Source organism: Copadichromis virginalis, linkage group LG4 (genome assembly GCF_057382275.1).
Source record: "Copadichromis virginalis isolate Kocher_CV1m ecotype Utaka linkage group LG4, C_Virginalis_male_GT1.1, whole genome shotgun sequence".
Taxonomy (NCBI): domain Eukaryota; kingdom Metazoa; phylum Chordata; class Actinopteri; order Cichliformes; family Cichlidae; genus Copadichromis; species Copadichromis virginalis.
In genome coordinates this window covers 2,683,060-2,827,238 of record NC_140621.1, presented here as the reverse complement: position 1 = coordinate 2,827,238, position 144,179 = coordinate 2,683,060, and the positions used below count along the sequence as shown (strand labels likewise).

General features: G+C 45.2%; 3 protein-coding genes and 2 long non-coding RNA genes across 7 annotated transcripts in view; 2 read left to right on the top strand and 3 right to left on the bottom strand.

Moving 5' to 3' along the window:
• The window catches only part of ppl (periplakin), a 16,169-nt gene extending 4,593 nt beyond the window's left edge, over positions 1-11,576 (bottom strand). Inside the window, exons 1-20 of the mRNA XM_085453124.1 lie at positions 11,377-11,576; positions 8,293-8,392; positions 7,856-8,010; positions 7,555-7,675; positions 7,001-7,126; positions 6,864-6,905; positions 4,980-5,141; positions 4,795-4,902; positions 4,304-4,399; positions 4,105-4,227; positions 3,869-4,015; positions 3,635-3,786; positions 3,440-3,549; positions 2,264-2,427; positions 1,962-2,140; positions 1,715-1,853; positions 1,342-1,535; positions 941-1,091; positions 776-859; positions 568-684 (exon numbers count right to left, since the gene is read on the bottom strand). Of these exons, the coding sequence (XP_085309250.1) occupies positions 568-684; positions 776-859; positions 941-1,091; positions 1,342-1,535; positions 1,715-1,853; positions 1,962-2,140; positions 2,264-2,427; positions 3,440-3,549; positions 3,635-3,786; positions 3,869-4,015; positions 4,105-4,227; positions 4,304-4,399; positions 4,795-4,902; positions 4,980-5,141; positions 6,864-6,905; positions 7,001-7,126; positions 7,555-7,675; positions 7,856-8,010; positions 8,293-8,392; positions 11,377-11,426 (2,520 nt within the window). The 5' untranslated portion in view covers positions 11,427-11,576. The remainder of the gene's footprint in view (positions 1-567; positions 685-775; positions 860-940; positions 1,092-1,341; positions 1,536-1,714; positions 1,854-1,961; positions 2,141-2,263; positions 2,428-3,439; positions 3,550-3,634; positions 3,787-3,868; positions 4,016-4,104; positions 4,228-4,303; positions 4,400-4,794; positions 4,903-4,979; positions 5,142-6,863; positions 6,906-7,000; positions 7,127-7,554; positions 7,676-7,855; positions 8,011-8,292; positions 8,393-11,376) is intronic.
• A 12,869-nt stretch (positions 11,577-24,445) lies between these two features.
• Positions 24,446-25,182, top strand: LOC146710571 (uncharacterized). Its single transcript, XR_014920263.1, has 2 exons — positions 24,446-24,498; positions 24,623-25,182. It is a non-coding gene; the product is annotated as an uncharacterized LOC146710571 (long non-coding RNA).
• An 11,283-nt stretch (positions 25,183-36,465) lies between these two features.
• tmem187 (transmembrane protein 187) lies at positions 36,466-37,884 on the bottom strand. Its single transcript, XM_085453123.1, has one exon. It carries the CDS (start codon positions 37,741-37,743, stop codon positions 36,958-36,960), a length of 786 nt encoding a protein of 261 aa, XP_085309249.1. The 5' UTR covers positions 37,744-37,884; the 3' UTR covers positions 36,466-36,957.
• A 13,967-nt stretch (positions 37,885-51,851) lies between these two features.
• Positions 51,852-52,768, bottom strand: LOC146710569 (uncharacterized). Its single transcript, XR_014920262.1, has 2 exons — positions 52,694-52,768; positions 51,852-52,100 (listed from the first exon to the last, which is right to left on the bottom strand). It is a non-coding gene; the product is annotated as an uncharacterized LOC146710569 (long non-coding RNA).
• Positions 52,769-82,588: 29,820 nt separating this feature from the next.
• LOC146710568 (syntaxin-binding protein 4) lies at positions 82,589-143,000 on the top strand. 3 transcript variants are annotated; one of them, XM_085453121.1, is made up of 22 exons: positions 82,589-82,790; positions 82,879-83,090; positions 90,213-90,286; positions 96,063-96,158; positions 98,347-98,416; positions 98,503-98,577; positions 114,959-115,038; positions 118,267-118,390; positions 119,500-119,641; positions 125,067-125,173; positions 126,411-126,552; positions 128,062-128,134; positions 130,673-130,761; positions 132,468-132,564; positions 134,545-134,672; positions 135,051-135,143; positions 138,139-138,192; positions 138,587-138,778; positions 139,063-139,179; positions 140,844-140,890; positions 140,988-141,115; positions 142,009-143,000. In XM_085453121.1, exons 2-22 carry the CDS (start codon positions 83,044-83,046, stop codon positions 142,062-142,064), a joined length of 2,031 nt encoding a protein of 676 aa, XP_085309247.1. In that variant the 5' UTR covers positions 82,589-82,790; positions 82,879-83,043; the 3' UTR covers positions 142,065-143,000. The 3 variants fall into 3 exon arrangements, with proteins under 3 accessions (XP_085309247.1, XP_085309245.1, XP_085309248.1); XM_085453119.1 differs by having other exon boundaries at positions 138,127-138,192; XM_085453122.1 differs by lacking the exons at positions 82,589-82,790; positions 82,879-83,090 and adding an exon at positions 84,858-84,931 and having other exon boundaries at positions 138,127-138,192.
• The last annotated feature ends 1,179 nt before the right edge of the window (positions 143,001-144,179 follow it).

Genomic DNA, 144,179 nt, shown 5'->3' with positions numbered 1-144,179 from the left:
TGCAAGTCTATCACCAGCTCCTTGTTTTGTGATGCCATCCATCCATTCGCTTCCACTTATCCTTTTCAGGGTCGTGGGGGCTGCTGGAGCCTATCCCAGCTGTCATTGGGCGAGAGGCGGGGTACACCCTGGACAGGTCGCCAGTCTGTCGCAGGGCTAACACATAGAGGCAGACAACCATTCAGTCCCGCATTCACACCGATGGACAATTTGGATTAATCAGTTAACCTATCCCCACTAACTGTTGTTTTGACCATGTTTGTGTCCGAACTCAGCTTGTCTAAACAACCCGATAACTGCGTCATCAGGGTAATCTCAGCGCTTGTTTGAGAGTACCAGAGAAAACTGTAGTTTGAAATGCATCCAATAAAAGACTGGAACATTTCTGAGGTCACGATTCTTTCAGGATATATCAGGTTCTCTTGCTTTTGGTTATTCATTGTTTTAATTTGTATCCCAGCTGAAAATGAGCTCTGAGCTAGAAGACTTGTGTTGGTCATAGCAGTTAGCAACACAAGTTTAAACTGTGCTGTGTATTTTCACTTCACCGTGCATGCTGTGCCTTACCTCTGCCTTGACTATTGCTGCAGGTGATTCCAATCTGCTCCTCTTGTATGTCTGAGGTACAAGTCCATCCTCAAGATCAAGGATAGATTTGAACTTCTCAGCTTCAGTCTCATAGTCCTGAAGAGTAAATCAGTAAACCAACATCAAACCTTTAACTTTTCTAAAAGATCATATGATAAAGAAAAAAAATCAATGGAGAAAAACTGACTTTGACAGCTTGCTGGTACAGCTGGGCATTTTTGGAGACATTGTTTAAATCAGACTCCTTTCTCGCTATATCAGATAACAGGTTCTGTAGAAAAGAGCAGAGTTAAGTGCCACTAACATTCATGTGTAACGAGAAATATGCAGAGTTATTGCTCAGCATTCATACCCTCTGATTTCTCAGCTTCGTTTCCACTTGTTTTGGGTCATCAGTGTCACGGGGCTCGTAATTTGGAACACGAGAGAGCCAGCTGTTCAAATTGTCATAATCATTGCAGTAGTTTTTGTACGCCATCTTGGCTCTCTGCAAGCTTTGAGCCCTGCACAAACAAACCAAAACATATCATCAGAGATTGTCTTTACATATGAAATGACCGTCTGTGCTTCAGGGACCCTGATGGTCACAAGCCAGAGCGTCGGTCAGGTAATACAGTTGTTCTGTAGTGCTTCTTCACGCTATCTCCATGCACCTTGGGCAGGTGATGTTGTGCTAGACATTTCTGGCTGTCGATGACGTCCTGCGCTGTATTTGCTTTACATATTACTGACGTGCTTTCCTGCCCAACTTACCTCGAGTCAGTCTGCTGGTTGAGGTTGTTGTATCTCTTGTTGAGTTTCTGGACATCAGCTTCCTGCCTCTCGATGTCAGGGCAGTGCTCTTGGAACTTGTTGGCCATGTTCTCACAGCTGCTCTTGGCCAGACGCAGGTTCTGCTCTGTGTCAGAGACCAGTGTCCTCTGTGACCGCAGGTCCGCTCCGATATCCTGCCAGGGCAGCAAAAGACAAACTGCTTGAGACAACCTACAGTAAACAGTCACGTCACCTGTCTGTGAACGTGTGGCAGTTTGGACATGAAGGAACATAAACTGAAACAGTAACAACAATTTTCAGTTCAGTTCATATAAAAGTGAATAAATTCTGTTCTGATATAAGACCATCTTACTGCAAGTTCCCGCTGGGTTTTCTCCATTGAAGAGACGTCAGCAGGAGCAACCTCCTCCCTGGCCAGCTTGTTCTCGTAGGTGGAGAGTAAGGTTTTTCCATTTTGCAGAGATGACTCCAGCTGGTTGGAATTCTTCAGCCTAAAGCAAAGTTCAAAAATGCCTGTCACTGAGCACACTGAAAACAGAAAAAGCAGAGGCATGCTGCTGCACTGATGGCACTTTGAAAGCAATAACCAGGTCACATACTTCTCCTGAGAGCACTGAAGAAGCTGCTCCACCTTGGTGTACTTCTTGTTGGCCTCATCCACCTTGCTGTGAAGTTGAGATGTGCTGGCACAATTTGGGTTTGAGACCAAGAAGCTCTGTGCTTCCTGCACTTTAGAAGACTTCTCTGGTTCAATCCTTCTGACAGCAGCAGCAATGTCCTGGAGAGAAACGTGTACTGGTGAGTTGCACAGTGCAAAAACACACTCTTTGCTTGGTGGGCTAAACCGAGCAGAGAGAAGCAGCTTTAATATCAAACCAAAGAACAAAGCCGACGTTCTTACTTTCATGTCCTGCAGGCGGTCAGTACTGTCCTGCAGTGTCCTGTTCTGTTCCAGCGGAGGGCGCACTCGAGCATAGATGGATTTCTCCTGTTTGTCCAGGTCACTGACAACCTTATCCAGACCAGCCATCAGCTGGCGGCACTGCTGTTCCTGTTTGTCTGAGGCTACATGCAGCAGTGTGAGAGGGCAGGAAACATATTCATCACACGCACACTTGATCTGAAATCTTCCAGCCAGCAGCACGTTTAGATTTATAGTAGCTTCTTTTCATGCTTCATGGTTATGAAACTCAAAATTTCAACTTAATGAGCAACTTGAAGTTTTGAGTTACTTCTGAGTAACTCAAGAACCCAAAGTTTCGACTAACAGATGGAAAAGAAGTGGCAGAAACAACAGTTTATATCACTGTGTCATGAAGGCAACATGTCTATTCTGTGTGTGTCCTTTTTGTATGTAGCCTGCTCAGATTTACTGTGTGTGAGAAAAACAAATGTGTCATAGAAGAAACAAGGCGAACACAAAAGCAGACGGTAAACCACATCTGGATTGCCCCACTCTGTCCTGGTGTTCTGAGCAAGAAATCATCCAAATTTGCAGAGAACTGGACTGAAACATCAGTCAGCTCTAGTGCAGTGATTAAATTATTATTGTATGTAGAGAGGAGAGAGAACAGCTTGAGGAAGCCTGGAGAAGTGTTCCTGAAGATGCTTGGATAGAAAGCTGAGAGTTCAGGCTGTGCTCAGCGGTGCTCACACCAAATATTTCTACAAACTGTCTGTTTGCACGTTCCTCATGATCCTATGTCCTAATTATGAAGAAACAAAGGCTCAACGTCATCTTATTATTTGAGAAAAACTCAACATATTTTTGGTGAAGGTTTCACTAACATAGTTGCTTGAATAGATGAGAAAAACAGAGCATGTTGCGGTTATGCGAGTTTCCTAGTGTGAGGATTATTGTGACAAACAGAGCAACGTCATTAACTCTAAGAACCAGGGCAGCCTTTCACCTGGAGGGAAGGCAGAGCAGTTGCATATATTTGAGTGTACTGGCAGCAAACAGTGTGAGTCAGAGGCACCAGCACACTGGAAGGTTATACTAGAAATCAGCTGGTCCGTCATAACCAACTAACTTGGCTAATTGTGGTGCTAATATATTATTGTGCGTCATGCGTACCTGTAGCGGTTGCAGTTCCGCTCGTCTTCTTCAGCTCGTCCAAGCGTTTCTGCAGACTTCCCTTGGTGGCTGCCATCTTCTGTTTGATAGCTTTCTGCTGTCCGGTCAGGCTGCAGCACACACACGACATACTGTTACAGCTGTAGATGCCCTCATCGGCCGAAGGAGTTTAGAAAGCCCTTTGTACACACTCACTTGTCGGCGATGGCCACAGCCTCCGGGTCGGTGGGGGGGAACATGAAGCAGATGCCCGGGGCAGTGATCTTGTGTCCGGCCGCATCCTTCACGTCCCATTTGGAACCATTTTGCCGCAGGAGAGTGTACCTCTCCCCCCGCACGATCTGACCCTACACGGGGAAACAGTTAGAACGCGTCACTGGATCACGCCGCTATCGTCTCAGTATTACGTGTGAAGGACGCAGTACGTACGTCATCGGTGTCAAATTCGCACAGAGCCTCGACAGGGATCAGCTTCTGGGGTGTTTCCCTGCGGTACTTCAGAGGCAACACCTGAAGGCTGCGCTTCTGAAGGGCCTTAACCCGCTCGTCAAAGTTCTCGATGGCCTTGGCTTCATCCTGCACACAAGAAACGCACAAGCGTGTCGTCACCGTACGCAGTCAGTGATGCTATCAGCTACGGTCTATGTGCAGATAAAAGAACTCACGTCCAGCTCCCTGATCAGGCCCTCCATCTGATACATGTCTTTGAACTCGGGGTTGTACTTCTGGCTGATCTCCGTGTCCAGACGCTTCAGCAGGTCCTGAGTGTCGCGCGCCTCTTTGTGGAACTGCATGCAGACACACACGTACAGATGAGCTTCACTCTTTAAATGCGTCTCTGTGCATGTCACCTGTCACACTGACCTTGTGGTACTCATCCATGTGTTTGAGGTGGTTCTCCTCACAGATGAGCAGGTTCAGGTGTTCCTTCCAGTCAGCGTGGACTGCTTCCATATGAGCCTGACAACAACGTGGTTTATGCGTAACATTATAGAGATGTGCGGCAACAGAGTTAATAATGAGACAATAAGAAGCACCAGTATGGCTTCTTCCCCCCTTTTTACATCCATCTGAAGGATGAACGTCTTACGTTGCCCATAACAGACTGTGAGATAACAAGTGGAAGCAGCTCATTTGTTGCCTGAGCTGCTCGTATGCCAACTGGGTCCAACCCACAAACAGTGTTTTTAGACAAAACGAGAAGCGCATCATCCGTCTGCTGTGTGAGGACTGAAAAGCGCCTTGAAGCCCCGCTGTCTTTAAAACATGACCCTGCTCTACCGCAGACTCCCGTGGACCCAGGGCCCAGGCAGAAACGCACTATGAAAGAGTCAAAGTGTGCGGATGGTGGGTACCTCCATAACATTCTTCCCTGGATGGTCGGAGGCAATCAGCTTTTCTCCATCATCGTTCAGCTTGGTGATGGTGCCCTCCTTGGACTCCAGACATTTACTGATGAAATTCTGTTGGTTGAGACAAATTTGCTGAGCGAGCTGAGCTTGTTTCACTCGCCGTGCACGTGTGTGAATTCCACAGCTACCTCGTACTGCCTCTGCCGGGCAGGGTAGTCCAGGTTGTTGTCACTCCAGTCGTATTTGATCCTCTCCTCTGCCTGCTGGTCCATCCAGTACAGCTCGTTGGTGCAGCGCTGCATGTAGTCTCGCAGGCTCATCAGGTTGCGCTGTCGAGCGCTGGAGTTAGCCTAGCCGAAGGAACAGGAAGCTTAGTCACCAACAGCTTTATTTGAGGTTTTTACAAGCGCCTGGACGAGTCAAGGAAAGTTTTGTTTGCGTTTGAATTCAAACGATATGATTCTGTGTTTTAATATAATTAGCATGAATCTGATGAGCTTGATTTTGTAAGTGGCCTTTCCAGCCTGTATGAATGATAACAACTTGTGCTACAGTCAGAGTTTACTTGTTATTAATCTTTTCAAAAACTAGGTGCTGAAAAGATTTCATGTAGTAAAATCAAGTTCTTGAGTTTTTAACAAATTCATGTTTTTGCTAAAGATAAAACACTTCAGTGGAGAACCGGCTGGTGTGTCAGCAGCACTACTGTCAGCTAGGGCTGGGTTTTGATTATCGATTTATCGAGTAAAATCGATTCTGGTCTGGATAACGTGATATCGAGTCATTAAAATCCTGAATCGATTTTTTAATATAAATTAATTTTGCCCAAAATGCCAGAATCTCAGGTTAAACCTCACCAAATTTCAACAACCACCAACAAAACAGTAAATGAGAGCAGGAACACGGCTTCTGCACAAAGACGTAAACACAAAACGCCGACGCATCAGAATCAGTGAGATGTGACTTTCTCACCCGACGGCACGCACAGGGACACGCCGTCGGGGCTGAAAGCCGACAGCTCGCTGACTCTGAAGCATCGGCGTTTTGTGTTTACGTCGTTTTTGCGCTGATTCTGAAGCTGTTAGTTTATCTCTCTCCAAACAATATTGACCGAAGATCCAAACTACGCTTCACATAAACGTCGTCATGAGGGCGATCGTGGCTCAAGAGTTGGGAGTTCGCCTTGTAATCGGAAGGTTGCCGGTTCGAGCCCCGGCTCGGACAGTCTCGGTCGTTGTGTCCTTGGGCAAGACACTTCACCCGTTGCCTACTGGTGGTGGTCAGAGGGCCCGGTGGCGCCAGTGTCCGGCAGCCTCGCCTCTGTCAGTGCGCCCCAGGGTGGCTGTGGCTACAATGTAGCTGCCATCACCAGTGTGTGAATGTGTGTGTGAATGGGTGGATGACTGGATATGTAAAGCGCTTTGGGGTCCTTAGGGACTAGTAAAGCGCTATATAAATACAGGCCATTTACCATTTATTTACCAATTCACTCTGACCTTTGCTGTTTTGCTGGTGTTGGCAGCTGCTTTTTGTTGTTGTTGTTTTTTCTTACTTCCGACAAGAAAGCCTCATTTCTGCTGTTCAATACTGAACAAATTAAAACTTTAAAATTATGCAAAACTGCAAAATGCTTCGCGATGTCTCCAATCAAACCTCTGTTACTTTGCTCTGCTTCGCTTTGTTTTTGACTGCACAATATTTTTAAGGTCATCTGCTATAAAAACACAGACCAGGAAAAATGCCTTCATGTTGTTCTGCGTTTCATCCTCAGTTACTCTGACACAAAGGCCTCTGCTGTGATGCTCACACCTCTGATAAAGTCTCACAAGTGTCAGGTTTCTTTTTATAGATATAAAAATATAGATATGTACTGATAAGTGATCAGAATTATAATATTTCTGACTGCCTGAGGCAAAATCTTCCCGAATCGAATCGATTCTAGAAATCAGTGACGATACCCAGCCCTACTGTCAGCCGGCTGGATGCTGTGTGCATACACCGCACTCACCATGGATCACAGTGAAACTACACAAAAGCGCACATATATCATACACACAGAAACGAACACTTACCAGCAGTTTGTTGTACTTTGACTGAAGGCTGCTGACGTATTCCTGCAGAACAAAGCAGAGCAGACACACAGAGGGTCAGCGAGGAACCGACGCAGGACGTCCAACTGTGCAAACCTTTGATTCTGACATCATGTCACCTTGTCTCCACTGGCAGAGATGTGAGGAGCCAGAGCCTCCACCTCACTGTGGAAGATGTTGTGTTCCTCCACCTCGTTCTCCACAGAGGGCAGGTCCTGGCCAAAGCCCTTGTTTTGCAGGTTGTCCTGAGCAGAGACACATGGTGTGCATCATGAATGAATTCCACTTTTCTGAAATGAAACGTCTAAAAAGCGACCTATGTCTAACACCCTCTGCAGACATGTGATGTGAAATTTCTGCCATGCAGACATGGAATACTTTTATTGTGTTCACCTGTGCACTGTACAAACAAATACCTGACTCCATTGTTTAAGCAGGACTCCTGCTAACCCACAGTGACAGTGATCTGCAGCGTGCGAGCCACCTGCTGCATGTAAGCACCATGTGCACACACAGCTAAGGCGTGCTTGTGTTCCCTCAGTAACTGAAAGTTTCTCAGTTGTTGCACTGACATAAAGACCTAACGAGGCGTTCCTCTGTAACACCGTGCTGGACCTAGCAGCGAGTGCTGCACACTGTGGCTTGAATTCATGTTTGCTGGGTTTTTGTTTACCAGCTTTTCATCCATCATGTTGCCCCAGTTGATGCTGGGCTTGCCCTCAGTGCGGACCAGGTGGTAGATGTGGCCGTGCTCCTCTTTCAGCTTCGTCACTCTGTCACGCAGTTGCTTCATGCTGAATACACACAGAAACGCGAACACAACATTTTAGGTAACAGAGCCAGCAGGTAACAGTAACCAGGTCTTCCTCAGGTCTTCGTGAATATTCATGACTTAACATTAAGCTTTTGTGTGCATCATGCACTAGCAGGCACAACTAAGGTGGTTTGCGTAGCGTGAAATAGCGTTCACTCACTCCTGTGCGATCATCTCAGCCTGCGGATGCTGAAGGCGTCTGGCGTTGACGACGTCTTCATCCAGGCCACTCAGCAGCTCCAGAGAATTGAGGAGTCTCTTGTTGGTGTCTTCTTGATACAGGGGCTGCTTCCCCTCATTGATCTTGCTCACATCCTGTGAGGAAAGAGTCAGTCATGTGGAGTTAGCCAAACACTGCCAGCCTTTCAGCTGAATAGACAGAAGCTGAAAGTGTATCATGACAGTGCTGTGGCTCTGAGCTCAGATGGGCACTAACGTGTGGCTGCGGTGGTTTTTATATGACGGCTAACATGCTCCATGTTGAAATAAGCTGTGGTCTATTTCTCAAAGAGGCTGATACATATGTAATTATAGCCGACAGCACACATGAAGCTGATTGGACTGACTGGAGACATGAGCGTTGCTGCAGCACTCTACCTTGTTGAGGTTCTGCTCCACATCGTAGATATTCTTCTCCACTTTGTCAGCATTCTTCTGCAGCTTCTCGATCAGTGTGGCGAGTTCTGTGCTGGGAGCACTGAGAGACGACACACAGAGACATCCTTAATGACGTCACACACAGGCTTTTCTGGATCCCTGTGAAGCAACTCTGTAACACTCGATGGAACATATATCATAATTGCAGAAGCTGAAAATAGCGGCTTCGTAACAAGCTCAACCCCTTCGATTATGAGCCGCAGAACAGCAGCTCGACGCTTTCAGAAATACAAAACACCAAGAACTGATCAGTCAGTGTTCAGCACTGCAAGCCCCATCACTAAAGTACTACTCCAGGGTTAGTACTTTAACGAGGCATCAGAGAAGTGCAGAGCACGTGGTTTAAAACTAAACCAGCAGATCTGACAAACTGGGAACCCATCACGAGTAGCAAAGAGTGCCAAGGCATGTAAAGAGTTCAAATGTAGTCAGTGTCAGAGTTCTGAATGGGGCAACAAATGCAGGATAAATGTACTGGACTTCTTTGCTGTGCACTGTTAGTTTCAACAGCGACACGTTTGTACAGAAACTGACATCGTGTTACTCGTACAGGTGATCCAGGACCCAGCTGACCTTCTCGATAGATTTAATTGTGGATTTAAGTGGAAAGCAGCGAGTACTCTGTACAGTACCTGTGCTGTTCATTACACAGAGTGATAACGAGTCATCATCTCACTGCATGTTTCCATCACACCTGGTGTCAGACAGCAATCAATGACCAGTGACAATTTGGGTGAAAATGAGCACAACTCACTACAGTACGGCGCAAACGTTAGCCACCACTGAACAACACAGGAAATCAGTCCTGTGGTCATCTCCCTGCACAGCTCCTCCATCTGAGGCATCCATCACTGTAGCACACAGTGCGATAGTTACACCTGTTTGTACATCGTCTACGGTGAAAACACCAAAATAAGAAAGTTTTACAGTTCAGAGTAAAACGTCAGTCGTATAAAGTTAATCTCTTCAATACTCTGGATGCTTATAATTGAGCCGTTTGTTCATATATTAGAGCCACTTCTCATACTTGTAACTTTGTAATAAGTTGTATTATTTAATTTAGTCCAGTCTGTTACTGCTGTTGTCTTGGAGCAACTATAGTCACATCGTTTCCTGAGGGATTAATAAAGTGTGTTGATTGATAACATCAGAGCTCATGAGTCTGACTGTGAATGCTGTGAATCTCCGATCTCAGTGGATAAGTTGCCATTAGGTAGCTGACATATTCCCTAAAATGGGGGAAACTAGCCCAGCGAGTTTTTGTTACACACACACGCACACGTTACATAATGCTCGATGCAGTACTTTCAAACCTGAGCTGATTTTTACTTTAACACAAACAAGTCTGAACTGGTGCGCACTGTCGAGCTGTTCTGGGCAAGCTCATCCAAAACAACACCCAACAGACTGAGGGGGATTTCTGACTGTAGTGACAAACATGAAGAAGACGTCTCATCTACAACTTTACACACTCGTCTTCTAAACATCACAACACCAAATACGTGAGAACACAGGAACATGAACGCCTGTACTGTCTGTACTGTGCTCCTGCATGATTGGCACCACTTGTTGCATAAAACTTGTGTAAAAGTGGAGCGTTGTTTTCATTGTGAATCCAGAACAGATGTGAGCTCACCCTGCTGTGGTCACCAAAGAGTGCACAGTGTCAGATCACCAAACAAGAAGCAGTGCTGTGCTGATCTGCAATGCTCCAACAGTTTAAGCTGCTCTGCTTTGTTTTGTGTGTTTCTGGGTCCTGGGGAGGTCGCTGGCTTTAACACAGTGTTCTCACTGAGGCTGTGTTAGTTCTGAAAAGGATCTGGCGCTCAACAAACACAACTCACGTGTTTCCACAGGGAGCTGGTTAAATCAGAACCAGAACGCTCCAGCATTAGGTCACACAGGGTGTGGAAGCCTGCTGCTAACACTAAAGCATCGCTGCAAACCCCGAGCCCTTTCCTCTCTGTGTGTACACTGAGATGTGCTGAGCATGTTGTTAACCAACTGGAAGGTCGGTGGTCTGAGCCCCAGCTCCGCCGCCTCGCCTTTACAGTCGTCTCTGTTTGCTGGGCTTTGGCTTAAAACCTGGCTCATCCTTCACACACGCACACCTACACCTGAACAAGAAGAGCAGCATGAAGAGGGGTGGAGCTGCATTACTCAGATTCCATTGCAATCTGTTGGTGGTTATCACAGGGCACGAGTGACTATAATGAACGATATGCACTAAGACGGACGAATCACTGTGCTGGTGTAAACACATGCTTCACACGAACATGACGCCACAACACCAAAACAAAGACTCCTTTGCTGTTGGCGCAGGTGTGGCAGCAGGACAAGCATCTCTCACCGATACCTGCTGCTTGGCTGTGCTGTTTCTAAGCCAGCGCTCTGTAATGATTTAACACGCTCACTTTCTCACTTTCACCACGGCATGTACCCTGGACCACGCCAGTACAACAGCTGAAGTGACTGGCCCTGGTGCAGTGACATTATGGGCGAGGCTGCAAGGAATTCCTCTCACATTGTGTTTCTAAGGAGGGCAGCAGAAAACTTATCGAACCAGTTACCGCAAACTAACCAGGGCTTATCGGCCACACCCACTCTCCAGTTAATGCACAAACTATGTAGTCTAACGCCGAGTTTCGGCCCTGCCCGTCTGACTGTAGCTCATACAGACACCACCAGAACGTTTACATCCCGCGATCCATCAGGACACAATGATCCGAGCCTGTGTTAAAGCGCCTGGACGGACAGCTCCGCGTTCTTTCCATCTGCTGCTGGTTTAGCGCACAGCGCTGCGCTAAGACCGCTCTGTGTGCACAAACAAGTAATACGATACGCGCATATAAACTCCGAGCTTCAGCACAGCCGGGCTCACCCCGGTGTGATCATTTAACCATCCTTTTGTCTGAGATGTGGCGTGAGTCCGCTGATCGTGTAGAAATCACTACAAGTTAGGACAGATGAAGCTCGCGAGCCGCTCTGAAGGGCTCGAGCGCAGAGGAACAAGCTCCTACTTACGTCTGTTTCGGCTGCGTTATCGTGGTGGACTTGGTCTTCTTCTTCAGCATGATGAAGGTCACCTGTCAGCGGCTTTCCACAGAAACAGACCCAGCAGTACAGGTGAGTCTCGGCTGCGCGCGCTCGCTGCGTCGCTGTGTGTCAAAGTCAGATATGTCCACGCGCCCTTCTCACTATCAGAGCGTGCCGTCCCAGCTCAGAGTACCAGAGCCAATGAAGTCAGCGCTTCCAGCCTGACCTTCTACCTGTCAGCAGCCAGGGGTGGGAGGGTCCAAAGAGCGAGGCCCCGCCTTCATAGCCTTCCCCTCTCACACCCACGCAAACACGTTGTGTGTTCCACTGAAAAAGTGAATGAATTCTACAGTAAAACGAGGCGCGTCCGTTTCAAAGTTTCAGTTGGGAGTAATCAGCAGTTTGTGTGCTGCACCTGTAACACCAGCACGGCTGCCTCAGGTATGCAGCAGACCAGCTGCTGTATCAAAGCTTAGTGCCAGCTGCAGAATGGCCACTGCAGCACGGGCCTGTGTAAAAGCGGGGTGTCCTGGTCAGGTTTCTCATTTCTTTCTTTCATATAAACATCAGCAGCACACCTGCAGGCCTGGCACACCCACAAGTTATTTAAAGTGCTGGGAAATCTTAGCTTTGACTCATAGTAGCCACGCTTGGGTGTTAGGGGAGTGACCTCTGTTAGCAGCACAATGTTCCCTTTTATAAAGCAAAAACTATTTGGAAATACTTTGTGGAACATCAAAGTTGAAGGTGTTTCTTCATATTCTGCAGATCTCTGGCCAAGTGGCATGTGCAGGTTTGATCACTGGCCCCAGCTGCTACAGGTCGTTTCAGTGACCTTAGTATTGGGGTCACTGCGAATCAGAGCCAGTTTCAGACAGCTGGATCTCTGTTCACTGCCTTTTCCTGCAGAGTATGTATCTGAAAATACAACCTGTCCTGTGTGCATGACTGGCTCTGGGTGTGGCAGCTAGGACAGCTCTGGCTGAACCAGTCAGACTTGACACTGTGCTCTGTGTGATTGCTGTGTTGTGTTTGTGTGTGCGACAGTGACAGTGTGACTGCAGGAATTCAGATACAGAGTAAAGGCATTTCAACATCCACACTTTAGTTTTCGACTTTTTGATTCAGCTCACTTTATTTGTTAGTTTGTTTTCTGTTTGACATCCAGTTTTATAGAAAAAAGTGCACCTTTCCCTTTTCCTGAATACAACCTCCAGTGAGTTGTTGGAGGTTTGTAGGTGTTTATTTATGGACAGCTGTCTGCAGTCAGCTTGACGTCTGGACTGCTGCCAAACCCTGACTTTTTTCAGTCGGTTTGCTGTTGAGCTCAGGATCGTCGTCCTGTTGGTGACCTAGGTTGGTCCGAGCTTTGGCTGTGGGACAGAATACTTTGTTATACAGAGGAGTTCATGGTCCACTCAGTTACTGCTTTCCCAGGTCCTGTGGCTGCACCTCCTCCATCATGGTGACAGGTGGTGTTAGGTAATAATAATAATACATTTTATTTGAGGGTGCCTTTCAAAAACCCCAAGGTCACCTTACAAAGAGAAAAAGACATCAATAAATCAGTAGATTAAAATAGATTCTAATACATTAAAATACAAAAAACAACAAATTAAAAAGAAAAAAACAAATAAACAAGATTTGACAGCGAGTACGATCTGTATTAAAGCGAGTAAGCCAGTTTAAACAAGTAGGTTTTGAGCTGTGACTTAAATAAGGGAATCTATATTTCTTAAGACTGAAGGAAGCGAGCTCCAGCCGAGGAGCAGAGCGAGTGAGAGCTCGGCGCCCCACAGTGACGAGACGAGCAGAAGGAACAACAAGATGAGTGAAAGACTTGAGAGAGCAGGAAACAGCGGAGATAGAGGGCCAAGGTTATGGATGCAAACGTGAGAACTAAGATTTTAAAGTTGATCCTGGTTTCTATGGGCAACCAGTGAAGCAGTCTGAGTTTCTCTCTGTGCATCAGAGACTAACAATTCCACTTTGGTGTCCAGGTTTGTGCATAGCAAAGGTAATCCTGCTGCCACCTTTCAGAGGGAAGAGGCTTTTTCCTGGAAGCCCTTCCAAACAGCCGTACTTGTTTGGTATCTTGCTAATCATACTGTCATGAACTTTAACCTTTAGGCATTAAGACTGTGACATGCAGCTTTTGGATTTTGGCCTTTTCTCCGAGCATTGTACAGCCTTAGTTTTTCACACACTCGTTTTGCCTTAAAGTGGTTAAAAGTAAAAGTCGCTGTTAAGGTGCTGTTGTTCATTTGATGTTGCGTCATTGTAAAGCCCACTAAGGAATAAAGGGTTGTCATTATGTCCTGTACTTTCTTTTTACGTGACTGTACATTTGGCTCATTTTTTGGAAAACTGAACTAACCCAACAAGACAGATGCTAGATGTTCCCAGAGTGTTACCACTGTGTACATGGACGATACGTTTGTACCCTAACTGAGCGCTCAAAGTACCAATCACACGCATACATACAAGTGCTTTTTCTACACTTAAGCAACTTATCTATCTGTCAGTAGACAACCCACTGAGGCACAACCACCCCAGATGCACTCTGTGGCTGAAGCTAATATTCAATTGCACTACAATAAAGTTCTGGGAGTTAAGTGAAAGATTAAAATAACTGAAAACCTGGAAAAGGCTGAAGCAGCAGTTTTGACCCTTAATAATAATAATACTCCTTAATAATGGAGTACAATGTGGGAGGTGTGCTCAGGTGTAAGAGCAGGTCACCTACTAATTGGAAAGTTGGTGGGTCGATCCCTGTCTGCTCCAGTCTGCGTGCCAAATATCCGTGGGCAAGGTGCTAACCCACGTTTCTCCCTGATGCATCCATCGTGCTATGAGTGTGTGTGAATGTGAGATAGGAAGCACTATAGATGACAGCTCTTGTGTGATTGAGGCATGTTGTGTAAAGTGCTTTGAGTGCTCAGAGTAGAAAAGTGATCATTAAGAACCAGTACAATGTTGTCTTAGTCTTTAGCATAGTTCTGCTTTGCATTACATGTTCAAAAGAGCCAGTAAAGTAGCTGTAATGGTTTGTGCAGGATTATTTGAAACAAAGTATCGTTCCCTTCATAGTTTGGCTGTAAAAGCTCAGAGGTTTGATAACGTGTTCTCATCTGTTGTAGTGTAAGTTTGTAACTTTTGTGTGGTAACAGGAACATTAGCATGGCCTTAGCCTTTACATTGATTCAAGTTTCACTGGCCAGGAACCAAAGGTGTTCTCAGATGGAAAGCTTTATCAGCTCATCAGTAACATGCACCTTTTTAGTACATTACAGTTTGCACCCAGAGAGCAAAAGACGTTTGCTTTCACTTACACATGTGATCTAGAACCTGCAGTAACTCACCTGAAATAGCAAGTATTATTTTACCTGGGATTATGGACAGTCTGCCTTGTGAAGATCAGCTGAATGTAGTCCTGGCCTGTGTTAACACTGTCACTTTAGTCTTTTCCTGTTTAAAGCTTTGTAAGGATTGCACAGTGTTCAAACACAGTCGGTGTTTCCATCCTTCTGGAATCAAGACGTGTCGTTCCTCTGCTGGGCTGGAAAATAAAAGCTGTTATCAATAAAAATGAGTATGTGGTCCTAAACAAGTGTGTGTGTGTGTGTGTGTGTGTGTGTGTGTGTGTGTGTGTGTGTGTGTGTGTGTAGGTGTGTGTGTGTGTGTAGGTGTGTGTGTGTGTGTGTAGGTGTGTGTGTGTGTGTGTGTGTGTAGGTGTGTGTGTGTGTGTGTGTAGGTGTGTAGGTGTGTGTGTGTGTGTGTAGGTGTGTAGGTGTGTGTGTGTGTGTGTGTAGGTGTGTGTCATTTTCCTCAACACTTCTTCCCTTTCATGAAAACTGCCAAATTTCTCTTGATGTGGCAAATGACCCACAGGTGTCACACTGACATGTTGGGAAATCCACTGGACAGTAAACATGACCCGACACACCTCCTCTCTCTCTCCAGCATCAGTCCCACAATCCTTAAAACAAAAGAACTCATAATGGACCCCACCTCATAATCAGGCCCCACACCACACACTCACAAGCAGGGCCGTTTAGATTCTTAACAAACACGATGGCCCCACAGCCCACCGCTGCCCACCCATGAGTCTGAGCCATGGCCTCAGTAACCCCTATCATTCAGGCCACTCACACATAGACTTGCCTCAGACCAAATCCTTTCAACCTGTTCTTCTATTGTGGGCCTTTCTCTTGTTTTGTACATATTCCCCGTGTTTTGTATATATTCCTGCTGTCTTACTATTTATAGCTTATTCCTGTACAGTTGGTGTGGAGTGCCCACAATTTCCTTGTACAGGTATAGTGACAATAAAGGGTTATTCTATTCTATTCTATTCTATTCTATTTTACATAAACTCGGAGTTCCAGTTCCAGAATACTTCAAGTAAGATGAAATCATTTGTATGTTTACAATCATATTTTCTTGACTCTTGATGTTTTACAGCCTTTTTTTCCTCTTTTCACCTCCACTCATGTTACAGATGAAATTAATCATGAATTACTTATCAGTTTCCATCCAGTATTTTCACAGGGCTAACACAGAGAGACCCGTCACCCTCGCTCCATAAATGACAAGCATGAGCATCAGGTGCAAAGGCAGAGCCTTCATGCTACGGGGCAGTACTGCTACATGTTTTGTAATATCATTTGTTAGATGCAAAGTTATCATTTGAACCTTCCCTAGATTATTTATTTCTGCGTGACCCATTGTCTTTCTTGCACTGTAGTTTCTTTTCAGTCGCTCAATGCCAGGTAGATTACATGTGTAACAAAAATGTATGACCTCATTCATGGCTATGGCTGTAATTTCATAATGATGTTACTGAGGTGTGAACATTTTTAGTCCAGCAGGGATTGCCCCACCCCTGGGTGGAGCCTGGACCTCTCACATTTCAGTCAGACCACCTGCACCTCACCATCCTCAGCAGCAGCCAGTACGTAAGGACAGCTCCAGGACTCAGTTTTGACCAGACTGTCTGCTCTATGTTACTCCTGTGAGCCCATTTCCTGTCTGGGACCTCACCAACTCACTGGCTCCCCACCCTCTGACAACTTCCTCCACACCTGACTAACTAACTACTAACTAACCCGTCTGACACCCCGTCACCACAGCATTCCTCTGCTGACAGGGTGAGAGTTAGAGACAGAGACGTTTAAACATGAACAACATGTCAAGCTCTTCCTGCAACTACACCTCTAGTGCAAAATGCAACCTGGAAGCACTCTGACAGCTGGGTGGATCTCATTAATTTGTCCATTTCAAGCAGCCTTCTGAGCATGTTTTATTGTAAACCAAGAAAAAGGGTGAACGACCACACTTGGCATTATTTCAGATGCTCCAGTAAGAGTTTCTTCTTCTTGTCCTTAGCGGGCGACCAGCGGCGGTGGTCTGCCGCGCAACCACTACGCTGCTGTAGGTGCCGTAGGTTCTCTTGCTTGACCAACGATTATCTTCCAAGCTTTTCGATCTAAGGCGATGGTTCTTGCCTGCTCGAGGTCAAGTCGAAGGGCCTTCAAATCATCCTGGATTTGTTTCATCCATGTCTTCTTTGGTGCATTTCGATGCACCCTCCAATCGGTGGGGCGGGTCAACCAGAGTAGGCCATGGGGGTAGCGGCTCGGGTCCATTCGACAAATGTGGCCAAACCAACGGAGTTGGCAGTGCTGGATTAGGTCGCCGATCGTCGGTTGGCTGCCGCAGCTGGTGAGGATGGTATCATTCGAATGACGGTCACGAAGGGAAACGCCGAGAATGCATCTAAGGCAATGCATTTGGAAAACTTCGAGCTTGCTCAGGTCGTGTTTGAGCATTGTCCACGTTTCTGCGCCGTAAAGTAGAATGGGCAGGATCAGGGTTCGGTAAAGGTGGATCTTTGTCGCCAATGAGATGTTGTTCTTCTTCCAAACGCACCAGCGCAGGGAAGCGAATGCTGCTGCCGCCTGCCCAATTCTGGAGTGTATCTCTACTGATGATGCCACTTTCTTCTCCTCGACGAAGGACCCCAGATATTGAAATTGTTGGACTTGTTTGATCTGCACAACGTCGAGGTGGACGATCGTTGGTGAGCTGTCGGTGGTCAGGACTTTGGTCTTCTCGGCGTTAACCTTGAGGCCGTACAGTTTGGAGTGCCGGGCGATGTCATAGAGGATGTGAGTTGCCTCGGTGTCATCTTCGGCAAAAATGGCGCTATCGTCAGTGAACATTAGATCGGTGATAAATCGATCGGTCGAGGCTTGGACTCCGCGGCGGCCCTTGAATGCTTTGCGCATTATCGCATTGATGACGATGTTGAACAACAGTGGTGACACCACATCGCCCTGCCGGACCCCTGTCATGATGGGGAATTCTTCGGACACTTCGTCATGAATACGTACCTGGCTGGTCGAGCCATCGTAGGCGGTTTGTAGTAGCTCGATGATCTTCACGGGTATGTGTTCGGCTGCCAAAGCCCTCCACAAGGCTGGCCGGTCGATGCAATCAAACGCAGACTTGAAATCAATGAAGATGATGACTGTTCGGCGTCCACATCTGATCCGTTCCTCCATGAGTCGACGTAGGGTGAAGATCTGGTTGCTGCTGCCTTGTCCGGGTCGGAACCCGGCATGTTCTTCCCGGCTGGTCATCTCACAGTGCTTTTGAAGGCGTGATTGAATTATTTTCATAAGGACCTTGCCGACGATGGACAGTAAGCTGATGCCCGGTAGTTTTTACATTCTCGGTTGTCGCCTTTCTTTAGGATAGGAATGACAGCCGCCTTCTTCCAATTTGCTGGTATCATATTTGATGTCCAGATCAGTTTGAATAACGAGTGTAGATGTATGACGAGGACTTCTACTCCAGCTTTGAGGGCTTCTGCCGCCACATGATCAAGGCCAGCGGCCTTGTTGTTCTTTAGCGAATGGATTGCGAGTTTGACTTCTTCTACCATTGGTTCTGCATCAGACATCGGCACCTTAGGAGGGTCGATGATGGGCGGCGCTGCAGCCGGACCTTGGGGCGGATCTTGATTGTAGAGTTCATTGAAGTATTCTTTCCACCGTTGCAGTTGACTTTACAAACGAGCCATCCACCTTCCTGATGTTATCATTCATCGTCTTGCACTTGCCACTGAGACTACGTATTGTCTGGTACAACACCCTGTAGTCTTGTCGTTCAGCCGTATTTTCAAGTTCCTCGGTGACTTTGTTCCAGTACGCCTCACGGTCTGCTTTCATCTTCAGCCGCACCTCACAGTTTAGCCGATGATACTTTTCAAAGTTAGTTAGCTTGGCCTTCTTGCATTCAACGACCAGGTCGAGACACTTGTCCGAGATCCACGGTTGTGTGCGACGCCGGGCGGGTGGGCACAGCGGCTTGGCGCAGTCCAAGATGGCTTCCGATATTGTTTGCTCTTCTTTGTTGGCATCGTCGCTCAGGGGGAGGAGGGCGAAGCGGTTCGATAATGCGATCTGGAATTCTTGACAGCGGTCATTGTTGTTGAGGTGATGCCAGCCCAGCCTGGGCAGTTTGGGTGTCGGCTTCTTCGCTCGTTGGAGCTTCAGGCGCACTCTGGCACGGACAAGATAGTGATCAGAGCCGCAGTCGGGTCCGCGCATCGCCCGGACATCTTGCAAGGATGATCGGAACCGGGTGTTGATGAGCACATAGTCGAGTAGCGCCGAGTCGTTTCCTCTTGGGTTGCGCCATGTCAGACGGTACTTGAGCGAGTGTTGGAATAGCGTGCTCCCGAGGACCAGTCTGTTGGCGGCGGCGAATGACAGCAATCGTAGCCCTTTGTTGTTCATTTTTGCATGGCCGAACTTTCCCATCGTCGATTTCCAGCCAGTGCGGTCTTCTCCGACGTGGGCGTTCATGTCGCCGGCGATCATGATCATGCCGGTTTGAGGTAGGGAGTCCAGGACGTCTTGCAGGCGATCATAGAAATCATCTTTAGATGCGTCGGAGTTCATTTCGGTCGGTGCATAGACCGCAATGATGTGTAGCTTGATTGTACCGTTGACAGTTAGGACGGCGATACGGTCAGATATGGGTTGGAAGGCCACGACGCTCGCAGAGAACCGATGGTGTACCATGAAGCCGACTCCGGTTTCTCTTTTGTCGCCGCCCGAGTAATACAACGTCATCTTTTCGTCCATGGCTGGCACTTCGAAGGAGACAGTGCCAGTTCCAGTCAGCCGAAGTTCCGATAGGGCCGTTATTGAGACGTTGAGTTTTGAAAGTTCACGGGCGATGATCTCCTTCTGCCCAACATGGTGACCAGTTCTGACATTCCACGCTGCAATGTCGATCGGCGTCTTGGGCGTGAGATGATGGAATTGATGGCCAGTAGTCCATTTCCCACCAGCGCCCTGGGTCCCCACCACACTTGCATAGCTTCTCTCAGAGTCTTCAGATAAAGACCAGCAGTTTTCAGGTTTCAGTCGTAGAGGGTTCCAAGTAGAAGATGGCGAGTCGGGTCAGCAATTTGACTAGAAGCAAATGTATTTTGACCTTTTTCCTGTGTGTGAATTTAACCCCCAGTGTGAGACTGAAAATGAGTTATACTGTGACTTTGTTATACTGTGACTTTGCCAGATTTGCCATCATGTGAGTTCTTGTTCTTCCATAAAATGAGCCTCAGTTTAAAGGATGCTTTGACTGAAGGAGGCTCAAATTCTCAAAGATTCAATTCAGTTTTATTTATGTAAAGCTAAATCACACCAATATCCACCTCAAGGTGCCTCATTGTAAGGTAAACCCTACAATATAGAGAAAGCACCAACAAGAGCAAGCACTTTGGTGACAGTGGGAAGGAAAAACTCCCTTTTAACTGGAAGAAACCTCCGGCAGAACCAGGCTCAGGGAGGGGCGGGGCCATCTGCTGCAGTTGGGCATGAAGGGAGGACAACAGGACAAGGACATGCAGTGGATAAGAGGAGTGTTTAGGACATCTTGAGAGTAACAAATGACAGCAGTGCAGCCTCGAAGTAAATGAACTAGTTTTCTGAGCTCGCTGTGAGAGGATATTCCTTATTAGAGACATCGCACAAACATATTTGCCTTACGCACATTGAAGGACATATGCCTGTTGACTCCGAGACACAGATTAAGAGTTGCACTGATTAATGTAAAATAAGAGCCATATTCATAACTTTGGGAGTATGAGTTGAACTCACAGTATCTTCAGTCTTCCCTTCAGTAATTAAAATTTTCATTAATTTTTGCTGAGTTTATTTGGTTTCTTTTTGTTTCTTTTTTCACTTTCATTTCAGTTTGATTTTATTGTTCTTGAAATGTTCAGTGTGTTTTGTTAAAGTTTCTTTGTAAAAAAAAAAAAACCCTTACAGTGTCACTTTTCATGACTTATGACAGATTTCCTAGATGGAAAGTTTCCATTTTCACCACCATCCTCCAGTTCAGGGCTGAGTGTGAAGCAGCAGGAATGAGAATTAGTATGTCCAAGACCACAGTCCTGCTCCTGTCATATCTCAAAGACCTCATAGTACCATATTATCTAAAACAGAGCCCTTCTCTCTCAGACTGCTGGTTTATTTGTGGTTCCTAGACAAGGCAGAGCCTTCAGCTGTTAGGCCAGTCTGTCCAGTTCATTTGATCTTTTTTCTTTATCAGAATGTGACCTTCAGCATGGCTTTTTGCATATCTGTCAAACTTACATGTTTGGGATCATCGTTGCACAAAGACAACCCAAATTAATGATGTCATTCATTAAGGGACAGAAGCTTGTCCCACACAAACCTCCTGTCCTGTGTGGAACAAAGAATTCCCCCATTTGTTAAATCATGAATTGTGTGAGATTAACCACATTTTTTTGGAAAGCTAAATTCAGTCACACCCAGGCCAGATTCCTGCCAGATGAATCATGAAATCACCTAAACAGACCTAAAAGGCTAAAAGATTTCTAAAAGCAGCACATCATGCCACTATCTGAAGAAAAGTCTAGAATAAAGTGACTGACATCTGTAAGGGTAGAAAGAATTACAAAGCCCTTTGTAAAGCTTTAAGAATCCAGGAAACCACAGGAGAGCCGTTATCCACACAAGAAGAAAAGTTGGGACAGTGGTGGACCTCTTCAGCGAAGTCCGGACTAACAAGATGACTCCAAGAGTCAATCAACGATTCATCCGAATGTTTCTACGTTTCTTAGTATTGTTTAGTTTGCTTGTTCTTCCTGGTTTCATCATTCCTGGTTGTGAGGTCTTGTTCATGCCAGTCTGCGTGGTCCATCATGTATGGTTGTTTCTGTCTCCCTGATCTTTCTCCCGGGCTCCATGTTTCTCAGTTAGTTATTCTGGTCTCGTGCTGATGTCATGGCACACAGCAGCAGGTCTCCCCAGCCTTGGGAAGTGAAGTAAAAATGTAAATGTTCTCTTCAGAGATGTTTGAAAGATAAATGATAGAGTAACAGTTCTGAAGTTGCAATTTTCATAGTTTGCTTGTAAAAGCATTGACACGTGATGCATTGTGTTGTTATCAGGTGTGTTTTGTTAACGAGCATCTGTACAGCATTACACATCTTATTTCAGAGGTCTCGTCCTTTATTTCTGTCGTGGTTTGATTATGTTCACCGTACGTCCTTGAAAATGACCCGTAGCTTTTGCTAAAGTATCCAAAGAGTTGCAGGATCCCAGCAGGGCGTAATGCTGTAGTATCCCACGACTGGAATGTCTGTCTAAGCTGCTGGACTGGGACAACGGCATTCTGATCATATGCACAGGCATGAGTCAGGAGAGACGTGTGACTGAGCACCGGGGAAACACTAAGCTTCAGGGTCAGCTTAGCCGCATGTATTTGCTTAGCTGCTAAACGGGGGTCGCCCCCTGAGCCACGGTTGCCCCCGTGGCTCAGGGGGTTGGGAATCACATCTGTAACCGGAAGGTCGCTGGTTCGATCCCTGGGCTCTCTGTCCTGGTCGTTGTGTCCTTGGGCAAGACACTTTACCCTACTTGCCTACCGGTGTTGGCCAGAGGGGCCGATGGCGCGATATGGCAGCCTCGCTTCTGTCAGTCTGCCCCAGGGCAGCTGTAGCTACAACTGTAGCTGCCTCCACCAGTGTGTGAATGTGAGAGTGAATGAATAGTGGCATTGTAAAGCGCTTTGGGTTCCTTGAAAAGCGCTATATAAATCCAATCCATTATTATTATTATTAAAGGCTAGGTGAGGAAAGAGACCACACCCCCATGCCAGCAGGTTTTCAGCTACATCAGGTTTCTGACTACTGAATCACCTGATTATCTGACCTTTGACCTTTGTGAGGAAGGAGAGAATAAAACAGCTGCTTCTCTCATATTCTACAGAGCAGTCCACACAGTGTCCTCCATCCATCCTGCTTTTCTGTCGCCACCTCAGCCAGGTGACAGATGTTTGTACGGTTCCTCATCTCAGGCCGGCTGCGAGAGAGCAGCTCTCGTCCAAGTCTGCTGAGGACGAGAAGCTAGTTTGGGACTCTTTACCATTTATTGAGAGAGCAGAAGTAAAAACTGAAGCTTTTTAATATATGGAGTCTCATCAAAAGTCTCATTAAAAGTAATGCAAATGGTATATAAACACTGAAAGCACAAAGTAAATATACCAGTCGCCTGAGGGTCTCCGTTTCCGTCGCCAGTCTTCATTCAAGCTTCGATCTCCAGCAGTGTGACTCTGAAGTGCTGCACCGTATGTTTGTATGTTTCCTCCCCAACAAACAACAATGTTGACCAAAAGTTTTGCACCGTCAAAGGCAACAGCTCATGCCTTTGCTTTCATTCTATAATACTGGACTTATTTTTCTACAACGGTTTGAACTTTAAGAGTTTAAACAAGAGAGAAAAGTGTGAAAATGTTCACGCCTGTCTGAGAAAAGTGTATAAAGTGTGTAGTGAGGGGTTTTACAGCCTAAAACATCTATAATAGTTGTAAAAACAAAAACAAAACGTTGTCTACTGTGCAGGTTTCAGCTATCGCAGGTTACTTTGAGAACATAACTGTGGCGAGGGACCGCTGTAGTGCAGTTTTTTTATTATGAATTCTACAGCTGGTTGGTGTTTGGATGGTTTGTCGTAGTCTTTTTCTGTTATACACAGACACATATCTTCCCTCAGTGCTCGCTGTCCTCCTGTGTCTAGTGTCCTGTTAATGGTTCATTTGTTTGCTCTGTTTATTCCCTCTCTGTCTCATGTTTGTTTTGCTTCCTTTTCGTGTCTGCCTCTGTCGTTCTCTTCCTGTCCCTCACTTTCTCTTACTGCTCTCGGTCTCTTGGCTCGGTCTGCCAAATGTGCTATTGTCTTCCCACGTAAAGTCGTGTGTCTGAGTCTCAGTGTGTGTTTCTCGTACTTCCTGTTTTATTCTGATAGCCATTTGTCCTCTGTGCATCATGCTGTTTTGCTTCTGCTGTCTCATCAGTTAGATTATGTCCAGCCGTGTTCCCCTGGTGTTTCCTCTCTGCCCTGATTTCCTGTGTGCATATATTGTCTGCAGCTTTAGTTCTATATTATTCTGGAAGTTTAGCAACAAAGCTGCAGTGAGTTCAGCCCTGCATCTGTTTGTATTGCGGGTCCTACCCTGCTGCCTCACACAGCACAACCTGACTCACAGGATTCTAATACATACGTCTTGCATATATAAAGACATTTGGTTCAGTTCTGCTGACTATAGCGAGGAAAAAGAGGATGTGTCCATGTACAGGAATAAATACACCTGCATTTCTGTGACCAGTTTAAGTCATGAGCCCAACTATGCTGCTACATAGAACTGAATGCTCTTCAACACTGCTGTAACAGACAGAGGAGGGCCAGGCCTTATTAAATGAGCATGACAAACCAAGATGACAAAGCATGCATGGTTAAGTCAAGTGAGATTTGAGAAGAAAGCAGAAACCTGACCCGCTGAATGATAAAACAGTTTATATTGCAGTCACACTGCACTGCAGGTATGAGGAGGAAAAACATCCATGCCTTTGTCAGGCCCACAGTCCACATTCCCCAGAGAGGTGTGACACTTTCAGGTGTGTATGGCTGTCACATTCAGGAAGGGTGGTGCTCTGCTGGAATGACAGGTATGACACCAACAGAGTTTCAAATGCGTGGGTGAAGCCAGGTGTGGTGCCATGCAGTGGTGAGGTGTTCTTTTTAAGAAGTGTAGACTGTGGTTTTATCATTTTGATAGTTTTTAAAGGCTGCTTTATAAATTATTTGTTGTATATTTTATTGTTTATTTGCTTTTTTCATTATGACATCAGTGCTTTGCTGCTCAGAGGTAGATGGCGATCATGACGGAGCCAGCAGCACAGGTGAAGTTGTCCTTGGGGCCCAACCCTGCGTCTCATGAGTCCTGCTGTCTTCCCGTGGACAACGACATGGGTAATAAAGTTGGACTCACCACTCGTAGTAGTGCAAATGAATGAATTCATTCCTAAAACAATTCCACTGAATAAACCAGCGGATGGCGGTGAACCTGTGTCTTCTGGGAGCACCCTGGGGTCTAGGGTCCAGGCACCTGGCTACTTCAGCTTCCACCCTGCACAGATAACCAGGAGGCTTTTTCAGTCAGGAACCTGTAAACTGAGGGTGTGGGTGTTACTTCAGAAGTACGTCACAACTCAGGTGTGGAAAACACAGACGGATCGAGAACACAGCACAGTAGAGAAATGGTGATAAATTCTGGTAATGTTGGTAAATTGGTAGTAGTCAGCACATTACAGTAAAAGGCAAATGTTTTCTCTGTACTCATGTCAATATTTCCACCACTGTCAAGGTTTGGTTTCACATAATAATGATAAAGCAGAACATTTGAAAACAATCACCGTGTTTGCCTTCATGTAACACCTGCTTTGGGAGCTTTTTAATCTGAGCCCTGTTGTCACAGATCTAGGAGAAGGACCTTTTATGGTCATTGTGTTTTCTATACTGAAGGGTGCACTTGTCATGGTTCTGGGTCATTTTGAGCCAATATTTAGAGTTTTGTGCCTTTTTTGTATTATGTTCTAATTTATATAATTATATATCTTAGGATTCAGTTAGCTCTGTGTTTAAGTTTGGTTTCCCTGTTTAGTTCTTGTCGGTTTAGCTTGTTGTTGTCTATGCCATGTCTTCAGTGTGTGAGTCGGTCGTGTCTGTCGTGCTTAAGTCTCCCTCGTTCTTTGTGTGTCTTAGTCGTGTCTTTGTCTCCCGTGTCCCCTCGACCCCTCTGTCAACCTCATGTTGTCACAGTCTACGTCTCACTGCGTTTCCTGTTTTATTTTGACAGTCTCGTGTTCCATGTTCAGTGTGTTTAGTTTTGCTTCCCTGTGGTGTTGTGTTGATTTGTGTCAGCCAGAGAAGGGCAGTAACGCGTTACTGTAATCTGATTACTTTTTTCAGGTAACGAGTAAAGTAAAGGATTACCATTACAAAAACGGTAATTAGATTACCGTTACTTTCCCGTAGGAACGCTGCGTTACTGCGTTACTAAAACCGTGATTTTTTTTGCGAGAATGTCTCATGACAGTGACGTAAGCGAGTGCGCCGTTAGTGACAACAGCTGTGTGCAGATCAACAATGGATCACATATCGAGTGCAGGAGAGAGTATGAGCGTGCAGCGTTTAAAGCGTGGAAGTACTGACCTTACTTTGAGTTTGATTCCATAAAAAGTGACAAAAACATTAGTGTCCGCTGTGCGTGGGAAGAAAACTTCTTTTTACAGCGAAAAAACCCCTAAACTTCCAACAAGCACCGAGTAGCTACGACGTGATGGGAAACTCACAGAGAAACTCGCGGATTCTTCCACTGACCGCGGCACACCTGCACCAGGGTAACCCTCCGCCTACCCCACTCCTGCTTTACAGGTGAAAATAGAGCAACAGGACCGCTGAGTCTTTGACTTTATTTATTTTCTGCTGTGTTTTACTTGCATCTATTTGAAAGACTGAGTGTAAACACAAAAAATATTTTATTTTATGTGCTGGAATGTGCAGAAAATAGGTTTAAATGTTAAACAAACTTCTTCCAGTCAGAGAATGTTGCATATAATTAAATTTTTGCTTGATGCATAAAGTTAAAAGATTAAAACTAATAAAACTATAAAAGTTTTAAAAAGAGACTTTTCCATTTGATTACATTTTGTATGATGGATTATGTAGAAAAAGTAGAATTGGGCTGAAAGATCTATCGCTTTATCACCTACTCAGGTTGTAAATCATGTTTTTAAAAAGTAACGAAGTAACTAAGTAATTAATTACTTTTGAAAATAAGTAATCAGTAAAGTAATGGGATTACTTTTTTGGGGGAGTAATCGGTAATTAGTTACTGTTTTTTTTTTTCAAGTAACTTGACCAACACGGTGTCAGCTGTGTTCCCCATGTGTTTTCACTTCCCTCGTTTCCCTTCTGTCTATTTAAGTCCTCTGTCTCTCAATGTCAGGTTGTGTGTTTCCCATGACTAATGTTCCAGGAGTCCGTGTCTCAGGTCCAGGATTCACATTCAGGGTGTTTCTGTGTTTAATTTTAGTTTATCCACTTTAGAGTTTTGTTTAGTTTTGCCTTTGCACTTTGTTTTGTATTTTTTTCTACCAGCCTTATTAGATTCCATCTCACCTCCACACAGTCTGCATCCACAGACCGTGACAGCACTACCGAAGTAGCATGTACCCATCAACTGTTATAAGAATAAGAATGGGTGAAGTGGACAAGGACAAGGACCCAACGACACAAGGACAAGGACACAACGACCAAGACTGTCCAAACTGGGGCTCGAACCAGCAACCTTCCGAGGCAAACTCCCAACTCTGTACTCCCTATATATATATATATATATATATATATATATATATATATATATATATATATATATATATATATATATATATATATATATATATACACACACCAGTTAAGTAAACTTTTTATTAAATCATATCAGGGGTTACAAATGCATCAAAAATGAAATAAAAGTGCAAAAAGTGGGACCTCACCCTGTCCCGATACTCAGAGAGATGAAACCACACCCATCTGAATTCCAGAATGGGACACAGACAGAGAAACTTTGTGACACTTTCTGCTGTCTGCTGTCTCTGACACACACACACACACACACACACACACACACACACACACACACACACACACACACACACAGTGATGGGCGTGTGCAGCTACAGCTCATCAGGGACATGGGTGTGCCACTTTTCAGGTTTAAGCAAACATGCTCACTTACACATCTATTCCTATTGTCACAGACACACTGAAGCACTTCAAAACTCTGCTCCACCCTTTGCTGCTTCGCATTATTCAAATAGTCTGTTGGGAACCAGGTGACTCCACCCTGCCCTTAAATATGTGGTCCTCTCTGTAAACATTCCTCCTGTCTCCATTAGTGTAATGATCAGCATCAGATTAGCACATCAGGCAACATAGCAACACAATGACAAATATGTGTTTTATTAATGTGATGAGACTATATTAGTAAATGGTAATATAAACTGTGACTCCCTTACTCCCTTTATGCTCCTCCTCTGTGGGGCAAGCTGCAGTGCTGTGACAGCTTATGGACATCTACATTCGTACTGGTGTTGTGCCAAAAAGGCACTGGTGGTGCTGCATAAATGACATGTTTTTGCCTCTTTCATCACTTTGTATGCAATAACACCTGGTGATTGATGCACTTTTAGGACTGCCTTTCACATGTTACCTTTTAGGCTTAGATTGATGTGACTTGGAATAATGACTCCTCTCGAATGTGTCAAAGCAAAGGTAACGAGCATGTTTGGAGTAGAAATGATAGATATTTGTGTTAAAATGTGGGGAGTAAATGTATCTGTACACTTAAGAAAAGTACAGATACCTGAAAATTTGACTGTACAGTAACAAAGTATTTGTACTTCATCACTTCCCACCTCTACACTTGCCCAAGGATACTTTGGCAGGCCAACTGATGCAGCCAAGGATTGAACTGCCAACCTCCTGAGCAGCAGATGGCCCTCTCAAACTAAAGCTACTCAGCTCTCATTTTAAACATACAACAGTGAAAGTCTCTTTCCTTTCACCTCAAAGCTACACACCAATTTGCATCCATCTTTTACTTTACTGCCATCTTGTGGCTGCAAGCAGTGCTTAGAAGTAAAGCTGCGTCTGTGAAGCTTCTCAAGCTGACTTTGGTTTGTAATCCTCTGGTCTCTGACAGGGGCTGATGGGAGACTACTGTGCAGTGCATGACAAGCTGGCACTGGCTCTACTTTCACAGCTCTGAGATCAGTTATTATCTGTGCTTTGTGTGCAAACAGGACTAGCATTAGCAAAGAAACAAGCTTCACTGTAGCCAAAGTTTACGTATTAGCCTTGGCCAACATGTGTGATGTAGAGGAGTGACAGTGCAGTGTAAAAACTTTATTTGTTTAGCACATTAACAAAGAAAGCCTTGATGATGGAGACGGGCACTCCTGTTTACTCACACGGACAAAGGTGAGCAGGGACGCCTGTAGCAGCGCTTCCAGATTAGCCTCTATGACAAATCACTCGACTGACTGAATGTACGCCACTGCCTTTAACCAGCGTTTGTGCTAATATACCACCTTCATTTTGAATTAATATTTTGAATCGTCCACTTTTTTACAGTTAGCCATGTCACACAGTGCCCAGCTTTGTGTTGTTCATGTATCTCAATATGCTTTAAAAGTGAAGAAAGAGGCCATTTGTGTGTCTGCTCAGCTTTCTGTCAGACTCACCACATACTCCCAGTCTGCTCTCAGTCAAAACACAAGTCTTTATAGGATTTCTCATATTTCTTCACATTCTGTTGATAATTGCAGCTGTTTTTTAACTGACTCTAAGAACCTCATATAACTTTTAATAAGACAGTGTAATGAAGGAAACAGTTTGCTTACTTGTATTTCAGCTGCTGTCCTACTGCCGTAAATCCTTTAGGTGTCACGAACAGGTCATCTGCCACCATCTCACCCTATCCCAGCATCCTCTGTCACACCAGCCCTCTGAATGTCCTCCTTCATTACATCCATGAGTCTTATCTGAGATTTTCTTCCTGCCTAGCAGCTCCATCTTCATCATCCTTTGTCTGATGTACCCCCTCTCCCCCCTCTTCACACGTCCAAACTATCTCAGCCTCGCCATTCTAACTTTGCCTCGAAATATCTCAACCTGAGCTGTCCCTCTGATGGACTCATTTCTAATCCTATCCATCATGCTCACTCCCGCCTCTTACCTTCCCTTTCCTTCTTGCTGCTATCCTTTAGCCATCTCCACCCACTCCACCCTGCCTACGTTCCCTTATTCACGTCTCTTGTGCACTGTCTGTTGCTTTGGATTATCTCAGGCTTTTAAACGTATTCAAATTATTCACTACCTGTGCTCTTTGCTGGTACATCTGTCTCCCTCTCATGTATTCTGTCTTGCTTCTACGGACCTTCAACTAGTTTTATTCACTCAAACACAGGGCGAGGGAGTGAGCGTGGTAAGCTGTGAACAGAGGGAGAGTGTGGTTAGAGATGATGCAGGGGGAGCTAGACTGGAGAGGTGATATTGGAGTCTTACTTGGCAGGTGAAGCGTAAAAGGCTCTGGGGCAGGTGAATAGCCAGGTGAGCTCCTAGAGTGCTGAGCAAGTGAGAAGATTCCATCCTTGTTTTTCCAGAGATCCACAAGAGACGGTGTCAGGAGGACATGCAGGTGGAAATGGTGAATGGTGTGAACCTGAGAGGTGAAGAATCAGCAACAAAACCAGAGCCCTGCTGTGGACACCAGCATTCAGAGGATCTTGAGCTGCAGGTGAGTGGTGATGGTAGGACGAGGTGACTAAAAGCACAAAGAAACTGAGGTAAGTACGAGACTTTAACGAGGAGCATGAACCGATGAGGCCTTTTACAAGTGATGCAACGTCTGACACTGAAGCCCAGAGGCCTGTGTAGAGTAAAGGGGTTCATACGTATGGTTCTTCATATTGTTCTACTATCTGTAGTGTTCTTTCTCAGCATGAAGCCATACTGCTGCTTACTGATCATGACTTGTGTTCTGAACTGCCTCTCCCAGATCGCAGATGCAATTCCACTCACTCCATCTGTCCTTTTGCATTTCTTGTCCTTGATACAATGCCTCTTCATCTCTGCTCTCTTCACCAGTCCATTGAAGTCTGCTCCAATCATCACTGACCACTCCCCCTTAGAATATATAGGCTTGTGGGCCCTCCATGGCTGGGAATATCGGGAAAAACACTTGGAACACACAGCGCAACACAACAAGGAACACATCCAAACAGAGGCTTTTAAGATACAGCATGACCTAAACAGGGAAATGAGACAAAAGCATTAAATAGGGAGTGCTGAGGGAACAGACTAAAAATGCAACTGCAATAGGAAACAACATACAAAACTCAAACAATAAACTAGAGAACTTCTGGGAAAGTATAAAAAAGCAAGGAATACAAACAGCCTCATATATAAAAAAGTTTTCAGTTTCATTCAACTTTATTTACACAGCGCCAAATCACAACAACAGTCGCTTCAAGGTGCTTTATATTGTACAGTAAACCCTACAATAACACATACTGAGAAAAACCCAACAATCATATGACCCCCTATGAGCAGCACTTTGGCAACAGTGGGAAGGAAAAACTCCCTTTTAACAGGAAGAAACCTCCAGCAGAACCAGGCTCAGGGAGGGGCGGGGCCATCTGCTGTGATTGGTTGGGGTGAGAGAAGGAAGACAGGATAAAGACATGCTGTGGAAGAGAGACAGAGGTTAATAACAGATATGATTCAATGCAGAGAGGTCTGTTAACACATAGTGAGTGAGAAAGGTGACTGGAAAGGAAAAACTCAATGCATCATGGGAATCCTCGGCAGCCTACGTCTATTGCAGCATAACTAAGGGAGGATTCAGGGTCACCTGGTCCAGCCCTAACTATATGCTTTAGCAAAAAGGAAAGTTTGAAGCCTAATCTTAAAAGCAGAAAAGAGCTGAGGAAAGCCCCAGGCCCCGCCAAGCAGCCCCCGGGAGTGAGCCAGTACAAACCCGAACATCCAGCCCTGGACACCGAGAACCATCAATGCACCAACGGGTGAGGGCATCTGATTATTTAAGACCTTGTATGTGAGTAGCAGGATTTTGAATTCTGGATTTAACAGGAAGCCAAAACAGGAGAAATCTGCTCTCTCTTTCTAGTCCCTGTCAGGAAGACAGGAACAAAGCAGTCTTACATATTTGTTTAATATGTGCGTTGAAGGACATGTCCTGGTCAACAATGACTCCAAGGTTCCTCACAGCATTACTGGAGGCCAAGGTAATGCCATCCAGAGTAAGAATCTGCTTAGATACCATATTTCTAAGATTTTCAGGGCCGAGTACAATAACCTCAGTTTGATCTGAATGAAGAAGCAGAAAGTTAGCGGCCATCCAGGTCTTTATGTCTTTAAGACATTCCTGCAGTTTAACTCATTGGTGTGTGTTATCTGGCTTCATGGACAGATAGAGCTTGGTGCCATTTGCATAGCAGTGTAAATGTATGCTATGTCTTCTAATGATGCTGCCTAAGGGAAGCATGTATAATGTAAACAGAATTGGTCCTAGCACTGAACCCTGTGGAACTCCAAAAAAGAAACATATCAATTTGCAGCCCCTGTTTCTTTCAGTCAAAACTAAAATGGAGCATGACTGCAAGAGACACATCAAGAAAATATCAAGGCGCCTTCTCAGGAAATACAAACTGGATATAGATATTTGTGTGTGTGTGTGTGTGAGAGAGAGGGTGAGAGAACGAGACCCCTAAAGCCCTGCTAGCATGGGTAAATCCCTGCAGTCAGGAAACTGCTGCTCTGTCAGTTCACAGCACTAAGCCTTGCAGAGCCATTAGTGCTCACAGTCACAGTGTGTGTCCAAACCAGCACACACACACACACACACACACACACACACACACACACACACACACACACACACACACACACACACATCTCATGGTGCATTCTCATCAATAAAAAGCTTCACTTTGCATTAGTTCTGTTTCTGTTACCAAATACTCACATTACTAATTACAGCACAAAAACCAATGAGGTTACTTTTTAAAGATAACAAAATGTAAAAACAGAACAACAAATGCAGCTGGAGTCCTAATGCAAACACGCGTTATCAGTGGTTCTCCCCTGAGTCACCCTGCAGTCTAAAGGCCTACAGATCTACTCACCAACCAAACACAGGGTCACCAAACAAAGCAGCATCAACAATGAGGTGCTCGCTTTGTAATGCATGCTGTGAGTAACTCGCTCTCGCAGGTTTAATCCATATCAATACTGAGTTTCTGTGTCTTACTATTAATTTGTGAAATAAACAAGCTTTGTTAAATAAATCTGTACAATTCTTTTTGTAAGACTAGCTCATTAAGTTTTATTTGATGCTGCACGAGGGCAGGCCTGCAAATCTCACTGCTCTTTTTCCAACTCTGGGGACAGACAGAAGGAAGAAATCTTGGAACCAAAGACAAAACTTCCCACACGTTTTAAAGAGCCAGCAGGTAGAATGGGAGCAGAGCAGGAGCATCCTTATAATAAGAAAGTACCAGTGACCAAGTCTATGAAATGACAAAGCAGAACATCCATACATCTTTTAATGGTAAATGGACTGACTCTTATGCAGCACTTTTCTACTCTCCAGGAGAAATCAAAGTGCTTTACACAACAAGCCTCGCTCATACAAGCACGCTGCACGCTGATCAGGTGTGAAAGCTGCGCTCTCTCTGGGATTTTACTCACCATGGGGCTTTTTGGACGCTTCATCAATGTTTCTTTTTTGTTACAATGTCTTATATTTTAGAGTGATTTCATTAAATGTTGCCATTGTTGTGCTTCAAGTTGTAAGCCTTGTCCTAAACAGCATGATCGAAGACATTCCCTTGTTTCTGTTCCCCTCCCCAGCATGTCAGATGGTATAGTGATGTTTAACTTCCTGCCCTTTATGACCTCAACTGTGCTACTCGTTCTTGAGTGAGTGTCTGTTTATCCAGCAGTTTCAGGAATATCTCTCTGACATTAAACTGCACTGACCATGTCTCCCAGTACGAGTCTTTAACAGAGTAATGAATGACTTTGCCTTTGTAGGTTTGATGTGGCACAATAGAGCTTCTAATTTACAGTAAATTCTCTGTAGAAATAACTTTGGAACTGTTATTAGGATAGTATGCAACTATAAAAATGGACAGTAGACACACGTATTTGATGGGCTGTCAGTTTAAGAAAATGACAGTAAAAGAAGAATTTAGAAAGATGTTGCAGCTAACTGCACTTTGTGCTAGAGGAACAAGAGGGAACCCAAAGTTACCTCTAAATCTGCGCTGTCATCAACAGAAACCTGACTTTTCAGGTTAAGCCTCTGGGGTCCAGGGTACCATTGGCCACTTTTCACTACTTTGTATTTCACCTTTAAATTTTCTTCTCGTGCCTTCTGTGGCATCATTCTTTTCAGCACAATCTCACGTCTGAACTTACAGTAATGTTTTCATTGACATACTGTACTAACACAATTGATCTGAAATCACATAAAAATATAAAAACCGAGTAGGAGAAAGTTCTATTTTTACTGTAAAAACCACAGACATGTTTATTGAATTATTTTCATAACTTGAAATGCAAATATAAATTGTAGATTAAGTTAGAAATAAAGTTATATTTAACCATTTACCTAAAAATAATACATCTGGCATTTTTTTGTACAGCTATTTAAAAATACTACTAACACTAAAATTAGAGAACAATTAGTTGTCACAATAAGGTGCCCCACAAATTATTTGTGCCAGTGCAAAAAATAGTTTGTCGGCCACAAGACAGAGGAGAACAGCACAGGAGTAAAGCTGCTGCATCAGTCCAGTGTTTCCACTGCCGTCTGCCTTTGGTGGCTTTCCTCATTGTTTTTGTGACAGGTATAAGGACTAGAGATGGCACGATACCACTTTTTTATGTCCGATACCGATACCGATATCATAAATTTGGATATCTGCCGATACCGATATGAATCCGATATAGTGTTTTTTAATCAACAAAACTGTTTTTTAAATATCTTGCTGCATTTTGTATAAGTTCATACTCAAGTTTAAAACAACAACTACACTAAAGCTATTCTGTTATACCTGTATACAAAAAAAATATTTCATAGTTCAGCAATACTGATCAATCTAATAAACTTAGACCTACACCATCCTCCCTATTCTGGTATTTTAAAGAGTACTTAGCATAAATATTAAGCAACCTAACTAATAGGGTTCCAACTCCCAGCAACAACAAAAATAAATAAATAAAAAATAGGGAACCACCCCTCACGCTCCACCTCATGATGCTTAATCGACGTAATCAACCTTAATTTGATGCAGTGTGAAAAAAAATGCACAGAAATCAATTATTTTTCAAGAAATATTAAATAGATTCAACATCTTTCTTCAACAAAATTGCAGACTGCACAGATGGTACCTTCCCAAAGGAAAAAGTACTATAGCTTACTAGGGTATATATATTAGACTTAATAGTCACTATATACAGTAATGGACTTCTATTCATTTTGCATCAAATTAAAACTTTGGGTGTCAGATAATTATTTATTAAAAGCTCGACATTTTAAATGAGAATAAGAAAGAAAAGTATGTCTTTGTGCCCCCTTTTCCCTGTTCATGCCCTATCGGCCCCCCTGACTAAACTTTGCTAGATCCGCCCCTGCACAGTTACCAGCATCAGCTACGTAGAAAAAGATCCTGGTGTAGAAAGTAATATTAAATAAATTCTAACAACAGCTGATCAAGCTTAAACGTGCTGCTGTTGTTCAGCCGCTGGTTTCCTCTTTCTGGTGCAAAGTGGGCCAAAAGCAAACTAGAGAGACGGACTCGCGACAGAAAAGCTGATCAGCTGATCGTTAAGCAGTTTCATGATTGAAGTAGCAGCAGGAGAGCGAGAGGCAGTCGCTCGTTAAGCTTAACGCAGGAATGCTTTACAAACATTCAGAGATGGACTTACACACTTGCTTTACTTCTCTCGGGATAACTTTGTCGGAGATGAAATGCCGGGTTGCTAGCAAAGCTCCAAATGCTATCCAGACCACCGACAGGTCCCGCATGCCACAGCTGCTCTATCACGTGATGCATACTGCTCCGACGTGCTAACGTCGTTCTGAGGCGAGTTACGGCGTGTTGCAAGTTTTGTGAGGTACTTTCGTGATATTTAATGGATCGGATTACATTTTTTATTTTTCTCCGATATCCGATCCAGTAATTTAGGTCAGTATCGGACCGATACCGATACGTAATATCGGATCGGTCCATCTCTAATAAGGACTACTGCATATAAAACTGTTCAGTTAATACTAATTCATATCTGTTGATATAAGGACGAAAATAATGTAAATATGGTAAGAAAATGATTAAGAGTTTATTATTTTTCATGTTATATTAATGGCTTTCATGTTACTTAAGAGAAATACAATCTATACATCAGTGATCGGCTAGTAAGCCTTTTCTGGGATCGATTAGTAGTGTCTCTATTCTCCACTAGGGGGCTTTCGCGCGTTCTCCTCACTGCAATAAACGACTGCATGAGAGACGCAAGTCATAATCACTCTCGTGATTCTTTTCCCCTGTTTTCAGGGGTGTAACATTTTGACACACAAAGCTCATGACTACACTACACACTAACTACATGCTAAACGTCACAAATCTCTCACAACTCAAAAGTCGCTGTCGATATCGCTCTCTCGCCACTGTCCCAAAACTTTCCCCTCTTCCTAAATAACCAAATCACAGGTGCTGTCAAATCATGGTACATTTACACCAATAGCTGCCCCCGGAGGGTGAATAACACTCACGCAATCAATCCCCAGTGTAAGATGTGAAAAGGCTCTGGGCTGAACCATTTTAAGTGGTGGTGGGGGGTGCTATCTTATTTTAATGAACAACACTGACATATGCAAAACTAGGGTGGCACATGCTGCCCCTGTAGATCCGCCCCTGTGAGGAGGGGTGCCACATACTGTGACATAATGGGAAACCCTGAAAACTGAGCCGAACCATGCCGAGTCGATCTGAGTAGGTACTAATGGTCTCTAAGTCACAGTCAGACTAAACAACACACAGACATGTGTACTTTTCTTTATTTTAACTCAGATTGCACATGTGCACCACTGAACATTGTAAGTAAGCAGCAATCCTTCACCCCTCCTCCAGCAGAGCAGCCCTAAGGGGTGGTGAAGCTTAATGTCACATGTTTACTTCAGCTACACTGCAGTGGTCATCTTTGGTCTCAAGAGTCCACAAAAGTCCGGGGGGCTATCCTGGTGGTCCTTTTCCTGAGAGCAGCGGTTTTCTTTGTTCTGCCCTCCCACTGGCATCGTTCTGCTCATTTTTCTATTATTAGATACAGCTGATTGGAGCTGGAGCCACGTGGCTGGGGCACATCGAATGCTGCAGCTGCTCCTGTAGCTCAGGGAGAATCAATATTTATGTGGAACTAAAGTATTGAAGCTGAACAGAATCTAGAGTTATGCTGAGGTGAAGATGTGGTCTTGTGTGGAATGAGACAGAATGAACTCCCAGCTGGAGGATGCTGCGTGGATGCTGCGTGGCTGTCACTGCTGCTGCGGCTCAGTCTTGGCCCGCGCTCTGCTCGTCAGCCTGGTCAGGAAGCAGAAGCTGTAGTGGAACTGCAGCACGTCGCACACTTTGGACCAGAAGTGTCCGGTGAAGCGCTGGAACAGGCGGTACTGAGCCAGGTGGTGATCCAGCAGCTTCAGGAGCACGAAGCCTGCACACGACAGCAAAGCCAGCACGAGGTGTCTGCGCGTGCGCACATCTCCGTGCGTCCGCTGCACGTCAACCCCTTTGTACACCGCAAAGAGCACGTGACCTGCGAGCGCCGTGTCGAAGCCGCGTCGGTGTGCGATCGCCAGTCCGTAGCTGAGAACGGAGCCGAACTCGAGCGTCGCCGCGTGCGACGCGCGCCATTCGGTCCGCCTCTCGATAAAGTCGATCCACACCGGCACCCACGCGAAGATCGGTAAAGTCAGCCACTGGTCGAGAACGGCTGGAGCGCGCCGCAGCATGGCCAGGCGCGTCCACTGTACGGGGCCGTAAAAGACGGCCATGAGGGCGAACACGTGCCTCAGGTAGCGGGCGCGCTCCGACTCAGCGCCGTCCCCGCGCCACAGCAGCCAGTACAGCCCCACGCACACGTAACCCACATTGACCACGCAGTTACAGGGCATCGCCAAGAACGCGGGCAGACCGTCGACCCGCCTCTCCGCGTAGTGTTCGGAACTCAGGTCCACGTCAACGTCCGCGAACAGGCCGGTGTTCACCAGGCCGACACACAGCAGGAAGCCCACGGACACGTGCATCACGGCCCGCCTCATCATCTCCGGACCTCCGCTCCGAGACTGGAACCAAAGGTCTTAGGTGTTTTTCCGCGTTTCAAAATCACGTGGTACAGAAACTGAAGGCTTGGATTGGCTGCCTTGATCCGGGCATGAGGCCGGCAGCCTCGAAACAGACGTTTAACATTGTCACGAGCGTCAGAAGCGCAGATCTGGCAAACACTGCTCAAGGCGTGGGTCAAAACACCCAGGCCACGTGACCACGACCAGACAAGGGTTAGGTTCCTGCTTCTTGTAGAGCCAGGCGCAAGGATTCACTGTTTATTATCCGGAGTCATTTGGCCTCGTCAGCACTGAATGACAGCTTTGGAAGGAAAACAGTATCCTCAATATCTCATTATTATTTTTGATGTGGACTGTGAAGAGTCAATAAACATTATATAGATATATCAATACCAGATAAATATCTTATTCTAATGATTACTGCGAGAACGTGAGACAGACAGAGACTGCTGGGCGATCTCCATTCACTCCTATTAGCAGAGAGAGAGAGAGCCACACACTGCTTTCAACATCAAATGTTATTTGGTGCTCCAGCTAGTGGTGTGCAGATCAATACTGAAATATCGATTCCTCTGATACCAGTCATTTATGTTCTAGAATCGATTCTCACATTAAAATATCGATATTTTAGTAAATTTGTAGTTTATCATTAACAGGAACACAGCGGAAAGAAACTATAACATTCGGATTGTCTGCATTGGAAGGAACTACGTCCTCTTCCACCTTTCATAGTCATGTGTGAAACACGGCTGCATAAATGTGTTGCAGCCTCTGGCGTGCGCACTCACAACACTGGCTGAGTGTAAACGGAGTCATGTGTGGACGTGTTTTACCTCCACAAACAGCCGAGACGCGGTTTGTGATACATGTGGCAAGAAAGTGAAGTGTTGTGGCAACACCGCTGACCTCGTCAAACACCTCACAGTAAATCATATCACAGAATAAGACGAGCGTATGCTGAGGCGAACTGAAGAGGAGGAGAGGGACAGGTGCTGCCAGGGTGAGACAGACGTCTCTCACGGAGTCCTTTAGTGCTGCAGGCAGGCAACGTGTTCAGATAGGCACAACTTCAGTTTTTTCATTTCTATATGATGAATTCTGCATTATTAAATGATAAGAACAAGTAATCTGATGTCCTGTAATCACAATGATTTGAGATACAATTAAAGATACAATAAATAAATAAATAAAATACGTTTTTGTACAAAGTATCGGTATTGGATCAGTATCGTCGATACCACCCTTATTTTTACTTGGTATCGGATTGGAAAGGAAATCAGTGGTATCGCTCATCACTAGCTCCAGCGACTTCATCCTCACTAGACCCCCGACACACACTGTGCCACCATAAGGAATACATGCATACTGTGAAAAGCTATAAAATTAATTAGACGCGACCCAATTCAATTCACATTACACATGTTTTTCCATTTCCTTTTTATTCCCACTGATGCTTCTGGTGCGAGTATCTCACAAACAGCAGGAGTTATGCAGGTTCACTATGACCAAAACTCCAGACTCACAGTAAAACATCACGCCAGCGTTACAAGATACAAAATCCACAGCAGGATAAAATCAAGTTTCTTTATAGTTCAGAGGCTGCTCAGCAGAGGATCATTTAAACATGCATGCGATTGATCTGAATTTGCCCATAAATATGATAAACAGAAGGAAAACACATATAGTCTTTTCATTTAAATATATATGTTTAAATTTATAAAAAATGAAGTCTTGTGATGGTGCTGTTTTTTATTATGTTGCTCTTTTTTTTGTTTGCTTTCTCTTCTGTTTTTTTTCTCCATACAAGTGATCCAGGTGTTTTGTTTGTTTGTTTTCTTTCTTCCCCCCTTCTCACCGTCTCTTCTCCCCTTTGGTTTTCTTTCTCTCCCTCTCTTTCTTTCATTCTTTCTCCCTGTCCTATCCCCCAGTCATGTCTGTCCCGTTTGTAGCAACTGAAAATAAAATAAATTCATAATTATAATAAAGGTCAATCAAATGGACCAATATGGCAAGGCCATGATGATCCACTTGGTAAAATAAATCCGCTTGGCATCTTTCTTGGCCTCAAGACAACAATTCTGATGCTAAAGATCCAAACGGGACACAAATTTAAAAAAAAAAAGAAGTCTTATTCTATGCCAGCTTCTAGCTTTGCTTGAAAAACTCCTAGAAAGCTTAAAAGTCAACCAAACACGTGCAAAGTTTCACATCTTTGAGCAAAAAACAAAGGTGAGTCCAACAACAGCTGTGTGGTTATTACAGTAAACCTTCCTCTGCATGCTTTGCCTTATCCATCGGTTTGTTGTGAGCAACACAAATGTTAACAGAGATTTTTCTGAAGCACACTGAGCAGCACACTGCTGTCTTTAACAGTCTTTTTACTTTTCTTTCCTTGTTTGCACGACGATTTCTCCAAAACATGTGATGATTGACAGAATGATGTCATTAAGACTCATTGAGTGTGTTTAGTTTTGATCTTCATGAATCCCATGCGAGCCTCATCCTGTGCCCTCATAGGTTGAGGCTTAACTCCTAATCTTTGCAGATATAACAGAAGTACTGGACTTAAGCTTAGGTAAATGAATGGACAATAAGACAAACAGTCCAAGTTTAGTAACAATAGTTCATGTAAATACTGAGATCTGGAATCATGTGGTCAAACAAATAGGAGCATTGCGACAAAGTTGGGATTGTGTGCTGGTCTCAGGAAATATTAAACGGCCTGTATTTGTATAGCGCTTTTCTAGTCCCTAAGGACCCCAAAGCACTTTACGCATCCAGTCATCCACCCACTGGTGATGGCAGCTACATTGTAGCCACAGCCACCCTGGGGCGCCTGACAGAGGCGAGGCTGCCGGGCATTAGCATCACCCTCTGTAGGCAACGGGTGAAGTGTCTCGCCCAAGGACACAACGACCGAGACTGTCAGAGCCGGGGCTCGAACCGGCAACCTTCTGATTACAAGACGAACTGCCAATTCTTGAGCCACGATCGCCCCAGAAAGGAAAGGAAAGTTTCAGAGTTTAAGTGGAATAGTGGTATATGCTCCATAGAAACAATAAACTTGTTGATGTAGAAAATTTATAAAGATTTTTATTTTCAGTTCTAATTTGCTGCCAGTGTGTTTTAAATAGCAGGAACTGCAACTGCTAGAAGAGAGACCAGGCTGATTTATCTTCAGGAAATATTCAGTCAATAAAATGTCTCTTTGATCTGGAAAAAAACAACTATATATCTCTGTCATTTGGCCATGGGACATATTTTGCACAGTAGTACACAGAACCAGTTAGAGGGCACATGGAAAATCAGAGCTACTGGCAGATTCCCTTGTCTCCGATGTCTGAGGAAAAGAACGGCCTACAGTTTGTACCAATTTGTCACACTTCCGTTCAGCTTGTTTAGAGGTCGAACCACATTTTAGCAAACCCGAGAAGTGTGTGGTTGGATGGAGGGAGGTACAGTGCCAGGGGTCCCTCTTTGGATGTGGGCAGGTGCACCCTCATATGAAGAAAACAACAGCCATTACATCCTATCCATCTCCTAAAGCCAAAAACTTCACAGCACTTACCAGCCCCTTGACTGCCCTCAGCTGAAATGGTGCCCCACATCTGGTCCGGTGGACAGAGCAGAGCCAGGTGGCATTCGTGCAGGTGAAGAAACTCCCTGTGGGGAACCCCGGTGATATCTGGCCTTTTAAGTTCAAGGTGGTCCATAGGCCAGGGCTACAGATGGCCATGGCTGATTTCCTGTCCTGCTTGCGGGGGTGGGTAATAGGTTAGGTTGCATGGCTCTTTGGCCTGAGGGAGATGATGGGGGTATGTGGCAGGGTGTGATTTGTGGATCAGTTACAGGGGATGGGTGGAGCAGTGGGTTCAGGGGTGGTGTTGGGGGAGGCTGACCACCACAGGGGATCTCCATCATCTAAGCAAGAGAAGGCAGCTGACTAGCTACACTAAATCAAATCAAATCAAATCAAATCACTTTTATTGTCACATCACATGTGCAGGCACACTGGCACAGCACATGCGAGTGAAATTCTTGTGTGCGAGCCCCACAAGCAACAGAGATGTGCAAACACAACAACACAAACGAGCAAAATACAAGAATGGCCAACCTGAAACTAATAAATATATGTACAATATATAATAGTGTATGCATTTCTGGATGTGTATACTAAATATTTTCCTACGTGTGTGTGTGTGTGTGTGTGTGTGTGTGTGTGTGTGTGTGTGTGTGTGTGTGTGTGTGTGTGTATACACATTTTTACAAATTAAATAGTAAAAAAAAAAAATAATAATAATAATAATAATAAAATATATAAAATATACAGAGTTGAATATGTGCAAAACAAGTGGCATTTATATACAGTGTGGAGTGCATAATGTTGAAGTTCCAGTAGTGAAGCTGAGGTGTCTATGAAGTGTTCAGCAGTCTGATGGCCTGGTGGAAGAAGCTGTCTCTCAGTCTGCTGGTACGGGACCGGATGCTGCAGAACCTCCTTCCTGATGGAAGCAGTCTGAACAGTTTATGGCTGGGGTGACTGGAGTCCTTGATGATCCTCCCCGCTTTCCTCAGGCAGCGCTTCCTGTAGATGTCTTGGAGGGAGGGAAGCTCACCTCCAATTATCCGTTCAGAGCACCGCACTACTCGCTGGAGAGCTTTGCAGTTGTAGGCGGTGCTGTTGCCGTACCAGGTGGTGATGCATCCAGTGAGGATGCTCTCAATGGCACAGTGATAGAAGGTCCTGAGGATGCGGGGGCTCATGCCGAATCTTTTCAGTCTCCTGAGAAAGAAGAGGCGCTGCTGCGCCTTCTTCACTGTTTTGTTTGTGTGTACTGACCACGTAAGATCCTCAGCCAGATGTACACCAAGGAACCGGAAGCTGCTCACTCTCTCCACAGCAGCGCCGTTGATGGTGATGGGGGTGTGTACTTCTCTGCACCTCCGGAAGTCCACTATCAACTCCTTTGTCTTTGCGACGTTGAGGGTGAGATGGTTGTCTTGACACCAGTGGGTCAGGGCGCTGACCTCCTCCCTGTAAGCCGTCTCATCACCGTTGGTGATAAGACCCACCACTGTAGTGTCGTCCGCAAACTTCACAATGATGTTGGAGCTGTTAGTGGCTGTGCAGTCGTAGGTGTAGAGTGAGTACAGGAGAGGGCTCAGTACACACCCCTGTGGAGCACCAGTGTTCAGTGTGATGGGGGATGAGGTGATGCTGCCCAGTCTGACCACTTGGCGTCTGTCAGACAGGAAGCTAAGGATCCAGCTGCAGAGGGAGCTGCTCAGTCCTAGATCCTGCAGTTTCCTGTCCAGCTTCGAGGGAACGATGGTATTGAATGCTGAGCTAACAAAGACTGACAAAGAAATGGTGCAAATAAACATTCACTACTCTGCAATGCCGAGTTTGTCAGGTCCTTATGCTACATCTGCATTACTGTACATACATCATAATCAATCTAGTCCTTTTTTGTATGCTTCTAGAACTGTGATGTTTTTTACGCTTTCCTGCATCCCTCCATGCCGACAGAGCTGACAGGGCTCCATGTGCAAAGCTCCCTCAGCCTTCCCAAAAGTTGATTCTGTTCTTCTGGACGTTTTCAGTGGGAGAAACATTTCGTCACTGTTCCAGGTGACTTCTTCAGTCTCAGCTAAATGGAAGGCTTCCAACCTTTTAAACAGTACATTTGCATAATGGTAATCATCTTCTAATATTGGCTTTTTTATCTTTCTCCATCTGTGTCAAAAGTTAGCTCTCTGTCTTTTCTCTCCCTGTGAAATACAGCAGCTGCGCCTTTAGCTGCAACACACTGTGTGACAAACTGCACACAAACAGTTTGTGTGTTTGCTGCATTTGAAATTACCTGCCACTGAAAAGGCATTATTGCCTGCATGGTTGCTTGTTTTCTGTAGGGCTAGCTAGATGCTGAAGTACTGCAACCGAAACTTATGGACACCTGCAGTTGTTCTGGTGTTACTGCAAGAAAAATAAAAAAACCCTTTTTATGCGACATCCCCTGGTCATTATTACACAAACAGAAATGATTTAGGATTGATACCTGAAAATTCTACTAAGTACAGTAACAAAGTATTTGTACTTTGTAACTTCCCACCTCTGTGCAACACTTTGCGAAGATGACAATATTTAGATGCTTGGGAGAGCGTCAGTCTGTGCCTAAAACGGTTGCCTACAGAAGAGTACTTCCGTTCGTAGCCATATGATCCTTGTGGCCACAAATGTAGTCGAGCCCTAGTGACTTTGATAGCATTCATAAAGAGGGACATTATTGTGAGACCTGAAAGCATCTGAGGGTTCAAAAACACTTTGTGTGAAAGCTCTTTCCACTCCGCCATAATGATCTTCGGGAGAGAGAAGCTCATAATGAGAAGAATGAGGACGATGATGGTGACTCTGAAGCTGAGGTAGCCAGCCTGACAATCATCCCTCCCCTACTGGCCTTAACCTTAAAGCAGAAAACGTACAAGCAGAAGTCTGGAAGCTTAAAAGTCTGCTTAGAAGAGTCACCGGAGCTGCAAAAGGGCTTTGAAGCAGCTGGATGATGGCAACTTCTTAGGGAGGGGCTGTATGATTAAGGCCTCTTTGACGATCCACATCCCCTGGAGAACCATAGACCGGAGGGGCAAGAGGACTGCACAGCCTGATCTGTTTGGCAAGGTAAATGCCATTATGGTCCTTTACTTACTAGCAGTGGCGGTCCTAGCCCGTTTGGCGCCCTGGGTGAACACTCCCTCTGTATCATAATGTTAGGTGTTTTCGTGTTTGTTGGTTTGTTTTTATTTTGTTTTATTGTGCGAGTTGGTTATTAGATGCTGCTCCAGCCAGCCAGAAAATCCCCCGCCGCCCTGCCCTCCCCTCCCTGTACCGCAAGCAGCAGGCGCACCTCGCAGATGGAGGGCTCCCTTACTGCCAGCAGATGGGTGATAGAAAACCGATCGGTGCCTATGCCATCCCCAGTATGCGCTGGCATGAGTACGAGCAATTTTATTTTAGTTTTTTTGCCGATGCCCGTGATGCCGCCCCCCACCACGATGCCGCCCCGGGCAACCGCCCGTGTCACCCGTATCAAAAACCGCTACTGCTTACTAGAACCTTTGCTGGAGCTGTGGAGGCAAACCTAGAAGCTAATCAAAAAGAAACAGTTGACCTCCTCAGACAGTTCAGGTTCGCTGGCCAATTAGGCTACATGTCCTTGACAGAGCATATTCATTCATTTTTCATTCATTTATTTGTTCATTTTCAGGCACAACAAATACCTATATTAAAATGCACAAAACAAAAAACAAAAATTGCCTGAAAAAGGAGTGGGACGAAGAAAACTTACTAAACTTATTAAATCCCACCCCTATACTCACTCATCAACAAAAAACCCCAATAAACTTCCCGCAGCTACGCTCATCATTGCATACAGACCCATCAAGAGCCCCGGGCACATACAAGCATCTAAACGGCAGCTCGCAAGCAACAATTAGAGCCTTCATAACTGAATACAGAATATATAAATTATAAATTGCATTACCACAGGTAACAGGCCCATCCTCCCGCAGGCCCACCACCCGCAGGAGGTGCCGTAGGGGTCGGGTGCATTGTGTGCCGGGCGGTGGCCAGGAGTGGAGGCCCTGGCGGACTGATCCACAGCTACCAAGACTGGCAATTGGGACATGGAATGTCACCTCTCTGGTGGAGAAGGAGCCTGAGTTTGTGCGTGAAGTTGAGAGGTACCGGCTAGATATAGTCGGGCTCACCTCTACGCATGGCTTGGGCTCTGGAACCAGTCTCCTGGAGAGGGGCTGGACTCTGTCTCAGTCTGGAGTTGCCCCTGGTGAGAGGTGGCGGGCTGGGGTGGGTATTCTAATATCCCCTCAGTTTGCTGCATGTACGTTGGGGTTCTTCCCAGTGGATGAGAGGGTTTGTTCCCTGCGCCTTAGGGTCGGGGAACGGGTCCTGACTGTCATCTGCGCTTATGCCCCGAGTGGCAGTTCAGAGTACCCAGCCTTCTTAGAGTCCCTGGGTGGGGTGCTGGAGGGTGCTCCACCTGGAGACTCTGTTGTCCTGCTGGGAGACTTCAACGCTCACGTGGGCAACGACAGCGAGACCTGGAGGGGCGTGATTGGGAGGAACGGCCTCCCTGATCTGAACCCGAGCGGTGTTTTGTTATTGGACTTCTGTGCTAATCACAGTTTGGCCATAACGAACACCCTGTTCGAACATAAGAGTTTCCATAAGTGCATGTGGCACCAGGACGCTCTAGGCCGTAGGTCGATGATCGATTTTGTAATCGTATCACCAGACTTGCGACCATATGTTCTGGACACTCAGGTAAAGAGAGGGACTGAGCTGTCAACTGATCACCACCTGGTGGTGAGTTGGATCAGGTGGCGGGGGAGGACGCTGGACAGACCTGGTGCACCTAAACGCGTAGTGAGGGTGTGCTGGGAACGTCTAGCAGAGGCCCCAGTCCGCGAGATCTTCAACACACACCTCCGGCAGAGCTTCAACAGCATTTCGAGGGAGACTGGGGACATTGAGTCTGAATGGACCATGTTCAGCATCTCCATTGCCGAAGCTGCTGCATTGAGTTGCGGCCGCAAGGTGGTTGGTGCCTGCTGTGGTGGTAATCCCCGAACCAAATGGTGGACACCAGAGGTGAAGGGAGCCACCAGGCTGAAGAAGGAGTCCTATCGGGCTTGGTTAGCCTGTGGGACTCCGGAGGCAGCCGACAGGTATCGACAGGCCAAGCGGAATGTGGCTCGGGCAGTGGCTGAAGCAAAAACTCGGGTGTGGGAGGAGTTCGGAGAGGCCATGGAAAAAGACTTTCGGACTGCCTCGAAGAGATTCTGGCAAACCGTCAGGCGTCTCAGGAGGGGAAAGCGGTGCTCTACCTGCACTGTGTATAGTGCTGGCGGAGCGCTGCTGACGTCGACTGAGAAAATTGTCAGGCGGTGGAAGGAATACTTCGAGGACCTCCTTAATCCCACTGACATGTCTTCCGAGGAGGAAGCAGAGTCTGGGGATGAGGGGAATGACCCGCCAATTTCTGGGGGCGAGGTCACTGAGGCAGTTAAACAATTTACCGGTTGATCTACATCCCTACCCTCACCTATGGCCACGAGCTGTGGGTAGTGACCGAAAGAACGACATCGCGGATACAAGCGGCAGAAATGAGCTTCCTCCGAAGGGTGGCTGTCCTCTCCCTTAGAGACAGGGTGAGAAATTCAGCATTCCGGGAGGGGCTCAGAGTAGAGCAGCTGCTGCTCCACATCGAAAGGAGCCAGCTGAGGTGGTTCAGCCGTCTGACAACGATGCCTCCTGGGCGCCTCCTGGGTGAGGTGTTCCTGGCATGTCCCACTGGGAGGAGGTTCCGGGGCAGACCCAGGACACGCTGGAGAGATTATATCTCTTGGCTGGTCTGGGAACACCTTGGTGTTCCCCGGATAAGCTTGAGGAGGTGGCTGGGAAGAGGGAGGTCTGGGCTTCTCTGCTAAGGCTGCTGCCCCCGCGACCCGGGCCCGGATAAAGCGGAAGAAGATGGATGGATGGATGGAATTTAGCTTTAGCAGAATCAATTATACTGAACTAATTAGTTTACCCTGGGCTAATGCTGACCTTGTTCTGATCTCTGTGAGGAAAAAGGTCAGCGAGAGAACGAGCACACCCATGCCTGAAGACGTGCTTATTTCTGTGCTGAGTGGAAACCCAAATTTTTTGATTCTAAACTGTAACACAGCAAAAAAGAAGCAAAGAAAAATCCAAAACCAGTTTGCAGGTTCACGGTTTTAGCAGCACTTTGACCTTCTGGTGTCTCAACTGTGAACATCTTCTAAACCACTCATCTTGCAGAGGACAAAGGGAAGAACCCCATATTGTCAGGGGTCCTGGATCATTGACCCAGTGTTTGGTACTTTTGTACTTTGTTTATTGTTGTGATGTTTCTTGGTCTTTAGTTGGTATTGTTTAGGTTTCTTGTGAGTCATTCCACCAAATGGATGCCATTTCCGTTCCCTGGATATTATATTTGTAAGTTCTCATGAAGGTGAATGGGGTGGAGGCGATGTGGGAGGATGGAATCGAAGGGATCCGGGTGAGTAGTGATCTAGATAAAGTCGAGAAGGTACTTGGTCCAACAGCTCTGGCAGGGAGACAGGCAGGTGGAGGGCCACGATGAAGGGATAAAGGATGAAGGGTGAGTATTTTTCCCAATGTGAAGAGGTGACCGTGCCTTCGCTTCAGTCTCACCTAACCTCTGGAATAACCTCCCTCATACTATTCGCACGTCTGACTCGATCCAGACCTTTAATTCTCCATTGAAAACCCACCTTTTTAGCTTAGCCTTCCCAGCCTCCTAGAGCAGCGGTCCCCAACCTTTTTTGCGCCACGGACCGGTTTATGCCCGACGATATTTTCATGGACCGGCCTTTAAGGTGTCGCGGATAAATACAACAAAATAAAACTAGTACCGTTACCGAAAAAAGAAGATTTATTCATAACACACGTGAAAAGACCCAGGAAAACCGAGTAAACGATAAAAACTGTCACGGTTCTGGGTCCGTTGGACCCAGTATTTTGAGTTTATTATGTTTTGGTTTAATTTTGCATCATGGATTGTTTTCTTGTTCTCTTGTTGTGGTTGTGATTATTATTATTAGAGTTTCATGTTTCTGTTATCCATGTTTTAGGAATTGGGGTTTCATGTATAGTTCAGTTCCATGTGTCATTTTCTGTCTCTCTGTGTTGAGTCCGTGTCTCTGAGTTGTGATTCATGTTTCCTGTTTTATTGTGAAAGTCTTTGTCTTATGTTAGTATGTGCAGCTTTGTTCCCCCTGTCTCGTTAGCCCTGATCTCTCCCAGCTGTGTCTCCCTCCTGTTGCCGATTCCCCCGTTACTACCCTGTGTATATAAGCCCTGTGTTTTCCCATGCTCGGTGTTGCGTCGTACCATCAGATTATGCCTGTGTGTTTTTTGGTCTCAGTGTTCAGTCCTCACTTCATGTTTTGTTTTCTTGCCAGCAATAAAGCTGAGGTTTTTGAGTTGCATTCCGTTTTCCGAGTCCTGCATTTGGATCCTCATCTCTGCCTGCCCGCACACAGAGCCCTGACAGAACGACGCGACCAGTAACGGATCCAGCAGACTCCGTATGGTATCGGCGACCCACAGTTTCCACCTTCCTCAAGGAGAGGGAGCGGCAGGGGGCTAGGTGTGCCTGGGAGCACGAGTCACCATTCGATGGGTCTCGTTTGGCTCTGGGTGGGCCCCGCAGCTTCCAAACTGCGATGGCTACCGCCGTTCCATCAGCTGTTCCATCAGGGATGCGAGGGGCCAAGCGCTCTCCCTCGACGGCAGTAGCTCTTCAGTTTTTTGGTGTCACTCCACCGCTGCTCTCAGAATTCAGGCCCTGCAGGAGGGGCAAGCAGCGACGAAAGAAGGATTATGTGGTGGAGGACACTGGGCTTACTCCACTGCAATCCTTTGCTTTGTTTTTGAGACTTCCACGTTCAGAGCTACACAAACTTCCCGCCTCTTCGCCCCAGCCCGGCCCACCGAAAGACTTTCGGCCCGGTCTGCAGGAGGATTCGCAGTCTGGCTTACCTCCCTCTTCCCAGAGTGAGCGCCTCTCACGCAGCCGTCGCTCCGCTTCCTCTGGACAGTCAGCAGTGGTGAGCAACAAAGACTGTCTTTCTCATGCTCCTCCTGACCTCATGAACGTAACAAACAATAAATCCACCCCTAAGTTTCTGAAGACTACCTGCCATGCAAGTGAATCTAAATCTACTAACTTAAAGGTAGTTGAGTCTGTGTTTGTTAACCCTGTGAACCCCTGCTCTGAGGATTTAAGAACCTGTTTTCATTCTGCACAATCTGAACCCAGTGTTAAAATGACTAAGACTACTCCACTTAAATCTGGGGGGAGAAATGTTCGAACTGCTGTGAAATTTCCAGAGGCTGCAAGTTCTGTTTTCAAGTCAGCTGAAAGGGGGGTGGTTAATGTTTCTAAGCCAGCCTTTCAGCCATGTACTTTTCAGCAAGGGCGCAGGCAGTTGGTAGGGACAGAAATTGCAGGCTGTAACTTAGGCTCTCTGAAGGAAGAGGCTGTCTGTTCCCCAAGGACATTTAAGGACTCTAGTTGCACCTCTCTACAATCTATTAAGACTGTGGCTCTTCCCAGGGACTGTTCTGTGTCCCAGTTGAATGTTTCTGAGGTTGCCCACTCTGCTAAGACTATATGCCCAGACCCAGTTGGCAATATTGGGCATTTTGAGACCATTCCTGAGCTTCTCTCTCCTGTTTCTGCTCCTAGGGTAGCTCGGGCCCAGCGTTCCCCTCCACCCGTTTCAGTTCCTCGGGTGGGAGGGGTTGGTGTTCAGCTGGTGCCGGCACCCGTTCCTGTGTCAGCTGGAGGCTCAGGTGAGCCCTTCCAGCAGTTTTTCTCGTGTTCAGAAGGCTCAGGAGGATTAGCTCAGTCACCATCACAACCACCATCACTACAACCTTTATGGCAGTTCCCAGCTAAGTTTCCAGTATTTTCTGCTCAGCAGCCGCCTGTAGCTCAGTGTCCAGTGTTCCTTGCTCAGCAGCCGCCTGTAGCTCAGTGTCCAGTGTTCCCTGCTCAGCAGCCGCCTGTAGCTCAGTCACCAACTCCACCACCACCACTTTCACCTCAAGTTTATTTGAAGAGTTTCAGTCAGGTTTCAGAGCTCATCACAGCACAGAAACAGCTTTAGTGAAGGTTACAAATGATCTTCTTATGGCCTCTGACAGTGGACTCATCTCTGTGCTTGTCCTGCTAGACCTCAGTGCAGCGTTCGATACTGTCGACCATAATATCCTATTAGAGTGATTAGAACATGCTGTAGGTATTACAGGTACTGCACTGCAGTGGTTTGTATCATATCTATCTAATAGACTCCAGTTTGTGCATGTAAATGGAGAGTCCTCTTCACACACTGAGGTTAATTATGGAGTTCCACAGGGTTCAGTGCTAGGACCAATTCTGTTTACATTATACATGCTTCCCTTAGGCAGCATCATTAGAAGACATAGCATACATTTACACTGCTATGCAGATGACACCCAGCTCTATCTGTCCATGAAGCCAGATAACACACACCAATGAGTTAAACTGCAGGAATGTCTTAAAGGCATAAAGACCTGGATGGCCGCTAACTTTCTGCTTCTTAATTCAGATCAAACTGAGGTTATTGTACTCGGCCCTGAAAAGCTTAGAAATATGGTATCTAAGCAGATTCTTACTCTGGATGGCATTACCTTGGCCTCCAGTAACACTGTGAGGAACCTTGGAGTCATTTTTGACCAGGACATGTCCTTCAACGCACATATTAAACAAATATGTAAGACTGCGTTCTTCCACTTGTGCAACATCTCTAAAGTTAGAAATATCCTGTCTCAGAGTGACGCTGAAAAACTAGTTCATGCATTTATTACTTCCAGACTGGACGACTGTAATTCATTATTATCAGGAAGTCCTAAAACCTCCCTGAAAAGCCTTCAGCTGATCCAAAATGCTGCAGCAAGAGTCCTGACAGGGACTAGAAAGAGAGAGCAGATTTCTCCTGTTTTGGCTTCCTGTTAAATCCAGAATTCAAAATCCTGCTCCTCACATACAAGGTCTTAAATAATCAGGCCCCATCTTATCTTAATGACCTTGTAGTACCATATCACCCTATTAGAGCACTTCGCTCTCGCTCTGCAGGCCTACTTGTTGTTCCTAGAGTATTTAAAAGTACACAGCAAATCCAGCATGTCCAAATTAACACTGTCGGATTTGATTTCAACACTATTAAAGTGTCTATATGGGTCCACACCAGAGAGTGTTAATTTAACTCTTTTTGGAGAGTTGGTACGTTAACTCTGATTTAGTGTTAAACACCAAATCTGTCTGGAGTTGATAATTTAACACTTGGTGTTAAGAGTTTATCTATTAACTCTCAAAGAGTATTTTAGTTTAACTACGTAAGAGTTATCTTCTAATTCATTCTAAAAAGCAGGAATTTTACTGTTCTGAACTTCTAGAAATTTCTTTTGGAAATAAACATTTACTAAAAAGACGCAATGGTTTTTGAAAAACATTTATTCTGAACTGTGCACCACAATTTCAAAACATTTTCTGAAAGATGTAACAGTGTACATGTTCTCACTTTCATTAGAATTTTGTTTATCAAAAGGTCTGACATGGTAAATGCAAATAACAGCATTCTCATCACTTATTTCTTCAATACAATATGCATGTCCTTCATTCATCACTTTGTGGAACTTCAACGGACTTCTGCTCTCCCCCATATTCCATCTTCACAAGCATATCCTGTGCGGAGATTGAATAAAAATTAGTTGACATTACGTAATTAAATGGCACAAATAATCCAGTAAACAATTGCAGCACAGTAAAAAAAAAAAAAAAGAATCCTCTTTGAGCCATTACTTGTGTAAAGTATTTTCCCAAAGGACAAAGACACAGGCAACAGGTAATACTGAACTAAATGTAAAACCTCAACCTTTTTAATTTTTACCTTGTGCACAAAACTCTGGAGGGATCTATGCTAACGTAGAACCCAGTCAGGACGTCAGCTACTGCTGTTTGCTCGTTTTTTTTGTTTTTTTTTATGGGCGATCGTTTTCAGGCTTCAAGTAGCACCATTATACCAACATTTCACATTCTAGACATTGTTTTAGGTGTATTTGACCAAAGGTTTGACTGAAAATTCACATCCAAGCCTTTTTTTCAAGGCTGTGGTATTTGCCCGCAAACAATACCTTTCAGCTAGCTAAAACAGAATATTATGCTATCAGCGAGCAACATGGCTAATGCCTTTCACACAGCTTTGTCTCAACTCCAAAGAGCCACAGAAGTAAAAGCTCATAATAATAATTGAAACAATCTTTGAAAAAATGACTTACCAAGCATGGCAAACAACTCAAATATGTAGAGCAAAATGTTCTGAAACGGCTTCACTTCAGCTTCGATTGGAGCCGTGCTGGGGGCGGAGTCTGTGAATTTACTCTGTTGGTGTCATAGCCCCTGTAGGAGTTCAGAGTTAAGAGGTCAAGAGTTAATGTTTCCATTGTAACACCTCCAGATTTGACAGAGAAACACTCATTTTTAACACTCGATTTTAACTACTATCATTTTACACCTCAGAGTTACATTAAAAGAATGTGACTCTGCTTAGAGTAAAATTAACTCTACTTTTGCAAGAAGACTATTAACACCAAAACATTTAACGCTTTTGAATTTGCTGTGTAGAATGGGAGGCAGAGCCTTCAGTTTTCAGGCCCCTCTTCTGTGGAACCAGCTTCCAGTTTGGATTCAGGAGACAGACACTATCTCTACTTTCAAGATTAGGCTTCAAACTTTCCTTTTTGCTAAAGCATATAGTTAGGGCTGGACCAGGTGACCCTGAATCCTCCCTTAGTTATGCTGCAATAGACGTAGGCTGCCGAGGATTCCCATGATGCATTGAGTTTTTCCTTTCCAGTCACCTTTCTCACTCACTATGTGTTAACAGACCTCTCTGCATTGAATCATATCTGTTATTAACCTCTGTCTCTCTTCCACAGCATGTCTTTATCCTGTCTTCCTTCTCTCACCCCAACCGGTCGCAGCAGATGGCCCCACCCCTCCCTGAGCCTGGTTCTGCTGGAGTTTTCTTCCTGTTAAAAGGGAGTTTTTCCTTCCCACTGTTGCCAAAGTGCTTGCTCATAGGGGGTCATATGATTGTTGGGTTTTTCTCTGTATCTATGAAGCACCTTGAGGCGACTTATGTTGCGATTTGACGCTATATAAATAAAATTGAATTGAATTGAATTGAAAGTTCAGTCACCCATAGCTCAGTCTTCACCCCCGCTATCCATAGTTCAGTCGTTACCACAATCGGATTTTCTGCAAGCTTTGTTACAGTCCATAACCCAGTCAGTAGCTCAGTTAGTGGAGGAAAGATTAGCGTTGTCATCTGCTAAGTCAGCCACTCATCTTCACCCTCAGCCAGGGGTCCCAATTGCTTCTGGTCCTGCATCTGCTCCAGCTGGAGGGCCCAAGGAGCCCGTCCAGCCTCAAGTTTCATCAGCTGGGGGTTCGGGTGAACCCATCCAGCGTCCTGCCTCGTCGGCTGGAGGGCCTGAGGAGCCCATCCAGCCTCATGCCACGTCTGCTGGAGGGTCCTGGAGGACCCAGCCAGCACATCCTCACATCTGCTGACGGTCCGGGGAAGTCTGTTCAGCCGTCACCTGCTGACTCATCCCCCGCGACTTCTACATCATCGCCTGCAGCATTCACATCACCGCCTGCAGCCGTCCCGCTGCCGTCAGGTTCCGTGTCTTCATCCACGCCTGGTCCAGCTTCAGCTCAGCGTCTTCATCCACGCCTGGTCCAGCTTCAGCTCCGCCTTCGTCTTTGTCTGGTCCAGCTTCAGCTCCGCCTTCGTCTTCGTCTGGTCCTGCCTCGTCTTCGTCTGGTCCTGCGGTTGCCACACCGCCGTCAGAGCCAGCTCGACCCGTTCCGCCTCACCTCTGCCAGCCGTTTTCCGGGCCTCTAAGTTGGCATCATGACCTTCGGGGACGGCCTCTGGAAAGAGTTCGTCGCCGCCGCTGGCATCGCGGCCGACCTCCGGACCTGCTCAGTGGCCACCACTGCCTTCCAAGTGGTCGGCCTCCTGATTGGTTTTGCCTGCGCCGCCGCCGTTGCTTTCCGCACGGCCGGCCTCCACACCAGCTCTGTCACCTATGCCACCCACCTGGTTGGCCCCCGGACCGTTTGACTTATGGACTCTTGTGCCGGCAACCTCCGGGTCGGCCCCCCGACCTGTTTCTCTGTTGTTGCCGTCTTCACGGTCGGCCCCCTGAACTTTTCGTGGACTCTTGTTGAGCTCTGGTTTCGTTTTGTTTTTGATGTGCTTTCCTGCGTTTTTGGACTCTGGTGCTCCTTGTTTTTTGTTTGCTTTTTTTTTTGTTTTGCTTTTATCGATTTTATCATTAAGTCTTACTTGCTTATCTGCGTACTCGGTTAAACAATGCATCCCACCTGCTAGCTCATCTGCTTTTGTACTTTACTACTGTTTTATTGGATTATGTGAAGCACTTTGGCTACCTCTGGTTTTAAATGTGCTATACAAATAAAGTTGTATTGTATTGTATTGCCCCTCCTTGAATCGCTACCTTATCGTGGTGGAGGGGTTTATGTGTCACAGGGATCCCAGGGGCTATATTGTCTGGGGGCTTTTGCCCCCTGGTAGGGTCTCCCATGGCAAATTGGCCCTGGGTGAGGGACCAGACAAAGAGCGATTCATAAGACCCTTATGAAAAGGACATCGAGGGAACAGTTTACCCTGCCCGGGATAGGGTTACCGGGGCCCCGCCCTGGAGCCAGGCCCGGGGAGGGTGCCCGAGGGCGAGCGTCTGGTGGCCAGGCCTTAGTCCATGGGGCCCGGCCGGGCACAGCCCGAAGAGGAGACATGGGCCCATCCTCCCGCAGGCCCACCACCTGCAGGAGGCGCCATAGGGGTCGGGTGCATTGTGTGCCGGGTGGCGGCCAGGAGCGGAGGCCCTGGCGGACTGACCCCCGGCTGCCAAGACTGGCAATAGGGACATGGAATGTCACCTCTCTGGTGGGGAAGGAGATTGAGTTAGTGCGTGAGGTTGAGAGGTACCGGCTAGATATAGTCGGGCTCACCTCTACGCATGGCTTGGGCTCTGGAACCAGTCTCCTGGAGAGGGGCTGGATTCTGTCTCAGTCTGGAGTTGCCCCTGGTGAGAGGCGGCGGGCTGGGGTGGGTATCCTAATATCCCCTCGGCTTGCTGCCGGTACGTTGGGGTTTTTCCCGGTGGACGAGAGGGTTTGTTCCCTGCGCCTTAGGGTCGGGGAACGGGTCCTGACTGTCATCTGCGCTTATGCGCCGAGTGGCAGTTCAGAGTACCCAGCCTTCTTAGAGTCCCTGGGGGGGGGGGGGTGCTGGAGGGTGCTCCACCTGGAGACTCTGTTGTCCTGCTGGGAGACTTCAATGCTCACGTGGGTAACGACAGCGAGACCTGGAGGGGCGTGATTGGGAGGAACGGCCTCCCTGATCTGAACCTGAGCGGTGCTCTGTTATTGGACTTCTGTGCTAATCACAGTTTGGCCATAACGAACACCCTGTTCGAACATAAGAGTGTCCATAAGTGCACGTGGCACCAGGATGCTCTAGGCCGTAGGTCGATGATCGATTTTGTAATCGTATCACCAGACCTGCGACCATATGTTCTGGACACTCGGGTAAAGAGAGGGGCTGAGCTGTCAACTGATCACCACCTGGTGGTGAGTTGGATCAGGTGGCGGGGGAGGACGCTGGACAGACCTGGTGCACCTAAACGCGTAGTGTTTAGGTGCACCTCTAGCAGAGGGCCTCTAGCAGAGGCCCCAGTCCGCGAGATCTTCAACGCACACCTCCGGCAGAGCTTCAACAGCATTCCGAGGGAGACTGGGGACATTGAGTCCGAATGGACCATGTTCAGCGTCTCCATTGCCGAAGCTGCTGCATTGAGCTGCGGCCGCAAGGTGGTTGGTGCCTGCCGTGGTGGTAATCCCCGAACCAAATGGTGGACACCAGAGGTGAAGGGAGTCACCAGGCTGAAGAAGGAGTCCTATCGGGCTTGGTTAGCCTGTGGGACTCCGGAGGCAGCCGACAGGTATCGACAGGCCAAGCGGAATGCGGCTCGGGCAGTGGCTGAAGCAAAAACTCGGGTGTGGGAGGAGTTCGGAGAGGCCATGGTAAAAGACTTTCGGACTGCCTCGAAGAGATTCTGGCAAACCGTCAGACGTCTCAGGAGGGGAAAGCGGTGCTCTACCTGCACTGTGTATAGTGCTGGCGGAGCGCTGCTGACGTCGACTGAGAAAATTGTCAGGCGGTGGAAGGAATACTTCGAGGACCTCCTTAATCCCACTGACACGTCTTCCGAGGAGGAAGCAGAGTCTGGGGATGAGGGGAATGACCCGCCAATTTCCGGGGGCGAGGTCACTGAGGCAGTTAAACAACTCCTTGGTGGCAGAGCCCCTGGTGTTGATGAGGTCCGCCCCGAGTTCCTGAAGGCTCTGGACGTTGTAGGGCTGTCCTGGTTGACACGCCTCTGCAATGTTGCGTGGAGATCAGGGGCAGTACCTGTGGACTGGCAGACCGGGGTGGTGGTCCCCATCTTCAAGAAAGGGGACCGGAGGGTGTGTTCCAACTACAGGGGGATCACACTCCTCAGCCTCCCTGGGAAAGTCTATGCCAGGGTGCTGGAAAGGAGAGTTCGTCCGTTAGTCGAACCTCGGATACAGGAGGAACAATGCGGTTTTCGTCCTGGTCGCGGAACACTGGACCAGCTCTTTATCCTCTCCAGGATACTTGAGGGTGCATGGGAGTTTGCCCAACCAGTCTACATGTGTTTTGTGGACTTGGAGAAGGCATTCGACCGTGTCCCTCGGGGTGTCCTGTGGGAGGTGTTGCGGGAATATGGGGTGTCTGGCCCATTGCTACGGGCCATTCGATCCCTATACAACCGTTGCAAGAGCTTGGTTCGCATTGCCGGCAATAAGTCGGACTCGTTCCTGGTGGGTGATGGGCTCCGCCAGGGCTGCCCTTTGTCTCCGGTTCTGTTCATAATTTTTATGGACAGGATTTCTAGGCGCAGCCAAGTGGCGGAGGGCTTTCGCTTTGGTGGCCTCAGAATCTCATCTCTGATTTTTGCAGATGATGTGGTTCTGTTGGCTTCATCGGGTGAGGGCCTCCAGCTCGCACTGGAGCGGTTCGCAGCCGAGTTTGAAGCAGCGGGAATGAGGATCAGCACCTCCAAATCTGAGGCCATGGTTCTCAGCCGGAAAAGGGTGGAGTGCCCACTCCGGGTCGGGGATGAGTTCCTGCCCCAAGTGGAGGAGTTCAAGTATCTCGGGGTCTTGTTCGCGAGTGATGGGAGAAGGGAGCCGGAGATCGACAGACGGATTGGGGCTGCAGCTGCAGTAATGCGGACACTGCACCGGTCCGTCGTGGTGAAGAGGGAGCTGAGTGTAAAAGCGAAGCTCTCAATTTACCGGTCGATCTACGTCCCTACCCTCACCTATGGCCACGAGCTGTGGGTAGTGACCGAAAGAACGAGATCGCGGATACAAGCGGCAGAAATGAGCTTCCTCCGAAGGGTGGCTGGCCTCTCCCTTAGAGATAGGGTGAGAAGTTCGGCCATCCGGGAGGGGCTCAGAGTAGAGCAGCTGCTGCTCCACATCGAAAGGAGCCAGCTGAGGTGGTTCAGGCATCTGACAAGGATGCCCCCTGGGCGCCTCCTGGGTGAGGTGTTCCAGGCATGTCCCACCGGGAGGAGGCCCCGGGGCAGACCCAGGACACGCTGGAGAGATTATATCTCTCGGCTGGCCTGGGAACGCCTTGGTATTCCCCCGGATAAGCTTGAGGAGGTGGCTGGGGAGAGGGAGGTCTGGGCCTCTTTGCTTAGGCTGCTGCCCCCGCGACCCGGCCCCGGACAAAGCGGATGAAAATGGATGGATGGATGGAATGTATTGTATTGATGACCAGGCAGGTAACTATGGCAGAGAGAAAACACTATGAGCAAAATTGCAAACATTAAAGGATTTCATCATGAGAGCTTGACGGCCTGGCACTGACACAGGTTAGCTGAAGATCTGGCAGAGGTCTGTTGTGAGTGCTGGTCTTAAATGCCGGTGACTTGATTGCAGTCAGGTGTGAAGGCTGATTGGAGTCTCCGCCTGAAGGTGGAGCCCAGCACTGTGGAAAAAATCCGCACTTCCCCGCACCATGACACACCACTGTCAATCTGGATGACCTTGTGAAAGAAATCACATGTGACATAGAAAACATATAGTGCATGTATGGAGAATGTTCTGAGTGCAAGGACGGAGGAGGAAAACAGTTCAGGAGATACCCAAAGATGTGCTATCAATTCCATCCACTGTGAGGATACAAATTCTGACCTGTGAGTGCTTTAATACAGAAACAACCCCCCACCCAAACGTTTAAATGTCTGTTGTTTCACTCATCGACAGACAGCAACCACAGCCACAGAAAGTTTGTAAAAAAGTCCTGAAGTTGTTGGTGAAGGTGTGTAGTGCTGACCTCTACCCAGGTGTCATCACAGGTACAAGGAAACACATATTGAGGTCTGTTGCATGCACATAACTGGGGTCAGCAGCTTCTTCTGGCCAGTTTGCTAAGACATACTGTGGTATCTCTTTGAGGACGTTTTGAGTATCATCCCACCACTGAAGCCAGAAGCCAGTCACAGCAGAAAAATATATGACAACATAATTTCATTTTGGAGACGTACAACAAGCCACCTGTTCAGAGGAATGTTTCTAATTCTTAGGCACTTGTTTATTTAATCTGTTTCTTTTTGTGTCCTTCTTCACCTGACTTTTATATCTGGTCACTCTTTCTCGACATCACATCTTCAGAGGTGACATCTGGCCTCACCCATTGTGACGTCCAGTCATGCTGTTGACATCTAATCACCCAATGTCCAGCCAAACCTTACCACCTGACTTTTCCATATACATGAATGAAACAAACGTTTAAACTTTCAAATCACTTCATTGCATGTACTTTTTTCTATGTTATTCTTGTCATAGAAAATCACATTACATATGAACATTAGCTCACTCCCTCCCATCCTACATCCTCTCAGTGATTTCATGGATTATATTTTCTTAGTTAACATACTGGATGAATTCATACATGATTTTATATTGATCAGGAGTAAGTGATTAAGCATAATTAGCTACAATATCAGCAAAATCACATGTGAATTATGGTTCTGTGTTGAACCATTACATCACTTCATGCCAAATCACGTTTAATGGATGTATTGACAACATCTTTTTATTATATTTTTGGTTAAGAATGAAGATGATTTACAATGAGCAAATACAGATACACTCTGTTATCACACTGACGTTTTAAACATGAAGGGCTGGTTGTTAAGACCTCACCCTCTATCAGATGTAAGGAGTGGAAAGCCTGAACTTCAGTGTCTCTCTCAGTCCCACATTTCTGTGATAGAGTTTATAACCCCATCCTCAGTGAAGCAAATATGACAGTTTCTCCATCTAACGAGTTATCACACTGCTGTTATCACACAGCAGGGCATGCTCTGAACAGGGAGGACACAGACTGGTGTGAGAAGTCAGTAGACTTGCTAAAACTGAGCATTATGACAGTGCCCATCCTGTCACTTCACGACTCCACCCAAACCTTCTTGATCCATACAGATGTGTGTGATCTGAGCTTAGGAGTAGCCTTAATGCAGAAGGATGCTGATGGTAGGGAAGCAGCAGCAGTGTACGGGGGTTAATTTATGCAAAAAGTAGGGCACTTGGGGCACTTCTAACCCAAGTCAGGGGGCTTCATGTCACAGTCTTCATCGACCACAACAGCCTCAGGTACCTGATGGCAAGCCCCAACAACATCAACCACTTGGCCCAGTGTTCTTGGCACAGACTTTGACTTTACCATTATACATAAGGCAGGCGTGCACAAAAGGGTGCCAGATGCTGTGTCTCGCAACCGTCTGCCTGCTCCTGAGGGTGCCCCTATGGAAATTCTGACAGAACAGAGGCTCAGAGACCTGCAGTTGTCGCCTCGTCTGAACTTGGATGACACCTCGCACCTTTGTCCAAAACTGAAGCTTTATGCTTCTATGATTCTCCTGGGTAACTGTGTGGTTACTATCATGACCCCCCACCACTTGTCATCTGGTAATCTCTAAAACCTTAGCCATAATGCAGTCTTGTTTCTTCTGGTCTAAGATTTCGGTGCAAGGGCTACGTCACGTCTTGCCAAGTTTATCAACTCATCAAGCCCAGTCACAGTAAGCCAGCGGGTATCCACAGGGGTGGGCTTACTTCCTCCACCATTTTGGGTAATGTCTACTTACTGGTGTTCGTGGACTATTGCTAAGTGGATTGAGGTATGTGCAGTTTGGGAGATGACAGCTCAAGTTAGTTAGTTACTAGTTAGTTACTCCTACAGAGGTTAACCATTCATCAGTGAACTGTTTGAGCTTGTTCTCTCCATTCTTGGGTGAACCCAGTGCCTCAGTACGGCGTATCATCCACAAACAAATCTCAAAACAGCCACAGAAGCTCAGGGAGGTCACCTACTGTCACGGTACTGGGTCATTTGACCCAGCGTTTTGTGTTTATTTTGTATTACTATTATTTTGTTGTTGTTATTATCATCCTTTGTTGTAGTTTATGCTGATTGTGCGTTTGGGTTTACACCCTTTGGTTCTTAAGAGGTTTGGTTTTGCGCTCCCTCTGTTTTGTGTCCGCCCATGTGTTCCCTATGTTCTGTCTGTACCGCATCTCTGAGTCCAATCTGTACATTTCCTGTTTTATTTTGAAGGTTTGTGTCTTTTGTCAGTGTGTTCTGTTTGTGCTCTCCCTGTCTCGTCAGTGTAATCAGCATCAGCTGTGTCTCCCAGCTGTTTCCACTTAGTTCTGTTCACCTCTTGTATTTAGTATCTGCGTCTTCCCCTGCTCGTTGTCATGTCGTACAACCCATATGGAAAAGATATATATAAATCTTATAAAGTTTGTATCTGTCTTGTGTGAAACTTTCATGAGTAAATCATATAAGCCTTATATGATTCATTATATGAAGCAAGCTAAAGCTGGTGCAAGTCTTTTATAAGTTTTTCCTGTTTCTTTTCCATCTGGGAGCCTTCACTGTGTTCCGTTAACCTGTTTGCCTGCCCATCAGTTTATGTTTTCCCAGTGTAGTTGTCTCCTGTTCAATCTGCAACTGGCAATAAAGCTGTTTGTTTTGAGTTTCACCCTTGCCTCCGTGAGTCCTTTTGGGTCCTTTTCCCTGCCTGCCTGCACATAGCCATGACAACTACAGGTTAGCTAAGTTGAAATCGTCAAAGACGCGAGAGTCTTACATGTCGTGAACATTCAGGCCTTCTATTCCTGGGACTCAGCGCCTCCTTTGGGATGCCAACCTCCAGTCATCAAGGGCCCAGAGGAGATGGGAGCGGAGGCCCTCACCCCCCGTGGATAATGACAGAGATTTTCACCCCTTCAAGGATGTGCCTGTTTTCGATATTGGTTTCGTAATACTTATAATGGTGGCTGAAAAGTCGCACAAAACTCACGATTCAGATTTTCGGATCTGCAGGTTGACTGACGCCGATAGCTCAACGATACAACGAAGAATAACACAGGTCTGCCATCTTAAGTAGTGCTTTAATCCACTGGAATCGGCAGCAGATGTGATGATGAGCGCAGGCGCGGGGGCCAGAGGCGGGAGCCCGCAATGAACACCGGCCCGGCCGAGGGAAGAGACGGGAGAGCAAAACAAAAACAAAGTCAGCCGGGGAGACACGGGGACATGACGCTTCCAGGCTTCACCCTGCTAGGAATGGGTTACAATTGGAATGTTCTCAAAACGACTTCATATCCTTCATGAGAGATATGTTTGTCCTATATTTGAGAGGTTATAGGCCAGGGCTGCCCAATCCCGGTCCTCGAGAGCTACTATCCTGCAGCTTTTAGATGCATCCCTACTCCAACACAGCTGAATCAACTGAATGGCTTGTTATCAGGCCTTTGCCAAACACGATGGCATGCTGAAGAGGTAATCAAACCATTTGATTCAGCTGTGTTGGAGTAGGGATGCATCTAAAAGCTGCAGGATAGTAGCTCTCGAGGACTGGGATTGGGCACCCCTGTTATAGGCCAACAAATATTTATAACTGTTTAAATTCCCACATTCACTTTTTGGCACAACACTGGTGTTTAAGCTTGTACTTGTGTTTGTGGAGGTACTGAAACAGCAGCTTTTTTATGCACAAGTTTAGGTTGCATGTACAGCACATTTTATTTGACATTACTTTAGATTATTTATTTATTTTTGTATTTGAGAAAATGTTTTATTTAAACAATTACATTTTAAGATGGCACGTAACTACAATGAAATGGTTTCGTTTTTGACAGATGCTGTATGCAGTTAAACTATTAAAACACTGCAGTTTCTAAAATGCAAACCACTGAGCAGTTCATTTTGAAAGACCTGTGTTTTTTCTATTTGGAATATTTATTATCGCCATATATGGGTTTATGTTAGCCAAGGTGTACGGCAGCTTTACGTCATCTGCAATAACTTTACAGCAGTAGAGTGTTCAGCAGTGAGAGTATGTAGCCGTTTTCAGGGTTGTTGTGTTTTGACTGGTCACTGCACGCTCAATAAAGCAACGTTGTAACAAAAAGTAACGCTTGATCGTTCTACAATTTTTGCTTATTAATAAGTCAAAAGTATTTTTTGCAGTTACTCGAATAATCGATGGAATAATTGGTAGAATACTTGATTACTGAAACAATTTGATAGCGTCAGCCCTAATTTCCAGGATATTTGCACTTTCTTTGATATTGTAAAAGAGACACTGCTCTAACCTTAAAACATAAATAAAAAATACATACATTTTGAACCGAAAGGTATGCTGCAAATCTAAACCACACAATAATTCAGCTTTATATCCATACATCTTTTTTGGACTGCCTTTGTTAAGGCTTTCTAAAAGTAAAAGAGAGTTGTCAACGCTCATGTATTACGTGCGTAATTTGACTGCTGTGAGCTGGTCCAGTCGGCTAGCCTACTTCTCCCGTCAACGGCGACCCGACAACTTTTCCTAAGCAGCGTCACTGCTGCAGGGGTCGAACCCACTCACAGATGCAGGACAGCAGTCAGACAGACGGGCTGCGGTCAGTCAGCAGGAAAAGCCCCACCTGTCCACACCACTGATGTGAGGGGGTGAGTGCTGACACAGCCCCACAGTCAGCGCACGGACCGCAGGCTCACACTGAGGAGAGCATGTCTCTGCTGAAGGAGCGCGGCAGGGAGCTCGAGCGCTTCGACGGACTGTCGCTCATTTACTGGTACGTGAACGTGTGCGCCCGGCACGGACTAGAGAGTGGGCGCTGTGCGCCTCTCCTGTGCGCAGAGTACGGTAGGAGACGCGCACGCCTACGCTGCGTTCAATCTCACACCGGAACAACGCATCACTAAAATGTGAAGACTCGAGCGACAGTTTTGTCCTGTGTTCATACAACATTACTGATCGGGCAAGTGACGTTAAGGTGAATCTAAATTTCCAACAATAAATTCCAGAAAAGGTCGCGAGAACTTGAAAAGCCAGCTTTGAGGTCAAAGTCACAGACTTGTCAGGGGCAAAGAAGGCACGGTAAGAAAAGCTGTTGTTTTCAGAATAACATAAAATCACCACGGTCCTCTTCATGGATGCTTCTCATTAAACGGAGATTTTTTTTTTCCCTGAAATAATCATAAATTACTGTAGAAGCATGATTTCATTTGGTCCTCCAGCTAAGTATTGGTCGTGTGACCAGGTAGAGCCATCCTGCCAGTCTAACAGATGCTTCCTTGAAAACAATCCTCACATTTTATCCTTCCTCCATATATTTGTGATTTAATAATCCCAGAGAATAGTCACGTTTATCTCTTAATTAAAGCCTTAATAAGCAGCTGAAATAAACAGGTAAACAGCCAAAGCAGACACTAACAACATGTACACTGTGTGTTTCGGTGAAATGTGAGAGCATGTATGAGGTGACAGTGACTGTTTGTTTTATTTTCTTTGTCAGATGTCATATTGGACTACACTGATACAACATTCCAAATAAAAAGGACCTTTAGCATTTTCCTGAGTTTTCCAAAGGAAAGCAGATAAATATATCTATCCGGTCCTGTTTGTGGAGGACGTGGTGCAGTTTGGAGAGGAACGGTTCATTTTGTGCTTGTGTTATGTCCCGAGGGAAGGAGTCAGTCAGCTAAATGTATTTGCTGAGTGGACATTGAAGCTGGATCAGCTGGAACGCTTAAATGCAAGCTGAAGGGAGGTGATAGAACGCTGCTGTGGGCCCCCCACTCTGGATGACACCCATCTTTAGCTAGTTGTTTCTCCAAAACAGAGCCTCCCTCGAGTTTCCCTCATGATTCTCTCCTCTCAGAAGTTGCCTGAGCTCTGGGACTACTTTCTGATTTATGTCTCAGGAGCACTAGAGTTTAACCCTGACAGCGAAGACATAGACTTGGGACTGTTTCCTCTCAGGATGAACCCCACCATTAAGACCAGGTAGGTGATGCTCAGAGGAAGTATTCACAGAAGCAGGGAAAACGCATCTTCACATTGCTCCCATGACAGAGTTCGGTCAGTCTGGGTTGCTTGGAAATTAATTAATGTTAAAAGGAAACAGCTGATGATTTATATCATCATAATAATATAAATCTCCAGTGAAAATTATGTGGTTTTTTTAAGATATTACAAGCGTCTGAAAATTGTGTATTTTGGTACAGCTGTCACTGAGCTGGTTAGAGCTGAACCTTTTGTCTTCAGCTGGCATCCACACATGTACATGTACTTTAGCATGTACTGACAGTAATCATCAGTGTAGTGTCTCCTTTGTGTGACCAAGTTTCATTTCTCGTACTGAAGCTGTAGGAAGAAGGACATTGGTGAGGCTGACGGCAGCTCTGGCTTTATTTGAAACAGACCCCTCTATCTGCTTGGTTATCACAGACACGAGAGTGCTTATGTAAACAGCAGCTGTTGTCATTTTGTCATTTTCATGGAAAGTTGGTTGTGCATGAGTATGCATACGTTTGGTCAAAGGGTCAATTCTGTTTATAAAGTTATGAAGTAAGAAGAACATCATTAACGCTGGTTGTCATCATTCAGGACTCCAAGACATCAGCAGTCTGCTGTCATTATGGCTGCTGTCTTTGTGACATAACTGCTGTTACCAGCAGGTTCAGTCATGCAGGCGAAAGTGCTTTTGCTGAGTGCTGAAGTGCTTGTGGAGAGTAATCAGATTACCTATCAGCATTGGTGCTTTAATTAAATTCCAATTGTATTCTCTTACTGTTTGAAGCTTCTGTCTTGTTAAGAGTTGCACATGGAGCGTAAATCACAGTTGCAGCTCCTGGAAACAGAATGTTAAGACAGATGGTACACTGCTGAGCACAAGACTAATGTTTGGTACTTTTTCTCTGACACACACATCCAGCTGGTATTGTTCAGATATCACAATGTCTGCCTCACTGATATAATGCAAGGGGGCCTTTACAGGTTTGTATTGGTATCCTTTTTTTATCAGGTGACTCAAACCTTTTTTTCAGTAGTAAAAAAAGTGTTTGAGTCCCATTAAAGTCCCCCAACACAGAACCAGGCAGATGGAGGTGTGATTTTTAAGGTAGTTTCATTTTTAATCGTCTGGATGTTCGAAAAAACAGCTGAAACTTGTGGAAAGAGGAGATGGACTTAAAAAATCCATGGGTGCACTGGAAAAGATGAAAAGACTATTTTTCATCTCTGAAAAATAGAGATAATACATCCAATATTAGATTATACATGGAACAAATAAATGTCTCCCTGCTTAGTGAGAAGTGCAGGTCTCGCTCTCAGTTCTTCATGCGTCGTTGTTTGGGGGGAAGGATGGTTTCACAGTTGTGTACTGTGAGTTCAGACATTAACTTCCAGTTTGGATTCAGGAGACAGGCACCCTCTTTACTTTTAAAACTTTCCTTTTTGATAAAGCATATAGTTAGGGCTGAATCACGTGACCTTAAATCCGTCCTTAGTTACACTGCACCGGCTATAGGCTTCTGCGGGTTTCTCGTGATGCACTGATTGATCTTCTTCACTCACCTTTTTAAACAACACTCTGCCTTTAATAATTAGTTATTATAAATCTCTGGCTCTTTTCCACAGTCTGTCTTTGTGCTGTTCTCCCCTCACCCTCAGTGAGTTGCGGCAGATTGAGCCTGGTTCTGTCAGAGGTTTCTTGCTATAATTTCAGAACTGCAGGTGCTGGAAACATTCCTCAGAGAATTTGATCCACGTTGATAGTTGATGATGATGATGATATTCATACAGTTGTTGTAGTTTCACTACATTTCAAGGCCATGTGAGTACAGTGAACATCGTCCTGTTCCTGAAACCAGTTAGACATGATATGGGATTTGTAACATGGTGTGTTATCCTGCTGGAAGGAGCCATCAGAAGATGATACACTGTCAGCAGCAACACTCAGGTCGGACTGTGGAATGTAAACAATGCTTCGTTGATATTACGGAGGACAAAGTGTGCCAAGAAAATGCTTCAAGTTGCTACCATATACCATATTAGCAAGTGGAGTCCTTCAAATTCCTTGGTGTCCACATCTCTGTGGACCTCTGCTGGTCAGCTAACATCATGGCCCTAGTCAAGAAGGCCCAGCAGTGGCTGCACTTCCCAAGGGTGCTCAGGAAGGAGTGATTAAACACCCAGTTGCTGGTGACCTTCTACAGATCCACTATCGAGAGCCTGCTGACCTATGCTGCATGGAGGCAAACAGGAAGAGACTACAGAGGGTGGTAAACACAGCACAAGGAATCATCAGCTGCCCTCTGCCCTCCTTGTCTGCCATCTATAACTCCCTTTGTCTCAGCAGGGCCAGAAACATCCTGAAGCACATTACCCACCCCGGCTGCCATCTTTTTAACCTACTGCCGTCTGGCAGGCGCTTCAGATCCATACGGGCCAGAACAGACTCAGGGACAGCTTCTTCCTTAAAGCTATCACCATACTCTACTTAAACTTGCACAAAAAATAATCTGCACTGAAATATCATCAATTCTCTGCCTGTCTGTCTCTGTCATCCAGTACTGCAGTGTGTATTTATACTTATATTAAATGTATAGTTAAATTATTGTATAGTTTTTATAATGTTTTAAAGCATGTGTGCACTTTTGTTTCGTTATACTATGTATAATGATAATAAAGGCTTTCAGTTCAATTGAATTCAAATCTCTGTCCAGAAGAAGAAGTCCTAGGAACAGTAAAGATACTGCACAGAATCATCAAGTTCCCAGGCCTCTGGTAGAGGACCCGAGCTTGATGGATAAAGTCCGCCTGCAGGGGGGCAAGAGGGGAATTTTAAAAATATATAAAAGATAAAAAGTAAGAAAAAACAGAGATAAATAACAAGGAGGATTCAGTGCAGAGAGGTCTATTAACACATAGTGAGTGAGAAAGGTGACTGGAAAGGAAAAACTCAATGCATCATGGGAATCCCCCGGCAGCCTACGTCTATTGCAGCATAACTAAGGGAGGATTCAGGGTCACCTGGTCCAGCCCTAACTATATGCTTTAGCAAAAAGGAAAGTTTGAAGCCTAATCTTGAAAGTAGAGATAGTGTCTGTCTCCTGAATCCAAACTGGAAGCTGGTTCCACAGAAGAGGGGCCTGAAAACTGAAGGCTCTGCCTCCCATTCTACTTTTAAATACTCTAGGAACAACAAGTAGGCCTGCAGAGCGAGAGCGAAGTGCTCTAATAGGGTGATATGGTACTACAAGGTCATTAAGATCAGATGGGGCCTGATTATTTAAGACCTTGTATGTGAGGAGCAGGATTTTGAATTCTGGATTTAACAGGAAGCCAAAACAGGAGAAATCTGCTCTCTCTTTCTAGTCCCTGTCAGGACTCTTGCTGCAGCATTTTGGATTAGCTGAAGGCTTTTCAGGGAGTTTTTAGGACTTCCTGATAATAATGAATTACAGTCGTCCAGCCTGGAAGTAATAAATGCATGAACTAGTTTTTCAGCGTCACTCTGAGACAGGATATTTCTAACTTTAGAGATGTTGCACAAATGGAAGAACGCAGTCTTACATATTTGTTTAATATGTGCGTTGAAGGACATGTCCTGGTCAAAAATGACTCCAAGGTTCCTCACAGTGTTACTGGAGGCCAAGGTAATGCCATCCAGAGTAAGAATCTGCTTAGATACCATATTTCTAAGCTTTTCAGGGCCGAGTACAATAACCTCAGTTTGATCTGAGTTAACAAGCAGAAAGTTAGCGGCCATCCAGGTCTTTATGTCTTTAAGACATTCCTGCAGTTCAACTCATTGGTGTGTGTTATCTGGCTTCATGGACAGATAGAGCTGGGTGTCATCTGCATAGCAGTGTAAATGTATGCTATGTCTTCTAATGATGCTGCCTAAGGGAAGCATGTATAATGTAAACAGAATTGGTCCTAGCACTGAACCCTGTGGAACTCCATAATTAACCTCAGTGTGTGAAGAGGACTCTCCATTTACATGCACAAACTGGAGTCTATTAGATAGATATGATACAAACCACTGCAGCACAGTACCTGTAATACCTACAGCATGTTCTAATAGCTCTAATAGGATATTATGGTCGACAGTATTGAACGCTGCACTGAGGTCTAGCAGGACAAGCACAGAGATGAGTCCACTGTCAGAGGCCATAAGAAGAGCATTTGTAACCTTCACTAAAGCTGTTTCTGTGCTGTGATGAGCTCTGAAACCTGACTGAAACTCTTCAAATAAACCTCTGCAGATGATCTGTTAGCTGTTTGACAACTACTCTTTCAAGGATGTTTGATATAAAGGAAGGTTGGAGATTGGCCTATAATTAGCTAAGACTGCTGGGTCTAGAGATGCTTTTTGAGTAAAGGTTTAACTACAGCCAGCTTGAAGGCCTGTGGTACATAGCTGATTATTAGAGATAGGTTGATCATATTTAAGATCGAAGAATTAATTAATGGCAGGACTTCTTTGAGCAGTTTTGTAGGAATGGGGTCTAAAAGACACGTTGATGGTTTGGAGGAAGTAATTATTGAAGTTAACTCAGAAAGATCAATTGGAGAAAAAGAGTCTAACTTAACATCAATGGTACTAAGAGTAGCTGTAGATAATATTACATCTGTGAAAACTACAAACAGCTGGAGAACTACTGAAGTTAACTCAGAATAAATAAAAGAAAGTCTGGCTTTTTGGAAGAAAAATATAAAGAAGAAAGGGGAGGCGCAAGATGCTGATGATGTTGAAAATCATGTATTCAAATAAAACCTTCAGGAGTTATTTGATCATTAAGTTGTCTCATTTTAGAGAAGCTGTTGGTTAACCTTTGTATATAGTTCTGTGTTGTTTGTTTGACCTGATGTCCTTCACCCTATCTTCACTGTGAGTTTGACCCCAGGCTGTGACAGGTGTGACTGGATGCACTTTGACAGGTTTCGCAACTCATGTCCTGTGGAATTCAGGCCCCTGGTGGCAGCAGACATCACTTTGCTGTGACAAAGGAAAACAACATGCTCTCATTTAGTCACCTGGTCTTATCATCTTTGTCTGACACATTGGTAAGATGTGTCCTTCATTCACTCTTGTGTCAAGGTCATTATATTGAGCACAGCATGGCAGCTCATAACTGTGTTGGAGCTTCAAGTCTGTTTTTGGTGCAGCTGGCTCTCTTTTTACAAGGTAAATCACCTTGGTAATGTAGCTGAACACATAACCTGGTAAGCTGCAAGTTATGCTCAGAGCTTTGTCTAAAAAGCACTGCTTCTCTTATTTACAGTGTGCTTTAAGTGCATAATTGCCATTTATATATGGAAACCGTTGAGTGGTACGTCCCTCAAAGACATAATAGATTCTATAAGTACAGACATGTACACACTAAATATACATATGTATACATATACATGCACACAGAAGGTGCATTATGCATGAATTACACGGTCACAGCATTGCTTTCTTCTCTTAACTGCAGAAAGTGTTGCTTTTTTATAATAGATTCCCATAACCCGTTCCTTTGATAATGTGTCTGATTGGAGTAGATGGTGCTCAGGTCACTGATTTTGTGAGGAAGAGAAATTAGATGCAAATCAAATGCCCTCTTTTATGTGAGCATACTCAGAGCAGGAAGTAGGAAACCTGGGACGCAAAGGAGCTAACATTAGAACAAGACCGAGAGGGGAACACTGAGGTTGGTAGAGACAACAGGAATCACAATGAAATCAAAGCAGCTATGAAAGTCAAGAAGACTAAAACTCCTAATACAGAACTCAAGAGAAGAATACAAAAATGCACCAAACACAAAAATCCAAACTTTGGCACAATGTCACGGTTCTGGGTCAGTTTTGACCCAGTATTTTGAGTTTTGATTGATTAGTTTATTTTTGAATGTTTGTTGTGGTTTTGGGCGCTATGAGTATTATTATTATAATGATTATTATTATTAGAATTCTATGTTTCTGTTTATTCATGTTTAAGGATTTGTTCTCGGTTGTATCTCACGTTTAGTTTAGTTCAGGTTCCATGTGTCATTCTGTCTGTCTGTCTCAGTGTCAGGTCTGCGTCTTGGTGTAGTGTTCTCGTTTCCTGTTTTATTGTGAAGGTCTGCGTCTCATGTGAGTGTGTTCAGTTTTACCTCTGTCTCGTCTTGTTGATTATTCCCAGCTGTGTGTAATTCCCCTGTGTTTCTCTGTGTATTTAAGTCGTGTCCTCTGTCATTGTAGTTGCTGGTCCGTCTGTGTAGCCACCATGTCTCACCCGTGTGTTCTCCCTGCTGTCCATCGTCATTCTCCTCTGCTCGTTCTCATTCAGGTTTGTGCTCTGTAGTTTAGTTGTTTTCCAGTATAGTTTAGTTTGTCTTCATTTGCCATTTTTTCCTTTGCCATTTATTCAATAAACCACCTTCACATCTTCACGACTGCCTGCAATTGGGTCCTCATTTATTATTTTTATACGGCTTATCTCACTCGCCGTGACAGTACGGACCAGCCAGATATGGATCCAGCGGCAGTCACCCCACCCAGGGAGCTTCAGGAGGCCGTTATCGACTCTGCTTCTAAATTAATTTACCAGTGGTTAGAGCATGAGGGAGAAGCCTCTCTTTACTCGGTGGAAGCCAACCTACAACACCTTATTTCCGGTTATCCCTTGCTATTGGACTCTCTACATCCGCTCGTGCAGAATTTCGTTCTCCACGAGCTTCACCTACATCCCCCCCCCCCCCCCCCCCCCCCCCCGCCGCTACTGCTCGCCCACTTGCTTCAATGGAGGACGTGCCGTCCGTACCGCCGGATGAGGAGTTACCCGGCCCGTCGGAGCCGTCTCCACGGAGGAAGCGACGTTCGTGCCGCCGGCGCGGCACCCCACAGCCGGATTTCAGAATGTCAGAGCAGCTGGCTGTGGTGAGTGAAAGGGACACTTTTGTTGACTCTGTTGCTTCTGTGACTGTGGTTTCTGGGGCAATTTTTTGTGTTTCTACTGAGGATAACAATGATTTCTCACCCATGGCCATAGCTTCTAAGACTGCCTGTTCTGAACCCTCGTTCCATGTTTATGACTGTGTCCGCTCCATTGTCCCATCCTCGCTTCCATCCCAGTCAAATGCCAGGCCTGCCGCGCTGCCCTCAGTTCAGCCAGCAGCCGCGCTGCCCTCAGGTCAGTCAGCCACTCCACCACTTATTAGGACTCCACTACAATCGTCTCCGCTACCTGTAGGTCAGTCTGTAGCCGCTTCGCTGCCTATTGCTCTGTCGCCACCAGTTCAGCTGTCTGCCAGCTCATTTACTCAGCCCCTATCTTCACTGTCTCATTCAAAGCAGGGAACACACTTCACCACAATATCTGCTGGTTCTCTTAAGCTGGCCATGTCAGAGACAGTTGCTCCCTCAAGGGCCTCCCCAGAGGCTGGGTGTCAGTCACCAGCCAACTCTGGACCCCTAGAGGTCAAGACGCCAGCGCCAGCAGCCTCACCGGAGAGCTCACCAGAACATTCTCAGCTCTCAGCACCCCCTGAGAGTTCAAGTGAGTTCACCCGTCCGCCTCCGTCCTCTGCTGAGTGTATTGGGGAACACTTTCAGCCCTCTGAGGACTGCATCCCACTGTTGCTGCCTGAGTCTAGCCACTGTGCTGCTCAGTCCCAGCCAGTGTCCACACTGGCAGAGATCTCCGTACCTGCTGCTTCAGTGTCTGTTTCCACTGGAGGGCCCGAGGAGCCCGTCCAGTCTCAAGCCATGTTAGCTGGGGGTTCAGGTGAACCCAGCCAGCGTCCTGCCTCGTCGGCTGGAGGGCCTGAGGAGCCCATGCTGCCTCAAGTTTTGTCTGCTGGGGGTTCGGGAGAACCCAGCCAGCCTCAAGTGTCGTCAGCTGGAGGGTCCAAGGAGCCCGTCCAGCCTCATGCCACGTCTGCTGGAGGGTCCGAGGAGCCCACCAAGCACCACGCCTCGTTAGCTGAGGGTCCTGGAGGACCTAGCCAGCACATCCTCACATCTGCTGACGGTCCGGGGAAGTCTGTTCAGCCGTCATCTGCTGAATCATCCCCCGCGACTTCTACATCACCACCTGCAGCATCACCGCCTGCAGCATCGCTGCCGTCAGGTCCCGCAGCCGTCAGGTCCAGTCTCTGTGTCTTCATCCACGCCTTCGTCTTCGTCTGGTCCAGCTTCAGCTCTGCCTTCGTCTTCGCCTGGTCCTGCCTCGCCTGGTCCTGCCTCGCCTGGTCCTGCCTCGCCTGGTCCTGCGGTTGCCACACCGCCGTCAGAGCCAGCTCGACCCGTTCCGCCTCGCCTCTGCCAGCCGTTTTCCGGGCCTCTAAGTTGGCATCATGGCCTTCGGGGACGGCCTCCGGAAAGAGTTCGTCGCCGCCGCTGGCATCTTGGCCGACCTCCGGACCTGCTCAGTGGGCACCACTGCCTTCCAAGTGGTCGGCCTCCAGAACTGTTGGCCCGCCGTTGCCGTGTGCACGGCCGGCCTCCAGAACTGTCTTGGTCTTTGTGTTGTCGACCCCCGGGTCGACCCCCTGAACTTTTCTTGGACTCTTGTTGAGCTCTAGTTTGGTTTTGTTTTTGATCTATTTTCCTGTGTTCTTGAACTGTTTTCTTGTGTATTTGGACTCTTGTGCTCCTTGTTTTTTGTTTCGTTTTAGAGCTGCACCCATCAATTTCCAGCCTCCGTAGTCCGGCCGGTCAGCCTCCCATATCTGTAGTTATGAATCCATGCGTTTCATTCATATATAACACACACAGCAGCACAGACAAGCAGCCATACACACTCAAAGCCAGACATCAACCTCATGTTAGCGTTAAACGTAACATACCATGAAACATTGATGATAATAATAATAATAATAATACATTTTATTTGAGGGTGCCAAAACCCAAGGTCACCTTAGAAAGAGAAAAGACATCAATAAAACAGTAGATTAAAATAGATTCTAATAAATTAAAATACAGAAACCAGCAAACTACAACCACAAACAACAAAATAAAAAAACACAATTTGACAGCAAGTAAAATCTGTATTAAAGCGAGTAAGCCAGTTAATGGAGCTCATAGTACCCTATCACCCCTACAGAGCACTTTGCACTTTCTTCTTCACTCACTATGTGTTTAAACACTGCTCTGCATTTGATCATCAGTTATAATTAATCTCTGGCTCTATTCCACGCTGTGTCTGTTGTCCTGGCTGCCTCTCCTCACTCCTAATCAGTCATGGCAGATCACTGTGCCTCATTGAGTCTGGTTCTGCTGGAGGTTCCTTCCTGTTAAATGAGTTTTTTTTCTTCCCACTGTCGCTAACGTGCTTGCTCTTAGGGGTTCATATGATTCTGTAGGTTTTCTCTTGATCATTGTAGGGTCTTTACCTTACAATATAAAGCTCCTTGAGGCAAGTGTGGTTGTGATTTGGTTCTATACAAGTAAAATTGAATTGAACAGAGATGGATCCGATTACTTTTTTCAAGTAACGAGTAAAGTAAGGGATTACTATTGCAAAAACGGTAATTAGATTACCGTTACTTTCCCGTAGGAACGCTGCGTTACTGCGTTACTAAAACCGTGATTTTTTTGCGAGAATGTCTCATGACAGTGACGTAAGCGAGTGCGCCGTTAGTGACAACAGCTGTGTGCAGATCAACAATGGATCATATATCGAGTGCGGGAGAGAGTATGAGCGTGCAGCATTTAAAGCGTGGAAGTACTGACCTTACTTTGAGTTTGATTCCATAAAAAGTGACAAAAACATTAGTGTCCGCTGTGCGTGGGAAGAAAACTTCTTTTTACAGCGAAAAAAACCCTAAACTTCCAACAAGCACCGAGTAGCTACGACGTAATGGGAAACTCACAGAGAAACTCGCAGATTCTTCCACTGACCGCGGCACACCTGCACCAGGGTAAACCTCCGCCTACCCCACTCCTGCTTTACAGGTGAAAATAGAGCAACAGGACCGCTGAGCCTTTATTTATTTTCTGCTGTGTTTTACTTGCATCTATTTGAAAGACTGAGTGTAAACACAAAAAATATTTTATTTTATGAGCTGGAATGTGCAGAAAATAGGTTTAAATGTTAAACTAATTCCTTCCAGTCAGAGAATGTTGCAGATAATTAAATTTTTGCTTGATGCATAAAGTTAAAAGATTAAAACTAATAAAACAAGTTTAAAAAAGAGACTTTTCCATTTGATTACATTTTGTATGATGGATTATGCAGAAAAAGTAGAATTGGGCTGAAAGATCTATCGCTCTATCACCTCTTCAGGTTGTAAATCGTGTTTTTAAAAAGTAACTAAGTAACTAAGTAATTAATTACTTTCGAAAGTAAGTAATCAGTAAAGTAACGGGATTACTTTTTGGGGGAAGTAATCAGTAATTAGTTACTGATTACTTTTTTCAAGAAACTTGACCAACACTGTAATTGAATATGTTTCTTCTATCAGCCGTATGCTCCTGTTGACTGATGGCTATATATGATGGAAAACCAGCATGTCTTCTTGTTGCTGTTGTGGAAACGTGTGCAGGTGCAGTATACACATGGTGTGTGTCCCACTTTATGTGGGACTGGAAACGTTTTTATCTCTTGTCCCCCTGCCACACATTGAGATAGTGTACCAGATATCACCATATTTAATGAGCATTAATAACACGTCCCCCACACGTAGTTTGGCCAGTGTGCTTACTTTTAAACAATATGTGGATGAATATCGCAGAAAGAGTCACTGAGAGCTGCTTGGTGAAATGCCTCAAGGTTCTCTTAGGGCCACGTTGTAGGTGTTGTGACAGCGGCCATGCACGCCACTCAACTGCACAAACATATACATCAGTAATGGTATCCTCCCACACTTTGATCTTCCAGAAAATGCAGTGCAGCTCCCTTTCTGTAGGGGGCAGCCTTGTAACTGGAAATACTTGACAAGGATCAACCATCCTTTTAGTTTTCCTTGTCTCTTTCTGTTACATACACTCGTGCTGTCTCTCTCACTCTGTCTGTTATACACATAAACACACATGCACATGCCATCATGATAACAAAAGATGTACAAATATGTGTGGTGGAGCACGGGTGCGTATGTCTCCCAGTGATTGGGTCCAGCCTGTTTGATTTCTCAGTGTGGATTGGATAATCTCCTAATCTGATAATGACCCACTGTGGGGATTTAGTGATTAAAGTTCCAAGGCAAATGGTCGTTGCCATGGCAAAAGAAGATGAAACTGTTTGTGTGGCTGCACAGAACAGAACTGTCACATGTAATGTTGCATGGATATCAACATACGCATCTATGCTAGAGATGTATTGTCAACATGAATTCTCTTTGAATTCACTTTTCTATTGTCAGATGTTTTAGCTTTCAGGACTGAGGGCCAAACTTTTTGATGGACAAAGTGTTGGATTTTCGTCTTTTTATAGAAGCTCATGTTTTCATTTTCAGTTTTTTTTGTGATGGTCTCTGTCTGGAGTTCCAGTTTTCTTTACTCAAACACTGTTTCACCTTTGTCTGTTTGCAGTCTGGCTTTTTTCCTTGTGAGTGTTCACAGCGTTTCTGCTGTGGTCAGGCTCATCTCAGGAGGACATGTACATTTATAACAGTTATCATCATCCTTGATTGCTGTACATAACAAGGGAGACACTTCCTGTTCTTCGAAAAGTTCCTCCAAGAACAATATAGGCACTTTTGGACCTCTTGTTTACATGCATGAATCTCTTTTAATACTTCAACTCACCAGCAGTTAACAGACAGACTCTCTAATGGAAGACAAAAGAATGCTGACATGCCGAAAGTGCAAACATTATGAATCAAAGGTATAAAAGTTTGCTTTTAACAGGTTTTTTCAAATAATGTAATGAAAAAAAACCCAGAATCTCAACATTAAACTCACCAAACAGACAAAAGCCATTCGCAGCCTGCTGCTTTTAGTCCAGTGGCTCAAAGAACCCTGAAGTTCTTCAAAGCATCTTTGGAAGATGCTTTGAAGAACTGCTAAGCTGCTCTCGCTATTAGATTAAAACATGCAGGATTCCATGTGTTATGCAATTCAGCTGCTGATGAAAGTGAACAAGTCTCATTTAGGTGGATTACCCAAAACATTGCTTTGCCATTTGAGAAATATGCAAAAAAACAAACAAACAAACAAACCAATGAAACATGGATATGAGAGGAAATGTAAGAGTCCAGAGCAGGCAAGTCATTTCCCAGTGAAGATGGGACAACAACCAACTGCACCATTAATTCAGTTCATTCATTCATTTATTCAAACCGCACTCCGTACGTATGTGTGCGTGAGCTGTAGCACAGCCAATCAAATTAACCAGATTTTTTTAAGAAGAAAAAAAAACACTCAAAAATGCTGCAAAGAGTTTTTTTTTTTTCCAGGTACATAAACTATGAAGTAGTCAACAACAAAAAAATGAAATGCAATATGCAAAACATGCAAGAAGAGAATCACAGACAGAGATGGAACAACTTCCAACTTTGTCCGACAGTTGAAGTTGCATAAAGAACGTAGGTGGTGCTTCTCTTTGGCTACGATGAGATAGCTGACTTCATCTAACTTTGTGATCTCAACTAACTTTAATGTGTGTGTTGTCCTGCTATTTTAAAGCCGGACGCATCCAAGAATGACATGCAGCTTATCTCAGAACTGTCGGTGAAAATTATTCTTGGAGCTAGGTTTAATTGAGCTGCATTTTAAAGAGGTGCAATTTCACAATTTGTGTATATTTTCTAAGTTCACTATTTCGTCATGTGTTGAGAAAAACAGAGATTTAAAAATCACATGGTCTAATATTTACATTTAGCATAACTGCAACATTCTTCTTTTGTTTTTTTAAAGACTCGAAAGGACTTGAAGTTCAAAGTTTCAGACTTGTGACTTTACTCGACTTTTACACCAGTGACTTGAGACTCGACTCTGACTTGAGGATAAAGACTTAAGACTTACTTGAGACTTGCAAAACAATGACTTGGTCCCACCACTGCTCTCTCGTACTTTGTGTGTTAGTTAGAAGCTCCTCTGTTTGTACACTGGGCTTTTGTTTCATTTTAGATTGTGCTTCTGCCAGGTTAAAGCTCTTTACTCATCGTGGCCTCATGTCCTGGATTTGGAGCCTCCTCTCGTCTAACTACACAACAATGCAACTTCCTCCGTGTGCTGATGATTAGTCCCATGTAAGGCCTTGGTCATCCATGATTTTTTTCTCTTCCTTTCACTGGTACAATGAGCTACAGTAAGTTATCAGGGTTGAGCTGCTGTTGTCTTCCATCGTTTATTCTGTCCTGGAGCTATTATTTCAATGACAAAACAACCTTTATTAAGGTGGAATTCAGAAATTCAAAGGCAAAAAATAGAATCCAAAGTGCCACAGCTTATGCAAAGCAGCCATGAGTCGGGATAATGAACACAGACACTCTGAGCCTAAAGTGACTTTAGATACACAGGAGGTAAGAAGGGAAGTGGAGATACCTGGGGAACCTCGGAGCTGAAGTCAGTCAGGACGATGACAGACAGGAAATAAAACACCAGACAATAAAGTAAGACAGGAAGTGACTGACAAAGCTGAACTGCACACAGGTGAACAGGCTATGTGATATCTTATCTCACTTTAAACAGATACATGTAATGAAAAATAGAATTCAAATAACTACTTCTGTCAAGCTTAAAGGTTCCTTGTTACTCCTGGGAGAGATGTGGGGGCTTTACATACTATTTTATGTGTGCTGCAACATTACACAGCATTATAAAGAGACATACATAATAAAGTAAAATCTTAATTCTGGTGTTACAGAAGAACACAAACACGATGGAACCAAAGACATTAGATAATTAACACAAAATAAAATCATTTCTTTTCTGTAGACTCACATTGTGTTCATTTGTTGGGAAACGACGACACAAAGAGACACAACAGTGTGTGCGTATGTATAAACAAAGGAGAGCGCACATCGCTGACATACTCGCTCAGCTGCTCATGCTCCCAGGCAAAAAAGAAACCAATAAAACACTGTGAGAAGCAACAAGAAGTGCAGTGATGTCCCAGCTCTTTTATGACTCAGATGTGCAACTTTGCATCTAATGGGATGTTTTAGTGAAGCATGCAGTGTGTTTACACCAGTGTTTCCCAGGCTTTAGAGGCACGGTTCATATTTCACATTAGAAAAATCCCACAGCACACCACCAAACAGACATGTCACACAAAGCATACGGATCATTCTTCCACCAGGTATAGCAGAACTGGCTCTGTTTGTCCCAGTATACCTTTGTTGCTTCCTTCTGACCACTACTCATGCTAGGGCCTTCATCTGGGTCGAGTTTTCTCCAGGACCAGGTCAGACTGAACACTTTCTTTTTAAACATCGTCTCACAGCATGACTGTTATTTAAGTTCTTCTTCGTCTTCTTCTGTTTTTACTGCCGGTTGGCAACACATTTATTAGAGCAGGTGGTTGTACTGCCCTCTAGTGGAAGAGAACGTCATTGTTCTGCCCGTTACTCACGCCATCGCTTAGAGCACCAATCAGGTTGGCCAGTACTAATAATGTTCCACGGCACACCTGATCATTTCTCACAGTGGTTGGGAAACGCTGGTTTACACTGTGTGCAGCGTGGAAAGGGGAGTTAGTGATGAGAGCCTGTTACTTTAATCAGCTGCTTAAATCAATTTCCACTTTGCTCACTGGGATAGGACCGTGTCTCTTTGTGTTTTGTGGAAAGTGTCTGAGACTGTGAAGCCTTGCCTGGTGCAGGCTCTAAAGGATGAGATGCTTCACATTTGGAGACAAATCTCAGGTTGGCTACGACTGCAGTCAAGCATTAGCCAAGCTTACATCTGTGCTCCCAAAGCCTGCCTCTGGAGTCAGTACAAGACCTCAGGGTTTGGTAAGGGCCTGGAAAGACTCCAGCTTCTTTAATCCCAACAACTGGAAAACATCACAAACCTTGTCCTGGCTTTAGACAACTCACTGCTTTAACAGTTTTGAACTGTTTTTACTGTATCTCCGCTGTCACTGTAATAATGGTTTATTTTATTGAACCGAAAAACTGATAGATTGAACAGAAATGTTCCTTTTTGTTTTAATAACAATATCTTTAACCAGGTCTTGTAAACCTAAATGTGTAATCACATACGAGTCCATGTGATAGTCAGACTGGGCTCGGATCAGTTTTTTAAAAGCTTAAAAGTTGGATTTACCGGCACGGACTGAATTCATGAATCCAGCGTGTAGTCTGAACAGGATTCAGAGAGCGTCAGGGTCGATAACCACACTGCTGTCCTTTTAAAAAATATGATGTGGATCCACGCCAGATTAATCTGCTCGACAGCTGGTTTTAAATTTAGCTTGTTTATGGCATTTTGTTCATGGACAGACAGAACCTTGTACTATAACACACCCTAATATCAGCTGACTGGTTTAAATCTTAGTCACCTGCACAGAGAAGGCTAGTCCCCATACTGCACCAGTAATAAGGATAACTGTTTCTAAGTTACAGACCTGGGTTCATTTGTCAAACTTGCCATGCTGGTTCTCTCTGGGCTCCTGCTTGCCCCACTGAGCACAGCTATTTACTGTGTCTAATGAACCCATGCAGGCGATGTGGGATCTCCACACAGCCAAGCCTCAAACATGGACCTGGATGTGAAACTCTAGTTCATAGCTTGGCTTTTTACCCCATCAGTGACATCTGAATCACAATGGGGACATTAAGCTAACATAGCAGCTTAGTGCTGGTAATGGTAACATCAGTGATAGGGTTTATGCTTCAAACATCATCAATGTGTTATTTTTGCTGAACAAATCTGGGTGTCTTTAGTTTATCTGTTGTTTTTGTTTTGTTTTAATCAATTTCTGATCAAAATTACAGATATAAACATGGACCCGGGCTGTGTTGATGCTAACATGGACAAAACTCCGCTCAAAACAATCTATGTTGTACAGACTAAAAGTTTAAATGTACTTTCCAGGGACATGCAGGTTGTATATGAAACACACTGAGGCAAATACAGGACTATACACATAAAGTGAATGCTAATGGTGGTTAGACACAGGTGCACACAATCAACACAGTCACAGGCAGGAAGTAAAGCTAAATGCAAAAACAGAAGAAGGAAGAAGCTCAGAGACAGATGTGAAGTTAAGAACTAATAAACGTTAGTATGCACAGTAGCTAGAACTCAAAGAGTTAAGAAGAAAATGTAAAGAAGCAGGAATGAAAGAGAAAATATGTAAAGATAATTAGGGCAGCTTTAGTGTGAAGTAATAGCCATACAGACTGAAGCAAAGCAGACAAGAGCAAGAAAACCCCACTGAGCTGTAAGCAACTCCGTGTGTGTCATACAGTCTGATCTGTGCCTGGAGTATTTGAACAGCCTTCTTACAGAGGCCTATATTTAGCACGTGCTTGTGCTGTATGGATTTGTGTGCATAAGCTTATCATCACTTCATCAATTGGTACTCTCCATATCTGCTGGCAGCTGCGGAGCATCGTGATTGGAAATATGCAGAGCATATGTTAACAACCACAAGCTAACGTCCAGGCTTTTGCACCACAGCACAGACATGCTTCAAAGACTCAAAGTGCCTCTAGGATTTGCCAGGTAGGTTTTCAGGTTTTCAGCTGTTTCAGTGTCTCAGGCTGAAGCTGAATATCTCAGCACCCGGTGCTCCAGGAAACGTTCCTATGAATTTTCCTGTTATTTATTGTTTGTGTCAAAGACCTCCTGCAGCCTCACGCCCGTGTCACTCAGAAAGTTTATTTGGGGGCAGCACTTTTTAATACAGCACACAAATAATGGTGTAATTACTGACCAGTCACCATGCATTTCTTTATTCGTGTAGGGGGGTAACTTTCAGCAACTAGAATTACCATATGAGAAAAATGTTTATGTATTTTCTAATTATTACGTGCCTTTGGGCAATTTGCAAATGACACTGTAAGGATCTACATGTAATAACAATGTCAGGAAATTCTAGAAGCAAGAACCTTAAAAAATATACTTAGTGTATTCTTTCTATTCAAACCTCCACTTGTGCTGTACCTGCCAGTGAGGATATTTTACTGATAGAAAATTACACCTCAAATCTAGAAAAGTTACACACCAAACTGAATCAAAAAGAAGCTACAGAGTGTACACTGGAGCGCTCCCCCATTTATGAATGTAGTGTAACAGTGAATTCAAACACAGGCAGGTTCAGCAGGTTTTACCTGTGTCCGGTGGGAGGGGCACAGTCATGTTGCTGGGTGGAAACACACAAGAAACAGCTCAGTTACAGTCACCAGTGTTGTATCTTTAAGCGCTGTTGCCTCCATTTGATTGATTGATTTTGTCTTTGCATTAAATTCATTTTAGGGATCATGGATGAGGCTGTCTCTAACAAAAAAGCTTCCTAGCAGCACTGAGCTGAGACAGCACTGTGGTAACTTTTCTTTTTCTTTCTCGCATTTTTGTAACATTAGCTGATCAAAATAAAGCCAAAATGAAGAATCGTTGTTTGAGTAGTGAAGATGACAGCATAGACGGTCTGAATGCTAAAGATGAAGGCAGAGTAATCTGGGGATTAAATTGCAGTTCCTAAATGGAGAGCAGGGCACTTGTGCATTAATGTGTTTAAAGGCTCGTAAGCCCCTCCTCTCTGGCTCAACAAGAACTTGTTAGCGCAGTGGCCAATATCGTCTTAAAAGAAGCTGTGGTTGATACAAATGGAAGTGTGGGTAGAATCTATGGAAAGACTCATGTTCACGCGTAACGAGGCCAAACACAATTAAACACGTTACCGTCAAAGTAGCACAAACATCCAGAGAGAGGGGGAAAGGCAGATTCCGTTGAATGGAGCTGTTCCCAGCAACAAATAAAGCCGCTGCACAGCCACAGCAAGAGAAAATGACAGGTAGGGTGAGAAATGTGTGCGAAACAAACCACCGAATCATTTCCAGCCTCAGAGGGTTTTTTTTTTTTTCATTTTCCGCCGACTTTAGTTATGTAAGAGATTAACCGTGTGGCTGAAGGTGGAGATGTTTGGAGCGCACAGGCTGCTTCGCTGGAATTAGTGCCTGTGCACCATCATGTGGCTGCTGGCTGAAGGCTGAACGCTGCGACCGAGCCTCCGCCTGTCTCACCGGAGAACCGGGCTCCATGTCAACATGCCAACGTTTTCAGTCATGTACAAAGGAGCGGTGATCATCAGCAGGTAAAGGCGAGCGGCTGCGTGTGCAGGTAGAGGTTAGTCTGTGTGACAGCAGCGGTGACACGATGCTGACAGCTGAACTCTGGAAACACGGAGATGCGTTTACTAACCATAACTCTGTCCCGTGGAAACCAAACACACCGCGTGTCTTCTCGGTCTTTTTCTGGTAACCGTGACGCTGACTGTCCGTCTGTAACACAGGCGCGTGGATCTGCTTCGTGTCTCACACGGAGCTGTGCTTCGTGCTCTTCTCTCAGGCTTATCGATATGTTCTAGTTTTCCGCGTGAAATGATGCAGTGATCTTTCTTGCATGCGCTACAAACGGATGAACTCCACATCAGAGACCAAGTGCGTCCCAAGTTTCCTTTGAAAAGAGCCTCTATGAGGCACTTTATCGGCTCTCATTAGCGGGTTCCATTGTGGACATTTAATGTTCAGTCTGTGCTTTTACTGTGTGGCTCATTGATTTTGTAAATGTTGCTGATTTGATGATCCATGTTTTACCAAAGTTGGAACATTTACTGACAGACGTTTGGAAGCTTGTCTCATCGACATTTTATCCGTTAGGGTGAATGATGCAGTCGGCAGTGTGGAGCTGCTTCAGTTATGTTTACAATATGTTTCTCATGCCACAAGTTATACTTCATCCATGTGTGTCTAACAACACAACCACTGAGTTTTTTGAATGGCACCAAGCTTCAGCGAGTGTATTCGTGACTCCGGTCATGCCCATAGACTGTATGAACCTTACAAACAAATAAATAAAATGTTATTTATACAGCACCTTTCTAGACAGTGTCACAAAGTGCTGCACATAAGATAACAAATAATAAAAGGAAAAAAAACAATATAAAACAGGCAAAAATTAATCAAAAACAGTTAAAAAGGTGAGTTTTGAGTTGTTTTTTAAAAACAACGACTGAGTCCACAGTTCTTAATGTTTGGGGGAGAGAGTTCCACAGTCTCGGGGCCACAGTGGCAAAAGCTCTGTCACCCTTAGTTCTCATCTTAGTCTTTTTAATAGCAAGTAAGCCCTGATCTGATTACCTCAGGGACCTGCTAGGGACATATGGCTGTAGCAGATCAGAGATGTAGACTGGTGCCAGTCCATGCAAGGCTCCGAATGTCAAGACCAGGAACTTAAAATGGACTCTAAATTCCACAGGAAGCCAGTGAAGCTGAGATAGCAATGGTGTCACATGTGAATTTAGGATGACCTAAAACCAGAGACCATCACAGAAAAGGATCGGTGATGTAGATATGAGGAGAACCACTCTAAGGCAGTTCCAGATACACCAACCCAGTGTTGAAGCCTTTCAAGGAGGATGTGGTAGTCAACACTGTCAAAAGCCGATGTGAGGTCCAACATAAGTAGGACAGAGTATTTTCCTGCATCATTACTCATCAAAATGTCATTTGAGACCCTAAGAAGGGCTGTTTCTGTGGAGTGAGCTCATTTTTGGCATTTATTAGACAGAGATTGAGCATTAAAAAGCGCCATATTCAGCGAGGTAGAAGCCTCAGTATTTGCAGGGGCTCGAGTTACAGGACATAGATACTTTTGAGTAGTGATGGGTCGTTCGCGAACGAAATGGCTCTTAGAGCCGGCTCTTTGACGTGAACGACGCGAGCCGGCTCCTTATCGCGAGCCCTCACGTGGGTTTTTTGTTTTTTTTTTCTTTCTCTCAGCCTCTCTCTCTCTCGCACTTTTTCCCGCTTCACTCTGCACGCGAGCCTTGTGCTTTACGCTGGGCAGAGGGGGGAGGGGCGGTAGTTACACTCAGTAGCACAGGAACAGAGCCAGAGAGAGAGAAAGAGAGGCAGGGACAACAACATTAGAAAGGTATAGTAATCATCCACAACTATTTTCGGTTGCAGATGATAAAGGATTGAGAAAGTTTATTCATGCAGGTCCATATGACAGAGAATATGCATGTTCTTTTAGTTTTCATATTATAATTTATATTTAATTGTGTTGTGGTTTGCAGTGTTTTGTGTTCTTTTCACTTTAAATTTGTGAAAGGAAAAAGCTGAAAATTTAAATAGTTAAAACTTGAAATGTGTATAGTTGATTTTTGTATTATATGATTTATTTATTACATTTTATGTGGAGTGAATAAATAAAAGTATATTTACGGTGGCCCCTAGAGACAAAGCACATACAAACTTCAAATCACGTACGAACTCTGAAGCATGTACAAACTCCAAAACACGTAAAAACACGTACAAACTCCAAAACACGTAAAAACTCCAAAAACACGTAAAAACACGTACAAACTCCGAAGCACGTAAAAACTCAGAAGCATATAAAAACTCAGAAGCACATAAAAACTCAAAACACGTACAAAAGACAACAGAAGTGCTCCAGGATGCTGGGCGCAGTGTTGAGCCTTTGTTATCTTGTGGCTACACAAGCCAGCAAGTACCAACGACCGGATTTGGTGTGTGGTAATAACAGGTAAATGAACTTTTTTTTAAATTATTTGAATATATATGAGTGCCTGTGTATAAATACACAAACAATACACACATGCTTTCAATTGTGTAATTTAAGTGATCTAGTAGCTCTGCTTTGGAAGTTCAGTTCATGCTAGAAATGTGTTTTGGAGTTTGTACGTGTTTTGTCTCTAGGGGCCACCGCATATATTTATATATAAACATATATAAATAAAACCACTTGTTTTTACGTTAGTAATTCCTTTTGTGCATAATTTTATATTATTGTTAATAATAAATTAATTAAAGCAACAAAACAACCTGAAGAGCCGGCTCTTTTTAGTGAGCCGAACCGAAAGAGCCGGATCTCTAAAAAGAGCCGGAAATCCCATCACTACTTTTGAGTATCTACGTTTGAGCCATCACGCTCGTAGAATCCACTCACCGAGGGAATAAAGGGCCAGACGGCAGAAGAGTCTGGATAAACCCTCCTCAGACAGGGAAGTGGAAGACAAGTCCCCCTCCATGGAGCTTTTCCGAGCACAGGAGACAAGGTCTGCTCGGCGTTTCTTACCAGCCAAACCCCGCCGCCAGTAAAGCCTGAGCTTTACCCAAATACCTCCTCTTCTCCCTCTCCTTCTCCGTGGTCTAGAGGAACCGCCGAAAGTGCCTAGCGAGGCTCCAGCTGATGGAGGCGGGTGGAAAATACCGGCGGAGGACGAAGAGACATTGTGAGGCACCATAGAGGATTGGATGGATAGCAAAGCCAGACGATCATACACCAAGGCAGCCAATACATCGTTAAAACTAAGTGAGAACAGCAGAGCAGAAAAAAATAACACAAAAGTAGCAGAGCGCGACAAACTGCACCCGGCAGCGGCAGAGCCAAACACAGGCGCCATCATACCTTTCTTTTCAAAAGGCCAGCAAGGGTTAACGGCTATAGTTGCATAAAAACTGTATGTCCTGTAGTGTTACATGGGTAATCTGCTGTCACCTCTGGAAACACACAAGGCATTAACCAATGAGCGGGTGGTTTCATGGCTGGATCCACCCCTCACTGCCATATCCAGGTTGGAAACAAGCAGTCGGTGATTTCACATTGGCCTCATCCATCTTTTATGTTGTCTGTGGTTATGCCTATGGGTTTAGCTTTTGCCACTGTATTGGTCTGAATGTGATATAACTCAGTGCACTCAATTTTTTTAGGACAATTACTCAGCTTGCCGTACACCTGTAGACCTGAGGGTTAAACTGGGACTGGGGAAAGGGGGGAACCTTTGTAGCTGTTCAGTGGCAGGAAATGACTAATCAGCTGACCCGTGCTGGTTCTGAGGTTTAATGCTCTTTGTGGATTTTACCAGCTGCATTCTAAAATATATGTGGAGATGTTACGTGAACCATCATGGCTGCTTTCCAACTCCTGGCCAATGTGACCTTTGTACAACTACAATTCCAAAAAAGTTGGGATGTGGTGTAAAAACATTTTATTCAGAATAGAACATAGAGAAAGCATCAAATGTTTCAGCTGAAACATTTTACTGCAGTCCTGAGCAAAACTTTAAGACCACTTGAAAAACGGCAAAAAATCCTATTTTGCATGTTTGGATCTTAACAAGGTTCCAAGTAGAGCTTCAACGTGCAACAAGGAGGAATGGGAGTGACACAAAACATTTTTGGATCATGCAATTTATTGAAAACAACACTTAAACTGAAACAGGCTGTTTCACAGCTGATCAAAAGTTTAGGTCCACATGCCTTAAGGCCAAATCTGTGTTAAAATGTGGATTCATCATTTTCTGTCAGGTAGTCTCACTGTCATGACGTTCTGATGGCAAAGGCAAAAAACGTTCCCTTTTGAACGTGGTCGGGTTGTTGAACTGCATGAGCAGGGTCTCTGACAGCGCGCCATCGCTGCTGAGGTGGGGACGCAGTAAGACAGTCATTTGGAATTTCTTAAATGATCCTGAGGGTTATGGAACAAAATAGTCAAGTGGAAGACCCAAAACAACTTCACCAGCACAGAGCCGAAGGATCCAACTGGCTGTCAAGACACTGGAAGATCCTCGACCCAATTTAAGGCCTTTACTGGTGCCGACTGCAGCCCCATAACCATCAGACGGCATCTCAGACTGAAGGGCTTCCAAAACAAGAAAGGTCTTCAAAGGCCTCGTGTCCTTGGACGCCACAGAACTGACTGTTTGGACTTTGAGCGCCAAACATGGGACATTGAAAGGTGGAAGAAAGTTTTATTCGCTGATGAGAACACATTTAACCTTGATGGTCCTGTTGGTTTCCAACGTTACCGGCATGACAAGCAGATCCCACCCGAGGTGTTCTCTACGTTCCACAGTGGAGGGGGGACCATAATGGCCTGGGGTGCTTTTTCCTTCAGTGGAGCTTCAGGAGGTGCAGGGGCGTCAAACAGCTGCTGGCTGTGTCCAGATGTTGCAGAGAGTGTCCCTCATGACTGAGGGCCCTCGTCTGTGTGGTAACCACTGGGTTTATCAACAGGACAATGCTACAGTACACAATGCTGCAGGACAAAAGACTTCTTCTAGGACAATAACATCACCCTGTTGGACCATCCTGTGTGTTCCCCTGATCCAAATCCAACTGAGAACCTTTGGGGATGGGAAGTTTACAAAAACGGACAACAGATCCAGGCAGTAGATGCCTTCATGCGGCCGTCTTCACCACTTGGAGAAATGTTCCCTCTCACCTCATGGAAACACTTGCATCAAGCATGCCACAACGAATTTTTGAAGTGATCAACAATCACTGTGGAGCGACTCATTACTGAGTTCATGTTTGCAACATTGATTTCTGTTTTGGTGGGTTTACAGGTTTTTTGGAGGTGTGGTCCTAAACTTTGATCAGCTGTAAAACAGCCTGTTTCAGTTTAAGCATTGTTTGCATGCTCAAAAAAATGTTTTGTGTCACTCCCATTCCTTCTTGTTGCATGTTGAAGCTCGACTTGGTACCTCGTTAAGATCCAAACATGCAAAATAGGATTTTTTGCCATTTTTCAAGTGGTCTTACAGTTTTGTTCAGGACTGTATTTCATGAAAATGGCATCAACATCTTTCAAAACAATTGGGTCAGGGCAACAAAAACCTGGAAAAGTAAGTGGTGCTCAAAAGAAACAGCTGGAGTAACATTTAGCAGCTAATCAGGTTAACTAGTAAGTAACACAACTGGGTATGAAAAGAGTGTCGTGGAGAGGCTGATGAAAAAACTGCCAACAAACTGTGGTGCAGTTTCACAATTTTTTTCATTTTCTTTTTTTCATTTGTTTGTGTGATCTTTGGTCCTTCAAGCAGCACTGCATTAACAACAGACACGATTGTGTGGTGGAAATCGATGCATGGGCTCAGGAACACTTCCTGTGCTGTCCACACATGCAGGTTAAAGCTCCACCCTGCAAAGAAGAAGCCATATGTGAACATGATCAGTGATTCTCTGGACCAAAGCTCATTTAAAATGGACTGTAGCAAAGTGGAAACCCGCTCTCTGGTCCAAGGAATACAAATACAAATTAGCATTTCCAGTAGGAGAAACGTTTCGTCACTCATCCAAGTGCAGGTTTCCCCAACCTTATAAACAGTACATTTGCCTAAAAACTGAAACTAGCACCACTGAACAACGGGCTGTGAGCTCAGTTTCTTCATCATTAATATGCAAATTGTCATGACCATTAATCAAAGACAGCCCAAAGCAGTAAAATGAATCCAAACCACAAAAATACAAAAATCAACAGTGAATCCCGCTGTTCTAGTGTGAGACTGTATATCCATCCTTAACAGATGATTTTGAAAGGTCCAGCTCCATCCTGAACGTTGCATCTTTGTGTTATCAGCCAGTGTTTCTTTCGAAGTTCAGCCTCATTGTTGTTACTGACAGCAGTGGCGAACCCTCTGCAGCTAAAATATTGATAGTCCTTTTTGTCATTTGGGTGTAGACAGGAAGGGAACTGCAAACTAAAATAAAGTGCTAAAAAGACATCATTCCAGATACCAAAAAAGTGACATTTATGGTTTGTTCATTTGCAGTATTCTGCATTGTCTTTAGTAGTGTCTAATGAGGGAAGCAAAGGGATGCTTTGCAAGTGTTAGATGAGGATTAGTAAAGAGGGAAAAGGGGAAAGCTGCAGTGTGCAGTCCTCTTGTGCAGCATTATTGCATAAGACGAACAACATGTGTGCCAGCCCTATCTCTCAGAGAATTGCTCACTGTGTGAGATCTTACCAAGATGCTTTGGAGTTACCCAATGCTGCCGTCTCATTTCTGCTTCCTCTGCTACTGTCACAGCTGTATTTGGTCTTGTCTTCAAACAGCAGTGTGAGGAAAGAATTCTTTTGTGTTCATAATTTGAGAAAGATTTTTGACAGTACCATGAATAGAAGACTAATTTTCACAATGAAGTATCTGCAGCACACACTGAAGACACACTCCTTGCCTTGTGTGTGGTGACAAAGTCTCAGGCCTAGACAGGAGAAGCTATCTGAGGTTAAGTTCCCAATACTATAGTTCTCCTATGTGATGGATGGATTCTGACTGTGTAGCAGTGCAGCCTGTGAAAAAAATAGTTAGATTTGGGTTTTTTTTCCTATTTCGTCATCTTTTTCTCCCTCACTCTCTTTCCTTTCCCTGCTTCCTGCTTCCTTTTTATCCACTGACCTCTAACAGGACACTAATGGGTCCATACGGAGTTGACCGGGCTGTTCATTCCATGGAGTTTACAGACTGTGAGAATGGCCTAGGTAAGTCTTTTCATACTTCTGTCCCCACACACCTCAACACTCGACTACTCTCCTTTGTGTTTGCAGAGGTCACATGTGTTGCTGCTTGTAGATGTTGCTCTGGCTCTTTAACTTCAATAAGATGCTCAACTTAAGTTCTTTCATTTTTTTCACTCGCACTTGTCTGACTGCTTACACAGCTCACGTCTGACTTAGGATCCGCATTCAAATAGTGATTACTTAAAAAGTAGCCAGTACTGTACTGTAACATATTTAGTAAAAAAATGTCCATGAAATGACGTTGACTTTAGTGATCCATTAGTTTGTGGACAAAGCACAGTTTCCATAAGACATTAAAGGAGAAGAACGATTTTGGAAGTTCCACATATGGCAAACAAAAACTTACCAACACCTACAGTAAGACCGCGCCATAGAAAACAGAATCAGCTTCACCCCGCCTCACCACCACATACAACCAGGGTTTGTACATCAAAATATGGATGTGCCATGGGCTCCCCAGTGTCAGCCATTGCAGCCAGCCTTTATAAGGAGGAAGTGGAAAGTAAAGCTTTTGGTTCTTTCAAAGGAACAGCCCCTAAAGACCGGCACAGATATGTGGATGACATCTGGGTCAAAATCAAAACCCAAGAAGTAGAAGAATAATAGTTTGCCATTTCTGGACTGTGCTGTATGCATTGAGGAAGATGGAAACCTCAACACTGAAGCCCACACACACAGACTAGTACCTACTCTTTGACTCCAAACATCCTGTGGAACACAAATTTGGAGTAATCAGGACCCTGCAACACCAGAGAGAAGAGAAAGAAAAGGAACACGCATGGATAGAAAGTTCTTAAAACATGTGGTTATCCCAACAGGACCTTCGTCAAATCAGCAAAGATGCATAGGAAAGAAGGTCAGCTGCGTAGAAACTGAACGACAAACGGAAAAACATTGTCATCCCTTGTGTAGCAGGTTTATCAGAGGAGAAGCTTCTCCAAGCACGACATCCACTTCAGGCTCGGCCACACACTCGGACAAAAACTTGTCCTCGTGAATAAAGCTCGTGCTTTCTGCAGGTGTGTCAACATAACCTGAGTTCTGAGAGAAACTGTTCCCCTCACAGGACGTAGTGGTCTGACACTTTATACCCAATAGTTGACCAAACACATACAAGCTGAGATGAAGCCATGGATTTAATAAAAAAACAACATTTTGGACCCAACAGAATTCAGTTCTTTACACCAAGTCTGAATCATCTACATAGCCTTATTCAACCATCCTCCACTAACCACTGGCGATGGAGCATGACAATGAGTAGATTAAATAATATTAGTCTGCGTTTTAAAGGGATTTGCAGAGTAGGTATCATGCTACAGATCACTGTGTTTGCCAAGCAGGGGAAGTAGGTCAAAGCCATAACCTACTTAACTGAGTGGGGTTAAGAATACAGGAGCTGCTGTTGTTTTTATCCTCCACTTCCACTGTCTACTATGCACTATCACTGTGCTGCTGCAACTTGTGCCTAAGCAAGAAAAAACAACTCATGTCCATGAATGCAACTACTGTCAAGCTGCCAAACATCACAGTGAAGCAAAACTGCTTTATATAGATATATTTATGTCCATATTTATACGTCCACACATATATATTCATGAGGTTGTGTAAATCTCCTCAGAACAGAACTGTATTACTCTATTATTGCTGACATGTCCAAGATGATGTCTTACATGATTTGATGTTTAGTAACGTTTGCAGAAGCTGATGGCATAAAGAACGTGTGCACTGCTGAGGCAACTTGTGATTTGGCAGTATATAAATAAAACTGAATATGTTTAAGTTCTGAACATACAGTTTGTAATTATTCTTGAAATGTAACATTTAAAGCAGTAATAAATATTAAATAACAGAATTCAGAGAGTCAGAGTACATAGGGCAGCTCTGTTTTCTCATTTATTTTGACAAATAAAAGAAATGCACACAATTTGTGTGCATTTTATATGCTTTTGTAAAGTGCGTACATGTATGTTATGCAATATATATTTGGCTAGGAAAATGAGAAATGGGTCCAGTGATTTACTGAGAATTTGAAAGTGAATATTTGGTGTGAACACCTTTATTGTTCTTCACTGCCTGAACTCTCTCAGGCAGCTGACAGACTGAGCATGACTCTGACTCTGTCATTTCTTTAAGTGTTCCTCAGGAATGGTTCTCCAGGCTTCTTGATGGATAGTCAAAGCTCTTCTTTGGATGTTCTCTTAAGATGACCCTCACTGCTTCAATAATGTTGAGGTCCGGGCTTTGAGGAGTCCAGTCCATAACCATCGGTCATGAACTGGCCACTGTGAGGGTTTTATTTTCTATCCAGTTATGCTTTTGGCATAACAGTAATTTTAAGTAATTGGTTGTGCTGTATTTATACATATGTGTCAGTGTCAAAGGTTTTTTGACTTACTGGAAAGCCAAAAAGTCTGAAGAATGAAGATGCGTAAAAGCCAACCTGTGTATCAATATGTGCACGCAGGTGAGAAGCAAAGCAACTAATTCCCATCCAACCTGAGCACATGCAGGTGAATACAGTGTTCTGATACATATATTAAAGTCTTAAGGCTTCCTTAGTGCACACATGTAGCTTTCAGCAGGGAGAAGGGCTGCTGTACACACTGTAGCATACAATCGCATATGGAGGACAGCACTTTTGAATCTCTCTGTTAGTGCAGCTGAAAGCAGCACAGCATCAGCCTGTGGGCAGGGGACGGTGTTTGCAGTGAAAATCGTGTCCGTCACAGTTCATTTTGTTGACATGTTGGCAGTATCTGCAGCTTGTGCTTTAAAGAAGACGGTTTTCAAAACTCACTCTCCCTACTCAACAGACATTTTATATTTCATGTTCTTGTGTTATCTGGGGAATAAGAAACCATTTTAAGAACCTCTTGTAATCACACTGAATAACCCCACATTTTATTTAGATCTGGAACATTCAGTTCTTGTGTAAGAAATATGCCCTTGACTCATTGTGAGTGGGAAGTAATGATTCGGAAAGTAAATGCAAAGCTGAATAAGAACAAGGGATGCAAGTCTTTCATATTTGCTCCAGCTGCATGTTTTTCTTATCTGATGATAGATGAGGGGAGGAGACTGCTTTGAGGCTTAAAAGAACAAGAAACTGTTTTCCTCAGAGAAGAGTATAAAAGGATGGGAGGACTGAGACAAGGAACTTTAAAACCCCACTGTTCCACCAGGCGATAATTAACTCGAGCCCTTCACTCCAGACCCAATTAGTTGTAACACTCTGTGTTGGCTCCAGCAGGCCAGTGGAAGCCTTAAGCTAAAGAAGGCCTGATTTCAGCGTTAACTCTACTATATTCTCTGTGGAGTGCAGTGATGAAAGATCCACGTGCAGGAATCAGATGGGCTGTTGGAGCTGTAGAAGCTGTGTGTGTAAAGTGTGCATAAAACACATGAACGTGGAATCATTTTGTCCACTGATTCAGTTATAGTTACTGTTGCTTAAATTATTTACATTTAATTGGTAGTGATAAGATTATTACAATTATTATTATTCGTTTTCTATCCACATTGGAGTTTTGCTCCTTTGCATCATGCCGAAGCTGGAAACCTGGGTCCTCTGTAGCCAGTTAGAAAGATTACACAAGTTACCCTCTGAAGGTCTACTAGAAGCAGCACTTGAATGCAGCACTATAGACAATCCCTACTGCAACCATCACTGAGACTAATCAGCTGATCTGATCAGTATGATTCACGCCTACTGGCTGAAGAAGCTGACTGAACTCAATGAGGCTGCTAAAGGATGAAACGCACCCAGAATGGCTAACAGAAGGCCAGAAGGTCCTGATCCCCAAGGATCCCCAGAAGGGACTGGTCCTATCCAAATACCAGCCAATAACCTGCCTCGGTACCACATAGAAGCTCCTGTCAGGCATCATAGCAGCTAAGATAAACAGGCACATGGCTTGACACATGAGCAAGAATACCAGAGGAGAAACACTGGCTTCTGGTAGACATAGCAGTCACCTGAGACTGATTACCAGAAGGCCTATGACTCGATGCTCTACACATGGATCCTAGAACTATATAAGATCAACGGGACCCTAAAAGCCTTCATCAGAAACTCAATGGGGATGTGGTGTACAACACTAGAGGCCAACTTCAACCCAATAGCACAAGTCACCATCCATCATTTAGACTGGAGAAGTGTAGTCTGATGGTAACAAGAGAAGGAAGGTAGTCAGGGACCATGCTACCAGAAGGCAACATGTAGACACTGAGGACAGCTACAAGTACCTGGGGATCCCACAGGCAAATGGGAAAGACTAGGAAAGCTGCAACCACCAAGTACCTGCAGAGGGTCAGGCAAGTCCTGAGGAGTCAGCTGAATGGTCAGAACAAGATCTAGGCTGTCAACACCTACAACCTGTTGGCGATCAGGTACCCTGCTGGGATAATAAGGTGACCAAACGAGGAGATAGAAGCCACTGACAATAAGACAGGGAAGCTCCTTACCGGGCATGGAGGGCTTCACCCCAAGTCCAGCATCCTGAGACGCTAAGTGGAAGGAAGGAGGCCCGGGACTACTGAATGTCAGAACCACAGTCCAGGATGAGACAACGAACATCCACGAGTACATCAGGAAGATGACTATAACTGACCGCGTGCTTAGTGAATACCTCAGTGCCGAGTATAGCCTGGAAGTCCTAAGGTCAAAATGGGAGACGCACCCTAGGGCGGTCAAGAATGACTGAGCTAAGATCCTGTGGGACTTCTAGATACACATGGACAAACTGGTGATGGCAAACGAACCAGACATAGTAGTGGTGGACAACCAGAGATGGCCGCAGTAATAGATGTAGCTATTAGAGATGGACTGATACCGATACGTAATATCGGATCAGTCCATCTCTAGTAGCTATACCAGCAATGTCAGGAAGAAGGAACACAAGAAGCTGGAGAAGTACCACCGGCTGAGAGAAGAACTCGAAAAATGTGGAAGGTGAAGCTAACAGTGGTTCCAGTGGTAACTGGAGCAGTGACTCCCAAGCGAGGCAAGTGGCTCCAGCAGATCCCAGGAACAACATTGGAGATCTCTGTCCAGAAGGATGCTGTCCTAGGAACAGTAAAATACTGAGCAGGACCCTCAAGCTCACAGGCCCACAGGGGCATTTCTTCTGTTTGGAATTGAATTGCTTCTTACTGTGGAAATGGTGTGGAACAGTGACATAGTGGTGGAGTGGTGATTTAGTGTACGGGGGAAAGTGCATTAAAGTAAGAGTGCTTTACATAAAGCTTGATCTGGTCATAAAGACTTTCTTCTATGCTTAGTGGTTGCAGTGGCACAGGTTTCAGAGACAGGAAAACACAGTCTAAATGCACACAGTCCAACCAGCTCGTTTTGTTTCAGAAATTCAATTAAGTTTTATTTATATAATGCCAAATCATAAGAGCAGTCACCTCAAGGGTAAAGACAATAATGCAGAGGGAAGCCCGTCAGTCAAATGAACCCCTTTGAGCTGTAAGAAATGTAACCAGGTCATAGATGGAAGAAATCTGACAACAGTGTGCCAGGAGACATGAACCTCTGTCTGTTGTGCTTGAGCAGGTTTTTGCAGGACTGTCATTAACCTGGAAATCAGAGTGTTCCCTATGATGCATTGTTTCCAGGCAGTGACTCCACTGTCATCATTTTTTACAAGGCACAAAGTGGCTGGAGGGCAAAAAATCATTAAAGAAACACTGGAAAACCCATTAAAGTACTCTTTTTCTATCTCTCTCTCTACAGGAATTAAAGTGATAGGTGGAGTGAAGGAGCTAACAGGAGAGGAGTTTGGAGTCTACGTCAAACGGATTTTACCAGGTGGCCTTGCTTCAACTGATGGTAAGACTTGAAATCCAGAAACCTTTGGTCAGACTGTGCTAGAACAGCACAGTCTGAATTTAGACTAGTTACTTTGACCCCCAACACAGAAGATAATATTTCTAGAACAAAGGCAGTAAAAGTTTCGACTTCCGCCTCTGAATTGGGGCGATAAGAAAAAGAGAAAATACTTGTGGGACTATAAATGTTCAGTCATTCTCCAACATCTCTGTTGGAGAATGACTGAACATTTATAGGCTCTATGTGAAGCAGTATTACTGAATGGGTAATTCCTGAATATTTCCCAGAAAGTTCAAAAGAGGTGAAGAGGACCAAGTTGGCTTGGCCTATAGAAAAGCCACATAACAGTACAGCAGTTATTTGTGGACATTTCCATTGTCTCCTCCGATATTTCACAGCAACACCTTGAACATGTCTGTTGAGACCAAGCATGCAGTCTGCAGCAGTGCTGGTGTTATTTTAAATGCACAAATCCTTTGTTTGTGCCTTTACTACATAATGTAGAAATTTAGCGAGCCCTTGTGCTAAATTTTCCCATTCATGAAGATCATGTGAATGACTCCAAACGCCAAAGAATAGAAATGAACGTTGACAGTGGCCTGACTGAAGACCTTTGCAGTGAGAACAAGTATTTTTGGAGCATATCTCCTGTGAGTATTAAAACATGAATAATATACACCACAAGATTGTCTTGGCCTACTTTTTGTGTATCGCACCATGAATGATGGATATAGGGCAAAGAGAGAAGTGTCTGTAAAAATTGTTGTTTGTTTCTTACAGCTTGTCCAGAACACCACATATGCTTGACTTTAGTTAGGCCACATTCTTCTTCAGTTGCTGGTATACAGATCAAAGGGTTTTGCTGTATTGTCGCAGTGCTGGTCTCTTCCTGACCCACCAGTCTGACATTTAAACTGCAGTCAGAAGAGCTGAGCTCACAGTTCACATCCCCGACTCCTCACTAAGATTTTCATGTCAATTCCAAGTGAGTTCACACTAAAATGTGCAAGATGTTGCTGTTTAACTCATAACTGAGTCTCATGTTGGTTTAAAGCTGAGGTACGCAGCATGTTTGGTGTCACTAGAGGGAAAAAAATCCATCATAACCATTCAGCATGTCTGTCAGACATCTAACTCAGTGAACACAGTCTTTGAAGTGGCCAGATAAATGTTACCATGAGCAGGTTCAGACTACGGCACACAATGTGCAGAATCAAAGTCCTCAGCATCAAACGGATGGTCTTTAATCCCAGTGGAACTCTCTACAGTCTTCTTGTTCTCATTTACTGTACAAGGATATTTGGCCTGCAGACTAGGGTGGAGCCACGGATCAAACCACTAAGTAGATGTAGATGACTTGCTCTACCTCCTGAGCTACAGCCACCCCCCATGGCTGGATGGACTTCATATCATAAATCCCTTTTTCTGTAAGACACATTCATGGGTCCTATAGGATATAAGGCAAAAAGAGAGTTCATTTAGTTCCAGCGAATTTGAAAGGGACTATTTGGGAATATTTCTTCTTCAGCCCAGCCTAAACTCTCTGAGGCAGCTTTCTGTCATTTCTTTCAGTAGTCTTCAAGAATCGTTCCCCAGGCTTCTTGAAGGACATTCAAAGCTCTTCTTTGGATGTTTTTGCCTTTTGGTCTGTTCTCTGTCAAGATAATCTCACACTGCTTCAGTAATGTGTGGGCTTTGGGGAGGCCAATCCATGACCGAAACAAAACTTTGAAAGAAGCTCGTATAATGGAACAAGGACTCACTCTGAGAGTGAAAACCTCAGCCAAGCAGCTCACTTTCTGGGTAATATTTCATTTGAAGTGAACAATGTTGTATTTTGTTTTCTATGTTCTTTTTAAACTTACTCTAAGACGTTTGCAGAAGAGTAAAAATCAGATAACTCTAGCAAAACGGAGGTTTTCTTCGATTACACAAACGTGATACAGTAATGGATAATTGTTATTGATTTAGAAATAACTGAGCATGAATAACTTGAGCTTATTATATAATATTATATTGCATTATATATAACTAACCTGGCAGCTCATTCTCTTGACAACACTTTCTTTAAAGATATAACACGTTTTGGGGTCAACCCGAAAGAAAGAAACATCCAAAATGAACCACTGCTGTCCAGCTGACAGCTCCCCTCTGCACTTGCATGTAATCTGTGTTTAACCTTTCACAGGAAACCTGATGCCAGGGGACCAGATCTTGGAAGTGAATGGGGACAGCCTAGTAGGTGTCACAAGTGAAAGGTAATCTGCTAAAGTCACTGCTCTCATGTTAACAGTAGTGATGCTGGAAGACAATCTGTGTAAATGTGTTTGCATGTGTTTCACAGAGCTGTGGATATCTTGAGAGCAGCCTCTGCAACCAATCACATGCGACTTCTTGTAGCCAGAGATGAGGAAGCAAAGTAAGCAGAAGTCTGTCTACAGTCCTGTGTGTTAATGCCACTGTTTCTCTGCAGACTATAAAAATGAGCTTGTGTGTGGTAGTCAAAATCATTTTTTTTTGCCCTAAACAGCAGTAATGCCCCCTAAATGCTGTTCAAAAAGGAGTACTGTCTTGGTTTACTGTAGGTCCTGCTTTTGTAGAGGGCCCAAAGGTTCTGTGAGTGATGTGAGGGAGCCAGGCTATTAAATGATCAGTTCTCAGGCCTTGCTGTCTAGTCGAGCAGTGGAGTATTTGGATGCATTTCATGATGCCTACAGAAAGACCATGAACTTGCACCTGTACAACTGTTTAAAGGGAATCAAACTCCCAGCAGGTTTGAGAGTTGATTATTAAATCCTTCCTTAAGCCACAAAGTTTCGTTTCTGTAGTGCTGGCAATGCAGAGCAAGTGCCTGTGGTTTGTGGCTGGATTAGTGATGCAGCCACAGGCCGATGTATCTGGTCCATCAAGAATCCCTTTTTTATACTGTCAACAAACAAAAAATCCACTTTGTGGACAGGGGTGGTAAATGGTAAAATGGCCTGTATTTATATAGCGCTTTACTAGTCCCTAAGGACCCCAAAGCGCTTAACAAGACGAACATCTTTTACTTGCTAGCAAGGGAGGCCCCGGCCGGTGTCTCAGAAAGCTCTCTGAATCCTACCGTAGACTGACCCCAACAACGGCCTCCTCTTGCTGCCTTTTATTGGCATGACAGTTACAATACAACACAAGCACCTCCCACCTAAAACCCCCAAATGGTTCTAAGACAAGGCACTGTGTGTGTATTTGAGTGAGTGTGTGAGAATGTGTGTCTCTCTGTGTGAGTGACTTCCAACTGTTTCTTTCTTTTTTTTTCTTTTTTATTAAGGATGAAGTTTTTATCCACGTTTTTATTTTATTCTTTTTTTTAGTGAAAAAGGGCACTTAAAAAGAGAAGAAGAGAAAACAAGCAAAAAAAAACAGAGCAACATACTAAACACAACACCATCACGTTAATCTAGCTAAGTGTAAACAGCAGTAAATACTAAATACTGAATGTTGTTGATAGAGGTGTAGTTTATGTCTATGAACAGTGAACACCCGTGTGCACACTTGTGTGGATCAGCGCGCTTGTATTCAAAAGGTTTCCCCATGTAATGGTCTGCTAGAGCAGACTCTGTATTCCTCGTCCACACGTAAATGCAAAAAGGGAGTTTTAAAAAAAATCTCAGTTTTCGGTGATTCGAAACGTCGTTTATGTGGACGAAACAGCTGCGTTTTCAAAAATACCCATGTAGGTGTGGACGTAGCGTAAAAGAGTTAGTAGTTTATTTTCTTACTACCTGTAATTTATTGCAGATTACTTGTATTTGCTTAATTGTTTACTAAATGTTTGAGGTGTGAAATAAACCGCAATGGAGCAAAATATGGTTGTGTGTGGTTGGAGGATGTGCGTGTGCGTGTGCTTGCACGCGGGGGGGCGCGAACATTTTTCTTGTAAAACAAAGGGGGGCCCAGCAAAAAAAAGTTTGGGAACCACTGTGCTAGAGGATGTAGAGAGCCATAGCCCCGTCCCCCAGGGCATGAAGCAGGCATGGAGGCAATCCAGCCTCCAGACATCCAGAGGCCCCAGAGTGCGAGAGCCCAAGGGGGACCACCGGAGGGGCATCTGTGCCACCCTCCTGGGAAGAGCTGAGGAGAGCCCCAGATGAGGGGTCACCCAGTAGCCACGGAGCAGAAGCCAGAGGGGGCTGCAGTGGCGTGCCCGCCGGCTCTGCCGGCAGCCAGCTGTGCCAGAATGAACCGAGCCGCAGGCCCGGAGGCCCGAGGGCCCCCTTTGCCCCAGGAAGAGGCCTGACCGACCAACAGGCACCAGGCCCCACCAAGTAGTCACCGGGAGTGAGCTGGTACATACCTGAGCGCCCAGCCCCGGACACCAAGAACCACCAACGTACCGACCCCTGAGGGCATCAGTTACCGGCAGGGAGTTTGGTGAGGGGAGATAGGCCTTGGAGGGCCTGGGAGTTCCCAGAGAGGTGGAGTCTAAGACCCGACCTGACATATAGACACAGACAAACCGGCACACACAGACACAAACATGCATTACCACCCTCATGCACACATATACAAATACTCAGCATTCACTCAACGTAGGGATAGACATACATGGACACTGTACACACAATCACACTCCCCAAACAAACTCTATACCCCAGGTCCAGGTACCCTCACCCCTGGAGGGGGAAACGGCACCTAGACCCAGGAGATGTTACCCTTTCCCCCGGGGTGAAGGCAAGCAGACCGCCCCAGGCTCCACAGCAGCAGGGAGGCCCCGCATCCCAGATCCCAATCGGACGGCCAACACCTTCTCCCAGCCCCCCCCCCGCCCAGATGGCCAGCAGAGAACAGGGGTGTGTGAAGACCCCATACCTCCCCCCTCTCGCTCAAGGTGGATTTAAAACACGGGAGAGCATGGTGCTGCTGCCAGAAAGCAGCAGGTGTTAGCACAGCCCCTCCCGAGTACCATCAATGTCTACATGGATTTAAAATTGAGAGGTGGGCACCGGCGCCAGAGGTGGGGTTGAATACACAGACCGTCCACTGGACGCCGTTAACGTGCCCACCCTCAAGGCCCTATATGTATGTGTTATGAGACTGTGAGTAATGTGGATGTCTGAGTTGTGGAATAAAATTGAGGCACAGGTTGCCAGAAGGGGACGGGGGGGGGGGATGCCTCCCCTGCACCCTGGTGACACACCCGCACCCCAAGGCCCTACTAGAGTGGGTGGGTGCGTTGGAGCGGGAAGAGGGAGGCAGCCTGGGATGGGGAGGAAAAGAAGGGAGGAGCAAGATGCCCCTCCCTGGGGCCAGCTCCCCCGCTGACCCCAATAGGCACCCCCGTCCTTCGGCACCCACCAAGGCAAGGGAGCCCACGCCCATCAAGATCTGGGCCTACGGCAGCAGGATCACCCAACCCCACAGGACCCGGGGCAGCCCACCTGACCCCACCACAGAGGAAACTGTACCCACCCTAACATTTAATCATCTCCCAGACTGCACAAGACAGTAGACACCCAGGTTAAGTTTATTCCCCACCTCTCCTATACTCTCCCCCACCTGCAGAGTGGACTCCTGCAAGGATGGAACAAACTCCCTGTCAGTTAAAGAGCCCCCCAGTTAGGCAGATGCGCCAGAGGCCCCCTGCGCCAAGGCTGAGCCCCCGTGCACCCACCCGCCCACAACCTCGGCGACACACCAACAGGGACCTAAGCCCCCAAGGCCCAGCCAGAGCCCCAGCACGGAGGCGAAGCACCCCCGAACCCCAAGCCCCCACGCCTGCCCCGGATTTACTCAGGGGCAGCCAGGCTACCAGGCCAGTAACCTACGTCCACCAGCACAGACCCTCCCCAGCCCTGCTGCACGCAGCCACAAGGAGAACACCCTCTAAGAGCAACCAGAGCCACTAACCAGGTTATGACCACAACCCCTGGGTTAAGCCCTCCAGGGATAACGTCCCTAGGGATTCTCCAGACGCCCTAAGCCCGTCCCTACCTCCACATCAACCACAATGGCGAAGGCGGGACCAAACAATGACCCCCCACCCCCGCTAGGTGATGGCGCCTATCTGGTTATTCCAGATAGGTGTACGTTTGCATGGGATTAATGAAGACTCCGTTATTTTTAGAAACTCCAGCCATGCTGTCAGAGAAGAACTGATGTTGATGCTTTTGAACCATTCATGTCTTTTGATGTTTGAGCTGATAAATGGTAGGTCTGAGATCTCTAGATCATTGCATAGTGCCTGTTCAACATCTAGCCAGGGCTCATCTAAGAAGGTACGTTTTAACCATCCTGAGATGAACTGAAGCCTGTTGGCTAAGAAATATTGTTGAAAATAAGGTAGTCTAATCCTCCTTTATCCTTGGTTCTTTGAAGTGTTTTTAAGATGATACGCGGGGGTTTATCTTTCCAAAGGAATTTAGAAATATACGAATCCAGAGATCTGAACCAATCTTGTGATGGTTTGTTAGGGATCATTAAAAATAAGTAATTTATTTTTGGCAAGTTCATCATTTTTATAGTGGCGACCCTTCCCATGAGTGATATGGGTAAAGATTTCCATCTAGTCAGATCGCCTTCTACTTTCTTTAGAAGTGTGATGTGGTTTAATTTAGTTAAGTCTGAAAGCTTAGGAGAGACATTAATACCTAAATATTTAATATTTCCAGATTGTAGTGGGGCAGAAGAAGAATTATGGAAGGAGCAGTTAATTGGAAGAACTGTAGATTTTGACCAGTTAAGTGAATAATCTGAAACACCTGAAAACCAGTTTATTAGAGTAATTACCTCAGAAAGGTTGGTTTGTGAGTTTTGGGGAAAAAGCAACACATCATCCGCATAAAGGCTGATTTTATGTTCCACGTTCTTGCATTTTATGCCCTTAATTACTGAATTCTGTCTAATTGCTGCTGCTAGTGGTTCAATAAAAATTGCAAACAGTGAAGGGGAGAGTGGGCATCCCTGCCTGGTGGCCCTCAGGAGACAGAAGCTGGAGGATGTCTGGTCATCTGTTCTGACACAAGCTGTTGGGGAATTATATAATATTTTTAACCAGTTAATGAAAGAGGATCCAAAACCAAATTTGTTTAAAGTTGCAAATAAAAATTTCCAGTTAACTCTGTCAAATGCTTTTTCTGCGTCTAGAGATAATATTGTGGTTTCAATGTTTTTACTGTATGAGTAGTCTATTAAATTAAGTAATCTACATGCGTTTGTTGATGAGTGCCTACCTTTTATGAAACCAGTTTGGTCAGGATGAATTAAGAGGGGGGTTATTTTCTCTAATCTTTTTGAGAGAGCTTTGCAGATTATTTTGAGGTCTACATTTATAAGGGATATTGGACGATAGCTTGAGGGAAATAAAGGGTCTTTGCCTGGTTTTATCAGGAGACTAATGTTGGCAGAATTCATATTTGGTGGTAGTCTGCCATTTTCCTTGATTTCCTGCAACATTCCGTGGAATACTGGTGCCAAAATTGTCCAGAATTCTTTGTAGAATTCTGCAGGAAAGCCGTCTGGACCTGGAGCCTTATTATTGGGCATACTTATCAGGGCTTCCTGGAGTTCACCTGATGTCAGTGGCGAATCCAGTGCCATTCAAAAAACTGATCAATTTCATTTTTAGATGGGTTTATTTGTGGTGAATATAGAGTTTCATAGAAATCCCTAAAAATGTTGTTTATTCTTCCAGGGTCATATATTGTGTTTCCTGATAAATCTTGAACACCCAATATAGTTTTTTTCTTTATTTATTTTTAACTGGTTAGCTAGCAATCGACCTGATTTGTTACTGTGTTCAAAATTCTGCAAGCGAAGTCTTTGTACTAGGAATTGTGTTTTTTATTAATAATTTAATTTAATTCTAGTTTTGTTTTGCGTATTTTGTTCATTATTTCTTTATTCTTGGTCGCACTCGTAGGTTTCTTCTAAGGATTTGATGTTTTTTTCTAGTTCCTGAATATTTTTGTTTTCTTCTTTCTTTTTGTGTGATGAGAAAGAAATTATTTTACCTGTCATCACAGCTTTCCCTGCTTCCCATAGAACAGAAGCTGATGTTTCGGGAGTGTCATTAAAGTCTAAATATGAAGTCCACTCTTTTTTAAAATATTTGATAAAGTCTTCATCTTTGAGCAGCAATGTATTGAATCTTCAGTTTTTACTTGGTGTAGCGTTCTTCTTATGTATTAGTGTTAAAGATACAGGAGCATGATCGCTGACAGCTATAGGGTGAATCTCAGTGTCTGAGATGTCACACAGTAGTGAGCTGCTGACCAAAAAATAATCCAGACGAGAGTAAGAGTGATGGACATGTGAGAAGAAAGAATATTCCTTACTGGTGGGGTGAAGGGAGCGCCATGCATCGCAAAGACCAAAGTCGCTCATATACTGTTTGATTATATTTGTGGATTGCCAATTGTGCTGAGTTACTGCTGTAGTGAGCCTATCCATGTCTTCATTTAGTCCAAGGTTGAGGTCGCCTCCAAGAACAAGTGTGCCATCTAAGTGTTCAGAGAGTGCACTGAAAAAACCGTGAAAGAATGAGGGTTCATCAACATTTGGACCATATATACTTACAATACATAGCTTTTTGTTAAATATTGATAATTTAATAATAAGGATTCTGCCCTCTGGATCTATAACTGTATCGAGTACTGTAAAATTAACATTTTTATGTATTAAAATTGCTACTCCCCGTTGTCTAGAATTATAACAGGCTGCAAACACGTTAGGAAACTCAGGTGTTTTAAGTTCGTTTAAACCTGTGACAGGTCTGTGAGTTTCTTCTAATAAAACAACATCTGCCTGTAGTTTTTTAAGCTGGTAAAATATCTTTAACCTCTTTCCTCTGTTGCCAGCTCCATTTACATTCCATGTGACAAACCTCAGCATGCCCATAATTGTGTGTGTATGTCTAATGATGTACGCTGGGTGTTTTGTTTAGACAGGTGGAGAGAGTGTGGAAACATCCCTTGTTTGTAAATAGAAAGAGAAAAATGTGTGGTGAAAGGCTCCATAAGTCTGACTATGTGTGTGAATATTCACTAATATGAACAAGCGTGGCTTGCGTGTGTGTCCTATAAGTCTGTGTGCGCTGTGAGGCTGGTGTAAATGTGCTGCCGTTGAGCGCATGTGTTTGCGTGATCGTGGTGTGTGAATATGCAGAAATAGAGGGTGTTGTTTGTAGGTGAGTGGGGAAGTAGGTGATCACAGCAGTGAAAGAAAAGAGAAAGGAAAAAAAAACACGAGAACGGTGAGCGTTAACAAAAAAAAGAAAAGAAACGGAAACATTCCAATTAAAGCAATGATGGAGGGTGACGATGTTCTATCTGCTATGACATCATACTGATATTACTAGGTTAAACCCATGTTAAAGGAGAGAGTGTGAATGAATAAGAAAAGAGTGTAGCGGGTTCTTATCTGGAGTGCAGTCAATATAACCACGGTGTGGTGCCGGGGTCGCGGTAGAGCTGTCCGTCCACGTAGAGCCGGTCCACGGCGAGCCGGTCCACGGCGATGACAGCGCGGGAGCCTCTCTGGATGAAGCTACGTCGAACTGGGAACAGGACCTTGCGTCGTTCCAGGTTCTCTTTGGGGAACTGGTCGTTCACGCTGAAGTCCGTTCCTTTCAGCTCCGCCGCGACTCTTCACCTGTTCCTTCTGTTTGAATTGGCCGAATTTGGCCACAATTGGACGTGGTCTCCCACCTCACGGCCCCCAAGCGATGCACTCTTTCGAAGGCAATGTTCTTTACAGTGTCCTCTGGCAGCTTCAGGTGGGTTTTAATGAAGCTTTTCACCGTTGCTTCCCCGTCCTCTCCGGCAGATTCTGGAATACCAGAAAACACAAGGTTGTCTCGCATGCTACGGACTTGTAGGTCGATAACGGACTCTTTTATTTTTTTATTTTCTATGTTTAACTGGGTCACGTTATTGGTGAGAGATTTGACCGACTCCCGTAGCGTTGACTCCAGGATGTCTGCAATGTCTTTGCCAGCAGGCGATGTTATGCTGGGGGAGTCTGCCGGGCGACATCTCTTCGATGACGGCGTCTCAATTTTGGCCGGAGAAGATGCACTCTGGGCCTTCTTCATTACTAAATCTTGGAAGCACCGGTCGATGTAATCTTGGAGAGCGTCTAAACTCTCCCCGTTGTCCTCCAGGGTTTAGAGATGATAGGACAGATGTTGTTAGTTATATGACAATTGGTTAGTTTATTTGGTAATACTGAAGCTTAAAGAAACTTTATTAAATTTTACGCTACCATTCGCTTTTTTTCCGCCAAATCTCCGGCGTCTGACGTCACCTACAACATGGGTCGCTTACCTTTTCCGGTCACTTCCGTCACTTACCTCTGGCAGTGTTCCTTCCTTACCTCCGCAGTGTTCCTACTTCCAACTGTTTCTAACAACATCCTTAGTCATAAAATGGCAATCTCCCCCACACCCAATATATGGTTCAATTCCTTCACACAGTGAAGCCATAAAAAGGGCAGGAAGCTTACCAAACATCAAACAACCCTTCACAAGGATGTGCTTGTGAAGGGACCTCGAGAGGCTGGGGAGGGGGACAAAGGAATTCCTTTCATCACAGAGTTGAAACAATGTAGAGATGGTAAGCATAAAAATGACAGCATTTAACAATTCACTTTAACAGCAGGTTTCGTTACTCTCCGACTAAAATTCACTGAACCAACAGCAAAAGAAGATCAAACTACGCTTCACGTTTGAAAACCATCATCATGAATTCTCTCTTACTGTTTTGCTTCCACCACAATGAAATCACACTTCCTGCACAGCTCTCTCTGTACTTCAAGACTAGTTTACCATCAAAAATCTGTTTTCTGCATTCTGCACCAGTCTACTGTTGTGTGCAGTGTTGTCGCCCGCTGTTTTGTTTTTTTTGTTTTTTAAAATGACCTTTGACAAGAAAGTCTCATTTCTGCTGTTCAATACCAAAAAAATATAAACTTTTACAAATGATGCCAAGTTGCAATTCTCTTAGCTGTGTCTCTAATCAAACCTCTGTAACTTTGCTCTGCTTCACTTCAGCAGCATCAGGTGATGTTCAAATGTTGGTTCATGCTTTTCTTCAGTTTTTGTTCTACTGCAGAATATTTTTAAGGTTATCTGCTAAAAAAAAGCCAGGCCAGGAAAGTCGCCTTCATGTTTCTCTCCCAACGCTGCTTAGCTTCTGAGATCACAGCCATAGCACCCTGAGATCGCCCGATCTCGTCTGATCAGTTACTTTGACACAAAGGCATCCGCTGTGGCCTGGGTGGGTGGTTGGTGAGAAGTTCAGCCATCCGGGAGGGGCTCAGAGTAGAGCTGCTGCTCCTCCACATCGAAAGGAGCCAGTTGAGGTGGTTCGGGCATCTCAATTTCAATTCAATTTTATTTATATAGCGCCAAATCACAACAAAAGTCGCCTCAAGGCGCATCTGACAAGGATGCTTCCTGGGTGCCTCCTGGGTGAGGTGTTCCGGGCATGTCCCACCGGGAGGAGGCCCCAGGACAGACCCAGGACACGCTGGAGAGATTTTAATCTCTCGGCTGGCCTGGGAACGCCTTGGTGTTCCCCTGGACGAGCTGGAGGAGGTGGCTGGGGAGAGGGAGGTCTGGGCTTCTCTGCTTAGGCTGCTGCCCCTGCGACCCGTCCCCGGATAAACCGGAAAAAGATGGATGGGTGGATGGATGGATGTCGTCCGCTGTGATGCTCACACCTCTGATAAAGTCTCACAGTGTCAGCTTTCTTTTTATACATAGATATAAAATATAGATATGTGCTGATAAATGATCAGAATTATAATCTTTCTGACTGAAAATTGAATTAAATTGAGACCTTGTGAATCAGAATTGAATCCGTTATAGAAATCAGTGAAATCACACAGCATCTTGAAGCAAACTCAACCACTACCAAATGACACCAAATGAATTTTAGGTGTAGAAGCAACGAACAACTTTCTTTGAGTGGGTTTCATGTCTCACTATTGAGGCATCTGCCAGTGTTGTCACAGAGTTATGGTTACATTAGGGATACATGTCCAAAAAAGGCGTTCGTCTTGGGCTCAATTTGGGTCAGATCTAATGGACTAAAAACAGTTTTTGATGACATTGAACTAAAAGAAATTGTGGGTGTTCCAGTTGCAGCCTGAACAGCAGTGTTTTCTGGCCTGTTTGTTTTTGTTTTGGGGGGTTACATGTGCAAAGCAAACTAGCACCAAAAAAGATGGATCCATTTTTATTCCTTTTGTTTAACACACCAGCTCCACTCAAACAACTCGTGAATAACAAGCTCAAAATGAGTGGAACACATGATGCCTGAACTGTGCTGACAGTACCATACTAGCATTACTCCTGGCTGGTAGTATTAGTGTTGAACCAGCTTTCTAATCTGACTATGGCCAGTCTGAGTGAAAACAAGGTCAGTGCCAGCTGTCAGCATTGGCCTTGTCTTCCCTTCAAATCCACTGCACACAACGTGATCCGTGACAAAGGTAGTAGAGGATTTGCATATTTAAACAGCGAGACTTTGCACACTAGTGTCAGCCATGAGCTTTACTTAAAAATGCAATATTCTGCGTGTTCAGTGAAGACAGCGTGACAGTTGGGATTTATACCTCGGCTGTTGGAGAAGATACATGCCAGACTGAAGTCATCACTGGCAGAGTCCTCATATACAGGGTGGATATGTAGAATTACAATGTTGTGTGTAGTGTAGTACCTATTTCTCTGAGGCCAAGCTGTGTCAGCAGTGAGGTTGCCTGAGCCACTCTATCCTCCCTTCTCCATCTCTTTGTGTTCTGCGCAGAGGATGTGACAGCAGAGTCGGGGAGGGGGAGAGCTTAACGGAGACGATGCTTTGGATGATGAGCATTGTATGTTAATCTGCACTGTGTGCTTTAACTACCCTGCAGCCCAGAGGAGCTGGCGGGCAGACAGCAGTAGTGCTGGGGACTGGGAGTCGGGATTATTCGTCTCTATCTTTATATCTGTCTACACCCCCACCCCGACACAAATACAACCCAGATGTGTCCCAGCATGTGCTGTTTGCTTACCGTCAGCAAATTACAGTTAAAAGGAAAAACACTTATTGATAAGTTAAGCCTTTTCATCTGCAGCATTGTGCTTTGTGAGAAGCATTCTGTAAACACGTTTTCATGTTTTAGTGAAAGAGAACAGACGGCAACACAAACTAACCCAAAGTTCAGTTCAATCCATGACTCTGAGATCACAACAACAGCCAGCTGAAGGTGACTGAGCCTAAATATGTCTCTCTCTCACAAAGACGCACGCACGCACTCACACACACACGCAGAGACACACGTACATGCAGAGACACACGTACATGCAGAGACACACGCACAGACGCACACACATGCAGAGACACACGTACATGCAGAGACACACGTGCAGACGCACACACATGCAGAGACACACGCACATGCAGAGACACACGCACAGACGCACACACATGCAGAGACACACGTACATGCAGAGACACACGTGCAGACGCACACACATGCAGAGACACACGCACATGCAGAGACACACGCACAGACGCACACACATGCAGAGATACACGTACATGCAGAGACACACGTACATGCAGAGACACACGCACAGACGCACACACATGCAGAGATACACGTACATGCAGAGACACACGTACATGCAGAGACACACGCACAGACGCACACACATGCAGAGATACACGTACATGCAGAGACACACGTACATGCAGAGACACACGCACAGACGCACACACATGCAGAGATACACGTACATGCAGAGACACACGTACATGCAGAGACACACGTGCAGACGCACACACATGCAGAGACACACGTACATGCAGAGACACACGCACATGCAGAGATACACGTACATGCAGAGACACGCGTACATGCAGAGACACGCGCAGACGCACGCACATGCAGAGATACACGTACATGCAGAGACACGCGTACATGCAGAGACACACGTGCAGACGCACACACATGCAGAGATACACGTACATGCAGAGACACACGTACATGCAGAGACATACGCACAGACGCACACACATGCAGAGATACACGTACATGCAGAGACAAACGCACATGCAGAGATACACGCACACGCAGACACACGTACATGCAGAGACACACGTACATGCAGAGACACACGTGCAGACGCACGCACATGCAGAGACACACGCACATGCAGAGATACACGTACATGCAGAGATACACGTACATGCAGAGACACACGCACAGACGCACACACATGCAGAGATACACGTACATGCAGACGCACGCACATGCAGAGATACACGCACATGCAGAGACACACGTACATGCAGAGATACACGTACATGCAGAGACACACGTGCAGACGCACGCACATGCAGAGATACACGTACATGCAGAGACACACGTACATGCAGAGACACACGCACATGCAGAGATACACGTACATGCAGAGACACACGCACATGCAGAGATACACGTACATGGAGAGACACACGTACATGCAGAGACACACGTACATGCAGAGACACACGCACATGCAGAGATACACGTACATGCAGAGACGCACACACATGCAGAGACACACGTACATGCAGAGATACACGTACATGCAGAGACACACGCACATGCAGAGATACACGCACATGCAGAGATACACGTACATGCAGAGACGCACACACATGCAGAGACACACGTACATGCAGAGACGCACACACATGCAGAGATACACGTACATGCAGAGACACATGCACATGCAGAGATACACATACATGCAGAGACACACGTACATGCAGAGACACACGCGCAGACGCACACGCAGACGCACGCACATGCAGAGATACACGCACATGCAGAGACACACGTACATGCAGAGACACACGCACAGACGCACACACATGCAGAGATACACGTACATGCAGAGACACACGCACATGCAGAGATACACGTACATGCAGAGACACACGTACATGCAGAGACACACGCACATGCAGAGATACACGTACATGCAGAGACGCACACACATGCAGAGACACACGTACATGCAGAGACACACGTACATGCAGAGATACACGTACATGCAGAGACACGCGCAGACGCACGCACATGCAGAGACACGTACATGCAGAGACACACGTACATGCAGAGATACACGTACATGCAGAGATACACGCACATGCAGTGACACACGTACATGCAGAGACACGCGCAGACGCACGCACATGCAGAGATACACGCACATGCAGTGACACACGTACATGCAGAGACACACGCAGACGCACGCACATGCAGAGATACACGTACATGCAGAGACACACGTACATGCAGAGACACACGTACATGAAGAGATACACGTACATGCAGAGACACACGTACATGCAGAGACACACGTACATGCAGAGACACGCGCAGACGCACGCACATGCAGAGATACACGTACATGCAGAGATACACGTACATGCAGAGACACACGTACATGCAGAGACACACGTACATGCAGAGATACACGCACATGCAGTGACACACGTACATGCAGAGACACGCGCAGACGCACGCACATGCAGAGATACACGTACATGCAGAGACACACGTACATGCAGAGACACACGCACAGACGCACACACATGCAGAGACACACGTACATGCAGAGATACACGTACATGCAGAGACACACGTACATGCAGAGACAAACGCACATGCAGAGATACACGCACACGCAGACACACGTACATGCAGAGACACACGTACATGCAGAGACACACGTGCAGACGCACGCACATGCAGAGACACACGCACATGCAGAGATACACGTACATGCAGAGATACACGTACATGCAGAGACACACGCACAGACGCACACACATGCAGAGATACACGTACATGCAGACGCACGCACATGCAGAGATACACGCACATGCAGAGACACACGTACATGCAGAGACACACGCACATGCAGAGATACACGTACATGCAGAGACACACGCACATGCAGAGATACACGTACATGCAGAGACACACGTACATGCAGAGACACACGTACATGCAGAGACACACGCACATGCAGAGATACACGTACATGCAGAGACGCACACACATGCAGAGACACACGTACATGCAGAGATACACGTACATGCAGAGACACACGCACATGCAGAGATACACGCACATGCAGAGATACACGTACATGCAGAGACGCACACACATGCAGAGACACACGTACATGCAGAGACGCACACACATGCAGAGATACACGTACATGCAGAGACACATGCACATGCAGAGATACACATACATGCAGAGACACACGTACATGCAGAGACACACGCGCAGACGCACACGCAGACGCACGCACATGCAGAGATACACGCACATGCAGAGACACACGTACATGCAGAGACACACGCACAGACGCACACACATGCAGAGATACACGTACATGCAGAGACACACGCACATGCAGAGATACACGTACATGCAGAGACACACGTACATGCAGAGACACACGTACATGCAGAGACACACGCACATGCAGAGATACACGTACATGCAGAGACGCACACACATGCAGAGACACACGTACATGCAGAGACACACGTACATGCAGAGATACACGTACATGCAGAGACACGCGCAGACGCACGCACATGCAGAGACACGTACATGCAGAGACACACGTACATGCAGAGATACACGTACATGCAGAGATACACGCACATGCAGTGACACACGTACATGCAGAGACACGCGCAGACGCACGCACATGCAGAGATACACGCACATGCAGTGACACACGTACATGCAGAGACACACGCAGACGCACGCACATGCAGAGATACACGTACATGCAGAGACACACGTACATGAAGAGATACACGTACATGCAGAGACACACGTACATGCAGAGACACGCGCAGACGCACGCACATGCAGAGATACACGTACATGCAGAGATACACGTACATGCAGAGACACACGTACATGCAGAGACACACGTACATGCAGAGATACACGCACATGCAGTGACACACGTACATGCAGAGACACGCGCAGACGCACGCACATGCAGAGATACACGTACATGCAGAGACACACGTACATGCAGAGACACACGCACAGACGCACACACATGCAGAGACACACGTACATGCAGAGATACACGTACATGCAGAGACACACGTACATGCAGAGACACACGTACATGCAGAGATACACGCACATGCAGAGACACACGCGCAGACGCACACGCAGACGCAGACGCACGCACATGCAGAGACACACGCACATGTAGACACACGCGCAGACGCACGCACATGCAGAGATACACGCACATGCAGAGATACACGCAGACACAGACGCACGCACATGCAGAGATACACGCACATGCAGACACACGCGCAGACGCACGCACATGCAGAGACACACGCGCAGACGCACGCACATGCAGAGACACAGAATTGCTTAATAAACATTTATTTTGTTTATTTGTATTTTATTAGTATTTTCCTTAAGTGTGTCAAATATATATTTTCTCATCTAAATGTCCACTGAGCTGTGAGCCAGGGGGCGGTAATGCCCCTTAACATTGGTTGCCAACCATGAAGAAGAAGAAGCTGTGAGCCAGGAGGGAGGGGGTGAGTGAATCCTGAGTGATTCGTTCGCTCTATGATTCAGCACAGGAAGGGAGGGGGTGAGTAGCTCAAATGTGTTGTTAGCATGTTAGCAGCGCGATGCTACTCTGAACCGAGGAGCTATTTTCTTGATGTGAGCTTCTACTCAGGGTTTTTTCTTCCAGTTCAGAGCAGAAATGCTTTTGTTACGAAACTGGCTGTTGTTTTTCCCCCCACAATTTTAATTATAAGCTAGATATATTTCTACTAATGGAATTAGTTTGCTAACAGCAACAGGGATGAGTCAGTGAGTCAGTTGGGCTTGTGAATCATGATTCACGAGTCAGTAAAGTGATTCTCGAGTATTGAACGATTCGTTCACGAATCGAACATCACTACTGTGTAGCATCCCTGCTTCCATAATGGTCTGTGAGCTAAGGAGGATTCTCAACAGTCCCAGCTCTTCTCTTTGTCTTTTTCATTTCATAAGGCTCTAAATGTTCTCAGGTGGTGAAAGGTCTGGACTGCAGGGAGGCCAGTTCAGAAGCAATGCTGTTCTAATAGCTGCAGTATTCAAATATGAAGGTCTTCATTTTTGTTTTTCATACCTAGTTGTAGTTTTTTAGTTTAGTTGTGGTTAACTAATATAACTGTGACGTGTCATTAAAGCAATCTTATTCTAAAATTGTTCTATTGTTCTTTACACAATGATGCTGCTGACCTGTTACCAGTTAACATGATTAGCTGCAGCTGTTTCTTTTGAGTTGTCCAGCATTTCGTGACCCTGACCTAACTTTGTTGTTTTGTTGCCTTCAAATTTAGTATGTGCTCATATTGTTCATGAAATATAAAAACCTCTCAATGGAAATATGATATGTTTATGTTTTGATAAAATATGTATTGATGAAGCCTAAAAATAATCACATTCTGTTTTACATTTACGTTTTACACAGTGTCCTGATGTTTTTGGGTATAAAGAAGGGCTGCAAAAAGTACTCAGCAGAATGATTGCCTGCCATTCATTTGAATTGTTTCTGACATGTTGTGATTTTCCTGGAGTATATGACTTAAAAGAGCTTATATGTACCTATATCACTTCCCAAAGCAAAGCTGTCCAGGTCTACACAAATCATTACAACATCATTGGCTTTAACATGTAACATGCAGTCATCCTGTCATGTCTCAACATCTGTTTCTCTTGAAAAGGAGAGAATTTGCTGATCTGCTAGAGAAATATGGATCTAATGGCAGCACTGGATCAACACGGAACTCTCCGATCCAGCAAGGTAGGGATGTTTCTGCTTAGCTCTGCTTGGTGAGTTCCACTTTCATTTTCATTTCTTTCTTAATAGAAAGCTGTTGCTGCATTTGCATTAGAACAAAGTGTTTTTGTCATGCACGTGACACAGTATTGCTGTAATAATGTGTTTGCATGTAGAGAAGCATGTTTTTCTCTGCCCCTCTGCTTTGGATGAAGACAACACGGTACAGTCTTTGCAGTAGATCAAACTGCCTTCCTGACAGAGACAAAACAGCTTTACTCTGTTATGTCTCTGTTAGAAAGCTCAGTCATTAGGTAACAATAATCAATAGACTGAGAAGTCACTTTCTGATGGACTTTTTTCATTAAGGCCATTTGTTTCCATGCTCCCTAGGAACACCATACTCTGTTTGTGCCGGGTGGACTGATTTTTACTGCTGCATGTTTTGGGGTTTAAAAGATTAGATTAGATTAGATTAGATAGAACTTTATTAATCCCTCGGGTGGGTTTCTCTGGGAAATTCGATTTCCAAAAAAGCACAGCACCGACAGAAGTTACAGAGTTACAGAATATTATATATATATATATATATATAATATACACACACACACACACACACACACATATATAAATACAGAGACAAATATAAATAAAATATACGAAGGGGATAAATAGAATAAATAGGAATAAAAAATAAAAATACAAGTGAATTGCACATTTCAAGTATTGAGGTCTATTGCACCGTTGACTATTTACAAAAGTATTGCACAGTGAGGTGAAGAGGCACTACAGCTTAGTTGTTCCCCCCTCCTTTGTCCTCCTGTTTCCCCTCCCTCTCCCCTCCAGAGAGGAGTTAAACAGTCTGATGGCGTGTGGGACAAAGGAGTTTTTAAGTCTGTTAGTTCTTGTCTTGGGGAGAAGCAACCTGTCACTGAACAGACTCTTCTGGTTGTTAATGGCCGTGTGCAGAGGATGCCCAGCATTGTTCATAATGTCCATCAGTTTCTTTAATGTCCTTTTCTCTGCCACTGTCACCAGAGTGTCCAGCTTCATGCCGACCACAGAGCTAGCCCTCCTGATCAGTTTCTCCAGCCTGGATGAGTCCCTCTTTGCTGTGCTGCTCCCCCAGCACACCACAGCATAGAAAAGTACTCCAGCAACCACTGACTGGTAAAACATCCTCAGGAGCTTCCTGCAGAGAGATGCATCTTTTAGAGAAAATCAACTGCTGCAATACTCCTGACACATACAGGCTCACTACAGGTTTTCGCTTGGGCAGCGGTTGTCCTTCTCTCCTGGATCGGCTGGAGCTTTCTTTAGGAGCCTTCCCAGCTTTGACAAAAGTCCAGCTGGGATAACCACATTTACTCAGGGCCTTCTTGATGTTCTTCTGCCTCCCTGGCTGCTGTGTCAGTGGGGATGGTGTTCGCTCTGTGTTGTAGCGTCCGTATGTGTAGGTTTACGGTACACGTCAGCTTTTAGATGTCCCCCATTACTGATGGAAATCTTGCAGTCTAAGAAGGCTAACCTGCCACTTTTCATATCCTCCCTGGTGAATTTGATGTGTCGGTCCACTGAGATGATGTGATCTAGTAAATTGTGGTAAGTCCTGAGATTCAATTTTCACCCTGGTGTCATCCACATACCTGAACCAATGACTTGATGGTGTTTGGTGGTTGTGGTTTGGATTAACATGCAGCTTTTCAACAGTGCTGTCCGTTTCTTAGGGAGCCTGGTTAGCAGTCACACCATGGAAACAGTGGAAAATGGCCTTAAAGTCCATGAGAAAGTCATGTCTCACTCTATTGATTATGCAAATATTATTTTATTATTATTTGGTATTATTTTCCTGATCAGTTTGTGTTTAAAAAGTATACTTTCAGATATTCTTCAAACTGTTGTCCAATTTCTAAAGCAAAGACCAACATGACCTTTAACATTTGAAAACGAAAATAGAAGAAAACCGTTCTATTTTAGTCAGAGTACTCTGCCTATAGGCAGGAAGGAGTAAGTCGACCTTAAAATGCCTTACGACAAGTGCACATTTACCAACATCTGTTTGACTTGGAGAGGAGGCAGCCAGCTGCTGCAGAGCTGTTAAACAGAGCTCCAGCATGTGAGCAGTGCTGCTGACACATCAGGCTTCAGCTCCAGAATAAAGAGAGATAGCACTATAATGTGGTTTGCATTAAGAATTGTTAGTATGGATGGTTCACAGGAATATACTGCAAGAGCCTGAAAGTCTCTCTAGAGACACAAGAACAGCGAGAAAAAGATCCTCACTAACAGCAGTGATGAGCTGGTCCATGCTGTTGGCTTTGCTGCTGTAGGCTGCATGGACCACTCCTCGCTTGGTGTAAAAACACTTGTTTATGAGGAGAAATTTGATTGTGAGGTGTCTGGTGTGCTAATCTAAACAGCCCTCACTGATGCTCAAACATTGCACTGAGGTCTTTAAGCTAGGGTTCAAGTACAAACTAGAAGAAAAATAACGTTCTAAAAACAGGGAACACTTTGTTATATGCGTAGTATGAGACCAGTTTGCTCGTGTTAAATATTTATAGGAATTAAGAGCGACTCAAGTAGAAATAATGTTCTAAAAGGAAAAAATGCAAAATGGGGCAATTTAATGAAGACATACTACGAGACAACTTTTATGGAAATTAATTTAAAAAGAGCAAACTGACTAAGACGTGATCCTGATTTTTGCAGAGAAATTTGAGAGTAGAGAGCAGGTGGAAGAGAGCCTTAAGAGGTGGAGGTATGCTCTGGAGACTGGACTAATGAAAGTCTGTACAAGCCAGACAGAATACTGGAGTATGGAGGGAGATGGGTGGAAAGGTCACCATGAAGGTGCAAAGGTAGTGAGTTTAAATACAGGGATCAAGCATCCAAAGCAACAGGCAGTGAGGTGGAGTGGGTGGAAGTGAGTTCAGGGGTTTGGGATGGTTTTGGAAACAAGCAGAGGAGGGAGAGTGGATATATCGGACAAAGGAAGCTGAAGATGAAGCTGCTAGGCAGGAGGAAAAGAGGAAGACCTCACAGACTCATGCATGTAGTGAAGGAGGATATCCCGAGGGCCGGTGTGACAGAGGAGGATGCTGGGATAGGGTGAGATGGAGGCAGATGATCTGCTGTGTGCTAAAGGGAGCAGCTGAAAGTCTGGACTTCTAACTGCCCTTTCCTAAAATAACTGTAATCTGGGTTATCTCTCTCATGTAATTTTTGTTTGTTTGTTTTTCAAATCCAAAGGAGGTCGCTACCTGGATAGCACATCATCCGGTTCCTCGTCACGCTCCCAGAGTCCTTTGCTGTTGAGCCCAGCAGGCTCTCAGAGTATGTACAACAACAGTGGGCCCATGCTGCGCTCCCTCAGGTAAGAGTTCATATTTAATACAGGCTCACTGTCAACCCGACCATCAAGAATTCTTGGAGCTAAAATAATGAGTTCTGGTTGGTTAGGTTGGGATGAACAAAGTGGTTGAAAGTGAACCACTTTTCATTAAGGGAAGATGTCAGCAGGGCTAATGTAATTAAAGTCAGAACATCATAATAATGAAACAAGAAAATAAAAAGAAAATCTTATCTGTGTTTTGGGAAGCTGCAGGACTTTTTCCAGATTGTTTAGGCTCCATTCACACAAGGAAAGCTGTGACTGGAGACAGAAATGACAAAACTCTTCCACAGATCATGACAGAGCTGCTGGTTTATGTAGGGATAAACCCAGAATATAACCAGCTGATCTGAGTAGCCCCTACTGCAAAGAGACACATTGCAGATGAATTGCACTTATCTGTGATCAGTCTCAGTCTGTCTGAGTTCAAATTCCTGTGTATGATGTGTACGTATGGTTTTTGACAACAAAGCTTTGACTCTGATGTATACCAATGCTCTAACTGCCTCTGCCATGATGGACACATGTTCTTTGGATCACGTTCTCCTTTCTGTTCTCCTTCAAACGTTGTGATCAGAGTTCATCCTGGTTTCATCTGTCCAAAGACATTGTTTTTCCATTTCGAGAGCAAAGTCTTGTTTCTGTCAAAGTCTAATCTGGCCTCCAGTGTAACCTGTGGTTTGCACCTTGTTGTATTTCATTCATTCATCTCTTGATTGTACACTGTTGCCAATGATACACCTAAATCCTCGAGTGAGTCCCTGAACTATGTTAAGCTGTTTTTCTTAACCATGGAACTACTTCTGCCATTATCCACTCTTGAATCTTGCGATCAGCCTTTATTGTGTTATTTGCATCATTTCCCTGTGTTTCTGTCCAAAGGCTTATACGTTAGGTTGATCTCATTCTAAATTGGCTATAGGTGTGGACTCAAGCTAAATAAAAACCCTCCGAGTTGCCAGTAACACTGGACGCAATTTTAGTTCTTGTCTTCCACCCAGCTGTTAGAAGCAGGTCCTGTAAGTTGAGGTGTACCACAGACCCCTTTTCCTAACTTCCAGAATTGATTATCCGTGTCTTTGTGTTCTTAGTCATCCAGGTGAAGGGGTGATTCAACTTATTTCAATAGCACGATCCGGCAGTCTAGGCATCACCATTGGAGGAGGTTCCAACAGGCCTGACGGCCCTGCAGTCTTCATCCAGGAGGTCCTGTCAGGAGGAGACTGTCACCGGGTAAGAAAAGAGGAAAGCAGCCTCAAATAAACCTAAAGTGCAATGAGAGGGAAAGATGAGCGGTGTGATGAAGTGGAAGACATGCCATCATGGAGTAAAGCCTTTGCTTATTTAAATCGCAGTTTGTGTTACAGTTTGTGTTAGCTAAAGGTCCTATCACCTTTCTTTTTACACAAACTGCAGAACAAGACGTACAAACTACACTTACAGCTAACAAATCTCCTACAGTGAGACTTTGCCATCATCTTTGTCAACATTCAGTTTCAGCATGGTTGCTTGAGCCCTCACTCCTTGATCTCTGAGTGGAAGGCCATGAGATAACTGAATGAAACATGAGTAGAGAGGAAGAGGAGAAATGAAGCACCATTTAATCTCCTTTTCCTCGCTCTTCCGCTTTCCTCATGCTTTATCCATAAGAATAAGAAAGAAGAAATTGAGGCGTGCATATGCAGACTAGTCATAAAGTGTTTTGAGCGGATAGTGTCTCAGCAAATCAGAGACTGTACCCCCTCCCTTGACCCCCACCAGTTTGCTTGCTGTGCAAATTAGTCCATGGAGTATGTTGTTCCCATCACCCTTCAGAGAGCGCTGAGCCATTTGGAGAACAGGAAGCACTACATGAGGATGCTCTTCTTTGACTACAGCTCAGCCTTCAACACCTTACTACCAGACATCCTCACCACCAAACTGATCCAAACTGATATGGAGTTCCACAGGGTTCATTGCTAGGACTAGTTCTTGGAGATCATTTTTCTGAATTTCAGGAGCAGGACCTTCACACACACCCCTTCTTTGTCTATACATGACCCCCTTCTCCCCCACTACAAGCTGTTCGTTCGTGTTTTCTTTCTCTCATTGTTTACTAGAAATGCTGTCAAACCTAAAATGAGTATGTGGTCCCGGCTAGTAAATGTCTACATTATACATGCTTCCCTGAGACAGTAACATTAGAAGGCATAACATAACTTCTAAATTCAGATCAAACTGAGGTTATTGTACTCAGCCCTGAAAATCTTAGAAATATGGTATCTAACCAGATTCTTACTGTGGATGGCATTACATTGGCCTCCAGTAACACTGTGAGGAACCTTGAAGTCATTTTTGACCAGGATATGTCCTTCAATGCACATATTACACAAATATGTAAGACTGCTTTCTTCCACCCCTCTGAGAATGAGAATATCGTGGTGGAGGGGTTTGTGTGTCCCAGGGATCCCAGGGGCTATGTTGTCTGGGAGCTTTTGTCCCCTGGTAGGGTCTCCCATGGCAAATTGGTCCTGGGTGAGGGACCAGACAAAGAGTGATTCAGAAGACCCCATCAAGGGAACAGTTCACCCTGCCCGCGATGGGGTTACCGGGGCCCTGCCCTGGAGCAAGGCCCGGGGAGGGTGCCCGAGGGTGAACGTCTGGTGGCCGGGCATTAGTCCATAGGGCTCGGCCGGGCACAGCCCGAAAAAGGGACATGGGCCCATCTTCCTGCAGGCCCACCACCCGCAGGAGGTGCCGTAGGGGTCGGGTGCAAAGTGAGCCGGACGGTGGCCAGGAGCGGAGGCCCTGGCGGACTGATCCCTGGCTACCAAGACTGGCGATTGGGACATGGAATGTCACCTCTCTGGTGGGGAAAGAGCCCGAGCTAGTACGTGAGGTTGAGAGGTACCGGCTAAATATAGTCGGGCTCACCTCAGCGCATGGCCTGGGCTCTGGAACCAGTCTCCTGGAGAGGGGCTGGACTCTGTCTCAGTCTGGAGTTGCCCCTGGTGAGAGGCGTCGGGCTGGGGTGGGTATCTTGGTATCCCCTTGGCTTGCTGCTGGTATGTTGGGATTTCTCCCAGTGGACGAGAGGGTTTGTTCCCTTCTGTGCTTATGCGCCGAGTGGCAGTTCAGAGTACCCAGCCTTATTGGAGTCCCTGAGTGGGGCACTGGAGGGTGCTCTTCCTGGGGACTCTGTTGTCCTACTGGGAGACTTCAATGCTCACATGGGCAACAACAGTGAGACCTGGAAGGGTGTGATTGGGAGGAACGGCTTCCCAGATCTTAACCTGAGGAGGTGCCGTAGGGGTCGGGTGCAAAGTGAGCCGGACAGTTTGCACAGAAGTCTTTGTTATTGGACTTCTGTGCAAACCACAGTTTGGCCATAACGAACACCATGTTTGTACATAAGAGTTTCCATAAGTGCACGTGGCACCAGGACACTCTAGGCCACAGGTCGATGATTGATTTTGTAATTGTATCACCAGACCTGAGGCCATATGTTCTGGACACTCGTGTAAAGAGAGGGGCTGAGCTGTCAACTGATCACCACCTGGTGGTGAGTTGGATTAGGTGGCAAGGGAGGACGCTGGACAGACCTGGCGCGCCCAAACGTACAGTGAGGATGTGCTGGGAATGTCTAGCAGAGGCCCCAGTCCGCGACATCTTCAACGCACACCTCCGGCAGAGCTTCAACAACATGCCGAGGGAGACTGGGGACATTGAGCCCGAATGGACTATGTTCAGCATCTCCATTGCCGAAGCCGCTGCATGGAGCTGTGGCCGCAAGGTGGTTGGTGCCTGTCGCTTTGGTAAACCCCAAACCAAATGGTGGACACCTGAGGTGAGGGGAGCCACCAACCTGAAGAAGGAGTCCTACCGGGCTTGGTTAGCCTGTGGGCAGCTGATAGGTACCGACAGGCCAAGTGGAATGCAGCGCGGGCAGTGGTGGAAGTAAAAACTTGGGTGTGGGAGCAGTTCGGAGAGACCATGGAAAAAAACTTTCGGACTGTCTCAAAGAGATTCTGGCAAACGGTCAGGTGACTCAGGAGGGGAAAGCGGTGTTCCAACTGCACTGTGTGTAGTGCTGGTGGAGCGCTGCTGACTTGGACTGAGAAAATTGTCGGGCGGTGGAAGGAATACTTCGAGGACCTCCTTAATCCCACTGGCACGTCTTCCGTGGCGGAAGTTTGGGGACGAGGGGGATGACAGCCAATATCTGAGGTCGAGGTCACGGAGGCAGTTAAACAACTCCTTGGTGGCAGAGCCCCTGGGGTGGATGAGGTCTGCCCCGAGTTCCTGAAGGCTCTGGATGTTGTAAGGCTGTCTTGGTTGACACATCTCTGCAATGTTGCCTGGGGATCAGGGGCAGTACCTGTGGACTGGCAGACCGGGGTGGTGGTGGTGTTTTGTGGACTTGGAGAAGGCATTCGACCGTGTCCCTCGGGGGGGTCCTGTGGGGGGGTGCTCCGGGAGTATGGGGTGTCTGGCCCATTGCTATGGGCCATTCAGTCCTTATACGACCACTGCAAGAGCTTGGTTCGCATAGCCGGCAATAAGTTGGACTCGTTCCTGGTGGGTGATGGGCTCCGCCAGGGCTGCCCTTTGTCTCCGGTTCTGTTCATAATTTTTATGGACAGAATTTCTAGGTGTAGCCAAGTGGCGGAGGGCTTTCACTTCGGTGGTCTCAGAATCTCATCTCTGCTTTTTGCAGATATTGTGGTTCTGTTGGCTTCATCAGGTGATGGCCTCCAGCTCGCACTGGAACAGTTCGCAGCCGAGTGTGAAGCGGTGGGAATGAGAATCAGCACCTCCAAATCTGAGGCCATGGTCCTCAGCTGGAAAAGGGTGGAGTGCCCACTCCAGGTCGGGGATGAAACCCTGTCCCAAGTGGAGGAGTTCAAGTATCTCGGGGTCTTGTTCGCGAGTGATGGGAGAAGGGAGCGGGAGATCGACAGACGTATTTGTGCAGCGGCTGCAATGATCCGGATGCTGTACCGGTCCGTCGTGGTGAAGAGAGAGCTGAGTATAAAAGTGAAGCTCTCAATTTACCGGTCGATCTACGTCCCTACCCTCACCTATGGTCACGAGCTGTGGGTAGAGACCGAAAGAACGAGATCGTGGATACAAGCGACAGAAATGGGCTTCCTCCGAAGGGTGGCTGGCCTCTCCCTTAGAGATAGGGTGAGAAGTTCGGCCATTTGGGAGGGGCTCAGAGTAGAGCCGCTGCTCCTCCACATCGAAAGGAGCCAGCTGAGGTGGTTCGGCCATCTGACAAGGATGCCCCCTGGGCGCCTCCTGGGTGAGGTTTTCTGGGCATGTCCCACCGGGAGGAGGCCCCGGCGCAGATCCAGGACACGCTGGAGAGATTATATCTCTCGGCTGGCCTGGGAACGCCTTGGTTTTCCCCCAGATAAGCTGGAAGAGGTGGCTGGGGAGAGGGAGGTCTGGGCTTCTCTGCTTAGGCTGCTGCCCCCGCGACCCGGCCCCGGATAAGCGGAAGAAAATGGATGGATGGATGGATGGATGGGTGCTTTCTTCCATTTGTGCAACATCTCTAAAGTTAGAAATATCCTGTCTCAGAGTGACGCTGAAAAACTAGTTCATGCATTTATTACTTCCAGGCTGGACGACTGTGATTCATTATTATCAGGAAGTCCTAAAAACTCCCTGAAAAGCCTTCAGCTGATCCAAAATGCTGCAGCAAGAGTCCTGACAGGGACTAGAAAGAGAGAGCAGATTTCTCCTGTTTTGGCTTCCCTTCATTGGCTTCCTGTTAAATCCAGAATTCAAAATCCTGCTCCTCACATACAAGGTCTTAAATAATCAGGCCCCATCTTATCTTAATGACCTTGTAGTACCATATCACCCTATTAGAGCACTTCGCTCTCGCTCTGCAGGCCTACTTGTTGTTCCTAGAGTATTTAAAAGTAGAATGGGAGGCAGAGCCTTCAGTTTTCAGGCCCCTCTTCTGTGGAACCAGCTTCCAGTTTGGATTCAGGAGACAGACACTATCTCTACTTTCAAGATTAGGCTTCAAACTTTCCTTTTTGCTAAAGCATATAGTTAGGGCTGGACCAGGTGACCCTGAATCCTCCCTTAGTTATGCTGTAATAGGTGTAAGCTGCTGGGGGACTCCCATGATGGATTTTTCCTGCTCTCACCCTTTCTCACTCATCACCTGTTTATACACCTCCCTGCATTTCATCATTAGTTATGATTCATATCTGTCTCTCTTCCTCAGCTTGTCTTTCTCTCCTCTCCCCTATCTGGTCCCCGCCCCTCCCTGAGCCTGGTTCTGCTGGAGGTTTCTTCCTGTTAAAAGGGAGTTCTTCCTTCACACAATTGCCAAAGCACTTGCTCATTAGGGGGTCATCATCATTGTTGGAATTTTCTTTGATTTGTCGGTATTATTGATCGTGCCTTACAGAACAAAGCGCCTTGAGCCAACTGTTGTTATGATTTTGTGCTATATGAATAAAATTGAATTGGATTGAACTGAAATACATGTTGCAGTTATGTTCCTGCAGTTGAAAAGAGCTGATAATGACTAGACTTGGATAAGTACTTTGATTCTTAGAAGTGGCCCTGACAGTTTATTGTACTTTTAAATAAGGAGAAACAGGGCTTGTAGCCTCCTGCTCAGTGGGAATAAAACTGTCTCCCTGTTGTGCAGGATGGACGGTTGAGACCGGGAGATCAGCTCATTGCTATTAACAAGGAGTCCTTGATTGGTGTGACACATGAAGAGGCCAAAAGCATGCTAAACAAAGTGAAATTCAGGTGAGTGGTGTTCATGTTAGAAATGAATGTACCAAAGTCTAGTGTGGAACAATGAGCCAGTGTATACACAGTGCTACAGTATAAGCAGTTTTGATCTTAGTGTCTGTGTGTTTTTGGACATTGACATGATTTCTTTGTTATTTTTACTGTTTTCCAACACATATTAAGTTAGAGTCAGATAATGAATGTTTTCCCAGTTTCAGTTTAAAGATATACCAAACAAAAGTACTGCAGTACCCACTGAAACAGAGTTATTCCTATACACAGGGTTAGACAGCTGACAGATGCAGGCAGGATAGATTTTCAAAGCTTCCTCATAAAGAAATAAGATCCAAGGTCTGGAACTGACTCCAAGTGTGACACCTGCAGTTGGAAGCACAGAGCATAAAGTCAAAAGACATCTCAGTACAATAGAATAGAATAGAATAGCCCTTTATTGTCATTGTACATATACAATGAAATTATGGGAAACCAGGCAGACAGTGAGAGCACATGATTCAGGATTTTAGCACATTCTATGAAAAAAAACAAAAAGTCATTTGTGAGATTGACATTATATGAAGGGATGAAATCCCTCCCCTTACACGGAAATCCATGTAAAAGGCTTTTTTTTGCAAGAGTGGTGGCCTTTTACATCAAGCAGCTAGATAACAGCACTGCAGGACAGCTTCACAAACCAGTGATCAGAATAGCAAGGCCAGATTAGACTTAAGAAAAAGTCTCACGGTTTTGGACACATTGTAAAGAGGATGGTGGATACTATGATGAGTATAAGTGTAAAACATTGTCTGTAAAAGACATAAAGCAGTGTGATGGCATGGATATACACTCTCTCCAGTTCACTGGGTTACATGTAGATCATTAAAATCAGTTCAAACTGAGAAAAGCTCATATCACTCTTTTAGTTTTTCTTGTAACAGTTTAAGCTAATAACTTATAATACTTAAATAAATAAAGTTGTGCAGAAACCTTCATACTGTGGAAACATTATCTTCTACAGCATCTTCGATCCTGGGTTGGAAAAAGCAACCTGATTTAAGCTTTGTTAAAGACTGCAACCAAATGACTTTTACACAAACTGCCATAGACCCACCTGTAAATACAGTGTCAAAGCTGATACTACACTTTAAGCCCAAAGTTGAATGTGTTTTTGTAAATGGGTAAACAAAATGTCCCACATACATGGACCACGCTTTGTGTGCCAACACTGATCACATGCTTATGTGTTTGTCTCTAGCCAAGATACTGCTGTGGACATAGCCTTCATCCCGGGTAAAGGACTTTTTCCCAGCAGCACGTCTCTTCACAATGGGCTCCAGCGAGCCTCGGGCAACAGCTACAACTCTGGACGCTTAAAAGTCCACATCCGATCACCCGAGGTCAGCTCCACCACATACACGGCTCCTACAGGTCATTCATAGAAGAAGTGGCCTGTTATTCTCACAGCAAACCAGAAGTTGCAGAAGAAGCAGGATTTCCATGTAAAAGAAAGATTAGAGTTGTATCTTCTGTACCTATATCAGCACACCGACTGCAGGATAAAAAAAACAACCTGACTGAGCTCTGGGAAACAGAGTTACTGTTGCTATTTATCCTCATTCAAAAACACAAAAAACACCAGGTGTCCTTAAATGTGTCAGCTGGCTGAGTCGATTATGTTGTTTCAAAAATTGCAGGTTAAGACTACATTTATTCTTTGAGCTAAAGTCTCATATTGTACTAATGTCGTCAAAAAAATGCTAAAAGATCAACCAAATAACTTTGAAAAGGCCGCTGTACTTTGGTATAACTGAGGAATAAACATAGTCCAATAAACACACTGATTAATGAACCGTTATTGACTAAAGAGTAGTTGTACTTCTCACAGTATATAGCATGTTACATAAGGTGGGTCAACATCAGAGTGATTTTACAAAGTGAAACTGTAGCCAGTTCAAACTCTCTGACATGTAAAATGTTGAATTAAATAATTATGATTTTTAACCTCCTAGGGCCTGGCGTCCACATATGTGGACATCACATTTTGGGTTATTTAGACCAAAATACTCAATTTTGCTCGGCAAGGGCCTGATATCCACTTACGAGGACATTATGCTGCTGCTGTTCTATCACAATTGTAAACGAATATCCTCAGATGTGGCTCTGATTTTTCTTAAAAGCAAAAATAAGGTAAAAAAAAAATCTGGTAATTCTTTATTTTTACATTCATTGGGCCCCAGTATGCCCAAATATCAAAGAGAAATTAAAATGCATGCCATGGAAGAGTTCAGGTCTTAGAAGGTTAAAGAAAGTTGGAAGAAATTCATTTCTTTACTTTCTCATTTATAGAGTTTGGTCCACAGTTACCACAAAGAACTTAGAACTGTTGTGTTTAATGTCAATATAGAGACAGCCAGAACTGGAGCTAGACCATTGCATCATCTAGCTTCAGTCCCAGTTCTGCTACTACCAGCTACTAAATCTAATAAATCTAATAAGGGAAAGACCATCTCTGAATCGAGGAGGGGGCCTAAGGGTCTATCTGTCACCATCTTACAATGATGTGATTGCAGCCATTCCCCAACTCTCTGTGAATGGTACTCATGGCCATTGATCAGCGGTCATGACAATTTACATATTAATGATCAAAGAACTGACCTCCCAGCCCATTGTTCCTTCAGTGGGCTGGTTTCAGTCATTATGCAAATGTCCTGTTTATAAGATTGAAACCTGCAGTCAGCTGAGACTGAAGACGTCACCTGGATGAAACGTTTCTCCCACTGAAAACACTACGTCTAGACGAACAGGATCCACCTTTGGGACAGCAAAATTATTAGCTACACTAATTAACTCATTGGTCATTAGTATTGGAATTCTATTTAACTATTTTCCTTGTGTTATTGGTGTAGATCTGTGCAGAGGAGCCAGCCCCACCTTCCTCACCTTCTCCTGACATCTGTCCTCCAGATATTCATGTTTCAGGTGAGACCTCTGTGTTTGCACTCAGACTACAGTGCTGTCCCCCCACCCCGGGAGCCTGTCCATTATGCTAGCAGTGTCTAAGCGTTCGTTTTCTTAATTCATATGGGGCGCCACCCCCACTTTGGGAACCTCTGGTATAAGACTAAGAGCTCCGCTGTTCAACAAAAACTCTGGAAATAAAAAACTCTGCTACACTGAGAACACATGTTTGGCTAATGTTTAGCAAAAGAATGCACAGTGTGAAAAAGTATCGAGAAGACAGAAAAACAAATGTCATCAGGAAGCTGATGACAGCATCAGGAAGGGAGCCACATATGCACATTGAGCACAGAGCCAGCACCAACACGTGAGGGATTTTTCTTTGTCATTTATTGATTTGACTCATATGCACAGTGGGTCAGTGGTTAGTACTGCTAGATCACAGCGGGGGGGTTCCTGATTCAGTTCAGTTCAGTTTTATCTGTGTAGCACCAAATCATCAAAGAGTCGCCTCAAACTGCTTTAACACAGAGGAAACTCCAACAAGAGGAAGCACTTGGCGAGAGCAAGAAGGACAAACTTGATTTTAAAAGGAAAAACCTCCAGCTGAGCCAGGCTCAGGGAGGGGTGGACATGTGACTGGCTGGGTTTGGAGGATGATGACAGGACAAAGACACGCTGTGGAAGAAAGCCAGAGATTAACATCAACTAATGATTCAATACATAGTTCATGAAAATGGTGACTCTTATTAGTGCACTTCAGTCACCACAGTTCAGCTGAACATCTGTCTCAGTCCTGAAGTAAAGCCAGAGAAGTGGAGACTGGATCTCAGATCAGTGAGGCTGTACTGATGCATGCGGTGGCTCAGCATGTTACATAGAAACATTTAGATAACACAGATAAGAGCAGTCTTTAAGTGAATGGACGTATTCACAGTTCATATTCATTTCAACATATTTTTGGCTCGCGTTATGTCTGCTGTTCTTTATTTCTGGTGCAACAAATGCCTCTCAGCAGAACATCACTTTGCCAAAGGAAACTGAAAACGATCTGAAGCAGTCCAGTTGTCGTCATACTGAAGGACTGCTTCAGACCAGCAGCTGTAGTGTCATAGGGCTGCCCGTGGCTCTCGGCCGAAAGCCACTGGACAGCCTTTCCCAATCCAATTGGCTGGGATTACCCAGCCAAGGTTATTTTCTAGGTACTCTAATCATTTCACTCCCTGCCAGCCTCTAAGCCAGTTGCTAGCTGTGACAGATGTCAGCACTTTGTAGTGAGGTGAGCGCACACACAAAATATAATGTTCCAGGATTATGATCCAGGTTAAATATGGTTCACTGTGACAACATTTCGGATAAATACTCCTCTTAAATCAGTTAATCTACAAAATGACTCCACACTATGAAGACAATGTAAAACAGTAACATGAGTGTAAACAGAGTTTAAAGTCAGAAGAGCAGAGCAGCCATTCAAATCTGGGACAGAAAAACGCATCATATGAATGGCTGGCTGCTCCCTCCCCTCGCGTCTACATAATCATCCACTTTTCTTCAGTTCCTCTCTTTTTAATCATCTGCTTTTCCCTGTACCATCGCTCACAGTCACAAAGACCTGCTTTAAACCAGCAACACCGACATCAGGTTGTCTATTCAACTCTGATATGACAGATTATATAACGATATTTCTCCTGCTGTTCCTCACTCCTAATTACACTTTCAGTATTCTGTTAAGAGGCCAGTGCAGGGGTCAGCAACCTTTAACACTCAAAGAGCCATTTGGACCCAGTTTCCACGGAAAAGCAAACACTGGGAGCCGCAAATACTTTCTGACATCTAAAATGAAGATAACACTGTTATTGTTTTTTACCTTTATGCTTTGTATAGACAACTAAGGTGTGTTGCTTATGAAATCCATGAAGTGCTACAGAGAAAATTACATTTTATTTATGTAATGAACACATTTTGAACTCTTAAAAAATACAGCAAAAAGGAGATGCACCCAGGTGAAGGTCTCTTTTAAATGAATTACAAAGCTGTAAAAAAGGACTGTAAGCTGTCGTCTGTGAGGCGTGAGCGTGTTTGTTGTTACCATAGTTCATGGAGGAGCTGCTCACATACGTATGTGGATGCATGAGGATCCATACTTGGCCTGCCTGGGTTGAAAGTCTCGACAAACGCACAGCATTTCGGCTGGTATGGTTTATGTGAATGATGCTTATTGTGAGAGATGAAAAATAATAACATCATTTTATTTTTATATTTCAAGATCACAATAATCTTCCAATTTAGAAGCACAAGTTAAAAACGAACTAACACAAATAAAATACACTTCAGTTAAATACTTTGTTTTCCAAACCACGTGGAGCCGCAGAGCTAAAGAGCGCAGGTTGCCGACCCCTGAGCTAGTGCTTCCTTGTTCTATGTACCACACATCTGTGTGTATATACGCAGTCTACTTAAGAAAGGATTTTTTTAAACAACCCAAACTTCTGGTTTCGTTTTTTTTTCTTTTTAACCAAAGTCAGTCCTGATTTTCTTTTCTTCATTTTCTTTCTCCAGGTTCAACCAGCCAGAGATCCCCGACAGGAGCAAAACCTAAGATAACCCTGGACCCTTACATTCGCCTCAAATCAGACAAATTAGACTTGGTGAGTCCTGACCTGCTCGGGTAGGCTTCTTTAGACCTGTGCTGCCTGATACACAGTTAAGTGGACACTCATACTAAAGAAATCACACAGATTATGTGAGAGCGATGACACATGTGAAGGCATATATGGTTGGTGGTTGAAAGGTGTGTGTTGTTGAAGTCAGAAACTGGATCGAGGTTTGTGGGTGATCCTGGTCGACAGTGTTGAATACCTACCAGCAGGTATGTGAGAAACGAACTAGGAAGTGATGTCAGCTTCCTGGAAAATTCCCTTATGAGTCTGATTTGCAGCAGCTCAGGGCTGAGACGCTAAGCGTTGCATGCAGAAACACCACCGTGGCAGGATGTGGTGGACCGAGGTCGTTTTGGTCCTTTAAGCGATTCGCTGCTAGAGAGGCACTTTCTACGTGACCTGCCGCTTGTGGCTGAGTTGCCGTCTATCCCAATTGTTCCCCTCTGTGTAATACCACTAAGAGTTGATTGTGGAATATTTAGTAGTGAGGAAATGATTGCAGACAGCATCCTATCATGGAAGCACGCTGGGATTCACTGAGCTCCTGAGAGCGACCCGGGATTGTACACACCTGGGCCATGGAAGTGATCGGAGCACCTGGATAATGGATGATTTGGATGGATTAGTGTGCACTAATGTCCCCCACTTGCCCTCTGGGTGCTCTTTATCCTTCATGCTTGGGCCCTCTACCAAAGGCCTGAGAGTCTGCGCTCCTCCCTGCAGAGATGTCGTTCCTGGATCTGCTGGAGCCACTCGCCTAGTTTAAGAGTCACTGTTCCAAGTGCTCCGATTACCACAGGGACCACCGTTAACCACGGCGTCACCTTTCTCATCTTCTGCAGTTGCTCTCTCAGTGAGCTTCATTCTCTTCCTGATTTTGGTATTACTCAGTATAGCTCCCACCCACTCTGCACCTTTTCCTATGTTATTTCGCCTTTTCACTGCTTCTTCCTGCAGTGCACTCATCACTTTCAGTCATCAGAAACTAATAGAAACTGGCCTCAGCCCGAACCCAGATTTGACTTCAGATTGGACCCACAGTATCCCAGTACTCCCAGCCCATCATCTTTATGCATCCAGTTATTAATCTCCCTCTTACAGGCCTGCCCTGCCTGCTCCATTGCATGTGGATTATTTTTACCCTGTCAGCAGACTCTGTCCCTTCAGCTTTACGACTCTCTCTTTGTACAGTTGTTACTGTTATTTAGGTTGATTTTAATGTTGCCAACATTTTGCTTGGGCATGTTGATCCAGGGATTAGAAACACAGTGAGTTTAAACACTGGCAACATTCTGTCCTGATTTGTTGGCTCTGCAAAGGAAAACGAACAGGCAGTGTACAAAACTCTATTGAAAACAAAGGAATTACACACGTGTTGAACAGAGCAGTGTCTGCTTTATGACTGCGGTGAATTTGCTAATTAAAGAACTCTATAATCGATTTATGAAAAACACATTACTCAAAGTGTATGTAGGCAGTTTTTGTACTTTCTTCTACTGCATCCTGTCCTGGTAGCTCAGGTGTATCAGTATGTCTCCTAGACAAGCGTCCTCTTTGCAGATGCTTTGTGAAGTAACTTTAGGCTAATATTTGTAATGAAGTATAATTTTACTTGGAGAACAAAGTGTGATATGCAGAGTGCAGTTTGATGACAGCATACAATGCTTCATGCTTCATGCTCCTGTCTCTCTTAGGCCTTGTCCTTCCTTGGTTTGGATGTCACAGAAGAGAAGAAGAAGCAGCTGCGACAGAGTCTGACCACAGACCCACAAGGCACCGTGGCCTATGGAGGTGACGTGCATGCAAGCAGCACACGTACACTCACTGATATGAGCCGCACACATTTGTAGTCGTGTCAGCTGTTGGGTGGAAGATCTGTGCTGAGGTCCTGTCAAATCATGTGACAGCAGCATGTTTCTTATTGGTTGTGTCACTTGTGTAAAATGTCAGATTGTGTAACCAGCTGTGACTACATGTTTCCAGTCGTTTGGAGGGCCAGCGTTTACATCGTAGGGCTAAATTCACCTGCGTGTACCTGTTAATGCTCACTGACAGAAAGGACTGGATGATAAAGGGTGTGCATGATATTAAACTGTACAGGCAGCTTAGTCTTTAGACTGCAGGTCAAACATGAGATCCCATCCTGACACATGCCTCCATGCCACCAAGCTTCCAGGATGCTTTTCTGTGACAAAGCAGTTGCTGTAATGCTGATGACAGCCGCACAGTTTGAGTGTGTAGGGTCCTGTAGGTGAGCTGAGGAACATGAATGCTGCAGTGATGAGTCACCTGGCAGGCAGGTTGTTCAGCGTCTCGAAGAACAGATCAGGTCTGTTGCCTTTTCATGTAACTCTGTGATGCTGAGGAGCGTACGACAAAGTAATGGCTTAAAGATGTATGTTACACCTAAAGTCAGTTTTCAGTGTGACAAAGAAGCTTTTTAACCTCGCCACACAACTGTAGTAACTGCCGCAGGTGATATTCAGATGCACACTGATGCACACTGCTGAGCTATACCTCAGAAATACCCCTGACTAAAGCTATGCAGCCACGTCATAGCAGTGCAGTGTCTGTCCTGTACAGTCAAAGAGAAGATGCAGAAAGTGCATAAATGTGTTTCTGCCGTGTCTGGCTTCTGGAGCGTTGACCCAGCGGAGGGTTTTTGGATATTTGGGCTCGCTGTTGTTGTCAGTGCTTTTCTTTTATGCTTTTGTGACACACACTAATCCCAAAATGTAAAGGAACACTTTTTAATCAGAGTATAGCATCAACAGTTTAACCTTTGGGATGTTGCAGTTGTTCATCAGTTTGAGCTGCTTTGGTATCGTTGACATTAACAACAGGTCCACTAGAGGGGCGACAGTAGTGACTTTACAGATGAAGGTCGCTGACATTTTTCTCTCCTCATCTTTTCTGACTGTTTTTTCACTAGTGTCGCATTAGGCTAGACTCAGTGTTACTACTGGTAGCATGAGGGGATACGCCAAGATGGCACATCAATATGTGCTGTTTCCAGAACGTTTCTTAAGAGCGTGGAGGAGCTTCCAGGAGACAGGAGATTACTCGAGGAGAGCTGGACATGCATAAGCCATGAGCTAGACCAGCATCTGCTCCTTCGTGCAAGGAGGAACTGTCAGAGCTACAAAATAACCTGCAGCAGGCCGCTGGTGTGAATGCATCCTAAGGAGAGTGGTCAGAGGGCTGGATGTCCTCTAGTGGGTGCTGTGCACACTGTACGGTACCATGGAGCCCAACTGGCATTTATTCACAAAATACCAGGAGTGGCAGGTCCACCACTGGTGTCCCGTGGTTTTAACAGATGAGTGCAGGTTCACCCTGAGCCATGTGACAGACGTGAAAGGGTCCAGAGCCTGTAACGCTGTTGGAGCCACTCTATAATTTCATATACAGTAAGGTGTGTGTGTCTGTGTGTGTCTCTCTTTATGGGGACCCAAATGCGTGAATAGATAATTCTTGCTAGCTTGGGAGTTGTGGTGGGTGGAGCTAACCCTCTTCCCTACTTTGCATTTGGTTGTAGGAGCTGGAGTGGGCAAGTTAATTACTTGGAGGTCTTTCTTTCTTTTACCTTTCTTCGCTTTGACTCACAGATTTTTACAAGGTGTGTGTGTGTGTGTGTGTGTGTGTGTGTGTGTGTGTGTGTGTGTGTGTGTGTGTGTGTGTGTGTGTGTGTACACATGACCCTGATTGTTTGCTTTTCCTTGTTTTTCTGTTAAAACAATGAATCCCATCTGTTTTGGTGTGATGGCTCAGACTTTGTGGAGGCAACCCGGAACATCTTCCAGGAGAACCTGGAGGAGCTGGGCTTGGAGACGGGTCCCTTCACATTCTCCTACCATGAAGCAGCTAGTCTGATGGATACCTCAGCCTTCCACTCACCTGTAAGCAGCTCTCACAGCCGCTCATATAGACACAAAACAGCAGACTCTGTAATTAATTAAGACTCAAGAAGTTTATTGTATGATGTTACCCAGCCTGAAACCAAATACTGTTTCTCACCAGCCTCTACAGTGCAAGAAGCAATACAGTTTAAAAAGAATAAATACAGTTTAAAAGAATGACTTTTAAAAAAGAGCAGCAAAAAAGGCATAAATAGCATAAAATCTAAGCTTTAAAACAAACTCCAGTCACAATTAATCTAATATTTTAAAATTTCCACCCAGAAATGAAGGGCTAACTGTGTGTGTGTGTGTGTGTGTGTGTGTGTGTGTGTGTGTGTGTGTGTGTGTGTGTGTGTGTGTGTGTGTGTGCGCGTGCAGACATATGAATCAGAGTGCAGCTACAGCAGTGAGGAGATGGAGCAGTTTCAGACTGAGGTGAAGCAGCTGCAGACGCAGATGAAACAGCTCAAGGTGAAAACACACCTTTGTTTGTCCCTCTTTGGTTAGTGGTGAGGACTTCCAGCTGTTATGTTTTCTCTTAGTAGCTTTACTTTTACTTTTCTTTGACTGTGTCTCCCTCTGTCCCACAGTGTCTTTTATTATGTCTACTGTCTTGTTTCGTATCTGTCCTGTGGTCTTTACTAAGAATGAAGTCCAACACACTCAGGCTAATTTACCTTAGCTGGCTCGACAAACCCGAAGCCCCAGTTAGAGATGATGAGTATCATGATGATGGTCAGGAGCTGTCTCTGTTAAACTGGGCGTCACACTCTGAGCACACTCACATAAAATGATGCCCATGATCGGCACCTACACGTGTCGCCGTGTATCGATAAAATGGTGACAAAATGATTCAAATTTACAGTGAAATGTATCACTGTGAGTAAGAGCACAGACGATTGCTGCATTGTCCTGGTGGTTTTCTGGCACAGAGCTGTAACAAACATTTTAACTCCAGTGGTGTCGTGGCTGAGTGCGCTCTCAGTGCTCCTGTTTATTATGGCTGCACATTACAGCTCCTTGGAGGACAGGACCAGCTTCACCCCGATCAGATCTGCACACTGTTAGACCTCTGCCTCACCACTACATATTTCAAGTACAACGAAGGCTTCTACAGACAAAAACATGGCTGTGCCATGGGCTCCCCCGTGTCACCTATTGCAGCAACCTTTACATGGAGGAAGTGGAAAGGAAGGCTCTTGGCTCTTTCAAAGGAAGAGTACCCAGCCACTGGTACAGATATGTGGACGACACCTGGGTCAAAATCAAGACACAAGAAGTGGAATCCTTCACTGCGCACATTAACTCTGTGGATAAAAACAGAAAGTTCATCAGGGAAGACACAAAGGACGACTGTTTGCCTTTCCTGGACTGCGCTGTGCACATTGAAGAGAACGGCAACCTCAACATCGAAGTTTACCGGAAGCCCACACACACAGACCAGTACCTCCTCTTTGACTTCCATCACCCTCTGGAACACAAACTTGGAGTAATCAGGACCCTACACCACCGGGCAGAACATGTTCCCTCTAAGCCTGAAGGGAAAAAGAAGGAACACACACATGTAAAGGAAGCACTCAAAACGTGCGGCTATCCTAAATGGGCGTTCTTAAAGTCAGCAAAGAGGCACAGAAAAGAAGATCAGACACCAGCGAAGGAGGATAAGAAGGACAGACGCAACAACATTGTCATCCCCTATGTAGCCGGTGTATCAGAGAAACTCAGGAGAGTTTTCTCCAAACATGACATCCCGGTGCATTTCAGACCCAGCAACACGTTCAGACACAAACTGGTTCACCCGAAAGACAAAACTCCAAAACACAGACTTAACAACGTGGTGTATGCTGTACAGTGCAGCGAGGAATGCTCAGACCTCTACATTGGAGAGACCAAACAGCCACTTCACAAGCGCATGGCACAACACAGAAGAGCCACCTCCACAGGACAAGACTCAGCATCCATCTGCATCTAAAGGTCAAAGGTCACTCTTTCGAGGATGCCAATGTTCACATTTTGGACAGAGAGGACAGATGGTTTGAAAGAGGAGTGAAAGAAGCCATCTATGTCCACTGTGAGCGACCATCTTTGAACAGAGGCGGGGTTTACGACACCAACTCTCTGCCATCTATAATCCAGTTTTGAGATCCTTCCCAGACGCCTTAACGCCCACTCACATCCTGGGCCATCTGACCTCAGGAATTCACATGATAAGGTGGGGCCAGGTTTCACAATGAACTCACCCGAAACTCTGGCTGATTGGGACCCACACCCAGTTTCACACTTTGGCTCAGGCGATTAGAGGATCATCAGGGGGTCCTTTTGTCCCTCTGTGGGGGGTCACTCCCACTAGGTTTATATCTGGGACTCTCCACCATTTGACCTTAGAACTGAAGAAGCTTCTCGGATGAGAGGTGAAACGTCTTCAAGCAACTTAAAGAAGTCCAGACGCTTTTCTTTCCAAGCTCCTTAAATATTCAGAATATTACAGAGATTAACTATATATGATGTAAACTGTAAAACTTTGTTAATTTCACTATAGAGGATGTACCCTACAATAATATAAAACTCCAACAGTCAAATAATACCATATTTCTAAGCTTTTCAGGGCCGAGTACAATAACCTCAGTTTGATCTGGATTAAGAAGCAGAAAGTTAGCGGCCATCCAGGTCTTTATGTCTTTAAGACATTCCTGCAGTTTAACTCATTGGTGTGTGTTATCTGGCTTCATGCACAGATAGAGCTGGGTGTCATCAGCATAGCAGTGTAAATGCAAGCTTGTATAATGTAACAGAACTGGCACTAGCATTTCAGCTGCATTAGTCACAGAGTTAGAACGATGGAAAAAATGGATTTTATTCTGAGCTGATAATAAATGAGTGACATAATTACTGTCGTTGTTCTTATATACTGATGACAGAATGACTGTAAAAGCACTCAGGTTAACTGTTTCTAAAAATCTGCAGTTGAATTCGCTCCGTGCTCTGACAGCCACTTTGGAGAATAAACAGGATGGGAGGAGTCGGAGGAAAGTTCAGGAAACACGAGTTTTCCTCGTCTCAGAGTTGACTCGGCATGGCTAGCTAAACCTGCTTCCTTCAACAGTGCCCAGAAATATGGTTTAATAGGCACATTTACACTCTTAGTCTCAGTCATCTCTTTGGATCATAGACTAGGGCTGGAGCGGGCGTTTTGGTGGCATTTCTTTGGCTACCAAGTGAAGTAGTGAGAATACGTTTTGCAGTTTAAAACTAAACACATAGAATCCTGTTTCCACACTTAGCCAACAAACACACACTCAGTGGGAAAACCACAGACGAAGCCCAACGTCCCAACCTCACCAAGATTTAGCTGCTTTTTCTCCTCACAGTTGTGTGTCTGTCCTCTGAATGGAAAGGTGGGGTCTTTAACAGTCATACAGGAAGCTGCCACTTCATCTGCTGCCTCTCTTGGCAGGTGATGCTGAAGGACATGGAACACAGCAAGAAAACCCTCGAGGAGGAGTTGCAGAAGACCTCAGAGGTCAGAGGCCAGCCTGCAGCCTGTGGAGACGCGCAGTCTCAAGTTACATCTTTATAACTGTGGGATATGAGCGTGGGGTCAAAGTTGAATGGAAATTATTTTTGTAGTGAAACTAATCAAACTGAGTCTGCTGATAATGCCGGCTGTTTTTTAGTTGATGAATGATTAGAAATGGTGTTGTTGTGCAGCTTCTCGATGTCGTAGGACAGTTTAAGTATGAGAACCAAGAATGTAAAGATTTCTCAGCTGGTAAAATGAAATAGCTAATAACATATTCATATGATCATCCTGTTGTATTTAGCAATGTAAAATACGTCTCACTGGCAGCTGAATCATCTGAAAACATGGACGAAGACTGAAGGCAGCGAGTGAATCCTTCTGTCATTTCTCCTAGAAAGCCTGTCTGACTGTAGAGGAGAACACTCGCCTGAAGAGTCGTCTGCAGGCGTCTGAGGCGGTGCATCGGCAGGCCGGCAGTGCTGAGCAGGACTATGAAGAAGTCATCCAGCTGCTGGAGGCTGAGATCAGAGACCTGAAGAGCCAGCTGGCCACCAAGAAGCAAAGACGGGGAGCAGAGTCCATGCAGGTACAATGATGTCAGAGTCGTGGCCCACAGCCTTGTTCAGGGCCACTGACAGGAGAGCAAGAAAACCTCATTTCAGCCTTGAAATTTGGGGAAACATCTGTCTGAACATCTGTCTGTATTTTTAAATGCATCTTCACAGTACTCTACATCTTACACATCCAATATGTTCAGGCATTAGGTCAAAGGTCATTGTACTGTATAGTGATACATGATGCACTCATGCACCCAAAGAGTTGTCTACGTGACACACGTACACAAGCTGAGTGTGTTGGTGTGTTTGTCAGGAGGAGGTGGGCGAGCTGAAGAGGAGGCTGACGACTATCGACTGCCAGCTGAAGAAGTCCGAGCTGAGCAGGAAAACTCTGGAGATCTCCAACAAGAAACTGCTAGGCTTTGCTCAGGTACTGGTGTTCCTTTGGATGCACACAGAGCTGTGAACAGGCAGGAAGCAGACTGAGTCCACTCTGTATACCAGAGTGTTGTATTGGTCTCACAGCTAAACCTCGGTCCGAACTGGGACAGGACAGCGATCCGAAGCTGTTAACATTGCTTCTTCTTCTCAAAGTGTTATCATAGCTTTCTACAGTTGTTTTGCACAACACACTCAATTCAGCCTTAAGTATTAATAAAAATACAAATTCTACAGAGTGTTAATGTGGGGAATATAATCTTATACTGATTGATAAGAACTCAGTTATCAAAGCTGAAGACTGTGTATCTCTAAAATAGAAGCTTTTAACAGGTTCAGGAAAAAGTGCATAAAAATATATGAATAAAAACTGAAACAGCTGAATGAAAGGCTTGAGCGCTGCGTGACGTGGTTAACTGTCAGCATCTACAAAGAGATTCAATATCGTTGAAAAGTGAAGGTGGTGAAGCAGCAAAACAGCTCGCTACACAACTGTAGTCACTGAAGCAGGTGACAGTGTAATCACCACATTCTCGCTGGTTATTTTTCCAACAACTTGTTATAAGAGATGCACACACTTTGATGGAGAGGGGAGCTGACGTCCCCTCTCCATCAAAGCCTTTCTTTGCTAAAGCTGTTAAATATCCCACGTTAGGGGGAAGACGATCAATAACTGAGCATCCACACAAAACTGCAGAATGGTCTCAGACGTCGGTTCTTCTGATTGTCAAACAAACACACACGTTAGCTTCCGTGATAATAAGGATGCAGTTTGTGCCATCTTTCCCTTTAGTTGTGGTTAATCAACAAGAGTGATGTGCTCGCCACCTGTTTGTATTTCCTGGTCTTCCCTGCAGACACACACACATACAGACTGAAGGTTGTTTGGCAAAAATGCTATTAGTAACTGAGTGCCAGTACAGAAATGATGTCGTCATTCAAACTTATTAACAGCTCAGTGTTTCCCCCAGGACAACATTCAAGTGTAAATGTCAGAGAAAAACACATTATGGGACCCATGTCAGCCACTGTGCATGTGATGGTTTATTTTGCAGTTAAGACTATTTAAGCGAACCTGTAGATTTATTAGATGGAGTAGGAAAATGCATAGAGCTGTACATAACTGTTGCATTATTTGACCAAAGGCTTGAGCGTTTCCTTCCATGGTGTGCGGCAGATGATGTGGAGGCTGCATGTGCAGCTCTGAGATTTCCAGATCTGGTCTTTAAATCTAGTGACAGGAAAATAAGCTGATGGAGTCAGTCTGCCCCCAGTGATGGAAGTGTGCTACAGCTCTGTCCACAGCCATAAACCAGCTGCTGCACAGGCTGTTCCACCAACATCTGTCCTAGGAGAATTGGCTGTGGGTGGATGTTTCCTCATATCCATCGGTGCCGTCAGTGATGGTGGAAGGATGCAAGGTGCAGGAACCAGTCAGACACAGGGGTGTGCACAAAGCCATCAGCATAGAAACCAGTTTGAAAAACACAACGAGGGGAAGGTGCAGCCTGTGGCTGATAACACTAATAACTGACGAGGTCCAGCAATCAAGCTCTTCTCTCTGGTTCGCTTCATCCTGACAGCACAGAGAGACCCGGTGTGTGTTACTGCTGCCAGCGCTCGGCCTTACAGCTGTCACATTATCTCTCTTTACAGAACGTCCACAAAGTGCTGACCACGCCCAGCCTATTTGGAGAAGGGGGGTAAGAGAGCGCGACCTTCACCTTACAAGCGCCTTACAGCTTTGCAGTCGAGTTCCTGCTCCAACTGTCCTTCTGCTTGTGTGTCTGTCTATATCAGGAGTAACAGGTCATCTCCTGCCACGGAAAGCCCCGACATCCCATCACCAATTCCTGACCCAGCCTTCCAGCTGGCTGTGGAAGCCAAAGAGCTGGTGGAGGGGGTGTGTACTCTCACAACTGATAAAGGTACAGAGCTCACTAACCCAGAATAAAAAGCCTGAACACTGTGTGCATACAGTACGTGGAAACACCATGTTTGGAAGGAAGGACAAAGGTTCAAACTGCAAACACTTTCAGATAATGTGATGAAAATTAGTTTTCTTTTGCCACGGCTTAAGAATTGATGAACTGATTATGAGCCATCCTTTAGCAAGAACTCTGCTATAATGCCGTCAGTATAAAATATATATACAAAGTCTTTAGTGCCAAATTACTCCACACGCTTCACCTCATACAGTATAACAGACGTGGATGTAACCTGCAGCCTCAAGGCAGTGACATATTAAAGCAGCCAGTGTGCAACCACTGCTGTCCATCGTTCTGCAGCAGATCTGAAGTGGAGCAATGAAACATGGATAATATCTCATCCTTACTCATCAGGCCGATCCGCTGAAGTTCCTTTTTCACAAAGGTAGAGAAAGCAGGGTCCCAGGACATAAAGTGGTGACGATGATTAAAAGCTGTTTCTTTAGAAGCTGAAACTGTTCTGGCTTCATGTTCAGTTCTTTTTAAATACAGCTGAGATTGAAATCCAAGCTGTGACCAAAGCAACACTGTTTCAAATGAGTTACTTTGTGTGTAAGTTTTCAAAAACACGGCTTTGAGGCTTACCTGTGACAGAAGCATCGCAGCACGGGTCAAAGGGAAGCAACAGCTTGTGATTCAGACCTGCAGTGACAGTGTGAGCCACTAGCTGCTGCCCTCACTGCTCACAGCTGAAACAAAGACCTGGTATTTTCCCTACCTCTATTTGTGTTTGCTTTATCCAAAGGGTTGTCTTTCCCGCTCGCAGCAGGCACCACTGCCTCCTATTACCATACTGCTATAGACTCAAGTCTTTCTGTCCACCTCTTCTACAGAACCGGTGAGTGCAGATGCAGCTTCAGCTCCAGATGTCAGTCCTCACCATGTGTGAACAGCACCAAGCCAAAGAGGACTGAGTCCAGACCTGGGCCGGGCAGAGGACCCCCAACGAGCAGCTGACCTCGCCATGCACTTCACCACAGTCCGCAGCAAACACACCATTCTACGACAGGACACGACGACAGCGACAGTTAAACCCTCACTGGGACAGACTGACCACGTTTTAATGCCAAAGCCTGTTTGTGCACATGAAATTAGTGTATTCCCTCCAGTTACTCCAAATGCTCCTCACAGGGCTCAGCAGTGGGATCTGCTGATTCGGTCTCATCCTGTCAGCAGCACATCACATGTACTGAAGTCTCTGTGAGAAGTGCTGCTGCAATTCTCTAGTGTGTTACTCTTACAGCAGGTGGTACAGGTGGAGCTGCATGACCAAGTCCTCCACACACTCCCACAGTGTCACTGCTGTAAACCTTGTTAATACTCTTGCCAACCTCTTTTCTATCCTCACAAACACAAACTCATCTCCACTCCGTAAAAGGAGGACTTGTTACTTGGAAAGCTGATGTGTACAGCGTGTCCCCCTGTGTCAGAAACTCCATGACAAATTAGCTCGTCTGCTCTAACACAACATCTGCCATGCTTCCTTCCCTCGCGCCCTTACTCACACTGTCATGGAAGACAAGAAATGAAGGTTTGAAGGTGCAGCGTGGATCATCTTCATCTCATTGCCTGGTTCATGTTGCTGTGTCTCCTGCGTTCAGGAGTAGTGTACCTGTTGCCGTAGCTCCAGCTGTGTAAAACTGTGTTTGGTATTCTGTGTAGGCAGACCTCAGTCTTAGGCTACATGTTGAACATAGATTTGATTTCTACAGACATCTACAACTGCAGTGACAATAATGACATGTCCTTCAACCAGATTGCATCTTTGGTGTGGCCTCATTCTTTCTGTTACTGTTTTATATTAAAGGAATAACTGATGACCGGACTGGTGTCGAGTTCGACTTTTGTTCAGCATCCAGCAAACAGTGCTGCTCACAGGGGGCGATTTCACCACAACTGCTTCCCACAGAAGCCCCTCAAAAAGCAGGAAACCAGAGCTGCTCACAGTTTGTGCACGAGGGTGTTCAGGAAGCGGATACTGACTAATGACGTGACGTTCTAGGGTCATGTGTGGAAATCGTGGTTGCAAATGAGGGGGCTGTCTTGATCTCTGGCTCCTCCTGCAGGCATTTCTAGTTATATTGATGAGTTACCCCTGGGAAGATAAACTAAACACAAACACACAGCACTGTGCTTTCAGTGTGAATCATTTACTTTCATCAATCAACAAAATGCAGTGAATGAACCAAAGAAATCGCATCAGTGTTTGGTGCAACCACCCTTTGCCTTCTTCTAGGTCCACGTGCACAGTTTTTACTCGGCGGGTAGTTTGCTCCAAACATCTCGGAGAACTAAGCACAGATCTTCTTTTGCACAGTGCTGTATGTGCGGATGTTAAGTTAAAAGTACTTGAGCATAGGGGGGAAAGTGTTTATATGAATGAGGCTAGTAGTAAAAAAGTACTCAGAGAAGTCAAACTGAGTGGAAAGGGAGTCCATCTACCATTTAAACCCTCACAGGAAGTCACTGTGGGGCACTTACACAGCACCAGAGACATGTGAGGCAATGACCCAGTGTGTGTGGTTTTGCTTCTTTACTGTCATGTGCAGGCAGGAAAAGGACCCAAAAATACACAGAGGGAGCAATCAGGGAATGGGAAACAGGAGGGAAACACAGCTGGGGCAAATCAGGGCTGACGAGACAAAGGAAGCAAAACCAGACGCATTAACATCAGACACGGACTTTCAAAGTAAAACAGGAAACACAGACTGAACTTACAGACACACAAGCAGGCACTGCAACAGAGGGAACAGAGACGTGGGACCAGGGCGGACACAGACTCTGACTGGACACAGAATAGAGGGAGTATGGAAACCAGAACCTGAGAACAACATAAACACCAAGAAGAGCTGGGGAAAAATAGAAATGCAAAACAGAAACCAGAACCTTCACAAAAATAAACCAAGAGAACACAAATAAAGGGTACAAAACAGAAACCACTGAGTCAACGACCCAGGAACCCTAACATTTACATATTCACAGTGGATTTCACAACAAACAAGAT

Excerpts from the sequence above, each read along its gene's own strand:
- LOC146710568 (XM_085453119.1), top strand. The coding sequence starts at position 83,044 with ATGCCAACGTTTTCAGTCATGTACAAAGGAGCGGTGATCATCAGCAG. Across the intron at positions 118,391-119,499 it reads CCCATGCTGCGCTCCCTCAG|TCATCCAGGTGAAGGGGTGA; the intron begins GTAAGAGTTCAT and ends TTGTGTTCTTAG. Across the intron at positions 138,779-139,062 it reads GGGGAGCAGAGTCCATGCAG|GAGGAGGTGGGCGAGCTGAA; the intron begins GTACAATGATGT and ends TGTGTTTGTCAG.
- tmem187 (XM_085453123.1), bottom strand. The coding sequence starts at position 37,743 with ATGATGAGGCGGGCCGTGATGCACGTGTCCGTGGGCTTCCTGCTGTGT.